We start from the raw sequence: 144179 nt of genomic DNA, 5'->3' as shown, positions 1-144179 counted from the left end.
GCCTGCAAAGCCTGCAGAAGCCTTCCTCAAGCTTTTGGGAGGCCAAAAAAGGCCTCAAACCAGCTGAAAATCAGCTGTGATGCATGTATATGCACAGTGAGGTAAGTTTGCCTGCAGCTCGCGTGCTGGAACAAATGGTGTGTGCCATAGGTTCGCCATCACAGTTTTAGAGTGTGCAGAAATGGATAGGCTTTCAATGGAAATGAAGGAGAGAGAAGAGACAGAGTACTACGAAATTTGGAGTTTATGGTATAATTGGCTGCAAGGGAGACACAAAATATAGAGATGAAATTAAAGGTTATGGTGTGATGAAATAATTTGATATGAATAGGCATAACTATGTATACTTATGTATAAATATGTAAATAACTACATAAATATATGACATAGATCAAATGTAAAATAATTGTAGTAATATTTAGTAATATTCTATATACTTAAGAATATGTCAAAGTGAGTGAAACACTACTACAAATGTGCTGCAATGAATGAAAATATGTTTTTTTGTTTTTTAATAGTAGAATTTGTTTAATAATTTTTTTTTATTAAAAAGAAGAATAATTGTCTCGCTGAGCCACTGAAATTTGGGGCTCCATTGCAGTCGTAAGTCGAGGACTAGCTGTCGAGAGAAGCCCGCGTTCTTCCAAGCCCATGAAAGGAAAAAAGGCTGCACGATCAGGATTTAAAGCGCTCAGAATGATGAAAAGAATTGAGTGCTGCTGAAATTTTATTTATTCTCCCGTTTCTGATCACGCCAGAATCAAAGTCGCTGGGCAAAATGAAATGTTCATTTGTGATGTTGTCGAAAACAAACTCACTTTGGCATGTTGATAAAAGACAGCCTAGACAATAAGAGCACAAAATACAGGCAGTTCTCTACTTATAACCATTTGTCTAGCGGCACTCCGAACTTGTAAGAACTGTGACAACCACGAGGTAAGGCAAACAGGCCGAAGACTGGCTGAACACATCCGTGAACGCCAACTGGCAGTCGGAAGTCACTTTGCTTAACGACGGTGCCAAACAAGCTTGGAAATTTCCCTCATGGCTCGCTTAACATCCATATTGCTTCATCACACAGGTGGTCATAAGTCGAGGACTACCTAGAGATGCATCCAAGTTTCATCCTGAGGTAGAAGGTTCGGATGAGAAGCCATCTTGATGCCATCTGAGGCGTTTGGCAGGGGAAGATACAAAATGGCTCACGTTGACCAGGCCGTGGGCATTAAATGCAAATCTATCTAGCTCAATCCGGAGCAGTTTTCCAAGATCTGAGTGCTAGTTGCTTATCCAGGTTTAAATCTGGCTCAGTCTGCCTGCCAACCAGGAGTTATACTACACATTACATGTTTGTATGCCTCCCAGAGTCGCTGAGTTGGGAGGGACCTTGGAGGTCCTCTAGTCCAACCCCATGTTCAAGCAGGAGATTGTATACCATTCAGGACAAATGGTTGTCCAATCTCTTTAAAAATCTCCAGTGTTGGTGCTTAACATCTGGTGGCAAGCTGTTCCACTGGTGAATTGTTCTCCCTGATAGGAAATTCCTCCTTAGTTCAAGGTTGCTTCTCTCCTTGATTACAGGTACTCCTCAACTTACAACACTTCACTTAATGGCCATTCAAAGTTACAACGGCACTGGAAAAAGTGACTTAGGGCCATTTTTCACACTTATGACCATTGCATCCTCCTCTTGGTCATGTGACTTACGTCTGGATGCTTGACAACTGACTCATCTTTATAATGGTCAGAGTGTCCCGGGGTCCCTTGATCCCCTTTTGTGACCTTCCGGCAAGCAAAGTCAACAGGGAAAACCAGATTCACTTAACAACCGTGTTCCTAATTGAACCACTGCAATGATTCACTTAACATCGGTGGCGAGGAAGGCCGTAAAATAGGGCAACATTCACTCTCTTACTTAGGCCTCATGAATTCTGGGCTCAGTTGTGGTCAGTAAGTTGAAGACTAACCATAGTTTTCCCTTCATGGTTTCTTTTTCTTGCCTTTCTGGTGCTTTGGAGAACAGGCGGACCCCTCCTCCTTCTTTGTGGCAGCCCCTCAAATATTGGAAGGCAGACAGGCATTAATTGAATAAATAAATTCATTTGAAACTGCGGTTAAGTTATCAGTCCTCATGGTTTTCAGAAAGGACAAAGCCTTTTCTATCCAAAGTCACGCTCCAAAGCCGTTGTAGACGGCAACTTAGATCTGTTCACAAAGCACGGGGATTATTTATTATTTTTTTATTTTATTTATTTATTTATTTATTTTTGTCGAGCATGTATTAAATAACAGATATAAGTATAAACATGGTTATTAATACGTGAAATGGGTACGAATAAAAGGGAAACATTAGGACAGGGACGGTAGGCACGTTGGTGCGCTTATGCACCCTTAGGGGGTGAGGTCAATAGTAGACAGTTTAAGGTTAAAGTTTTTGGGGTTTGGGGAAGAAACCACAGAGTCAGGTAGAGTATTCCAGACATTGACCACTCTGTTGCTGACGTCGTATTTCCCACAATCGACTTCGGTGTGGTTTACCTTGGGTTTGTATCTATTGCATACTCATGTATTGTTGTGGTTGAAGCTGAAGTAGTCATTGATGGGTAGGACATTGCAATGGATAATTTTATGTACTGCGCTTAGGTCAGACCGAAGGTGGCGTAGTTCTAGGTTGTCTACGCCTAAAATTTCAAGTCTGATGGCATAATGGTTTGCCAATGGTACAGTATCAGATAGGAAAGCACTCCAGAGGGTTAACGTCATTGCCCAGAGGATCATGGGTTGCCCTCTCCCCTCTTTGGAAGAGCTTTATAGCTCCCGCTGCCTTACGAAAGTTCAAAACATTCTTAAAAATCCATCTCATCCTGCCCCCCCCCGCCCCTTTTTTTTAACTATTACCATCTGACAGGTGGTACAGGATAATAAAAACAAGGACAAATAGGCTGAAAAACAGCTTCTATCCCAGGGCAGTAACTCTGTTGAATTCTACTGTATATAGTGCAGTGTTGGTGCGGTGTCAGGGGTTTTCAATTCAATGTGTGGAGGGTGAAGGATGTGTGTTTGTGTTTATTTTCATGGTCATGATGTGCTGTACTGAAGGTGGTGTTTTGATTTCATTGTACGAGGTGCAATGACAATAAAGTAAACTGAACTAAATAAGGTATTCTGTGGTGAGTCGAGGAGTGGAGGACTCTTCTCGTGAAATATCTCTGGACTCTCTCGATTATATTAATGTCCAATATGCAGCGCGGGTTCCAGGCAGATGAGCTGCATTCGAGAATTGGTGTAGCAAATGTTTTTGTATGCTCTAGTTAGTAGTACAATATTACCGGAGAAAAAGCTACGCAGGATTAGGTTTACAACTCTTAATGCCTTTTGGGCTATGTTGTTAAGAGTGGGCTCTAGCACTTAGGTCATTAGAGAGGAGTCCTTGACAGAGTGGGGGTCGTCTACAAGGTCACGTCCATTCAGCTTGTAATTTAACCCTGAAATTAAAGTCCCTCCGTAAGGAATAGCAAACGTGGTTTCACCACTTGCAGAAACACCGAAACTTTCCTTCGCTCCACCCTCCCCACGCCCAGCGGCTAGCTTGAATTTCTTCTTTTCAAAGCCAGCAGCTGGGCCAAAAAAATCTCCTTAAACCTGTTTCTCCCTCCTGGCTGAAACTAGAAACTCAAGAGAGAAGGAGGGAGTGCTTGGAAGCACACGAAACAGCTGGGTTGATGCGCCCCTCCCGATGTAGCCGCATCGCTGGGCTGGTTCCGGCTGCGATGATGCCGAAGGAAATCTTGCAGAGCCAGATCTGGAATTCCGGTGAGGTGGACAGTCGGCGGTAGTAGCCCCTTCTGGCTCACCTCCTAAAATGCAACAGTGAGAATTAGCAAAAGGGAAACGCATTGCAGGAAGTCCTTGACATCCAGTAAGAATCAGAATAGAGCTGGAAGGCACCTTGGAGGTCTTCTAGTCCAGCCCCTTGCTCAAGCAGGAGAGCCTATATTATTTTTAGACAAGTGGCTATCCAGTCTCTTCTTAAAAACCTCCAGTGATGGAGCGTTCACAATTTCTGGAGGCAAGCTGTTAGGAAGAGAAGAGGAGAGAAGAGAAGAGAAGAGAAGAGAAGAGAAGAGAAGAGAAGAGAAGAGAAGAGAAGAGAAGAGAAGAGAAGAGAAGAGAAGAGAAGAGAAGAGAAGAGAAAGGACAGAGGAGAGGGGAGGAAGGGAAGGGAAAGGAGGAAAGGAACGGGGGGAAGGGAGGGAAGGGAAAAGAAAGGAAAGGAAAGGAAAGGAAAGGAAAGGAAAGGATGGGGAAGGAAAGAAAGGAAAGGAAAGGGAAGGGAAGGAAGGGAAGGAAAGGAAAGGAAAGGAAAGGAAAGGAAAGGAAAGGAAAGGAAAGGAAAGGAAAGGAAAGGAAAGGGAAAGGAAGGGAAGGGAAGGAAAGGAAAGGAAAGGAAAGGAAAGGAAAGGAAGGAAAGGAAAGGAAAGGAAAGGATGGAGAAGGGAAGGGAAAGGAGGAAAGGAAAGGATGGAGAAGGGAAGGATTTATTTTATTTATTTATTTATTTATTTGATTTGTCAATCGCTTACAAGATAATAGGTATAAGTATAAACATGAGTAAAAATACAGGAAATAGGTACAAATAAATGCAGACAATAGGACAGGAACGGGAGGCACGATGGTGCACTTATGGGAAGGGAAAGAAGTAAATGGATGGGAAGGGAAGGCCAGAGATAAAGGAATGACCTGTAACAGTTCATCCTTCACCAAGCTATTCTGATCTCCTGAAAGCCCATTGTGCCTCCTCAGAAAATCACGGGGCCAATGACCTCCGCAAGTTAATTACGCCGTGATATTAATTCAATACTCTGTAATTACTCCTTGTCATTGGGTGACCCTGACAGGTTTGGCTCAGGGAGCAGGAGATGAAAAATAAAAATAAAAGAAAAATAAAAAAAACAGTGTGCACTTAGCACAGCTGAAGCTGCCTTTTGGGTGGCAAATAACCCCTCCTAAAGACCCAAATGAAAAGGCCTCAATCAAGCCATCTGTAAAGTGGGCTCAGCTGCCTTCAACAAGCCATCCCGTTTGTACCTTCGATTCTTCCAGGCTGTTTCAAGGAACTGGTTTTATTTTTCCCTCCACCTTTTGACTGTCAGCGCGACAAACTCCGTCCCTCCGAATGATGGCACCATGTGGGGAGTTGCTCCCCAAGTAAGCTTCATCTGCAATTTTAAAAAAAAAGGGTGGGGGGAGGTCAGACAGCATTCCGAAGTTACTCCAAGAAAGAGGAGATTCTACGCCTACTAACAAGCAAAAGCCAATTGTGATGACCCGGGGCATGGCACAAAGGCAACACAGTCAGATAAGCAATAAGAGTCCCTTTATTTATCTCCAACTTTGCCCCCAATGTCCTGGTTACCTTCTGGGCTGGAGAAAAAGGAACAGCCTTGGGCTGCAGAGAATCAAGTCCAAAACATGGTCAACAAAAACTGTAATTTAAAGTCCAAAAGTCCAATGAAGGCAAGTTGAGGTAAGGGCAGAAGAAGGAATTCCAGACATGAAGGAACAGCAGAAATTCAACTTGGTTGGGAGGATGCCAGGAACACAGAGAACCAAACTCAACACAAAAAAACCTCAAGTTTGTTCCCAGAAGATGCTGCACTCAGCATGCACCTCTTTTAAACTTTCTTCCCATGTGTGGCTAATGAAGGGAATCAGGGCCCTTTCCTCCCCCGTAAGCCATGCAACCCACGTTGCTCTTTTCTCCATTCCTCCCTATGTGCCCTAGGATGAAGAGGGGGTGGGCCTGAGCCTTCCTCTGAACTCCCTCTCCCTTGTTCTACCTCTTTTTCACTAAAAGAGGTCACTAAATGAACTGTTGTAACTTGAGGACTACCTGTACAGTACAGGTAGACTGTCATGCCCCTGTTGGAATCTGATTCAGAGGGGGAAGGCCGAGCAGCTGACACGGAGTAGGAGAGTGGCTCCGTTGGCTGTGGGAAGAAACTGGGGAAGGGCAAAGTCCAGCTGGGCAGAGCAGGGGAGAGGTAGAGAAAGGCAGAGGGAATTCAGAGGAAGACCCAGGCCCACCCCCTCTTCATCCTAGGGCACTCAGGGAGGAATGGAGAAGAGAGCAACATGAGTTTCATGGCTTACGGGGGAGGAAAGGGCCCTGATTCCCTTCATTAGCAGCAACTGGGAACACAGTGTATGAAAAGGGAGTTGGCGCACTACAACTTGTTGGAAGCAAATCGTGAGTTATCTTTTATGGTTGAGGTTCCTGGCATCTTCCCAACTGTTTTGTTGGCCTTTCAAGTGTGCAATTCCTTATCCTGCCCTGTACAGTTAATTGCTGCAGTGTGGTTTGTGTGGATTTTATTTACAGTTTATATGTACTTTGTTTTTGGGCTGAATTTCCTCCCCTTAAAGATTGTTCTTGGGAGAGTTTTTTCTCCAGCCAAAGGTAACTTGGACATTGGGGGCAAAGTTGGAGGTATTAAAGGGACTTCTTTTACTTATGTGACTGTGTTGCCTTTGTGCAACGCCCCGGGTCATCACATAGACCTTGAGTTACAGCCATTCATTTAGTGTCCGTTTGAAGTGCAATATATATGACCATTTTTCAGACATACGACTGTTGCAGCATTCCCCACAGTCATTGTGATGACCCGGAGTGTAACACAAACGTAACAAAATCCAAATAAATGTCCTTTAATGTCCCCAACTTGGCCCCATTGTTCAATAATTCTCCATGGGAGATAAAACGTATTCAAAAATAGTCTTCAAAAGAAAGCAATACAGTCCGAACTTAATGATCAGATAGAGGTGAAATAAAAAACCAAAACAAACTACAATGAAGGAATTTCCACAACGGACCAGGATAAGTAATTGCCAACTTCAAGGAGATAACAAGGCACAGTCTGTTGGAAGGACACCAACCAAGGTAACTTCAGCCCAAAATAACACACGCTTTGCTTCTGGCAACACTGTGTTGTAACCGTCTCTCTTATATACTATTCTCCCCAGCTGCAACCAATGAGGGGGATCATGGCCGCTTCCTCTCTCGTAAGCCAAGTTGTTGCCTTATCCGTTCCTCCCTGCGTGTCCTAGGATGCAGAGGGGATGGGCCTGGTTCTTCCTCTGACTGTCCAGCCGGCCTCTGCCCTTCCCCAGCCTTCTCCACAACCTCAGGAGCCACACCTCCACTCCCTGTTGTTCCTCCTCTCCCTCAGAGTCCGACTCTAACAAGGGCATGACAGTCATGGGTCTTGACTACTGCAATGCACTGATCATGGGGAGACCCTTGAAAACATCCAGAAATTGCATTTAATCCAGGTCGTCCTCAACTTACAACAGTTCATTTGGTGACCGTTCAAAGTGACAACATCACTGAGAAAAGTGACTTATGACCATTTGTCACACTTACGACCGTTGCAACTTCCCCGTGGCATGTGATCAAAATTTGGATGCTTGGCGACTGACTCACATTTATGACGAATGCGGTGTCCTGGGATCATGTGATCCCCTTTTGCGACCTGACAAGCAAAGTCAAAGGGGAAGCAGGATTCACTTAATAATCATGTTACAGACCTAACAGCAGCAGCCATCCGCTTAACAATTGTGGCAAAAAAGGTCATAAAATTGGTCAAAACTCACTTAACAACTGTCTCACTTAGCAACAGAAATGTTGGGTTCAATTGTGTCACGGACTACCTAACTTTCTTGTTGTTGTGGCCTTTAACTGGGTGAAACAGGACACTGAGGGCAACCATTTTTGAACCAAGATGCCCCAAATGAGCTAACTTATAGAATGTACCCAAACGTAGACACCCATGACTCCCAAAGCAATGACATTGGGGGGAGTTGTGACTGATTCGATGCTATTGGCAGTGGCTGCGGTCACATGATCTTCATTTTTAACATTCCATGACAATTTCCCAGGCACTCTCGCAATCCCTTCCTCTTCTCCAATTTTCTATGAAGAAAATTATCTCAATACTGAATAAGAAACCACAGCAGCATTTGCCTTAATCACTGCTGAAATTAGATCCTCCAGGAGACAGTTAGAGAACAATGAAATTAATGTGCAGGCTGACCTTCCAAAAAAAATTAAAAAAAAAAAAGAATGTCACAGAATGACTATCCAAAATAAGCGCAAAGAAAATTTAAAGCAATCTAAGAAGGAAGTGGAAAAACAAAAGCCACTTTCATAGAGGAAGAAACCATTCAGGAAAGAGAAGGATGGATTTCGGATCAATATCCAAAATTGGTTCACAATTGTTTTCATTTTTTTCTCCTGCAAAGGATGAAAAAATGGTGCATTATCTTGTTTAACTGCTCATTATTAAAACTGACTCCATTATTGAAGCTAGTGAATAGGTGATGGATGGAGAGACAGCAAGGAGAGCAAGAGGGTTATTGATGGGTGGGTGGGTGGGTAGATGGATGAGCAATAAGTTGGGTAGATGGGCACATTCACCAAGAGAGAGGAAGGAAGGAAGGAAGGAAGGAGGAAGAATGGATGGATGGATGGATGGATGGATGGATGGATGGATGGATAGGATGGACTATTAGAAGGTAGGTAGGTTGGTCCACCAAGAGAGAACATGGATGGATGGATGGATGGATCAAATAGTAGGATGGACTATTAGAAGGTAGGTAGGTTGGTCCACCAAGAGAGAACATGGATGGATGGATGGATGGATGGATGGATGGATGGATGGATGGATGGATGGATCAAATAGTAGGATGGACTATTAGAAGGTAGGTAGGTTGGTCCACCAAGAGAGAACATGGATGGATGGATGGATGGATGGATGGATGGATGGATGGATCAAATAGTAGGATGGACTATTAGAAGGTAGGTAGGTTGGTCCACCAAGAGAGAACATGGATGGATGGATGAATGGATGGATGGATGGATGGATGGATGGATGGATGGATGGATCAAATATTAGGATGGACTATTAGAAGGTAGGTAGGTTGGTCCACCAAGAGAGAACATGGATGGATGGATGAATGGATGGATGGATGGATGGATGGATGGATGGATGGATGGATGGATCAAATATTAGGATGGACTATTAGAAGGTAGGTAGGTTGGTCCACCAAGAGAGAACATGGATGGATGGATGGGTGGATGGATGGATGGATGGATGGATGGATGGATGGATGGATGGATGGATGGATGGATGGATGGATGAATGGATGGATGGATGGATGGATGGATCAAATATTAGGATGGACTATTAGAAGGTAGGTAGGTTGGTCCACCAAGAGAGAACATGGATGGATGGATGGACGGATGGATGGATGGATGGATGGATGGATCAAACATTAAGATGGACCAATAGAAGGTAGGTAACGCTGGGATTCAAATTTTTTAACAACTGGTTCTGTGGGCATGGCTTGATAAGTGTGGCTAGGTGGGTGTGGCCATGTGATTGGGTGGGTGTGGCTTCCTTTTTTGCAGCACATCCCCCTCCCATTTTTTATTTTTTTTTTTGCTTCCTGGGCCTCAGGGAAGCCTCCTGGGTGAAGCAGTTAAGACAGGTAGGGAGATCCCGGACACAGCTGATCATTGGAACAGCTGATCGTCGGGAGGAAAAAAAATGGGAGGAGGAGAATGATGTTGGGCATGTGCAATAAGGATTGACTGGGCGGGGATGGGAGGGGCAGATGGAGGGGGTGGGGCCAGCCAGGGGAATGATGCACAGAATCCTAACAACCGGTTCTATAGAACCGGTCAGAACCGGTAGAATCCCACCCCTGAAGGTAGGTAAGTAGGTCCACCAAGAGAGATGGATGGATGGATGGATGGATGGATGGATGGATTAGATGGATGAACCATGAGCAGATAGGTAGGTAGGCAGGCAGATAGGATGGTAGGTAGGTAGGTAGGGACAACTTGCCGCAGCCAACTCATCATGGCCACCTCGCCACGGGAAAATTCACTGCGGGACAACTAACCAATTCTATTTCATTATTTAAAATAAATAAAAAAACATTTTATTTGTTTGCCATTCACATTTCATTCTGTCCCTCCTTTTGCACCCTTACTTTAATTATTCTATTCCACCATTTCATTGATATTAGCGTAACTCCTCTCTCGCAGGGAGTTGTCCTGTGGCAAGAATGGCTGTGGCAAGTTAGCCATGGTGAGAATAGCTGTGGCAAAGTGTCGTAGACCCCGGTAGATAGGTAGGTAGGTAGATCTACCAAGAGAGAGGCTGGTTGGATGGACAGAGGGATATATATATATTTTTATGACAATGATTACAATGATTCTAATAACATCAAGCGGGCAAATGCAACCAGCACAAAAACAAAAAAAAGCCATATTCTCTGGCACTAGTTCATTAACTTTTGCAGAATGTTACAGCCCATCAAACAAAATTTTGCAACATTTAGCCAAACAGATGCATTTCTGCCTGGAGGATAAATCAAATAAAACAATTCTGAGGGGCCCTGGGCATGAAAAGCAGATCATTCTGCAGAACAAAATAAAAACAACCCCCCCCCCAAAAAAAAATCCAATACGGGGTCTTGTTTCAATGGCACCAGCGCCATAAGTATGAGAAATTCTCTTAAATTTCCCCTCCATGCTGAGATTAACTGAATTCCAACAAGCTCCAGATAATTTCTGAATTTTGTACATATCGATCCTGAGCCAGTCGTTCTTTGATGCTTGATGTCTTGAAAAAGGCAAAGAGACCTGATCTATTGGACCATTTATATAGGCAAGTCCTCGACTTACAACAATTCATTTAGCGACCGTTCGGAGTTACAACGGAACTGCAAAAAGGAACTTACGACCGGGTTTCACACATGCGACCGTTGCAGCATTCCCCGTGATCAGGTGATCAAAATTCAGATGCTTGGCCACTGGCTCATATTTATGACGATCGCAGGATTCCCCAGGATCCATGGGATCCCCTTTTGCAGACCTTCTCACCAGCAAAATCAACGGGGAAGCCAGATTCACTTAATGACCATGTCACCCACGTCACAACTGCCTCAATTCACTTATGAAATGTGCCAGGGCAAAGCCATTCAGCCACAATAGAAAATTGCCCTTCAGTGCGTCACCCAGCAAGATTCAACCGAGCCTGGGACGCAGACAACTTCAGCTATGACTGCATACCCCCATGGGAGTCTGACTGCAACCAATAGGATACATGCCCTTGCCACAGGAACAGGAAGCTCAAATTCAAAGCCCAAAAGAGGGTATAAACCGAATATATATATATATATATATATTCTGTGTGAAAGTGACAGGTTTATCACTAGCAGACGTGCACCGATGAGCAAAATTGTGGGGATTTTTTTTGGTGGGAGGGGTAGAACCCTCCTCCCAAATCTCCTCTCCCCACCCCTTCAATGCCTGCCCCCTGGAAATCCTTGCGACTCCAGAATCCGAAACGCGAGGCAAACAAGTTCCTTTCAATGGGTGGGATGTGTCCGGTTGCTGAGTCAGGGGAAAGACAGTCACAACAGGGCGAGTCGTCCACCCGGGATGGTAATGATTGTTTATCCAAATGTGGCATTAGGAATCGTGCACAAACATCTGGGCAGGAGAGGGCAGATAAACCGAGACTGAATTTTGATCACATGACCAGGAAGATGCATGTGGAAAATGGTGATGTCATTTTTTTCAGTTCCTTTGTAACATCAAACAGTCACTGAATGAACCGTTGTAAGGCAAGAACTACTTGTAGATGGAATTGATTGATTGATTGGTTGATTGATTGATTGATTGACACATCCGGGTCCTCCTTTAATTTATCCCGTTTTTGAACATCCGACAAACTAAAACTGCCTCAATCTTCTTCCTCAAGTCAGTTGCTAAGGCCATCCCTCTCTTTCAATTCTCAACTTTTTATTAAAAGACAGGAAATTTCTATCTTTTAATAAAACGTGTGAGTCTTGAAAGGAACTATTGGGTTTCTCTTGAATTGGTGGGACTAATACGATTTCCTTCCTAATAAATGTAAGTTTTCATTTGCTAAACCAAAATGAAAGGGTGGGGGCTAATCTAATCTCAGGGGGCAAGCTTCACCCCCAACCCCGTGAATTAAAATGAATTAATTCATGAACTGAATGAATTAAAAATCTAAGGCAGAAAAAATCAACCGTGTCCCATTGCATCAACTTCTTTAGCGGTGAGCTTTCTGTTCTGACTAGCCCAGTGTTTTTCAACACATATGTGGACTTCTACTCCCAGAATTCCTCAGCCAGCCATGCTGGCTGAGGAATTCTGGGAGTTGAGGTCCACATACCTTAAAGTTGCCACAGTTAAAAGATACTAGGATAGACAAAGGAATGTACAGTATTTCACGCAGATTGTTCCCAGTGTAGATGGTCCAAGGATAACCAGACAGCTTTTGTGTCTAAGGCAGGACTAGAACTCACCATCTTCTGGTGATTGGCTTAAAGTCACCCAGTCTACTTTCATATCTAAGGTGGGACTAGAACCCACCATCGCCTAATGATTGGCCCAAAGTCACTCATCTGGCTTTCATTCCTAAATTGGGACTAGAACTCACCGTCTCCTGGTGATTAGCCCAAAGTCACCCAGCCTACTTTCATGGCTAAGGCAGGACTAGAACTCACCATCGCCTAAGGCGGGACTAGAACTCACTGTCTACTGGTTATTGGCCCAAAGTCACCCATCCTACTTTCATGTCTAAGGCAGGACTAGAACTCACCATCTCCTAATGATTGGCTCAAAGTCAATCATCTGGCTTCTGTGCCTAAGGCGGGACTAGACCTCACTGTCTCCTGGTGATTGGCCCAAAACACCCAGCTGGCTCTCATGCCTAACACAGAAACTAGAATTCACCATCTCCTGGAGATTGGCCCAAGGTCATCCACCCAGCTTTCCTGCCTACGACAGGACTAGAACTCCCAATCCCCCGGTGACTGGCCCAAAGTCACCCAATTGCTTCCATGCTTAACGCGGAAACTAGAACTCACCATTTCCCAGTTCTGAGGTCAATACCTTAACCACAGACCAGACTAGTTCTCACGTCTTACGTGAAAATAACAATAACTTAAAACAAATATAGCACAGGCACTGAATCTAGCACAGCCTAAATTCACTTGACAAATGCAGGGATGTTTGTTTGTTTGTTTGAAATCTACCTGTCAGGATTCCGGCAATTACCCCAATTAAACCATGAGTCTGGAGCCAAACTTCCAAAACTTCCAAAGGATTTATTGGGAGTTAACATGTCCGGCACTGCCTGGGTGTAGCCGACTCTGAGAGACATCGTTCATTGTCACCCTTGACCCTGGTTTTTCCCCCCGCCCCTCTGGGTGTATCGTAATTCATATCCTCCAATGGGACACCTCCATAGCCATCGATCATGTTCTCCAGTTAGAATTTTACTCGGCACAAACTGCAGTCACCTAGTTACTATCTTTGTAAAACTATGCATGGAATGCACTTTCGATTTCCAAGCTGCCTCACCGCTCTTTCAAACCCCCTTTCCCCCTCCCTTTCTGTTGGCAACTCTAAAAAGACCATAGAAATATTTTATGAGTTGACACTACCGCGGGTTTCATCTGAAGTACAATTCTCTGAAGAGCTCATAGCCTGGCAGAGATGAACAGCACTGAACTGAATTCACTTTAAAAAAGAAAAAGAAAAAAGACATATGCATTGAAAATAAATGCATTTATTTTATTTATTTTTTGAAAAAAAAAGAGGCTTCCCAATCAAAGGATTTATTTCAAATTGTCTATATTAAAGAAAACAGGTATACCTTGTACAATATTCAGACAAATTAGGAATTTGCATGTATAATTATGTGGAATAGCGGAGAGTTTTGTAACAGAGATGGGGGAGAAAAACAAACTCACCTTTTGTGCCGAGTAAAATTCTAACTGGAGAGCTTGATCGATGGCTATGGAGGTGTCCCATTGGAGGATATGAATTACGATACACCCAGAGGGTGGGGGGGGAAAAAAACCAGGGTCAAGGGTGACAATGCAGGTTTACCGCCACCATGTTGACTTTTTTGACCTTCCTGCCGACACCCCTGTAAAGTTACGGGATATTGCAAACCTGGCCATTGGCAGGATAGTCGAAAAAAGTCAAAACGGCTCTCTGCTGGTTTCCGCCCCCTCCTTATCATTCTGCCATGTTTTTATGCGTGGATGTAAAAAAAGGACAAGCATGTTTGCAACTTGGAATGGAAAGCCGCCTTTTGGATTTCCTGAACATCCCAATGGATGCTTTGAACAGCAACCATGTCAACTAAAAAGATACTGATGATGCTGATCGATGATACATCGATCGATGGATGGATGGATGGAGATCAGAGGTGACATTCAGCAGGTTCTGACCAGTTCTGGAGAACCGGTAGCAGAAATTTTGAGTAGTTCGGAGAACCAGCGAATACCCCCCTCTGATTGGAGATTTTACAGTGTCCTTCCCCTGCCACGCCCACCAAGCCACGCCCACAGAACCAGTAGTAAAAAAAAAATTGAATCCCACCCCTGATGGAGATAGATGATAGATTGATGGACGGATAAGATGGATGGTGATGATGGCAATGAGAGACGGAGAGACATATGGATACCAATAGGTATAGACCAGGGGTGTCCAACCTTGGCAATTTTAAGACTTGTGGACTTCAACTCCCAGAATTCCCCAGCCAACTGGCTGGGGGATTCTGGGAGTTGAAGTCCACAAGTCTTAAAGTTGCCAAGGTTGGACACCCCTGGTATAGACAGAAGGGGTGGCTGGCTGGATGATTGGAAGGTTGGATAGACAGACAGCTAAACAGACCAATAATTGACAGGCAGGCAGACACAAAGAGGTATAAAAGGAGGGACGGCTGGCCGGATGAAATGAATAGATGGATGGGCAAACAGGCAGACAGCTAAGAAAAATAAACAAAATACGCAGGCAGGCAGGATTCCGGGATATGTTGATCACCTTGCTGAGGTTGTCTGGTGTCTGTTTCACCAACAACAACATACACCCCCACACACAGAACAGAAAAAAACCATACCTTTTTTAAAAATATTTCTTTCAGAAGATCCATCCCTTCTCCCCAAAACCTACCTTTTCTCACTAACCAGCAAGACCACCGAACCATTCTGGATCTTGGCCTCTTTGACCGTTTCGTGCTCGTCCAGTCGACGGGCGTTATAATGGAAGTTTTTTTTCCAAGAAGTGACCCCTTCCCGGACCAGGTAAGCTCTCAAATCCATCACGGTATCCGTCGGCCGCACTGTCAGCGGGAGCAGCTGGTCCTCTTCGGCGAGGTGGACCTTGATGTGGTACCTCTTCCAACGGGAGAGGCTCCTGCGTAGGGTTTCCATCACTGACAGCTCCCAAAAGTCCGTCCTTGGAGAGAGAGAGAGCCGCAGAAGGCAAGGAGCATCCAGGCGCCGAATGTTAAGGAGGAGAAACACCAGAGAGACCTGGAGTTTCAGGAAGCAGCACCGCCCTGCAAGGCAGGCCCAACCGGTTCCCGGCAAATGCTCGGCTGCATTTTTCCCATTCCAAGGAAGCTCCTCTTGGGGTTGCTCAGGGGGGAAAAAAAATATATATCCTAGCGTCTCTTTTACAGAACGAAAAAAACAAGCCCATCTCATCCAGGCGTGCTTTAATTTCAGAAATTGCAAACAAACAAACAATACAAAGAAAACCAGGAAGCTACCAAGGGGTTGAGTTCATACAACGAGCTTAGCCCCAGGGGAACAAAAAAAGAACCAATGATCCAATCGAACAAGATTTGTAGGATGTGTCCATGCAAATGGAGGGGGGGTGAGGGCAATTTAAGGGGGTTCATAGGATTAGGGACTGCTGGGGTAGGGGATTTGTGGAAAAGAAGGGGAATATTGGAGACAAATTATCGTACGTATTGGTCTCCAATATTTCCCTTCTTTTCCACAAGTCCCCTATCCCAGCACAAATCCCCTTTAGTTGCCCTCACAGCCTGCATATATATATATATATGGACTTCAAATCCCATAGTTCCTCAGCCAGCATTTGTGGACTTCAACTTCCAGAGTTCCTCAGCCAGCATTTGTGAACTTCAAATCCCAGAATTCCCTAGACAGGATTTGTGAACTTCAACTCCCAGAATTCCCCTGGCAGAATTTGTAGACTTCAACTCCCAGAATTCCCCAGGTGGGATTTGTGGACTTCAACTCCCAGAATTCCCCAGGCAGGATTTGTGCACTTCAAAATCCCAGAATACCTCAGTCAGCAATTGTGGATTTTAATTCCCAGAATTTCCAGGCAGGATTTGTAGACTTCAACTCCCAGAATTCCCCAGGTGGGATTTGTGGACTTCAACTCCCAGAATTCCCCAGGCAAGATTTGTGGACTTCAAAATCCCAGAATACCTCAGTCAGCAATTGTGGATTTTAATTCCCAGAATTTCCAGGCAGGATTTGTAGACTTCAGCTTCCAGAATTCCCCAGTTAGCACGATGGCTGGGGAATTTTGGGAGTTGAAGTCCACATATCTTAAAGTTGTCAAGGTTAAGAAACATTGTCCTAGCTCATAGGACTCATCCACACCGAGAAATAAAACTGATTTTTGCATGATATGCAAACATAAAAACCAAATTCTTCACCGAGTTGTTTATCTATATGGTTAGCTACAGGTAGTCCTCAACTTACGATCCCAATTGGGTCCAGAATTTCCATTGTTAAGCAAAGGGATTGTTAAAGGATTCAACGCCCGATTGAACAGCCTTTTTGTGCCACAGTTGTTAAGGCAAACACAGCAATTGTTAAATCAATCGCAAAGTCGTTAAGCGAATCTGGATTCACTCGAAGGTCACAAAGGGCGATCACAATTGGGATGCTACAACTACCATAAATACAACCTGATGGCCAAGCGCTCAAATTTTGACCAGGTGGTGATGCTGTGGTGGTCACAGGGCTGGGATTCTACAGGTTCGCACCTATTCACTAGAACCGGTTGTTAACATTCTAAGCAGTTTGGAGAACCGGTTGTTAGAAGAAATTACTGGTCTAATCCTGTAAGGAAGGCAGGAAGGAAACATTCTGGTGTTGCTTACAGAAACTGCCTCTCCGTTAACCCTTATTACATTCTTGGCAGGACTAGACTTCCTGTCTCAGGAACTTCTCTGGAGTATTTTTCCCCCTCCTTTGCTGGTCCTTTGCTTGTGTGGAGTGACCATTTAAAGTTACAATGGCACTGAAAAAAGTGACTTATGACCATTTTTCACACTTACGACTGTTGCAGCATCCCCACAGTCACGAGAGGCCAGGCGAGGAGATGCGTGCCTCGATGTGACTGATATTGAGTTGGCCACACCCAGCCAATAACATGACCACCAAGCCACGTCCACCCAGTCACATGACCACCAAGCCACGCCCACCACCTAAGCCACACCCACAGAACCGGTTGCTAAAAATTTTGAATCCCACCCCTGGGCGGTCATAATTGCGAGGACCAGTTGGAAGTCACTTTTTCAATGTTGTTGTAACTTCAAACATTTGCTAAACAAATGGCAGATAATAGATAATCAGAGTTGGAAGGGACCTTGGAGGTCATCTAGACCAACCCCCCGCTCAAGCAGCAGACCCTACACCATTTCTGACAAATGGCAGTCCAATCTCTTCTTGAAAGCCTCCAGGGATGAAACTCCCACAACTTCCGAGGGCAACTTCTGTTCCATGGGTTGATTGTTCTCACTGTCAGAAAGTTTCTCCTTGTTTCCAGGTTGAATCTCTCCTTGTTCAGTTTCCATCCATTATTCCTTGTCTGGCCTTTGGGTGCCTTGGAAAATAGCTTGACCCCTTCCTCCTCTCTGTGGCAGCCCCTCAAATATCGGAAGACTGCTATCCTGTCTCTGGGCTACAAAACCAAAGACCTTCAGCTCCAGAATGATAGGATTAATACATGACCCTCCGGGACATAATAGAATTATCTGCCGTGTTTCCCCAAAAATAAGACCCTGTCTTATTTATTTTGCCACCAAAAAAGGCACCGGGTCTTATTTTCGGAGGATATCATCCACTAACTAACCTCACTTGCGCGCATCGCCCCCAGCCTCCTTTTCACTGTCAGAGGCCTTCAGGAAATTCTTCTTCTGCGGCCGGCAAAGCTTTCCTGAAGACCTCTGCAGCCAATAACAGAGCTCCGGATCGATCCAGAGCTTTCTTATCAGCCACAGAGGCCTTCGGGAAAGCCTTGCTGGCTGCAAAAGAAACGGGCCGGAAAGATAGTTTTCGGGGTGTGCCAGGCCTGGCTACAACTGTCCAAAGGTAAGTAGTAGGGCAGTTCCACCACCACCCCTATCCCCACCCTCGGTGTGCATCCTGGAGTGGGTGGGATCTTAATTAGGGCTTATTTTTGGGGGGGGTAGGGCTTATATTGGGCACGTGTGTAAAAATCAAGCTAGGACTTACTTTCAGGGTAGTTCACGTTTTCGGGAAACAAGGTAGCAACAGGGCTCACTGCATTGCAAAATCACCTGGGGACATTGCATCAGCCTCCAGGCTTCAACCAAACTTGATTCAGACAAACATGACCCCCTAGAAGTCTGACAGCAACCAATAGAATACATGTTCTTGCCCAGGAACAGGAAGCTCAAGGGCAAGGCCCAAGCAGAGGTATAAATAATTCTCACTCTCCACTCCATGGGGTCAGCTGCCCAGGACCTCAAATCCAGGTGGTCCTGTCCATCAATAAACCCCCTTTCCAATCAGCCTCCAATGTTTCCAGTGTCTTTTTCCCCGCTTGGAACTGAACCAGATGGATATTTCTTCCAACACATGGAAAGTACTGCATTCGCACAACTTGCCAAGGGTGGAAGGGAGGTCGTTAACTTAAAGCTAACCACGTCCAAATTAGAGCTGCCAGCTCTTTAATTGTCCTGCTTTTAAGCGCATTGTCAGATAATTCTTACATTGCCATTGTAAGAATTTCAGAATCGCGTCGATGTAGCCGCCGAATCCAATCCTGCCCCAATCCTCTTAAGATTTCCCATTACAACATTGTATGGAGAAAAGATCTTTTCTCCTTAATCATCGTTAAAACCCTCTTCTGGAGATAAAAACAGATTTAAAGCAGAAAAGTCGGCAAAATAAAGAGAGATTTCAAACGTCATCAGCTTATTTTATTGGTAAGAGCTGTGAATTAAAACCATCCTACCAGCAAGCTTAGGATTTTAAGGAGCCGGCAGTCTGTTGTCTTGCAGAGGAAAAACTTTTATTTTATTTTTTTATTCCCTGAGAAGGGAGTCCTCGACTTACGACCGCCATTTTGAGCCCAAAATTTCTGTTGCTAGGCGAGAAATGGGTGATACGGGCTTTGCCCCATTTTTTGCGACCTTTCTTGCCACGGGGGTTAAGGGAAGCACCCCAGTTGGCAAGTGAGTATGGTCGTTAAGTGAATCTGGCTTCCCCCATTGATTTTGCTTGTCAGGTCACAAATGGGGGAGTACATAACCCTGGGGACACTGCAACCGTCATAAATATGAGTCAATTGCTAAGCGTCTGAATTTTGATCACATGATCACAAGGATGCTGCGATGGTCATAAGTGTGAAAAATGGTCATAAGTCCCCTTTTTTTCAGTGCTGCTGTAACATAGAATGGTCATTCAACGAACTATTGTAAGAATATACAGAAGAATATAGAAGAATATAGAATTCCTTATTGGCCAAGTGTGGTTGGACACACAAGGAATTTTTTTCTTGGTGCAAATACTCTCAGTGTACATAAAAGAAAAGATATATTCGTCAAGAGTCAAGAATCCTGAGGTATAACACTTACAAATAGTCATAGGGTACAGTAAGCAATTAAATAATGCTAGGAAACAGTCCATATAAACCGTAAGGATACAAGCGATGAAGTTAAAGTCATATAGTCACAAGTGGGAGGGGATGGGTGATAAGGAGTGATGAGAAGATTAACAGTAATAGTAGAGCGCTACCTGTATTTTCCAACAAGAAGGAACTCACATTTACCGATAGTCCTCCACTTACAACCATCCGTTTAGCAGCCTCTGAAGTTACGATGTCAACTCATAATATATTTCTATGGTCTTTTTAGAGCTACCAACAGAAAGGAAGGGGAGAGCACTGCAGCAGCATGGAAACCGAAAGTGCATTCCATAAATAGTTTTTCAAAGATAGTAAACTAGGTGACCGAAGTTTCTGCTGGGCAAAATTCTAACTGGAGAGCATGACTGATGACTCTGGGCTATGGAGGTGTCCCATTGGAGGATATATGAATTATGACTCATGATTTAATTTGCAGATGATACTAAGCTGGCAGGAATAGTTAACACCCAAGAACCGTGATGGCGAGCCTATGGCACGCGTGCCACAGGTGGCACGCAGAGCCATTTGTGCTGGCACACGAGCTGCAGGCAAACTTACCTCACTGCGCATGAGTGCACCTCACAGCTGATTTTCGGCTTCCCAAAGGCATGAGGAAGGCTTCTGCAGGCTTTGCAGGCCGAAAACTAGCCCCATTTCGTCACTTCCTGTTTTTCCGAAAAGACCAGAAGTGACAGAACGGGGCTAGTTTTCGGCCTGCAGAGCCTGCAGAAGCCTTCCTCAAGCCTCTGGGAGGCCGAAAAAGGCCTCAAACCAACCGAAAATCAGCTGTGAGACACCGTGCAGGTAAGGGGGCGGCGGGGTATGTGTGTGGCTGGGTGGGTGAGGGATTGTGCGGGCGTGAGTAGGGGGTGTGGGAGGGCATGCATTGCCTTCTGGGCGCTGGCACGCAAGCATGAGTGTGAAAGCGCGTGCACAATTTTTGGCACAGGAGCCCAAAAAGATTTGCCACTACTGCCCAAGAAGATAGGCTCAAGATCCAGATGGATCTTGACAGACAAGAACACAAAATGAAATTCAGTGTAGGGAAAAGTAAAGTCCTACACTTAGGCAAGAAAAACCAAAAGTACAAATATAGACTGGGTGAAACCAGGCTCAATAGCAGGAACTGAGAGAGGGATCTGGGAGTCTTAGTGGACAACCATCTAAATAGGAGCCAGCCGTGTGCAGCAGCAGCCAAAACAGCCAATGCAATCCTAAGTTGTATTAACATAGGGATACAATCAAGATCAAGGGAGGAACTAATACCACTCTATAAAGCCTTAGTAAGACCACACCTGGAGTACTGCATCCGGTTTTGGTCACCACATTATAAAAAAGATGTTGAGACTCTAGAAAAAGTACAGAAAAGAGCAACCAGGATGATTAGGAGACCGGAGACTAAAACATATGATGAACGGTTGCAGGAACTGGGCCTGGCCAGTCTAGGGAAGAGAAGGACCAGGGGAGACAGGATAGCAGTCTTCCAATATTTGAGGGGCTGCCGCAGAGAGGAAGGGGTCAAGCTATTTATCAAAGCGCCTGTAGGCCAGACAAGGAATAATGGATGGAAACTGAACAAGGAGAGATTTAACCTGGAAATAAGGAGAAACTTTCTGACGGTGAGAACAATCAACCCATGGAACAGAAGTTGCCCTCGGAAGTTGTGGGAGCGCCCTCACTCGAGATTTTCAAGAAGAGACTGGACTGCCATTTGTCAGACATGGTGTAGAGTCTGCTGCTTGGGCGGGGGCGGGGTGGTCTAGATGACCTCCAAGGTCCCTTCCAACTCTGTTATTATTCTGTTAAGAAGCAACAGATGGAAATTAATCAAGGTGAGAAGCAACCTAGAACCAAGGAGATATTTCCTGACAGTGAGAACAATTATCCAGTGGAACAACTTGCCTCCAGAAGTCGTGTGAATTTTAAGAAGAGATCAGACAGCCATTTACCTGAAAAGGTATAGGAACGTGATGGCGAACCTATGGCACGCGTGCCACAGGTAGCACGCAGAGCCATTTGTGCCAGCATGCGAGCCGCAGGCAAACTTAACCTCACTGTGCATGTGCTTGCCTCACAGTTGATTTTCGGCTGGTTTGAGGCCTTTTCCGGCCTCCCAGAGGCTTGAAAAAGCCTCTGCAGGCCGAATAGGCCCATTTCATCACTTCCTGTAGTAGCGTAAGTGACAAAATGGGCCTATTTGGCCTGCAGGGGCTTTTTTCAAGCCTCTGGGAGGGCGGAAAAGGCCTCAAACCAGCCGAAAATCAGCTGTGAGGCGCAGTCCACGCATGGGGATTGCATGCACATGCACAGGGGGTGTTCAGGAGGCGCACATTGTTTTTGGGGTGCTGGCACGAAAGCGCACAAGCGCCAGCGCGCACACAATTTTTGGCACAGGAGCCCAAAAAGGTTAGCCACCACTGGTATAGGATTTCCTGCCTCAGCAGTGGGTTGGACTAGAAAACCGCCAAGGTCCCTTCCAACACTATCCTTCTACGTTCTGTACTCTATGCATTTAACTTCCAATATTTTCAAGCGGGGGGTGGGGGTTTGTATCCACAGGCTGAAAATAAGCAGGAGAATAAGGAATTTCTCCCGCAAAGCGGGGCGGAACTGGCAATTTGCAAAGCGAGATACGCCATGTAGTTTTTGCCCTGTGTGAGGCCCTTATGCCTCCCCCAAAGCTGGAGACAGCTGCAAATGAGGATTAGGAAGCGAACATAAACTCTTCCATGGTCGTGCTTGGTGGGTGTTCTGGGCCCAGTAATCCCCAAACATCTGGAAGACGCCGTACCAGGTTAGAGCGGGCAGGAGGCAAAATTGTGATTAATCTTCCCCTCTTTCCGAGGCCAACGAGTTGCAAATTGGCAAGAAGAAATGAAAATGCATCTTCCCGGCAAGCTGCGCTCGGAAATCTGCATCAAACGACTCCAGCTTAGTTTGTTCTCCAGCATCCAAGCCGATAAGCTTCTCAAGAGCCCCAGAAGGAATTTTGCACTCAGGAAACCTTAAAGACAGTCCAAAGTGGATTTTATTTATTTGGGGCAGGCCAAATCGAGCATCAGGCTGCTTGTGGGGTGGAGGGGTGGGCAAATGATGCCTCCTTTCCTCCCTTCCTTCCCAACCTTATCATCAAAAGTTATTTAACAGAATAACAGAGTTGGAAGGGACCTTGGAGGTCATCTAGTCCAATCCCCTGCTCATCCAGAAACTCTATAAAATTTCAGAGAAATGTTTGTCCAGTCTCTTCTTAAAAACCTCCAGTGTTGGAGCATTTTAAAACTTTTGGAGGCAAGTTGTTCCACTGGTTATTTGTTCTCACTCTCAGGAAATTTCTCCTTAGTTCCTGGTTGCTTCTCACCTTGATTAGTTTCCATCTGTTGCTTCTTAACAGAATAATCAAATAACAGAGTGGAAAGGGGCCTTGGAGGTCTTCTAGTCCAACCCCCTGCTCGAGCAGGAGACCCTATACTTGTCAGGATTCCGGCAGTTACCCCCATTTAAATCATGAGTCTCGAGCCAAAATTCCAAAACTTCAAAAGGATTTATTGGGAGTTAACATGTCCAGCACTGCCTGGGTGTAGCCGACTCGGAGACAAGTAATTCACTGTCATCCTCCCATATCCTCCAATGGGACACCTCCATAGCCCAGAGTCATCAATCATGCTCTCACCTACTTCCCTTTATTTGTAGGTTGCTTCTCTCCTTGATTAGTTTCCATCCGTTGCTTCTTGTCCTGCCTTTCAGGTGCTTTGGGGATTAGCTGGACTCCCTCTTCTTTGGGGCAGCCCCTCAGATATTGGAAGGCTGCTATCATGTCCCCACTAGTCCTTCTTTTCATCAAACTAGACATACCCAATTCCAGCAATTGCTCTTGATATGTTTTAGCCTCCAATCCCCATAATCATCATTGTTGCTCTTCTCTGCACTCTTTCTAGAGCTTCAACATTGTTGTTGTTTTTTTACGTCATGGTAACCAAAACTGGATTGCAAGTGTGGCCTTATCGAGGCCTTATAAAGTGGTATTAACACTTCACGGGATCTTGACTCTATCCCTCTGTTAATGCATCCTAGGACTGTGTTGGCTTTTTTTGGCGGCTGCATCACCACGGCTGGCTCCTATTTAAATGGACTCCAAGATCCCTCTCACGGTTACTATTGCTGAGCCTGGTACCATACTATACCTATGCATTTTTTTCTTACTTAAATCCTGTATTCAAATGTCACACAACTATTTAGGTTTCTGGCAAGAGTACAGGTCGTCCTTGTCTTACGACCACAACTGAGCCCAAATTTTCTGTTGCTAAGTGAAACATTTGTGAAGTTGAATTTCACCCCGTTTTGCCACCCTTTCTTGCCACCGTTGTTAAGGGAATCACAGCACTTGTTAAGTTAGCGACATGGTTGTTAAGCGAATCTGACTTCCCCAGTTCCGTCTAAGCCCCCTCTCAAGCTAGACAGGATCCATAGCCGCTGCCTTTCCCATCCTGGACCTCGAGGCCCCTTGGTGATTTGTGGACTTCAACTCCCAGAATTCCTCATTCAGCAGGTTGTAAAATGAGGCAAAATTGATTTAAGAACGGTTTCGCTTAGCAACAGAAATCTTGGCGCAGTTATGGTTGTACATCAAGGACTACCTAAAGTTTAAATTGATGGACTTCAAACCGGTCTGGAAAAGAGTGGTCTTGGATATATTATTTTAAAAGGAAGAAGGACATGAGGGGATGGGTTCAGTTTAGGCCTGAATTGGAAAACTATGTCCCCCCCTTTATGACTTGTGGACTTCAACTCCCAGAATTCCTGAGCCAGCACGGCTGCTTCAGGAATTCTGGGAACTGAAGTCTACAAGTCATGAAGGGGCCCAACTCCTAAGGCCTCTGCTACTTCATTCTGAATTTCTCACTAAGCCATTCTTCCAAAGCAAAAAAAAAAAAAGGGGGGGGCAAATGTTTTCATTCAGGCATTTGTCAACTCCCATCCTTTGATTCCCAGAGATTCTCTTTTTAGATCGAAACCAAAGATGGAGGTCGAAGTGTCCTGCTGGTTCATGCGTGTTAATCCGAGGGATCTGTTGTTGTGAGAAAGGAGGGCAACCAGGACAGAAGCCGCCTCTGGGAGCTTATAAGCTGTTCTTATACTCACGATAAACCCCAAACTTGCAATTTTAAGATTCGGCCTCCAGACAGAGGGGGAGCTTAAAATCATAAGCTTTTCAACATTTGGCGGGATTTCAGAGGTCATTTAGTCTTACCCCCTTCCTGCATTAAGTAGGTCCACAAGATCCGGCATCCGTGAAGGCCGATAAAAAGATACAACTGAGATTTACAGCCTTGAAATATTCGTGTTCAGCAGGAAAAAACAGAAACACAGAGAGAGAGAGAGAGAGATGTCTATATACAGGTAGTCCTCAACTTACAACAGTTCATTTAGTGACCGTTTGAACTTACAACGGCACTGAAAAGAAGGGACTTAGGACTATTTTTCACACGACCGTTGCTGCCTCCCCATATTTACGACAGTTGCAGTATGGGCATAAGTCAAGGACAGATAATCCTGAGCTACGAATAAATCTTTGAATGACTCCCTCAGATTTTAAGAAGGCTTTCAATCCATCAGAAGCTCTGCCATTGTTGAAAGACACTGAGGAAACACAGACTTACAGTTCAGCCCAAATTTTCCGTTGCTAAGCGAGGTAGTGGGTAAGTGAATTTTTGCCCTATTTTACGATCTCTCTTGCCACCGTTGTTAAGTGAGCCACTGCACTCGTTAGGTGAGTGACGGTTTCAGCTGAGTTGTTGTCAACAACTAAGTGACAATTAGTTGTTCAGTGAATCCGGCTTCCCCATTGACGTCCCTTGTCAGAAGGTTGCAAAAGGGGATCAAGTCACCCCGGGACACCACAACTGTCATAAATAAGAGTCAGTTTCCAAGAGTCTGAATTTTGTTCAAGTGACCATGGGAAGTTCGGAGAAATGAGAGTGAAAAAGAGAGGGAGGGAGGGAGGGGGGGAGAGAAATAATAGATGAGGGATGGATGGATGGATGGATGGATAGGTGGGTGGGACATAGATAAATAGGATAGATGAACTGATTAGATAGGTAGGTAGGCCTACAGGTGCCATAGAAGATAGCTTGACCCCCCTCCTCCTCTCTGTGGCAGCCCCTCAAATATTGGAAGACTGCTATCATGTCTCCCCTGGTCCTTCTCTTCGCTAGACTAGCCAGGCCCAGTTCCTGCAACCGTTCATTGTATGTTTTAGTCTCCAGTCCCCTAATCATCCTGGTTGCTCTTCTCTGCACTTTTTCTAGAGTCTCAACACCTTTTTTATAATGTGGTGACCAAAACTGGATGCAGTACTCTAGGTGTGGTCTTACTAAGGCTTTATAGAGTGGTATTAATACCTCACTTTTCTTGATTGTATCCTTCTGTTAATGCAATTTAGGATTGCATTAGCTTTTTTGGCTGCTGCTGCACACATCTGGCTCATATTTAGCTGGTTGTCCACTAAGACTCCAAGATAGATGGGTGGATGGATGGGAGATAGATAAATAGGATGGATGGATGGATGGGATAGATAGATAGATAGATAGATAGATAGATAGATAGATAGATAGATAGATAGATAGATAGATAGATAGATAGATAGATAGATAGATAGATAGATAGATAGATATAGATAAATAGGATGGATGGATGGACAAATGGATGGATGGATAAATAGATGGATGGACATAGATAAATAGGACAGATGGATTGATTAGATGGATGGATGGATGGATGGATGGATGGATGGATGGATGGATAGATAGATAGATAAAAAAGTAGATAACAGATGGATAGATAAATGGATAGATAGATAGATAGATTGATTGATTAATTGATTGATTCATATTTTTCAGAGAAGTGACCAAAGCAGGGAAATTCTGTCTTAGAAACCAAATGTTTTTCCCCTCCTTCCAGCCTTTAGTATCACTTTTAATGTCTAGCAAAGTCTCAGCTAATAAAACTAGGCCTGCATTATCCAGGTTTTGCATGGTTATTTTTTACAATTCCTTCCAATAAAACTTTCGCTACGCCAAGGCAACAGCAGCTGTGAGATTGAGAATGAAGCAGCTCAGGAGTAAGACAAAAATTGACTCACCATATTGTTTTAAAAACATATTCATGCACCTCTAGGGAGCACAGAATGTGAATTTTTACAACCCCTCATTGTCCAGCAAAAATTTATATAATCAAAAGATGTGGGCAATGGCAAACTTGGGATCTTGCCAGCAAAACCAGAAGGGAAAGAGCACTTTAAAACTGTACTGTATTTTAATTTTAATTTTCCAAAAGAAAAAGGGACTAGAAATTAGGATATGAAGTTATTTTCTCACCTGCAAAGTTTAGTCCAGTGGTTAAGGCACCAGAGGAGAAACTGGGAGAAAGTGAGTTCTAGTCCCGCTTTAAGCATGAAAGCCGGCTGGGCAACATTGGGCCAATCACCAGGAGACAGTGAGTTCTAGTCCCGCCTTAGGCATGAAAGCCAGCTGGGCGACTTTGGGCCAATCACCAGGAGAATGTGGGTTCTAGTCCCGCTTAGGCATGAAAGCCAGCTGGCGACTTTGGGCCAATCACCAGGAGAATGTGAGTTCTAGTGCCTTAGGCATGAAAGCCAGCTGGGCGACTTTGGGCCAATCACCAGGAGAATGTGGGTTCTAGTCCCGCCTTAGGCATGAAAGCCAGCTGGGCGACTTTGGGCCAATCACCAGGAGAATGTGAGTTCTAGTCCCGCCTTAGGCATGAAAGCCGGCTGGGCGACTTTGGGCCAATCACCAGGAGAATGTGAGTTCTAGTCCCGCCTTAGGCATGAAAGCCGGCTGGGCGACTTTGGGCCAATCACCAGGAGAACGTGAGTTCTAGTCCCTTAGGCATGAAAGCCGGCTGGGCGACTTTGGGCCAATCACCAGGAGACGTGAGTTCTAGTCCCGCCTTAGGCATGAAAGCCGGCTGGGTCACTTTGGCCCAATCACCAGGAGAATATGAGTTCTAGTCCCGCCTTAGGCATGAAAGCCAATTGGGTGACTTTAGGCCAATCACCAGGAGACAGTGAGTTCTAGTCCTGCCTTAGGCATAAAAGCCGGCTGGGCGACTTTTGGCCAATCACCAGGAGACAGTGAGTTCTAGTCCTGCCTTAGGCATGAAAGCCGGCTGGGCGACTTTTGGCTAATCACCAGGAGACGCTGAGTTCTAGTCCTGCCTTAGGCATGAAAGCCAGCTGAGTGACTTTGGGCCAATCACCAGGAGACACTGCATTATAGTCCTACCTTAGGGCCAAAAGCCCATTGGGTGAAGGAGAAAGAAGCGGCCGGATGGCCAGGTGAGATATCTGGGGCGCAAGGGGCAAGTTCCGCCTCCCCTCAATACCTTTCTGTTGTTCCCAATGCAAGCGACACAAGCCTTGTGTCCCCACGGGCCATGTGGGCGGCTCAGCCTTGTGTTCCTGCGCAGCCTGGATTAATTGCTTTGAGGGGCGTGATTTGGGGGTGACATTTCTCTGCGGACCACCAAAATTTTCTCATGGACCACCAATGGTCCCCAGCCCATTGGCTGGCAACCACTGGTCTAGATGATCCAGCTCTAGGAGTCTACAATTCTGCCCGGCCCAAAAGGAGCCCAAAATCTTGTAAGGGACGGCAGCCAAGGTGCGCCACGGCAGCATGTAAAAAATATGCTTCGGTCAGCCAGAGGAGCTTGGCAGGCCTTCAAGTGAGATTTTGGGTTTTCATTCCCCCTCGGTATTGAAGACTAAAAATAATGAATGTTAGGTCAAACCTTCGGAAGTGCAGTATTTGGGGGGGTGCAAGGCCGGGGGAGGAAGCATTTACTCAGCAGGAAAATATTCCAGATTTAACCCTTAGGGGGATGGGAGAAGTGGAGGATGGAAGCGTAGCTTCACAACAACCAGGATCGTTGCTATGGTAGCTATGAGAAACTATAGGAGAAATATCTTCAATACAGGCAGTCCTCGACTTACAGCCACAATGTCAACTCGAAAATATTTCTGGTCTTTTCACGTTGCCAGCAGAAAGGGAGTGGGGAAAGCAGTGCATTCCTTAAATGCTTCAGATAATCATTTTGGCAGCCGAAGCTGTTGGCGCGCAAGATTATTACTGGAGAGCATGATTGATGACTCTTGGCTACAGATGTGTCCCATTGGAGAATATACATCCAGGGGGTGGGGGAAGATTAGGGTCAAAGGGGAAATGAATGGCGTGTCTTAGAGTCGGCTGCACCCAGGTAACGCCGACATGGTCGCTCCCAATAAATCAATTTTTTTGTAACTCTGAAAGATGCGGCTAGAGACTCATGATTCCAATGAGGCTGGATTGTCGGAGCCCTGACCCAAAACTGAGCTCGAAATTTTCAATGCCAAGGAAGACAAGCGAGTTTCGGCTCACTTTGCAACCTTTCTTGCCACGGTTGTTAAGGGAATCATTGCGGTTGTGAAGTTAGTCACACGGTGGCTGAGGGACTTTGCTTGTCACAAGGTCGCAAAAGTGGATCACATGACCCCGGGACACTGTGACCATTGTAAATACGAACCCACTTGCCAAATTTGGGGGGTGCTGCAACCGTCGTAAGTGTGAAAACAGTCCTAAGTCACTTTTTCCAGCGTCGTTGTAACTTTGAACAGTCTCTGAATGAATGGTTGTAAGTCGAGGACTAACTATACAGGTAGTCCTTGACTTACAACAGTTCATTTAGTGACCGTTCAAAGTTACAACGGCAGTGAAAAAAGTGATTTATGACCATTTTTCACAGTTATGACCTTTGCAGCATCCCCCATGGTTACGTGTTCAAAATTCAGACGCTTGGCACCTGATTCCTATTTACGACGGTTGTAGTTTGCCCTTGGGGCATGTGATCCCCTTTTGTGACCTTTTGACCAACAAAGTCAATGGGGAAGCCAGATTCACTTAACAACCAGGTTATTAATTTATCAGTTGAAGTGATTCACTTAACAATGGTGGCAAGAAAGGGTCGTACAACGGGGCAAAACCCACTTAAGAAATGGTTCACTCTGCCACATAAATTTTGGTCTCATTTCTGGCCGGAAGTCGAGGATGGCCTGTGTTTATATAAGCAAGCTCCGCCTTTTCAATCTGTCAAGTCCCTCCCCTTGGCGTACAAGCCCTGCCTCCCTGCCTTGCTGGCTCCTCCCCTTCAGCATCCCTTTTATAAAGTCTTTTTCTGTTTAACACAGCCGCCTCAGAGGTGGTATTCCGCCAGTTCTGACCGGTTCTGGAGAACCGGTAGTGGAAATTTTGAGCAGTTTGGAGAACCAGCAATTCCCAGCTCTGACTGGCCCCGCCCCCATCTATTCTCCGCCTCCCGAGTACCAGCTGATTGGCCGGGTCTCCTTTGGTTGCCCTGCACAGGAGAACGGAGCTGGAAAGCAGGTTAGTGGGGTAGGGAGGGAATGGGGATTTTGCAGTAACCTTCCCCTGCCATGCCCACCAAGCCACGCCCACCAAGCCACACCATGCCCACCAAGCCACGCCCACCAAGCCACACCATGCCCACCAAGCCACGCCCACAGAACCGCTATTAAAAAAATGTTAAATCCCGCCACGGAGCTGCCTCCCTTCGCTTTCCTGGCGCTTCAGCTGGGCTCACTCTCTGTTCTTGCATTTTCGTAGCATTTTCCCTGTCACTGGCTCCTTTTTCTATCTGCGAGCAGTATTTGACGGCAACAAAGGAAAGGTTTAAACACACTGTTGTGTGTTTGCTGAGACTACCGTCAGCGGCTCTGGCAAGACAGCAGATCTGAAAGGTTGTTTAGAAATAGGGGAAGATAAACAAGCAAAGAGACAGCCACCTCCCCCCCCCCAAAAAAAGAAAACTCCTTTTCTGCAGGCCTACTCAGAAATACGTATTGATGGGAAGCCAAACAGTTGCTATAAATTTCTTTGCTCTGTTCCTTCCCATGTTATGCCAAGCACGTTTACGCCGAAGCTTGGCCTATACGCAGATGTAGAATGTATTGCGACAGCCTTTCCAACCTGGCCGTGTTTAAAAAGGGGGGGGAAAGAGCTTGAAAAGAACCAAACAACAGAACAAAATACCCTTCTACCTTTATTTTAAAAAAGGTAAAAGGTAAAGTTTCCCCTCGCACATACGTGCTAGTGGTTGTTTCCGGCTCTACGGGGTGGTGCTCATCTCCGTTTCAAAGCCAAAGAAGAGCCAGCGCTGTCCGAAGACGTCTCCGTGGTCATGTGGCCGGCAGGACTAAACGCCGAAGGTGCACAGAACGCTGTTACTTTCCCACCAAAGGGGGTCCCTATTTTTCTACTTGCGTTTATTTTTACGTGCTTTCAAACTGCTAGGTTGGCAGAAGCTGGGACAAGGAACGGGGGCTCACTCCATGACGCGGCGCTAGGGGTTCGAACCGCCGAACTTCCGGCCTTTCTGATCGACAAGCTCAGTGTCTTCGCCACTGAGCCACCACATCCCTCTATTTTAAAAAATCCACCCATAAATGCAAAACTGTACTTTAAAAACAGGTTACAGGTAATCCTCAGCTTACAACCATTCATTTAGAGACTGTTTGAAGGTACAGCGGTGCTGAAAAAAGGGACTAATGACTGTTTTTCACACTTACGACCATTGCGACATCACGTCGATCAAAAAACACTAGGCAACTGACTCATATTTATGATGGTTGCAATCTCCTTGGGGTCACGCGATCCCCTTTTGCAACCTTCTGACAAGCAAAGTCAATGGGGAAGCCAGATTCACTTAACAACCGTGTTACTAATTGAAGAACTGCACTGATTTGCTTTACAACTGTGACAAGAAAGGTCGTAAAATGAGGCCAAACTCACTTAACAACTATCTCGCTTAGCAACGGAAATTTTGGGCTCAATTGTGATTGTACGTCAAGAATGACCTGTATAAGCAATCAGAGGAGTCCATTTCTAGAGATGGCCTTCATTTTATTTTTCTTTAGCTTTGTGCTGTCCAGCCAGTATATAGTAATGGGAATTGAGATAGTTAAATTAGAATTGGGAGCTGTCCCCTTAAAAGAATGCCTCATGGTAAATGTAGTCAATGCATCCTGGGAAATGTAGTCCATGACATGTGGTCACATCTGTAATCCTGATTGGTCACTGAATTGACCCTTTGCTGGGTTGGGGGAGGTTCCTTTGCTCCCCCTCTATGGGATGAAAAGATTACTATCCTTTTACACTATGGAGATGACTATGCAAAGATTTGGACATTAAGATTATGCTGCATCACCTGTAAAGTCATGGAATCAATTATTAACCAATCCATCATCCTCCACTTAGAGACAAACAACCTACTCTCCAATAAACAATTTGGTTTCAGAAAAAACTATCCTGTAATCTGCAACTCTTACACTGCAAAAACATATGGACGACACAACTCGACCAGGGCAAAGCAATAGACGCAATCTACATAGACTTCTGTAAAGCCTTTGATTCAGTGGTACACGACAAACTACTCCTAAAATAAAATCCTATGGTATCTCTGGACAACTGAATAACTGGATAGAAGCATTCCTGGCAAACAGACAACAAATGGTCAAAATTGGGAGCGTCCTATCAAATTCTGTACCTGTCAATAGTGGTGTCCCCAAGGCAGTGTTCTAGGACCAACTCTCTTCATACTCTACATAAATGACCTCTGTGATCATATTAAGAGCAATTGCGTTCTTTTCGCTGATGATGTAAAGCTGTTCAATACCACAGACAATACTGCTACCCTACAAAAGATCTTGACTATGTATCAGAATGGTCAAACAAATGGCAACTTCAAATCTCAACAAATAAATGCTCTGTCTTACATATTGGCAAAAAAATCAGAAAATAAAATACAAGCTGAATAGCCAAGATCTTGTTGATGACCCAAGCTCTGTAAAGGACCTTGGAATACTCACCTCTAATGATCTAAGTGCTAGAGCCCACTGCAACTACATAGCCAAAAAAGGCATTAAGAGTTGTTAACCTAATCCTACGTAGCTTTTCTCTGGTAATATCACACTACTAACCAGAGCATACAAAACATTTGCTAGACCAATACTCGAATACAGTTCATCAGTCTGGAACCCACATTACGTATCTGATATTAGCACAATTGAGAAAGTCCAGAAATATTTCACAAGAAGAGTTCTCCACTCCTCTACTCGTTGCAGAATACCTTATGCCACCAGACTTGAAATTCTAGAACTAGAAAACCTTGAATTACGCCATCTTCGGTCTGATTTAAGCATGGTATATAAAATCATACATTGCAATGTCCTACCTGTCAATGAATACTTCAGCTTCAACCATAACAACACAAGAGCACACAATAGATACAAACTCAAAGTTAACCGCACCAAACTTGATTGCAGGAAATACGACTTCAGCAATAGAGTGGTCAATGTCTGGAATACTCTACCCGACTCTGTAGTTTCTTCCCCAAACCCCAAAAACTTTAACCTTAGACTGTCTACTATTGACCTCACCCCTTTCCTAAGAGGTCTGTAGGGGCGTGCATAAAGCGCACCAACGTGCCTACCGTCCCTGTCCTGTTGTTTCTTTTCTTCTTTTATTTTTCTTATATGTATCCATGTATTCATAACTATGTATACACTTATACTTATTATCTTGTAAACAATTGGCAAATCAAGTAAATAAATAAATAATAAAATAAATAAATAAATAAATAAATGAATCTCGATGTGACCATGAGTTATATTTGAGGATGCCTTATGAGCCAATAAAGAAACTTTGTATGGAAGCCTTTGCAGAGTTGCCTGTCTGCCTTTATACACTCAGCCAGTAATTATAAAAGACAGAACAGTAAAAAGATAGTGATGAACAAGTTTCTTTGGTAACTTTAAGATATGTGGACTTCAGTTCCCACAATTCCCCAGTCAGCCCTTCCAGGGAAGCCATGTTGGTCTAAAACAGCTTTGCTTTTAGCGGAGCCGACAATCACAGTGGAAAGGAAATGGCTCCCTGAATTCCTCTCTGGATAAAAGTGAAGGACTTGAGATGGGCGAGAGAGCTCCTTACAGATGTTTCCTATATCCAGACTCTAAAAGAGAGATTTTTGTACATTTTAGAGCTTTGGGAGAAACGGTTTTGCTCAGGCTGGTTCAGAGCTTTTTAAAAGGACACTGAATTCCCCCTCTTTCCCCACTTAATCACTTTTATTTGAAATACCTTGTAAATTGTGTTTTTAAGACATTAAGAACCTCCAGAAGGGCAAATTTTATTACACTGGGTGATTTTCCTTCAATCCGGCAGCAAAAGAAGATTTATGCAAGTTTAAGACTTAGAGGGGGGGGAAAAACTTTTCCTACTTGGAATTAAGGATGATTAGAATGTTGATTTTGGAAGGTTTTCAAAGGGACGAAGTGGTCAGATTAGCTGGAAAGAAGATTTCGGAGAAGTTCTAGCTTGTGGTAGGCAATTTTCTTCCCTGTGCATTTTTAGAGAAAATGAGAAGGCATGGTGTAAAGGAAAGGAAAGAAATATGAAATCGATTTGCTTGTTCAAAGTTTATATAATAAAGCTTCAGCTTTCAATCTTAATCACCAAAAGTCCATTAAGAACTAGCAGAAATATTCAGATAACTGGATGGATGGATGGATGGATGGATGGGTGGATAGATGGAAGGATGATTAGATGGATAGATAAAGCTAGAGAGACATGATTTTTTCCGATAGCAAATTAATGGACTTTTGCTGATTAAGATTGAAAATTGAAGCTTTATTATTTGGTAAAAATGAGACATGAGATAAAGAGATTTTGGTTGAAATATTAGACATGGTGTTGAGATATTGAAAACATTTGTACTTGTCAAAAAAAGTAATTTCTTTTTTTTAATTCTTTTTTTATTGAATATATTTTTATATCCCCTCCATTTTCCCCTCGTTTTTCACTTTTTCTCTTATTTATATTTTTCTTAATTTTTATTAGTTTATTATCTCTGTATTTTAAAACTTCAATAAAAACGTTATCAGAATTTCTCAGCTGGCCTGCAAATGCCCAATTATGACTACTTTTCTTTTCAACTAATTATGTAGGCAATTGTTTCTCAACCTTTGCCACGCTGGCTGTGGAATTATGGGAGTTGAAGTCCATAAATGCTAGCTAGGGAATTATGGGGATTGAAATCCATAAATGCTACCTGGGGAATTATGGGAGTTGAATGTTGCTTTTATCAGATTGACTCCCGTGGGGGCATTGCTGACTACATGTTGTGTGAACCAGTCTGTGTGTGTGTGTGTGTTATTGTCTGGATTGGCAAATTGCTGACAGAGCTTTGGGAGGCTTTAGATGTGGATTTACACCCTTTGGGGATTTTCAACCTTGGCAACTTTTAAGAGGCGTGAACTTCAGCTCCCAGAATTCCCCAGTCAGCCATGATGGGCTGGGGAATTCTGGGAGTTGAAGTCCACGCTTCTTAAAATGGCCAAGGTTGAGAAACTCTGGTTTAAATCAATTAAATCCACTGCTGCTTGTTCAAACTAGAAAACGTCATCATAGAAAAGCAGAGCTGGATTATTAGGAAAATGGTACCTAAAATGCTTGCATAGATTTTTCTCCACTTTTCTGGCAGTTGAAGGGGATGCTATATATAGGGAAAATAGGATAGTGTCCCACTTTGCAGGGTTTTTGTCAGGGTGAGATGCATGAACCGCTTCAAAACCTCTAAAAGGAGCCAATAAAATATATGTTTAATATAACAAGGAAAAAGATCGAGGGTAGGAAACCCATTTATTTACTTTTCTATGACCAAAAAAAAAAAAAAAGGAATTGTGGAATTTAGGGGATATATGACATCCATCATCCTTAAAAAAAAAACATTTTTGAACAGGGACCGTTTCAGTCATACATTTCATTTATTATTAGATTTATTTTATTTCATGTATTTATTATTAGACTTCTAGGCGTCCCATCTCGCTGAGGCACCCTGAAGTAGCTTAGCTTGCAAATTCATTGGAGGTGGAGAGAATTAAATTATTCTATACATTCCAAAAAGAAAAGTAAAATTAAAGTTGATTTAGGGGCAAAAAAAAAAGTAGCAAGAGGCTCCATTGGTTAATCCCTACTGCCATCTGGTGGGTGGTTAAAGAATCGCAAGGGGGGATGAGACTGACCAATGGGAGACGTTGAAAAGCAGAGATGAGGTCATCCAATCTCAGATTTTTGCATTTTGCAACTGAAAGTGGTATAATCCATTGTGTGTTTCCGAAGGAGAAAAACATTGTTTAATGGCAGGACGTCTATTTTAGTGCAATATTTCCCAAATTCAACCACCACCAATCTCAGGAAGGTTTAGTCTTAATTCTGGTCAGCCAGAGACTCATATCTTAATTGCTGCAATATTGGGGTATTTTATCATCTATGGCAGCTTGTTCCACACTAATTTAAAAAAAAAAGAAAGAATAGCAGAGATCTAGCGATTCCCAATCTTTTGAATCTTAATTCTCCCCGGTTAAAAAACAATCAGAACAGAACAGAATCTCAGAGTTGCTTAAAAACACAACCGGGTGGAAACTAATCAAGGAGAAAAACAACCTAAAACTGAGAAATTTCCTGACAGAATAATTAACCAGTGGAACAACCAGAGGTCTTCCAGTCCACCCCCCTACTCAAGCAGGAAACCTATCCCATTTCAGACAAATGGCTGTCCAGTCTCTTCTTTAAAACTTCCAGTGTTGGAGAATCCACAACTTCTGGAGCCAAGTTGTTCCACTGATTAATTGTTCTCACTGATAGAAAATTCCTCCTTAGTTCTAGGTTGCTTCTCTCCTTGATCAGTTTCCATCCATTGCTTTCTTGTTCTTGCCTTCTCGTGCTTTGGAGAATAGCTTGACTCCCTCTTCTTTGGGGCAGCCCCTGAGATACTAGAAGACTGCTATCATGTCTCCCCTAGTTTCTTCTTTTCATTAAACTAGCCAGGCCCAGTTCCTGCAACTGTTCTTCCTATGTTTTAGCCTCCAATCCCCTAATCATCTTTGTTGCTCTTCTCTGCACTCTTTCTAGCATCTCAACATCTTTTTTTTTATATTGTGGCGACCAAACCTGCATGCATTCGCTTCCATCCATTTCTTCTTCTTGTCCTGCCTTCAGGTGCTTTGGAGAATAGCTTGTCTCCCTCTTCTTTGGGGCAGCCCCTCAAATATTGAAAAACTGTTATCATGTCACCCCTAATCTTAGAATTAGAATTCTAGTAATTCTTAATTAAAAACCTTTTCGTGAAATCTTGCCTGACTTGAAGTTCTGGAGAATGGAAAGAAGCGTTAAAGAGAATTTTGGTCGATTCTTATAAAAAGGGTTGCCCTTGTGGACATGTTTACAACTAGGGGTGGAGTGGGGGTTGCTTACTCCACAGTGCAACGCAAAACACACACATACAGGTAGTCCTCGACTTATGACCACAATGGGGACCCGAATTTCCATTGCTAAGCGAGGCGGTTTGTTCAGCGAGTTGGGCCAGATTTTATGACGTTTTCTGCCCTGGCTGTGGTGAGAGCGAATCACAGCAGTTGTTAAGCGAATCACATGGTTGTTAAGTGAATCCTGCTCTCCCCCCTCCCCATTGACTTTGATGGAAGCTGGCTGGGAAAGTTGCAAATACTGGCCGCAGGACACTGCAACAAATGCCAGTTGCCCAGTGCTTGAATCTTTGTAAGGACCAGCTGTAATTCTTTTTTTAGTGCCGAGGTTAACTTCAAAGTTACTAAACGAATGGTTGTAAATCGAGGACTCATTTCCTGGCTCTGTTTATCTGCTATTGGCTTGCCCTGTCAGCGTTTATGGTTCTGTATTCAGGTTATTGTTTCCAGTTTGTTTATCTGGTGTTAATCCCTGCTTATCTGAAGATTGATTGCATTGTTTGGCTTTCTTTTTGCACTTTTTTGGTTGCCTCTTTTGAATGGTAGGTCAATATAAACAGAGCAAACTCCGCTCCCTTCTAGCACTGATGATGTTCCCTAGTTGGGTCACGAAACGTCTGCAAGAAAATCACCGAGCTCAGAGACCACCAAGGAGCCCCATGGTCCTCCTCTTCCTCCCGCTCCATTCCATGAACCTCACTCCCTTCTAGCACTGACGATGTTCCCTAGTTGGGTCATGAAAACGTCTGCAAGGAAGCAGCCAAGCTCAGAGACCACCAAGAACCCCAGAAGTGGGTCCGCGGCATGCCAAAGACCAGGCCATGCAAACAAGCAAAGCCCCATCCATGGGATACAGGCGGCACGCAAAGCCGTCTCCTCCATCCGGTCCATGGAAAATCCTCTCTCCACAGTCCTTGGTGCCCCAAAAAGTCAGGAGCCGCTGCTCTAAACCAGGGCCTGGAGGAAGAATCAGGGGATTCAAGAGTTTTTGAACATGGCTTGTGCAGGAGGGGCTATGTTGGATATAGATGTCCATAGGGAGGTTAAAAAAAAAACTCAAAATGGCAGCTGTAACTGGTTGTTCCAAGGGGCAAAAGCTGTAAACTTTTGACAGGGTTAATTTCTTAGGTCCCCGTTCCCGCAGCTTCATAAATGGGATCTGGATCAGGTCTACTGTTTGGCCCTACAGGCCAAGCATCAAGCAAGGGGGGTGGACTAGATGAACTCAGAAGTGCCCGCTATTGTTCTACAATTGCAAAAAAAAACAACCCATCCATTCAAATGGGTGAGGTGCTTCCCTGCCACCCAGTCGAGTTTCTGAACGCTTTGTTCTTTTTTCTTCCGCGGGTGGCCTCCTCCGTCCGTTTCAACTGCTCCGTTTTCTTTCGGACAAACCCACCAGGACTTCAGAGGGACATCGCTGGAAGCAAAGGCTTCCCTTTGCAGCAGGCCGGCCTTCTCGCTTCTCGTTCTGTTTTTTGTTTTGTTTTTTTTGAAAGAACGTTAATAAAACGCTGCCAAGAGAGCCAATCTTGAAGGCCTCTCGATTCTCTCTTGCTTTGCATGGAAATGCCGAATATCCAGAGAAGGCGGCGATCAGCTGGATCCAAGAGCCGAAATTTGCAAGCTTGTGATGAGAGACTTTCGTGGATCTCACACCCAGGTGGAAGGAGGTGTGTGAAAACATCCACCATGGAAGGACAGGAGGAAAGCAGACCCCAAAAGGACGTCAGAGTCTAGTGATTTTCAAACCTGGCCACTTCAGATGGGTGGATCCCAGGTTGCTAGCTGGGGAATTCTGGGAGTTGAAGTCCACCCGTCTTAAAGTACCCTGACAAGGGAATTATGGGAGTTGAAATGCACCCAAGTTAAAGGAAGGTGGCTGGGGAATTCTGGGAGTTGAAGTCCACCCAACCTTAAAACCTGTCAGTTTGAAAATTCTGGAAGTTTACATCCACCCATCTTGAAACATGCTGGCAGGAGAATTCTGGAAAGTTGAAGTCCATACATGTTAAAAAGCATGTTGGCTGGGGAATTCTGGCAACTGAAGTCCACCTATCTTGAAGCAAGCTGGCTGTTAGGAACCTGTCCACCAATTAGTTGGGTTGGCAATGTATAAACCAACAATGTATGTTTTGTAGCTTTAAGACAAAACCACTGTATTGATTTGTACTGTGTTCCGATTGATTGTATTGCTGATTGCCGTAAGAGGGAGCTAGAGGTCATGGCTTGTTCCCTCTGACATTCTGTTGCTATCTAAGCTGTGCTTATACTTTGATATCTTTGTTTACTGTAAATGACAAAGGCAACCGGTAAGAAGACTTTGTAATAGGATATTCTTTGGACTGTTAAATGTATATGACCTGGTCCGTTTATTGGACTGTTTCTTAATTATTTCTTAAAGTAAACTTTAACTCAATTCAGTGTTGCTGTGTGTGGCTGAATAATTATTCATAACTACTCTCATAATCGTTTCCCTGTGCATATCCTTGTTACTCAAGGGTTATTCTGTACATATCGTAACACTGGCTACGGAATTCTGGGAGCTGAAGTCCATGCATCTTAAAGCACCCTGACTAGGGTATTCTGGGTGTTGAAAATCCACCCATCTTAAAATGGCCGAGTTTTAAGAAACACTGCTCCCCAAAATCCATTTTGTCCTCTGCTTTTTCCCCATTCCCTTTCAAACTGTACATTTTTAATCTTTTTTTCTTCTTCCGAGTACCGTGCCCACCCACTTAACACCTGAGTTTGTCCAGCCTGCCCACGCAAGAATGAATGCTGGCCAAACTAAATACAGATAAACCTCAACTTACAACCGTTCAAAGTGGGGAAAAAGTGACTTATGACCGTTTTTCCACACTTGCAACCATTGCAGCATCTCTACGGCTGTGTGGTCATAATTCAGATGCTTAGCAACTGGTTTATATTTATGACGGGTTGAAGAGTCCCCTTTTGTGACCTTCTGTCAAACCAAGTCAATGGGGGACACCAGATCCACTTAACAACCATGGGACTAATTTTAACAGCTGTGATTCCCTTAACAATGGTGGAAAGAAAGACCATAAAACGGGGCAATACTCGCTTAACAACTATCTTGTGTAGTGACAGAAATGTTCAGCTCAATTGTGGTTGTAAGTCAAGGACTTCCTGTATTTACCTGTCCTTCGCGGAAAACTTTCCAGATCATCGTTGATCGGCTGCCCCAAAGATTTTTCCCATCAGCTCAATACAGTAAGATTTATTATTTGTGGAAAAATGGAATGTTTCCTGCGAAACAACTGAGTGGTATCCCGGTATGAACATACCCAGAGCCGGGGAGGAAACATACACACACACAAACATACACACACACACACCCAAAGGAAGAAAAAAAAACCACGGTTAAGTTCACAACATCTGCAAGCTACTGTGGTGGGAATTCTGTTTCAGCAACAACAGTTCAAAGGCCGTATAACCAGGGGAGCAAAATTCCACAGCGTGGGCCACAGCGTTGTGACGGAAAAGGAGAAAAACAAAATCTTCAATAACGGCGAGCGAAACGTGGGTCGCCCGGCGAGGTTGTTCTATCCTGGCTTGCAAAACCGCCTGGCATGCTGGGTGCCTGCGCAACTGGGTTCTGCGATCCGCCTTGTACAAATTCTCCACGCCTGTGTGGACAAAAAAAAAGAAAGAAGAAAAAAGAACAACTGCTTTAGTTCTGAAGTCTCTCTCTCGCTTTCCTTTAGACCTTTAGGGGTAGTCAACCTTTTTTTATACCCTACTGCCCACTTTTGTATCTCTGTTAGTCATAAAGTCTTCTCTAACCGCCCACCGGTTCCACAGTAATGGTGATTTATAAAGTAGGGGACAAAACCGCTACCGCCCACACCATGAAAGCTGGAACGCCCACTAGTGGGCGGTAGGGACCAGGTTGACTACCACTGCTTTAGACCAAGGGTCTTCAAACTTGGCAGCTTTAAGACTTGTGGACTTCAACTCCCAGAATTCCTGAGCTGGCATGACTGGAGGAGGAATTCTGGGAATTGAAGTCCACAAGTCTTAAAGCTGCCAAGTTTGAACACCCTGGTCTAGCATAGGGTCTTCAACGTCGGCCATTTTAAGACTTGTGGACTTCAACTCCCAGAATTCCTGAGCTAGCATGACTGGAGGAGGAATTCTGGGAGTTTCAATCTAACAGTTGAACACCCTGGTCTAGCATAGGGTCTTCAACGTCGCCATTTTAAGACTTGTGGACTTCAACTCCCAGAATTCCTGAGCTAACATGACTGGAGGAGGAATTCTGGGAGTTGAAGTCCACAAGTCTTAAAGCTGCCAAGTGTGAACACCCCTGGTCTAGCATAGGGTCTTCAACGTCAGCCATTTTAAGACTTGTGGACTTCAACTCCCAGAATTCCTGAACTAGCATGACTGGAGGAGGAATTCTGGGAGTTGAAGTCCACAAGTCTTAAAGCTGCCAAGTGTGAACACCCCTGGTCTAGCATAGGGTCTTCAACGTTGGCCAATTTAAGACTTGTGGACTTCAACTCCCAGAATTCCTGAGCTAGCATGACTGGAGGAGGAATTCTGGGAGTTGAAGTCCACAAGTCTTAAAGCTGCCAAGTTTGAACACCCCTGGTCTAGCATAGGGTCTTCAATGTCGGCCATTTTAAGACTTGTGGACTTCAACTCCCAGAATTCCTGAGCTAGCATGACTGGAGGAGGAATTCTGGGAGTTGAAGTCCACAAGTCTTAAAGCTGCCAAGTTTGAAGGCCCCTGCTTTAGATGAGGATGAATTGACAGGTCGGTCTAGCAGTGAAAGGACCAGACTAGAAACCTGCAGGTGGGGAGTTCTAGTCCAGTGGTGGTGAACCTTTTCGGCACCGAGTGCCGAAACAGGAGCACGTGCACATCCAAAAGGCACCAAGCGCCGAAATGCGTGTGTGCACGCGCACACGTCAGAAACCGGAAGAGCAGCTCTCGGTGCACGCATGCTGCCTCCATGCACACATGCACGTTAGAAGCCAGAAGACCAGGTAGCCGGCCCGCGTGCGTGTGCCATAACCTGGAAGATCAGTGGGTTACGGCTAGAGTGCCCGGAGAGATGACTGCATGCCACTTTCGGCACATGCGGCATAGGTTTGCCATCACGGTTCTAGTCCCACCTTAGGGACTAGAAGCGGAGTGACTCTTAGTCAATCATCAGGAGACTGTGAGTTCTAGTCCTGCCTTAGCATGGAAACAAGCAGGGTGACTTTGGGCCAATCAACAGGAGACGGTGAGTTCTAGTTCTGCCTTAGATAAGGAAATTGGCTGGGTGACCATTAGGTGATGAGTTCTGGTCTAGACTAGATCTACCCAGCAACCATTCTTTATATGTTTTAGCCTCCAGGCCCCTAATCCTCTTTGTTGCTCTTCTCTGTACTTTTTCTAGAGTCTCAACATATTTTTTTACATCGTGGCGACCAAAACTGGCTGCAGTATTCCAAGTGTGGCCTTACCTTCAAGGCCTTATAAAGTGGTATTAACACTTCAGGTGATCTTGATTCTCTCTGTTTATGCAGCCTGGAACTGTGTTGGCTTTTTTGGCGGCTGCAGCACACGGCTGGCTCCTATTGAAGTGATTATCCACTACGACTCCGAGATCCCTCTCACAGTTACTACTATTGAGTGAGGTACCACCTATCCTACGCCTGTGCATTTTTCTTGCCTAAATGTAGAACCTCACTTTTTTCACTATTGAATTTCACGTTAGTTAGCGCCCAGGGTTAGAAATCTTCTCTCGCTGGAATGAAGTATTTTTGCAACATCCCAGACTGCACATCCCTAAGCTAACTTCAAAACATTTGGAGCACATCAGGGAGCCAATTTGTGCCCGAGACAGGCAGCTGGATGGGCCCATTTGCTGAGAGTAAAACTACAAAGCATTTAAAAAGTAATTTCAAGTTGCAATGAGAATGAGACGATTTAATAGCACATTTCAGGACGATTTTAAAACGATGTATTTCCTAAGCAAACTTGCATCCCCAAAAACATACTATTCCGAAATCTGTCCCACTTAAAAGGTGCTTTTCTCTCAGCCTGGATCCTTTTCCTCCAAAATTCTGGATTAACCATCGCCCTTCTCTTTCCAGTTAAAAAAAAAAATGACAGCATTTTTGGCCTGTTTGGTATATACTAAAATAAACCATACCAGTGTAAATGAAAGCCAGGCCATCAGAGTTAAATGATGGGCAACTTGAGAACGGAACAATGTTTCCACCCCCAGATAGGAAATATTAATATTCAATGTGCCCTATCATAACAGAATCACAGAGTTGGAAGGGACCTTGGAGGTCTTCTAGCCCAACCCACTGCTCAAGCAGACTTTACTGGAGGCTAAAACATATGAAGAACGGTATTACCCCATCAGATAAATCATCATTCATGAGCAACCTAGTTTGCACTTGGAGAAACCCAGCGAGGTTAAGAGTGACCCTGAAGGTCTTTAGGGCAAGGCCACTAAGCACCCCCATAATTTTCCCATACAGGTAGTCCTCGACCTACGACCACAATCGAGCCCAACATTTCCACTGCTAAGCAAGAGTTCAGCCCGTTTTACGACCTTCCTTGCCACCGTTGTTAAGGGTAAAATCCCTGCGGTTGTTAAAGTTAGTCAGGCGGTTAAGGGAATCCGGCTTGCCCATTGATTTGGCTTGTCAGAAGGTTGCAAAAGGGGATCACATCACACACACACACACACACACACACACACACACACACACACACACACACACACACACACACCAGGCCACTGCGACTGTCATTAAAAAATTAACCAGTTGCCGAGCGTCCGAATTTTGATCCCGTGATCGTGAGGATGCTGCAACGGGCATTAAGTGTGGGAAATGGACACAATGGACACCCCCCCTTTTTTTCAAGTGCCGTTGCAACTTCAGAAAGTCGCTAAGGGAATAGTAAGTTGAGGACCACCTCCAGCACCCTAATATTACTTTAGCACCCTACCTCCAGCACCCTAATATTCCTCCTCCAGTCATGTTAGCTCAGGAATTCTGGGAGTTGAAGTCCACAAGTCTTAAAAGTTGCCAAGGTTGGAGACCCCTGCTTTAGCACAAAACATATGAGGGGTGGGGCACATCTTGGTTGTACTTTTGTATGGGGGGGGGGGAAAATCAACCTTTTTCTGGCTGCATGCAGAAATGAACTTTCTTCAAGCAGGCTTCTTGGGGGAACAGGATGTGAGATAAAAATAGGGAGACAGGAATAGAAATAAAGGAATCTTTTATTGATACTCACCCTGGTATTTCTCCTCTGTTCATTACGTGGCTGGGCCCGGCCTGGCTAGGAACATTCCGCTCTCCGCCTAACAAGCCGAAATAAGAGCAAGGAATAGGAGTTTACTGTAGCGAATGCATCCGCCCATCGTTATTGAGGAACACAACTTGCAAGGGTTTTTAAAAGCTGTGACACGTGCGGAGGGTATTTCTGTGGACCCCAAAACCCATGGGGCTCCACCAGTTATGCCTGACCCAAAGACCCAGCTTGGCCTCTTGAGAACACAAAGAGGCTGCTATGGGGTCCTTCAGGGACTCTGAGGTTGGGGTTTTCCTGGGAGACACTTCATGACTCAGTGCTAGAAGAGAGTGGGGTTTGTGGAGAGGAGGAGGAGGAGGAGGAGGAAGACTGTGGGGTCCTTGGTGTTCTCTGAGCTTGGTTGTTTTTTTTTGCAGACCTTTCATGACCCAACTAGGTAACATCATCAGTGCTACTAGAGAATGGGATTGGTGGAGAGGAAGAGGGGAGGAGGAGGAGGTGGGGAAGGGAGGAATGTGAGGTTGGACTGTTGGTTGCTGTCTGAGCTTGGTTGTTTTCTTGCAGCCATTAGCCAACTAGAAGGGAGAGGGGTTTGCTCTCAGTTTATACACAAGTGACTTGCCCTGTCAGTGTTGGTGGGAGTATTCTTGGCGGTTCCTTGATTAGACGGTTATAGACCAAACCCCATGTTCTCATTTAGCGCTGCTGATGTTACCAAGGGTGCAGCCAAACCACACAAGCTTGGCGTGCACAACCCTGAGCTGCAGATGTTCTCTTCTATCAGTACAGGAGCTGCCTTTTCAAGAATAGGCCAGATCCTTTCGTCTCAGGCAGGGAAAGGGGCCACCGCCGAATCAAACCTTGTCCAAGTCCGTCTAGGAAGAAAGCCAGGGTTTTACCTTGCCATCGATCATGGTCCATCTCTCTGTCTGCACTCCCTGTCCAGGAGCGATCTTGATGCCCCTCCAGCTTCCGGCTGTGATCTCCCCAGTGTCTCCCTTCTCTGAGGGCAGGGAGGGAGAGGGGGGGAAGAGAAAAAAAAAACCTAGCTGTTTTTTCAAATCTCTCGGTGTTTTCAAAAATGTTTTTACTGCTTTAATTGTAGCATGTTTTTTGATGTGTAAGTCGCCCCGAGTCATTTTGAGGTGAGCAGATATAGAAAATGGGGGGGGGAGATAGATAGGGAGGGTGGGAGAGGGAGATAGATAGGGAGGAGGGAGGGGGGGGTGGGAGGGAGAGATGATAGGGAGAGGAGATGGGGAGGAGAGAGGGTGGGAGAGATGATAGGTAAAGAGAGAGGGAGGGAGAGAGAGAAGGAAGGAGAGAGAGGGGGAGGAAGGGAGAGAGGGAGGGAGATAGAGATAGAGATTTGTTTCCCCATCAATATAACCAACTGGGCAACTTCACCGCATGTAACCTAACTTCACACAGTGCACTAAGCTACAATTTCATTTCATAGGTTCGAGTTTATGGCAAATACCTGTTTAAATTATCATTACTGTCAGAGGTTTACATTATGGATCAACATACATAACATGCATAGATACATAAAAAAAATCTAGGAAAATGTGATTCAAGTCTGGCTTTTAAAAAACAAAAAACAAATATTGCCCCCTAGTGGAACATCTCCATCGGTACAGTAGGGGCCCTTTTAAAAGAGATTGGGATTTATTTACAGGCGGTCCTCGATTTACAACGCTGACCAGCCGTGTTATTAATGTTAACCAGGGCCCTGATTGACTTAACACCTGTGTTAAGGTCATAAAATACCGACTTAATAACCGTCTTGCTTAGGAATGGAAATCTGAGGCTCCTCTGGGGTCGTAAGTCGAGGACTCCTGAGGACTCCCCTCTAATGGAGAGGGTTACAGGGGAGGGTGCAGATCCTTCAGCACCAACCATGCTGAGGATTAGAAGTTTGAAAGAACTTTATTGTCATTGTACAAGCACAACGAAACGGTGGATGCCCCCCAGCAACTGTTCGCAATACAATAAAACCACAGCACTTAAAAACGAAGACAAGAAAGACAGAGTAGCCACGTCTCCATTTGCAATTTGAGAGCGCAATATCTACGAATATACACCAAATATACATCCAACACTGACTGTAACGCTTAGCCGAGTAGAATACACAAGAGATGGGTTGTCCTGTAATATGTTATTATACATCTGAATGGGGCATTGAGATTTCACATCTTTCCACATCTTAACGAGGTAGTGACTTTGGGTTTATTTGCGGTTCGGAGGGCCCAGGGAAAGAAACTATTGGTCAGTCTAGTGGTGTGGGATTTTATTGACCTAAAACGCCGCCCAGACGGCAGCAGGTCAAAAAGATCATTGCCAGGGTGTGAGGGGTCTTCTATGATGGCCTTGATTCTGCTTTGGCAGCGGGACCTGGCTAAGTCTTCCAGGGAGGGCAGAGGGCAACCAGTGATCTTTTGAGTTGTGTTTATCACCCTCTGCACAGTTTTCCTGTCCTCAGCTGTGGAGCCTGCGTACCACACACCCAGACAATATGTCAAGAGTGCTCTCCATAGAGGCTTTATAGAAAGCCAGCAACAGCTTCTTATCCAGATTGTTCTTCCTGAGAACCCGCGGGAAGTGCAGCCGCTGCTGAGCCTTCTTCACTATGGCCTTGGGGTTAGGGGACCAGGAGATACCAGCTGAAATATGGACGCCAAGGAATCTGATCGTAGGGACGATTTCCACTCGTTCTCCGTTGATGATGAGTGGGGCGTGGTCCTGTCCATGTTTCCTGAAGTCCATAATCAGTTCTTTGGTTTTATGGACATTCAGTGACAGATGGTTCTGTGAACACCAGATATAGACAGGTTCTCTAACTTCTGGCCGTCTTCCTTCCTGGAGGCTAAAATATACTTTTAAAAAACGTTTGCTGGAACTGGGTTTGATGAAGAGAAGGACCAGGGAGGACATGATAGCAGCCTTCCAATATTTGAGGGGCTGCCCCAAAGAAGAGGGAGACAAACTATTCTCCAAAGCACCAGAAAGCAGGACAAGAAGCAATAAGGATGGAAAACTAATCAGGAAGAGAAGCAACCTAGAACTAAGGAGGAATTTCCTGACAGTGAGAACAATTAACCAGTGGAATAGCTTGCCTCCAGAAGTTGTGAATGCTCCAACATTGGAAGTTTTTAAGAAGAGATTGGACAACTATTTGTCTGGAATAGCATAGGGTCTCCTGCTTGGACTAGGCGACCTCCAAGGTCCCTTCCAACTCTGTTGTTCTATTATTCTGTTAAGAAGCAAAGGATGGAAACTAATCAAGAACAGAAGCAACCTGGAACTAAGGAGAAATTTCCTGACAAGAGGAATTATTACTCCGTGGAACAATTTGCCTCCAGAAGTTTTAAATGCTCCAACACTGGGAGTTTTTAAGAAGGGATTGTATAACCATTTGTCTGAAGTGGTATAGGGTCTCCTGCCTGAGCAGGGGGCTGGACTAGAAGACCTCCAGGGTCCCTTCCAACTCTGTTCTTCTATTCTATGCTGCCCTGATTCCTAATATTTGAATTCACAAGGAATTGATCTTCTGGCTGGCTACACCAGCTCTGGAATAGTCAAGTCAACGGTTATCTCTCCTCAATGGTTCAGTCTCCATCCCCAGCACACCGTATCCAGGCAGCCAAAGCCCAGGTTGGCATAAACAGGTAGTCCTCCACTTACAATGGTTCGTTTAGTGACCGTCTGAAGTCACAACGGCACCGAAAAAAAGTGACGCATTGCTTTTTTTTTCACACTTAACGATGGGACGCAGCATCCCCCATGGTCACATGATCAAAATTCAGACGCTGGGCATCTGACTCGTAGTTATGACAATTGCGTGAGCCCCTTTGGCAACCTTCTGATGAGCGAAGTCAAGGGGCGGGGAGACAGATTCACTTAACGACCGCGTCACTAACATAATAACCGCAGGGATTCACTTAATAAATGGTGGCAAGAAAGGTCATAAAGTCATTTTATAAAATGTCATATGCGACATAGCCAACAGGACTCCTGAACTCCATTGTGTGGTCGTAAGTCGAGGATTTCCTGTATGCGTGTACCCCTTTCTTTTTCTTTCTTTCTCCAGAAAACATGGATGAAAGGCACCTCCTTCCTCTTTAAATCAACTCACCGGGATTGAGGAGGTAAACCTCGGCCTCTGGTCAGCCTCCGCTCTGACCCGTAACCCGCCCAGCCATCCCGGGAATGGCGATCGTGGGGGGCGTGCCTCTCGTCGGGATAGTGCTGAAAGAGAGAGGCCACAACATCAGGTTACCAAGCTTCTCAACGCTAAATGTTCCCGTCTTAAAAGGACAGCTCTGTTTTAAGGTGTAAGGGGGAAGCAGGGGTTAGAAGGCAGCATTGCAGACTCTGCCCACAGCCCGGAGTTCGGCCCTGATGGGGCTCAAGGTTGACTCAGCCTTCCGTCCTTCCAAGGTGGGTAAAATGAGGACCCAGATTGTTGGGGGCAAGAGGCTGATTCTGTAAACTGTTTATAGAGAGGGCTGTAAAAGTACTGTTAAGTGGTATATAAAGTCTAGGTTCTATTGCTAATGTATTATAATTATGATTAATATTATTAGTTTCTTCCACCACTGGGGACACTTTGGCCTTTTCTTTCCACATCATCCCCAGTTCCTCCTTCAGGCCCCAATACTTCACCAGTTTCTGCTATTCCTTCTTCCGGAGGTTGCTCTCACTTGGCATGGCTGCATCTGGCACTAGTAATAGTGATGTAGTTGGTATCGATCTGTCTGCCTATCTTATCTTTATCTTATCTCTCCTCCCTCTTACCTATCTCTATCTTTCTATCTATCCATCCATCTCTCTCTCATTTCTCTTATCTCTCTCTCCTCTCTTTCTGTCTATATTTATGTCTACTTATCTATCTAATCTATCTCCTATCTCTCTATCCATCCATCTCTCTTCTCTTCTCTCTCTTCTCTATTTCTATATCTATCTCTTATCCCTCTTCTCTTATCTAACTATAGATAGATAGATAGATGATGATGATGGCAGATGAGATTCTGCCGAAACGTTGCTACAACTTTAAAAGCACAACTATAATGACGTGGGAAAATACCCGAACAAAGCTGAATACTCTCTCTCTATATATATATATATATATATTCTTAAGTTTTTGCGGGTACTTACATGTATGGTATTCAGCTTTGTTCGGGTATTTTCCCACGTCATTGTAATTGAGCTTTTAAAGCTGTAGCAACGTTTCGGCAGAATCTCATCTGCCATCATCAGGCTTCTGTATTGTGTTCGTCTGTAAGTCAGACTTTTACAGTTGTTTCAGTTTTAAATTTGGGGCTAGCCTACTGCTGTGCCAGAATGGTTTTTTCTTCATCCTGATTGGTTGGGAGTCTGGGTCTGTGTTTATTGGTCTTGGAGTTTTCTGTGTTCTGCTTGATTGGTGTTTCTAATATCTTCTGTCTGTTTTGTGGCTTTTTTTGTGTCTTGATTGGCTGGCAACATTGTGTTTCTGTATTGGAGGCTTTTAGTGTAGCTTGGCTCCGAGTAAGTGGACGGCTATCATTTGTTAGGAAGCTAGGTTTCATCTGGGTGCCTGGTTGGGGTGTGTTTGAGCTGGAGGTATCAGGGGGGATCTGTTTGTGCCCAGGTGTTTGCCTGGCTAGTGGTGTGGAGATTTTTTTGTTTGTGAGTGCTAGTGAGGAAGTGTGTTCCAGCTTTTTTACTGCACTTTTGTGTTCATCCAGGCGGGTACTTATTCTTCTATTATAAATTATAAATAGAATTATAAATAGAAGAATAAGTACCCGCCTGGATGAACAGAAAAATACAGTAAAAAAGCTGGAACATACTTCCTCACTAGTCCAACACATGAAAGCCACAGATCATAGCATCAACTTCAATGGTACCAAAACCCTAGCCACTATAGAAAACCCCAGCCACATAATTATCAGAGAAGCCATAGAGATTGAAAAAAAGGCCTGAAAGCATGAATAGAAGAGATGATTCCACCAGACTGTCAATCATTTGGAAGCCTGCACTCACAAACAAAAAAATCTCCACACCACTACCCAGGCAAACACCTGGGCACAAACAGATTCCCCCTGATACCTCACGGGTCGCGGGTATTTGTATGTGGATCTTTGGTTATTTGGGTTTTCTCCCGTGTAAAATGGTGTGTCCTAGGGAGCCATTGGATTTTTTGTATACTAAGACATCTAGGAAGGGAAGTTGATTGTTAGCTTCTGGTGAATTGTATTTTGGGGTGTAGGCTGTTGAGGTGTGTGATATATATTTGTTTTCTGAAGTTTTCGCGGGTATTTGTTTGTGGATCTTTGGTTATTCGGGTTTTCTCCCGCGTAAAATTGGAAGTATCTAGGCGACGTTTCGACGAAGTCTGATTCATCATCTTCAGGCTTGTGTCTTCAGCTTTGTGCTTCTTGGAGTGAGGATGATGAAGCCTGAAGATGATGAATGAGACTTCATCGAAACGTCGCCTAGATACTTCCAATTTTACGCGGGAGAAAACCCGAATAACCAAAGATAGATAGATAGATAGATAGATAGATAGTTAGTTAGATAGATAGATAGATAAAATCTATTTATCTATCTCCATCTTTCTATCTGTACATCTATCTTTATCTATCTATCTTTCTATCTATCATATCTATATCTATATCCATATCTATCCATATCCATATCCATCCATCTGAGTGTGTCCTTGATTTACAATCATTAGTTTAGTAGAAGAACCAGGGTGGCGCAGTGGTGAGAATGCAGTATTGCAGGCTGTCTCTGTCCACTGCCAGAAGTTTGATGCTGACCATCCCAAGGTTGACTCAGCCTTCCATCCTTCCAAGGTTGGTAAAGTGAGGACCCGGATTGTTAGGGGGCCATATGCAAATAATGCTTCTTCATTGTGAACCACCCAGAGAGTGCAGTAAAGTCCCATGGGGCGGGTGTATATCAACTTAAATGCTTTTGCTAAATGCTAGCTATGTCTTTGGGGAACTTGTCAGTGGGCCATGAAGCTGAGCGCAGAAGCCAACTCCTCTACCAAAAACATTTAAAAAAAAAAAACCTTCTGTAGTTACTGAGTTCGGAATAAATTGCGATCCTGAAAGCCAATGTCTGTAAACAAACCTAACTTGGATGAGGAGCACACATGGTCCTTAACTAATTTCTCCTGTCGGCGTGGTGTGAAAAAAGACCATGCAGGAGAGCAGCCCGCATAAACTCAGAAGCAGGCGTCTAAAGACTAAATAGAGGTAGTCCTCGACTTACAAACACAATGGAGCCCAATGTTTCCATAGCTAAGTAAGATACTTAATTGAATTTTGCCCCATTTTATGATCTTTCTTGCCACAATTGTTAAGCAAATTGCCGCAGTTGTTAAGTTAGTCACACGGTTGTTAACTGAATCTGGCTTCCCTGTTAAGCTTGCTGGTCAGAAGTTTGCAAAAAGGGGATCATATGACTCTTGGACACTGCAACCATCATAAATATATATAAGTGGTTGCCAAGCACCCGAATTTTAATCACATGACCATGGGGATGGCTGCAATGGTCGTAAGTGTGAAGAACGGTTAAGTCTCTTTTTTTCTGTGCGGTTGTAACTTCAAACGGTCACTAAATGAACTGTTGTAAGTCGAGGGCTGCCTGTAAAACTAGCTTGTTCAAAAAAGGTAAACTTGGGAATGATGGGTGTGGCCTCTACTTTCCCTTCCTTTGATGGATGATGGACAACAGTTCGAGCGAGCTCCTGTAGTCCACATCTTTGGGCTTCAGATGTGTCCCTTAGAACAGGGGTCCCCAACCACCGGTCCGCGGACCGGTACTGGTCCGTGGAACAAGTCCTACCGGGCCGCTGGTTTGCTGGGCGCCGCCATCTTTTTTTGATGAAAAAGTGCTTTCGGTGAGCTTTTCCGGGTAGAAAGCTCACCGGAAGCACTTTTTCATCAAAACAAGATGGCGGCGCCCAGCTAATGCCGGTACCGGGCCGCGCCATAAAAAAGGTTGGGGATACTGGGCCGCGGCATAAGAAAGGTTGGGGATCACTGCCTTAGAAAGTGCGAGTCCTAAACTCTCATAAACAACTGGGCAGTTTTTCAGCAACACAAAATTAAAAGTTAACAATTCACACTACCGATAAAGCCAAACATACCTGTCCATCTCGGTCTGGCACCATTCTTGAACTTTCTCTCCTAGAAGGAGAAAAGGAAATTATCCACCATGCAGGAATATGAATCAGAAATTAAAATAATTATGAAGTTTAGGCCGGAGGCCTCCAACCTTGGCAACTTTTAAGGCTTGTGGACTTAAACTCTCAGAATTCTGGGAGTTGAAAGTCCACAAGTCTTAAAATTGCTAAGGTTGGAGACCCCTGGTTTTGGACGATTCCAGCCGCCTTGACCCCATGCAGAAAAAAATATAAATAGGTATCTTTATAAAGGTGCAGATGCCCTTTATTTTCTACCTTGTCGATGAATGATGGTTAACACCAATTGGAACCACTCCTAGTGATTTTCACCTCCCCAATACATGCGCCAGGATTACCGTGATGAGATGAGGGTTTAATAAATGTATGGCTACGTTGATGCTCTTGGATGTCTCAGTCATTTTCAATTCTCTTCAGGCTTCAGGGTTGAGCCTCCAGGCTAGCAAACTTGTTCCTGGTTTGTTTTGTGTTTTGAGAGCTTTGAGGTAGAAGCTACCTACCTGTCCCCAAAGTGGTCATGGTATCGGCTACGATCTCTGTGGTCGAAGCTGTGAAAGCGATCCTGACGGCTGAAGTCCGAATGGTATCGGTCATCCATGGCCATCCGCTTTGGTTCCGGCCAGTAGCCGTCATCCCGCCTGCAAAGAGTCCAGATTCAAAAAGTTATCAGCGCTCCGGTTACCGTTTCGGCCATTTATTTATATATAGATTTATATGCTTATTAGAAGCTTAGCGTTGTCTTTATTAGCCCTTTTAAGTAACTCAATACAGCAAGCGTACGTAATACTCCTTCCTTTCTCTCCACAACACTCCTGGTGAAGTGGGTTGGGCCGAGAGAGAGGGACTGGCTCAAAGTCATCCAATCAGCTTTCATACAGAGCAACAGAGTTGGAAGGGACCTTGGAGGTCTTCTAGTCCAACCCCCTGCTCAAGCCATTCCAGACCAAAGGCTGTCCAGTCTCTCCTTAAAACCTTCCAGGGATGGAGCACCCCACAAATTCTGGAGATAGCTCAATTCCACTGATTAATTGTCCTGATTGTCAGGAAATTTCTCCTTATTTGCTTCTCTCCTTCATTAGTGTCCAACCATTGCTTCTTCTCCTGACTTTGGAGGTGCTTTGGAGAAGAGCTTGACTCCCTCTTCTTTGGGGCAGCCCCTCAGATACTGGAAGACTTCTATCATGTCGCTCCTAGTTTCTTCTTTTCAGATTAGTAGACATACCTAATTCCTGCAACCGTTCTTCCTATGTTTTAGCCTTCGCTCCCCTAATCGTCTCTGTTACTCTTCTCACCTTTCTCAGAGTCTCAACATCTTGTTTGTATCATGGTGACCAGAACTGGATGCAATATTCTATGTGTGGTTTTCCCAGAGGGGGGGGTTAAATTTTTTAGCAAAAGGTTCTCTGCCCGGTTGCTGGGTGGGCGTGGCCATGGTGGGCGTGGCCTAGTTGGCCTCCTGCACCACAGTGGGGGGAGAGAGACTCCGGGGCATTCCTCGAGCCTCCAGGAGAGCGAAAACAGCCTCCCCGGGTTCCGGAGGCTCTCTGGAAGCTGGAAAGCGGGCCCATTTCTGGCCTTCCCGAACTTCCAGGAGCCCCATTTTTCGCCGTCCCTGAGCCTCCCCCGCCCTGCATTTACCTGCATCCAAAACAGGCTGTGCGGGGACTCCTGGGAGGGAGGGTGGGGAGGAGGGAGGGTGGGGAGGGCCAGCCAGAAGCGGGATTTGGGGGCTTCTCCGAACTGCACAGAATCTTAGCTAGGGACTCTCCTGAACCCCTGCGAACCCCCAGCAGCCCCACCCCTGGTCCTACCAAGGCATTATAAAGCAGTACTAAACCCTTCAACTGTTCTTGATTCTACCCCTCTGTTAATGGACTAGTTTAATAAGGTTCAGGCCAACAGATGCAGGATTTGACCAGAAAGAGCAGGGAACAATACGTCCACAAGGCAGAAAGCTTACAGAAATACACCAGGCAGGTACAGAAGCTCTGACGTTGACTCAAATGGAAAGCCCAGCCGGGCACCATGTTGGCGCTCCGACCTTACAAGCGGACTCTCTCTCTCTCTCACCTTCCGTCGTGGTAAGGTCTCCGCAAGGCCGAACGGCGGTCCTGCTCGTAGCGCAGCTGCTCCTGCTGCCGCCGTAACTCCTCCCGCTCCCAGTGGATGCGGTCCTGCTCCCTCCGCCGCTCCTGCTCGATGCGCATCCGCTCCCGCTCCAGCCGTTCCCGCTCCATCCGCTCCCGCTCCAGCCGTTGCCTCTGAAAGTGCAGCCGGTCCCGCTCCTTTTGGAGCCGCTGCCTTTCGTCCGACTCGTGGTTCTCCTGCGAGTGCTGGTCCCGCTCCTTCCGCTCCCGTTCCCTTGGGATCCCAAACGGAAAGGGAGAGGCGGTTTGCATGGGGAAGACGGCAAGGCTGAGGGTTAGCATTTTCTAAATGGTTGGCTTTCAGGATATCTGGGTGGGGAACAATGGGAACTGGTCCCTCCTCTCTGGAAGATACCATCCCTTCTGCAGTTGGTGTATACAGGTGCAGAATACAGGTAGTCCTCAACTTACAACGGTTTGCTTAGTAACCATTAAAAGTTACAATGGCACTGAAAAAAAGTGGCTTTATGATCATTTTTAGTTTAGTTTAGTTTATTGTCATTGCACCTTATAAATGAAATCAAACACCATATTCAGTGAACATTATGAGCATGGAAATAAACACAAACACACATCCTTCACCCTCCACACATTGAATTGAAATCCCCTGATATTGCATTAATATTGCACTATACAGTAGAATTCAGTGGAGTTACTGACCTGGGATGGAAGCTGTTTTTCAGCCTATTGGTCCTTGTTTTTATTATCCTGTACCATCTGCCAGATGGTCATAGTTCAAAAAAAAAAGGGGGGGGTGCCCAGGATGAGATGGATCTTTGAGAATGTTTTGAACTTTCTTAAGGCAGCAGGAGCTACAAAGCTCTTCCAAAGAGGGGAGAAGGCAACCCATGATCCTCTGGGCAATGACCTTAACCCTCTGGAGTGCTTTCCTATCTGCCCCTGTGCAATTGGCAAACCATACAGAGGTGCAGTAAGTTAAGATGCTCTCTATGGTGCAGCAGTAGAAAGTCACCAGCAGTTTTCCATTCAGTTGTTTGTTTCCTGAGAAGTCTCAAGTAAAATAATCTCTGCTGGGCCCTTTTGACCAGGGCTGCAATGTTAGCACCCAGGTCAGGTCCTCTTTTATGGTAACACTTAGAAACTTAAAACTGGCTACTTGCTCCACTCGGTTTCCCATTAAAAAAAAAAAAGGGGAGTTTTTGGCCCCCTGGAGAAAGAAGGGTTGGAAGGGGGCCCCCCCCCCCCCCCCCCCCCTGTTGGTTCGGGGGCCCCCCCCCCCCCCCCCGGCCCCCAAAAACCCCAAAAAAAAAAAAAGAAAAAAAAAAAAAAAGAAAGGAGGGGCGGCCCCCCCCCCCCCCCCCCCCCCCCCCCCCCCCCCCCCCCCCCCCCCCCCCCCCGGCGTAGGAAACCCCCAAAAAAAAACCAAACCCCAAAAAAAAAACCAAAAAAAAAAAAAAAAAAAAAAAAAAAAAAAAAAAAATTTTTTCCCCCCACCAAAACTAAAAAAAAAAAAAAAAAAAAAAAAAAAAAAAAAAATAAAAAAAAAACCACCCAAAAAAAAAAAAAAAAAAAAAAAAAAAAAAAAAAAAAAATTTTTCCTCCCAATAAAAAATTATTATATATTTTTTTTTTTTTTTTTTTTTTTTTTTTTTTTTTTTTTTTTTTTTTTTTTTTATTAAAATAAAAAAAAAAAAAAAAAAAATAAAAAAAAAAAAAAAAAAAAAAAAAAAAAAAAAAAAAAAAAAAAAAAAAAAATAAAAAAAATTTTTATTAAAAAAAAAAAAAAAAAAAAAAAAAAAAAAAAAAAAAAAAAAAAAAAAAAAAAAAAAAAAAAAAAAAAAAAAAAAAAAAAAAAAAAAAAAAAAAAAAAAAAAAAAAAAAAAAAAAAAAAAAAAAAAAAAAAAAAAAAAAAAAAAAAAGATAAGCAAGGGCTGGATTTCACACTGATGATTGTTGCAGCATCCCCATGGTCACGTAATCAAAATTGGGACGCTGGGCAACTGACTCACATTTATGACAGTTGCAGGGTCCTAAGATCATGGGATCCCCTTTTGCTACCTCCTGAACAAGCCAAGTCAGCGGGGAAGCCAGGTTCACTTCTCAACAACTGCAGCGATTCGCTTAACAATCATGGCAAGAAAGGTTGTAAAATGGGGCAAAATTTGCTTAAAGTGTCTCACTTAGCAACGGAAACTTTGGGCCCAGTTTTGGTTGTAATTTAAGGACTACCTGTATTCACATTTTCTCACTTGGCCTTGAGTGTCATGCTAAGGACCATAGTCCAAGAACAGAACAGGACTAGTCTGTGACTTGCAACTACTTGAAGTTAAAGCAATGCTGGAAAATAAGTGACTTATGATCATCCTCCCACTTACAACCGTCACAGCGTTGCCATGTTCACAAGATCAAAATTCAGGTGCTTGGCAACCAGCATGTATCTACAATGGTTGCAGCATCCTGAGCTCATGTGATCACCATTTGCAACTTCCCCAGGGGGCTTCCAACAAGTAAAGACCATGGGGTAAGCTGGATTCGCATAACGGCCACTGCAGATTTGCTTAACTGCAGTGGTTCACTTAACGACCGTGGCAAAAAAAAATTATAAAATCAGGTTGGTTCACTAAACAACCATATCGCTTAGCGACCAAAGTTCCGGTCCCAATTGTGGTTGTAAGTCGAGGATTAACTATAGAGCTTAGACAAAATGTTTCGAAATAGTTCAATTAATTCAGCACATTTTGGCTGCTGAAAAACAAGCATGGGATGAGAATAGGATCTATTAAGATCTGAATTGAGTTGACCAGTTTGAGTCGAGCTGAGCAAAACTCATGCATTAAGGTAGCTCCAAAGAAGAACCAGGCGCTCAAGAGCAGAGCTTGTGAAATCCCAAATTTAATGGACTAGAAACTCTTGCTCTGAAGAAAAGGTCTCCAAATTTGGCCACTTTAAAGACTTGAGGACTTCAACTCCCAGAATCCCCCAGCCAGAATGGCTGGCGGAGGAATTCTGGGAGTTGAAGACCCCAAGTCTTAAGTTCTGCTCTAAAGTGACACGAGCTAAATCCAAGGTTATTTTCTAGCCATGGCTAGAATGTGAGGTATTGACAAACCATTCTGGAGGACAACAGAGGCCTTCTATGTCATGAGATGTTGCTCTGAATCTAAAACCAGGAAAATCTCTATAAAATGTTTTACGGATGGCGCTTGCCACCAGCAAGACTAGCAAAAATGTTCAACAACATGTCCGCCAAATGTTGGACATGTAACCAGATCCCAGGTACTTATTATCATATGTGGTAGATGTGTATGAAAGCAAGAAAATATTGGACGAAAACACACACGTGGTTGGAAAAGATGATTAAGCAGCATATAGATTTGAAACCAGAAATATTTTTGTTAGGAATAATACCAGAAAGCTATGATAAAGGGACTATATACTTAATCTTACATGTATTGACAGCAGCAAGAATTGTATTTGCACAAATTTGGAAAAATGAGAACACCCCATCAGATGAAAATATAATTGGACTGTGCAGAGATGGATACATTGACATTGAAAGTAAAAGATAAAGGAGACAGAGACATGGAATAGATTTTATGAGTAGTTAAGAGACAAGAGGTAGAAATTAGATGAAGGAAGAGTATTGCTATGTATAAGTTAAACATAAACATTGTTTATAACTATAAGTATGCTAATATAATCATTAGGATTATAAATAAGCTAACATAATTATAAATTTGATTAAAATCATTCTGTTGTACCACTACTATTGTTATTAGCATATGTGTTACTATTTCCATTCAGTTGTTTCCCCCTCTTTTCTTTTGTAAAATGGCATACACTGTATTCAAAATGTTTATATATACATTTTAAAAAGGCCTTGGGAATGAAGACAAGTACAGATAAGAAACATTGCCTTTTTCCCCCAATTAAAAGTATGAAATTGATTTGTTTATCGCTCTTGCCTCGTATCATGGAGAAATTCTAGGTCTTACTAAAAAGCAATTAGCTAGATATAATGTTAAGAAGCATTTATGTTGCGGCCATTTAGATTTAATTTTGTTTAATGGCATGGCTGGTATTGCTTTTTCTCATTGCTCCATTGTAATCTAGGACTTTATTAGGAAGGAAAAAAGTTTCCCTTTAACAGGAAAGGAGGAGAAAAGAAACGTGAATCTAAATTGTAGCCGGCTTCAGTAACTTTTAAAGCATTAATTTTAATTAGCTTTGCTCATATAAGAAATTATATTGACTTTACGTTTACTTTTACTGGTTTATCCTGCTGGATTAAAATTTTATTTTTATTTTGTATTCTTAGGGCAAATGCTTCAGACATACCATTGCAGTCATCCTAGGAAAAACAGATCTGCTTTTAAGACTTTTCTTGCCACAATCTCAGCTCAGTGGTCACTCTCTGTGCACTCAGTGAAACATACCAAGGATAGAGGACATTTTTATACTTAAATGTTAATACTGGCAGTCCATGACTTATAACAGTTTGAAGTTACAAAGGTGAAATGTGACACGACCATTTTTCATGACCGTTGTAACATCCCTACGTTCACTTGATCAAAATTCAGATGTTTGGCAACCGGTTCATATTTATGAACGTTGCAGCATCCCGGGATCAAAGCAGGAGATTGTGAGTTCAAGTCCTGCTTTAGACATGACAGCTAGATAGCTGACTTAGATCTGCTTTAGATCTGAAAGCTGGCTGGGTAACTTTGGGTCAGTCGCTCTCAGTCCAACCCACCTCACAGGGTTGTTGCTGTGGGGAAAATAGGAGAAGGAAGGTGTGTAGGATAGGTTCGCCACCTTGAGATATTTGTAAATATAAAAGTGTGATATAAATAAATAAAATGAATTTTTTTAAAAAAAAAAAAAAATCCAGCAGGCTGAACCCACCTGCCTGACTAGGAGAAACGAAAGAAGAGAATGTGGAAGCGAAGCGAGTGTGTTAAATGAATGGACGGTTGCAAATTCGGAAGAGAATATGCAGGTCATGGAGTGAGACAGAGCAGGAAAGAGTGGGAAAGGCTTCTTCCAAAATTAATAATTACGTGTCACACGCAGGAAAAAAAAAATGTGACAACATTTAATCAAGAGAAAGAGCTCCACCAGCCCGTTGACGTACAATCCATTCAGTGGGAAAACGCGCCGCACTCCTACATAATAAAAAATATCTGCTTGGAACAAGGAGGCAGCAATGGAGAAACATGGAAGATTTCACTCCTCAATTGAATTACACCCAAACAGAGAGCAGAGCCGGGGAGGAAAGTGACAGCTGCATAATAGATCATGTCAGCAGACTGCAGATTCATGCCAGGATCATCCACTCCGGCTGTGGCACGGGGGCAGAAGGGTCTCAAAGAAGGGGGCAAAGAGCTCAGCTCAGCTGGGGCATCGTCGGTCGGACTGGAGCCCGCTGAGCTACGACAAGGATGCGTGAAAAACAAAGAGGGTTTTGAAAAACTGGTCCAGCGCTTTCCGTGGGCAACAAACTTTGGATATAATGTGATGCTTGAACAATGGGAAAATACGTGGATGAAAGGTTTAAAATTCACACTAAACTGTAATTTAAAAGAAAAAAATTTATATGATGGTGTATCACTGGTGCTTAACACCGGATAAGTTATCTAGAAAGTATAAAGCTATTTTAAATGAATGTTGGAAATGTACAAGTAGAGAAAGGGCCTTTTTATCATTGGACGTGTGATAAAGCAAAGAAATTTTGGAGTAAGATTCATATTTGAATACAGAAAATGGTTAAAACGAAGATAAAGATGAAACCAGAAACTTTTCTTTTGGGTTTAATGGAAAAAAGATTGGGGGGCGGGTGGGGATTGGGAACTTTGATCTTATATATGTTGATGGTAGCAAGACCATCATAAAAAAGCGAACAAAAATGGAAGGACATTTCGATTCCCACCATGGACAAATGGCTACAGAAGCCGGTGGAGTTAGCAGAGACGGCTAAATCGACCGTTTTGATCAAAGAAAGAAAAATTACTGTTGTTTTTACTTGGAAACTGCTTCTGGACTTTGTGCTTGAGGTGGGGAGGGGAATGAAACTTTTGATTTTGGGTTTCACTGATTAGATTGATTTGTTGTTAGAGAAGTGGCTAGTTTATATTATTGTGGAAAAGTACAATGTTGCGGTTCGATGGTAATGCGTTATTCTACTGCAACAGATGGAGTCGGAAGTCAAAGCCTTTATTTTGTCTTTTCTCCCTCCCCTCCTCAACTTTTCTTTCCCCTTCTCCTCCCCACTGCGTCCTCCTACTGGCTTTTGTATTTTTGTATTTTGCTCTATGATCTAATAAAATGTTGTTAAGGTAATGAAGATTTAATAGCTGACCGGCTGCTATAAATGCCATGCAAAGAGGATGAGTCAGCAGAGTTTTGCCGCTTTAAGACTGAGGCTGGGTCAGCAAGGTTATTGCCACTTTAAGAAGCTGTCTATATAAAGGAGGCCATGTGAGGGGGTCTCTCTCGTTCTCTCTCTCTCCTCATGTTCTGTCTCCATTGTAGTTCTCTGTGTAGAGTTGAAGATTGATTGCTTGCCTGGTATGTGCCTAACACGTGTATATATGTATATAGCAGTCTTGTATATAAACCACTGTTAAAAGACAAAGCCTTGTGTTCTGTGGATTCTCACAATAGTAGTCACGCTGCAAAAACTCTGACAATTTTTTTTAAAGAAAAAAAATCCGGTCCAGCGCTACACAGCTAACACAAGGCAGGTCTTTCGTCCACTTTTGAAGTGAGCCAGGAACGGTGACCTCAACATACTGTTGATCAAGGACTCTGAGAGAAGATCAAAGGGATCAAAAGAAGGGATCAAAAGAAGGGATCAAAAGAAGGGATCACTGACAGCCCAACTGACAGCTCGCCAGGCCGATGACTGGTTTCAAACAGGTTGTTTGTTCGCTGGGGTGCCCAACCCTGGCAACTTTTGTGGATTTCAACTCCTAGAATTCCCCAACCAGCTATGCTGGCTGGAGAATTCTGGGAGCAGAAGTCCACAAGTATACTGCAACCGTCATAAATATGAGTCACTTGCCAAGCGTCTGGATTTTGATCACATGACTACGGGGCTGCTGCAACAGCCCTAAGTGTGAAAGCTGGTCATAAGTCACTTTTTTTCAGCAACGTTTAACTTGGAACAGTTACTAAACGAACAGCTGTAGGTCAAGGACTCTATGTAATGGCAACCGTTTGGCATACCGAGATATGAAATTAGGCTGATGTCAAAAGATTTGTGAGTTGGGAAAGAAGAGTGTTCTCTCCAAAGAAGAGCGTGGATTTGGAACATGGCGAAGGAGCCAAGGTCAACTCACCTCCTCCGTTCCGTCTCTCGGACCTCTCGCTCGCGTTGCCTCTGGCGTTCCCGCTCACGCTGCTCCTTGATTTTATCAAAAGACAGGATGTCTTGTTTCTCTTTGCTCTCCGACTTGCGGTCATGACTTTTGGTGCTCTGAAGCAAAGCAGAAAGAAGGTGGCAAGAGTAACAGATTAACAGAGTTGGAAGGGATCTTGTAGGTCATCTAGTCCAACTCCCCGCCCAAGCAGGAGACCCTAAACCATTTCTGACAAATGGCAGTTCAGTCTCTTCTTGAAAGGTTCCAGTGATGAAGCTCCCACAACTTCCGAAGGCAACTTCTGTTCCATGGGTTGATTGTTCTCACTGTCAGAAAGTTTCTCCTTGTTTCCAGGTTAAATCTCTCCTTGTTTGGTTTCCATCCATTAATTCCTTGTCTGGCCTTCGGGTGCTTTGGAAAATAGCTTGACCCCCTTCCTCCTCTCTGTGGCAGCCCCTCAAATATTGGAAGACTGCTATCCTGTCTCCCCTGGTCCTTCTCTTCTCTAGACTAGCCAGGCCCAGTTCCTGTAACCGTTCATGTTTTATCCTCCAGTCCCCTAATCATCCTGGTTGCTCTTCTCTGCACTTTTTCTAGAATCTCAACATCTTTTTTATATTGTGGTGACCCAAACTGGATGCAGTATTCTAGGTGTGGTCTTATGAAAGCTTTAAGGAGTAGCCGTGTAGTGTATGCATTTTTACTCTTGGGGTCTTCAACTACCAAGCACTGCAAGTTCAAGAGTGATGGGAGGCAGTGAGGAGTTGGATCCCCAAGTGGGAGGGAGGGTGTCCCAGAGGAGAAAGACGCAACTCCATCCAGATGTTATGTGTGAGAGAAAGAGAGTAAAGACAGCCTCTCCCTAGTAGTTCTCAGCGTATATTGTAGATCAGTGGGGGGCCAACCTTGGCAACTTTAAGACTTGTAGACTAGCTAGGGAATTCTGGAAGTTGGAGTCCACAAATCTTAAAGCTTGGACACCCTTCTTTGTAGATGCAGAGTAGAGTCTTCAGTCTGTCAAGATCTTGCCCATTGGTGTGGAACAATAAAGAATTAACAATAAAGAAGAATTACCACGTGCCATTCTTTGTTTGAGGCCTGACACTCATTCCCTTTCTACATTTACAGAAGAGCAACCAACTGCCCCAATTCTATGGGGGTAAAAAGTCCATGTTTGGTACTCCCATAATTCATGAAGGCAGAAAACACAGGGTTCATGAGTGCTCCCTGGCCTTCTGCTGGCCTTCCTGCTCAAAATGAGAAGCCCGCTTTAGATGGGGTGACCTTCACATTTTGGTGGGCTCCTGTAATCTGAAGCCAAGAACACCAGTCCTGGAATTATGGCCTGTCCCACCTCTCTGGCAGAAGGGGTATGGTCTGGATCCCATCCACCAAGGAATTGCAGCTGGTAGAGTCCAGGCAAAGGGCCTTTTCTGCTATGGCTCCCACCCTCTGGAACAGGGGTTCCCAACCTGGGTTGCTCGCACCCCCTGGGGGTGTGAGACGATATTCCAGGGGGTGCGAGAAAAGTCCAGGTAAATAATAGGATATTGGCTATATGTTGGCATTTTTATTCCAGGGGGTGCGAGGTTCAAGTGAAATTTTATTCCAGGGGGTGCGAGGTTCGAGTGAAATTTCTTTAGGGGTGCGGGGCGAAAAAAAGGTTGGGAACCACTGCTCTGGAATATTGTGCCCCCCCCCCCCCCACGACATGAGATTCACACACACACACCCGACCATCTGAAAGAGCCTTAAAACCTTTTTGACAACTAGCCTGGGGCCCTTATGGGGACATTTTGAAGGTGGTTAGTAGCCTAGTGCAATATCTCACCTCCAATGCATCTATGCACTAGTTCTTTTTATCCATTTTAATATTAATGGTAATGTCTCTGTCTGTCTGTCTGTCTGTCTGTCTGTCTATCTATTAAAGCTGAATATTTGTAGCTCAGGGTTGGCTTGCAGGTTCCTTGGTGCTCTCTGAGCTTGCTTGTTTTCTTGCAGACATTTCATGACCCAAACTAGATAATGATCCAACTAGGCAACACCATCGGTGCCTGAAAAGAGCAAATCCCATGCTCCCTTTTAACATTGATGAAGTTACCTAGTTTGGGTAATGAAACGTCTACAAGAAAACAACCAAGCTCAGAGAGTACAAGGACCATGTATTTATCTGTCCATCCGTCCGTCCGTCCATCCATCCATCCATCCATCATCTGCCTGCCTGCCTCTCCATCCATCCATCCACCCATCCATCTATTCATCCATCTACCTATCTATCTGATTCCTATAGCTGCCTATCTCAGCAAATGACTCTGGGTGGCTCCCAATTCAAAAACATATATTAGCTTTTAATGTCTGACATTTTAATCTTTATAATTGTTTTATTCTATCTATCTATTTACTTACTTACTTACTAAACTTATATGCCGCCCATCTTGCCTAAGGTTGACTCAAGGCAGCTTACAATCAATAAGCATGCTAAAACATTATAATAATATTAATGCCAACGTTGACATTTAAAATTAAACAAGATGGCAAAAAAGGGAGGGAGATGCAGGTGGGAGGTTTATCTTAATTACGACACTGTAAGTCATCCAGAGTCACTTGGTAGAGACAGACAGGTGACATACAAATTTAATAAGTAAATAAATATATTATCATTCCACCAGTTTTGGTGGAAATCTATTTCCCTGCTCCAACTTAAAAAGCAGAATTATAATAAACGAGGCTTGAAAAGTTAATCTCTGGACCCAACTTTCATCAGCTAGGAAGGCTGAAATAATGGACGCAGTCTTCACCCTTCACATCTCGCCTTGTTTCTCAGACCAGAAGTAAAACCAAAGACTTACTCTCTCTTTGGAGGTGGATGCAGTTTTCACGCTAACCACTGGCTCCCCTTTAGATTTATCCATAACAACTGTGCGCTCAATTCCTCGGCTTCCTAGAATGACACAAAATGACACCATAGGCCAGTGTTTTTGTCGGCTTTTCAGATGACAATGTGACCATTTCAGCTTCCAGAATTCACACATTTGTGGACTTCCCTGCCTGGGGAATTCTGGGAACTGAAGGCCAGGTATTTTGAAGTTGCCGAGCTTGCGAAATACTACCCAAGGAGACGCTTTGTTCTCCAGAAGTGTCCATTGGGCAGATAAAAGATTTCAAATGCGAAAGAACACATTAGAATAGCAGAGTTGGAAAGGAACTTGGAGGTCTTCTAGTCCAACCCCCTGCTTAGGCAGGAAACCCTATACCATTTCAGACAAATGGCTGTCCAATCTCTTCTTAAAAACCTCCAGTGTTGGGAGTGTACACAACTTCTGAAGTCAAGCCGTTCCACTGATTAATTGTTCTAACTGTCAGGAAATTTCTCCTTAGTCTAGGTTGCTTCTCTCCTTGATTGGTTTCTATCCATTGCTTCTTGTCCTGTCCTCGGGGGCTTTTTGGGAGAATAGCTTGACTCCCTTTTCTTTGTGGCAGCCCCTCAAATACTGGAAGACTGTTCTCATGTCACAACTGGTTCTGCTATCATGACACACCTTTTCATTAAACTAGACCAGAGGTCTCCAAACTTGGCAACTTTTAAGACTTGTGGACTTTAACTCCCAGAATTCTCCAGCCAAAATAGCTGGCTGGAGAATTCTGGGAGTTGAAGTCCACAAGTCTTAAAGTTGCCAAGTTTGCGGACCTCTGAACTAGACATACCCAATTCCTGCGACCGTTCTTTATATGTTTTAGCTTCCAGTCCCCTAATCATCTTTATTGCTCTTCTCTGTACTCTTTCTAGAATCTCAACATCTTTTTTACATCATGGCGATCAAACTGGATGCAGAATTCCAAGTGTGGCGTTACCAACATGATCTTGATTCTATCCCTCTTTTAATGCAGCCTAGAACTGTGTTGGCTTTTTTGGCAGCTGCAGCACAGTTGGCTCATATTTAAATGGTTGTCCACTAGGACAGCGGTCACCAACCGGTGGGCCATAGCCCATCTCACCCCCAGAGGACCCCTCCCAAAGCAATTAATTCAGGCTGCGCAGAAACACAAGGCTGTACCACCTACATGGCCCGCGGGAACCCTCCCCGCTCACTCACTCCTTACCCGGTAAACTTGCCTGCTAAATTGCTATTTTTCCTTTTTCCGACCATCGACTGTTCTGCTATGCTGGGAGATTTAGATTAGCTAGGAAGCAGGAAATGGTTGGATTTCTTGCTTTCTAGCTAGTCTTTAGATCTTCGGCTCAGTACAGCTGAACCTCCCTTAGGACTGAAGGTTTGCTTGCAAGCAAATTCAGTGCAGACTCATGGCAAGAAAATTTGAGAGACTGAGCTAGCCGATGGCAGATAGATAGATCACTGAATGATTCTGTGAGCAAGTCAATCTGCCCGCTTTGCCTGATTTTGGGTAAAAGTTGCTCTTTTTTATAAAAAAAATCAATATTTACATGCATGGTGTGTTGTGAGTTAATTTTATGAGTTTGCTTGCAAGCAAATTTTATGTGACAGATTGAGCTATGACTGTTAGGTATAACATTGATACCAAATATGGTTTGGGTGAATAAATATATAAAACTTAGATATCATGGTTTAAGTGCTTATCACTTTAAGCACAATGCAGCAGGCAATTAGCCGATTAAGGGTGCGGTTAGAAGTTACAATATAAGGAAGCATTAGAAGCTGGAAAGCTTACTGGCTGTAGCTGTAACTGTGTGCTGCTGCGAGTAACTGTGTGCTGCTGCGACTAACTGTGTCTTACTGTGACTAACTGTGATTACTGACTGTGAGTGCCTGTGACTGAACTGTTATTGTTTGCTACTGTTTGCTGAATATCCAGCGTTTGTTTCTCTGGAGAGTGAAACCGGAGGAGGAGAAGATATCTTTATCGGCTGATAAAGATATTGCAAGGACTCTTAACTTGGACTATACTAGTGAGTCTTACTGGATGGAAATACTGTGAATGACTTAATGGACTGAATGACAATGCTTAAACTCTAACTGGATTAAAAACTATTTAAACTACAAACAGTGTTTGTGTTCAGTGTGTGTATACTCTGGGGCCCTTCCTGGTTTGACTACTGCTGCAATACTCTTCTAGGGGTTAATCCTCAAACCCTAACATTGGTTATGGGCCCAGCAGCATAGTCTAACTAACCAGGATATAGCAGAGAGAGTTGGTGTGAGTTGCACATTACTGTAAAAACAAACTGTTTTAATTAGTTTAAAATAGTCAAAATATCTGAAGAGTAATGGCACAAGTAAATTTGTCACAACTGTCCATGATATCCAGGCTGGATGGAACAAACTATGTTTCATGGTCAATGAAATGTAGTTTACTTCTACGCAGAGAAGGTTTGTGGGACATTATAGCAAACCCACCAGATGTGAGTAGCTGGGATCCTGCTAATGATGATGATAAAGAAAAGTTACAAGACTTTAAACTGAAGAATGAGCAGGCTTTATGCATCATAGGACTGACTCTCTGTGATCAGCAGCTTGTCCATATTCGTGGAGAAGAAAATGCTGCAAACTGCTGGGAGAACCTCAGGAAGATTTATGTTAGGGACAGTGTAGGAGCACATATAAATCTTACACGGAAGCTTTTGAACGCATCTTCAGAGGAATGGAGATATGTTAGTTCATTTAAACTGTATGAAGAGCATTTTTCAAGATTTGCAAGAAAAAGAGCTTATATTTAATGAACTGCAACAAGTCTACATAATATTATCTTCATTAGATCAAAGCTATGATGACTATGTGACTTCGTTAGAGGTATTGCCAAAGAAAGCCTCTCATTAACCGAGATTACAGGCAGGCTACTAGAAGAAGCCAGAAGAAGGCGTGATAAGAAAGAAGAGAAATTATCTTCAAAGCTTGAAAGAAACCAGCAAAGCAAAGTAAAGCACCTGGAAGAAGAGAATTTATCTTCAACAGCATACACAATTAAAAAGTGTTTTAATTGTGGAGGCAGAGGACATTTGGCAAGATTCTGCAAAAGAGAAAAAGCCAGAATGTAAAAAAGCCAAAGAAAGCATTTGAACTAGCCACGTTTAGCAACTCTGATGTGAAGAATAATCTATGGGTGGTTGACAGTGGCGCATCCCACTGCATCACAAGAGATAAGACAAAATTTATAAAAATGTCTACAAGTTCTCAACATATATCACTTGCCAATGGCTGGAACCTGAAAGCGAAAGGTCAAGGTTTTGCACGTTGTCCGTACATAAACCAGGATATAAAAATGTTGTATGTACCGCAACTAAAGTTTAATTTGCTTTCAGTAAGGGTATTAGATAAATTAGGTTATGTAATTACTTTTAAGGATAATAATTGCATAATTGAAAAAGATAACAAAAGGGTAACTGCAGCTTTAAATGGAACATTATATGTATTAGATAATAGTAAGAAAGGGGAGGCTCAAACTGTATTTAATAATATAAAGCCTCATGAAGAATGTATCCATTTATTGCATAGGCGTTTGGGGCATGTAAATTTTAAAATGCTAAAACGTACAGTTGAGTTATCTGAAGGAATAAGGTTAAAATCTTGTGATAAATATTTGCGTTGTAATGTTTGCTGTGAAGATAAGAGCAAGGTATTGCCTGCAAATAGGCTAAATGGTTTCAAAACAAAGAACCTTTAGAAGTAGTATTTGCAGACATAATAGGTCCAAAGAAACCCAGTATGGGGGTGCTAGATATATACTGAGCATTATGGACCATTATTCTAGATATGGGTTTTGCTATTTAATGAAAAGCAAAACTGAAACATATCAACATTTTTTCAATTGGCTTAGGTTTGCTGAAAGAAAGTCTAAAAGGCAACTGATAACCCTGGTGACAGATAATGGTACGGAATTTATTAATAACAAATTCCAGAACAGACTTAAGGTAGCTGGAATAGAGTATAAGAAGTCTGCTCCATACAGGCCAGAACATAATGCTTTTATTGAAAGAAGAGGCCAAACACTACAGGCAATGGTTAGAACAATGTTAAATGATTCTGGGTTACCTGATTCTTTGTGGGGAGGCTACAATGTGTGCTAATAACATATTGAACAACGTTGTTAATACAACAACAGGTGAAATACCATTCACCAGGTGGCATGGCAGGAAACCTGATCTAAGTTACCTGCACACATTTGGTGCACCAGCATGGGTGCATATTCCTGCACAACTCAGAAAAAAGGGCAACATAGAGCTAAAAGATTTTCTTCGTTGGTTATCAGGCAAACCATAGGGCATATAGATTTTGGGAGAAAGGCACATCTAAAGTGTTATGTAGTGCTAGTGCCCAATTTCTAGAACATGAAGGATGGGAGAAATTAGAACAGGATGCCAATAAAGATGTAATTGTTGAATCCTATAGAAATCCCATTAGTTATCCCTGTAACTTTAAAAATAAAGTAAAGAGACAAATACAGGATGAGATAGTGCCCATAAAGGAAGAAACAGATTCAATAGCTGAACAGGATGAGGAAGATGAACAGGTAGTAGTTCAACAAAGTCCTCCTGTAAGCCCTGTAATTCCCAGAAGAACTACACGTGTATCTAGACCGCCTGATAGGTACCAGGCTAACACAGTGTGCCAGATTAATCAAGTTCCTAATTCTGTTGAAGAAATTAAAAAGTATCCTAATAAGGAAAAAGAAAAATGGTATGCAGCAATGAATAAGGAACTGAATTCATTAAGTGATATGAAGGTGTATGAAAATGCCAAATTACCTGTAGGAAAGAAATCCATTAGCTGCAAATGGATATTTAAGGTAAAAATAGATAAAGATGGTAATTTAATACATAAGGCAAGGTTAGTAGCCCAAGGTTTTAGGCAGAATGCTATTGACTATGATGAGGTGTTTGCACCTAGTCTTAAGGCAGCAACCTTGAGGGCAGCCTTAGTGTGGGCAGCTAGTAAAAACTATATAGTTAACCATTTAGATGTGGAAACTGCTTACTTGCACGCCCCATTAAAACATATTATTTATATGAAAAAACCTGTTGGTATTAAAAGTGAAAATAAGGATAATAATGATTGTTGGTTGTTAAAGAAAAGTCTCTATGGTCTTAAACAATCAGGCTATGAATGGAACCAGTATATTGTAAAGGAACTAGACAATATAGGATTTAAAGCTGGTTTAGCCGATCCATGTCTGTTTAAGAGGGAGACAAATGGGAAAGTATCATTATTATTACTATTCACAGATGATATTGCTTTGATAACTGAAACTAATGATGAAGCAAATAAAATAATAACATCATTAGGAAAGAGAATAAAGATCAAGCAATTAGGGAGATAAAGAAGTATCTCGGTTTGAATATAAAGAAAACACGGAAAGGTTTTAAGATATCTCAGGAAGATAAGATAAGCAAATTGCTAAAAGATTACAAGATGGAGCTTTGTAAGCCAGCTAAGACTCCAATGAGTCAGGAGTTTAGCAACACTGATGTACAAAGCCCTGAGTTTGATAAGGTGATTTATCAATCTTTAATTGGTAGTTTGAGTTATATTAGTAATTGGTCTAGACCAGATATATCGTACTGCGTGAATCAGTTGGCTAGATTCAATTCTGCACCATGTGAAAGACACTGGAATGCAGCTAAGAGGATATTAAGATATCTTAAAAGACAATGAATTATTCATTGTATTTAGAACCAAAGGGTGATTTAATTTTGAGTGCTTATGCAGATGCTAGCTTTGCATCAGAAAGAGACACTAGAAAGTCGACTTCAGGAACAGCCATAATGCTGGGTAAGACATTAATAGACTGGAAGTCAATAAGACAACAGCATATAAGTTTGTCTACTATGGAGTCAGAATTCTCCTGTTTATCATTGTTATGTACAGAATTAATAATGTATAAACAAATGTTAATTGATATAGGTATAACTGTAGATTATCCTATAATTATACATGAAGATAATCAGGCAGCAATTCAAATGGCCACAAATATTGGAGTAAAAACAAGAAGCAAGCATACAGATCTAAGATACCTAAACGTGAGACAATCTGTAAGAAGTAAGATGATTCAGCTAGAGTACTGTATGTCGGAGGACAATTTAGCTGATAATTTTACTAAAGCCCAAGGTGCCATTAAGCACCAGGAGAGTTGTGAAAAATATGGGATAAGATTGTAAGGTATTATATATTTATTTCACCCAAAAGGGGAGTATGTTAGGTATAACATTGATACCAAATATGGTTTGGGTGAATAAATATATAAAACTTAGATATCATGGTTTAAGTGCTTATCACTTTAAGCACAATGCAGCAGGCAATTAGCGATTAAGGGTGCGGTTAGAAGTTACAATATAAGGAAGCATTAGAAGCTGGAAAGCTTACTGGCTGTAGCTGTAACTGTGTGCTGCTGCGAGTAACTGTGTGCTGCTGCGACTAACTGTGTCTTACTGTGACTAACTGTGATTACTGACTGTGAGTGCCTGTGACTGAACTGTTATTGTTTGCTACTGTTTGCTGAATATCCAGCGTTTGTTTCTCTGGAGAGTGAAACCGGAGGAGGAGAAGATATCTTTATCGGCTGATAAAGATATTGCAAGGACTCTTAACTTGGACTATACTAGTGAGTCTTACTGGATGGAAATACTGTGAATGACTTAATGGACTGAATGACAATGCTTAAACTCTAACTGGATTAAAAACTATTTAAACTACAAACAGTGTTTGTGTTCAGTGTGTGTATACTCTGGGGCCCTTCCTGGTTTGACTACTGCTGCAATACTCTTCTAGGGTTAATCCTCAAACCCTAACAATGACAATGGCAGATAGATAGATCTCTGAATGAATCTGTGATTCTGTGAGCAACTCAATCTACCTGCTTTGCCTGATTTTGGGTAAAAGTTTCTCTTTTTTTAATAAAAAATTCAATATTTATATAAATATTTATAATATTTACATACAAGCCATGCCCAGCCAGTCACATGACCACCAAGCCACACCCACAAATTAGGCCATGCCCACAGAACCGGTTAGTGGTCCCCGGGATCTAAAATTATGAGTTTGGTGGTCCCTGAGGTCCAAAAGGTTGGCGACCCCTGCGCTAGGACATTCACATGAAGGAATCGGCTCACCATCAGGCCTAAATCCATACTCAGCCGCAAGTTTTCATTACCTGATTTAACAGATCGCGAACGCCCACTTTTCTGCTCTTCTGTTCCTTTATCCTTCTTTTCATCTGTGCTGTCTTCCACTTTTTGAGGCTCTTCATTTTTGTCAGTTTTTTCTTCCTTAATGTTGAGAGACCTACAAACAGATCAAAACAGCGGCTGAACCTCTAATCTGTCGTATGTCGTAAATCAAAATTCACCACTTTGATCTCAGGAGGAAAAGAGCACCAAGTGTTGACTTGCCAAAGTACAATAAAAGTGGCGTTCGGATCTAAATCTGAAAAACAAGGGTACAAACCTAATCTCCCTCATACCGGGTTGCCCTCAACTTACGACAAGAAGCCCAGAAGCTCTGTTGCTAAGCGAGATAGTTGCTAAGTGAGTTTTGCCCCATTTTACCACCTTTCATGCCATAGTTAAATGAATCACTGCAATTCAGTTATAGTAACACATTTGTGAAGTGAATCTCGTTTCCTCATTGCTTGTCAGAAGGTCACAAAAAGGAATCACGTGGACAGTGCAACCGTCATAAAGATGAATCTGTCGCCAAGTGTTGTAAATGTGGAAAATGGTCGTAAATCACTTTTTTCAGTGCCGCTGCAACTTTGAACGGTCACTCAACGAACTATTGTAAGTTGAGGGACCATTCAAAGTTACAACGGCACTGAAAAAAAGGACTTAGGACCATTTTTCACATGTGCGACCGTTGCAGCATCCCCAAGGTCACATGCCATCAAAACTCAGACGCTTGGCAACGGACAGTCGCAGGATCCCAGGATCAGGCGATCCCCTTTTGCGACCTTCTGACAAGCAGAGTCAATGGGGGGGAAGCCAGATTCGTGTAACCCCTGAATTACTAACTTATCGACTGCAGTGATTCACTTAGCAATTGAGGGGAGAAAGGTCGTAAAAAAAATGGGGCAAAACTCACTTAATAAATGTCTTGCTTAACAGAAAAGTAGGGCTCAATTGTGGTTGTAAGTCAAGAACTACTTGCAATGTAAAATTCCAAGTTTATCACTGGAAACCTACTGACAGCACACCTTAAAACCATGGCCTGTTTGAACAAGCTGAGATTCAAAGCCGCAGTTGAGGTTTGCTCTCTTTAGAACAGGGGTCTTCAACCTTGGCCACTTTAAAGACTTGTGGACTTCAACTCCCAGCCAGAAAAGAGAGAGCAAAGCTGGCTAAGGAACTCTGGGAATTAAAGTCCACAAGTGTTAAAGTTGCCAAGATTGGAGACCCCTGCTTTAGAAGAGAACCGCTTGAATGCTTCATCAAAAAACAGATGATGAACAGTCCTGGTTTATTACTTTTCTGATTTGGAGTCGGTAGAATGCCGCCTGTCTTTTTCCTTCTTGCTTTCACTTTCTTTCTTCTCGGGTAACAGCTTTTTCCCAGCAGGTTCATTTTTGGCCTGGAATCAGACAAAAAGAAAGGGGTGATTTGGGGCCTGGTCTAGAAGAGCTGGAGAAACCCAACGGCAAGCAACCCTCCCTGTTCTGAATCGCAAGCAGGATGGAGGAAAACACACAGCACAATCATCTCCTGAATGTTCCATAAGGAAAATCAAACAAGGAAGATGGAAAGGTTAAAAGTCTTTTCCGGGATGGTTCCTTTGATCTTAATGCATGCTAAAATGTATGCAGAATAATTCAGCAGATTGTGAGGGTCCTTGATGCTCTCTAAACTAGGTTGTTTTTTTTTTGTTTTTTTTGCAGATGTTTTATGACCCAACTAGGAAACACATCAGTGCTAGAAGGGAGTGTGGAGTTCGCTTCTCTTCTGGCACTGATGATGTTCCTGCCGGATCATGAAATGCCTGCAAGAAAAACAAACAATTTTGGAGAGTACCAAGGACCTCACAGTCCCACCACAAACCCCACTCCCTTCTAGCACTGATGATGTTACACTAGTTGGGTCATAAAATGTGTGCAAGAAAATCACCAAGCTCAGAGAGCCCCAAGGACCCCACAATACCCCCCTCCTCCTCTCCACAAACCCCACTCCCTTCCAGCACTGATGCTGTTACCTAATTGGGTCATGAAAGGTGTGCAAGAAAACAACCAAGCTCAGGCAGCATTAATAACCCCACATTTCTATCCTGAGCTACGAACATGTTCTTTATCAATAATCCAATAACAATTTCACCAACGTTCTGGTAGGGCTGGATCCACGTAATCACTTAGATCAGTCTTCCTCAACCTGATGACCAACACTCTCAGAATTCCTCATTGGCATAGTAGAGAGAATTCTGGGAATTGAGGTCCCAAAGAATCTGAAAGATCTCAGGTTAAGGAAGACTCTTTTGTCGTGGCTGGTCAAGAAGTCATCGCCATGGCCAGGGTCCATATGCTATCTAGGGCTGAGGGACCCAATCTCTGGATCTTTCAGTCACTTGAAGAGATTGGATAACCATTTGTCTGAAGTGGGGTTTCCTGCCTAAGCAGGGGGCTGGACTAGACGATCTCCAAGGTCCCTTCCAACCCTGTTGTTCTGTTCTGTTCTGTTCTCTTCTCTTCTAATCTTTATCCCTTCTAATCTTTATCCCTTCTAATCTTTATCCCTTCTATTCTCTTCTCTTCTCTTCTAATCTTTATCCCTTCTAATCTTTATCCCTTCTATTCCATTCCATTCCATTCCATATCCATATTCTATTCTATTCTATTCCATTCCATTCCATATTCTATTCTATTCTATTCCATTCCATTCTATATTCTATTCTATATTCTATTCTATTCTAATTCTTTATTCCTATTCTATTCTATTCTATTCTATTCTATTCTATTCTATTCTATTCTATTCTAATCTTTATCCCTAATCTTTATCCCTTCTATTCTATTCTATTCTATTCTATTCTAATTCCATTCCATTCTATATTCTATTCTATTTCTATTTCTATTCCATTCCATTCTATATTCTATTCTATTCTATTCTAATCTTTATCCCTTCTATTCTATTCTATTTCTATTTCTATTCTATTCCATTCCATATTCTATTCTATTCTAATCTTTATCCCTAATCTTTATCCCTTCTATTCTATTCTATTCTATTCTATTCTATTCTATTCTATTCTTTATCCCTTCTAATCTTTATCCCTTCTATTCTATTCTATTCTATTCTATTCTTTATCCCTTCTATTCTTTATCCCTTCTATTCTATTCTATTCTATTCTATTCTATTCTATTCTAATCTTTATCCCTTCTATTCTATTCCATTCCATTCCATTCCATTCCATATTCTATTCTATTCTATTCTTTATCCCTTCTAATCTTTATCCATTCTATTCTATTCTATTCTATTCTATTCTATTCTATTCTATTCTATTCTATTCTATTCTATTCCATTCCCATTCCCATTCCCATTCCATTTATATTCTTATTCCTATTCTATTCTTATCACTGCCAGCTGATCAACTGCATGTTCCTGTCCTGGCTGGGGCTGATGTTGGCTGGGATTGAAGTTGATTCCTCTCCTGATTGGGACTAAAGTAAGTCCTCAACTTAACAGCAGTTCATTTAGTGACTGTTCAAAGTTACAACAGCACTGGAAAAAAAAGTGACCAATGACCACTGTTCACACTTACGACCGTTACAGCATCCCCCGTGGTCACACGATCCAAATTCAGACGCTTGGCAACCGACCCATATTTATGATGGTTGCGGTGTCCCGGGGTCATGGGATCAACTTTGGCGAACTTCTGACCAGCAAAGCCACAGCGGGGAAGCCGGATTCGCTTCACAACCGGGCTACTAATTTAATTGCTGCAGAGATTCCCTTAACAACTGTGGCGAGAAAGGTCGCCAAATGGGGCAAGATTTGCTTAACAAACATCTCCCCTCAGCAGCAAAAACGTTGGGGCTCAATGACGGTCGTTCCGTCGAGAACGATTTGTTACGCGGGTGGATTTGATCCCTCATGAAAACACTCACTTTTTCCACAGAAATCATCTTCCCGTGCAGCTCTGTCCTGTGGAGGTGGCTGATGCACTTGGTGGCTTCCTCAGACGAAGACATGGTGACGAAGCCGTAACAGCGAGCCCCGGGGCTGCGGGCGTTTGTGACTACTTTTGCACCTACCACCTTCAGAGAGAGAGAGAGAAATGAAGGAGACGACGAACACGGGTTGGGTTTACACATCTAAACACTCACTAGCTGTTGCTTGTTTGTTAGCTTCCGGGTGATAGCAACAGCAATAGCACTTAGACTTATATACCGCTTTCCTAAATGCTTTACAGCCCTCTCTAAGCGGTTTACAGTCTCAGCCTCTTGCCCCCAACAATCAGGGTCCTCATTTTACCGACTTCGGAAGGACTGAAGGCTGAGTCTTGAGCCAGTCAGGCTTGAACTCCTGGCAGGGGGGCCGGGACAGCCTGCTACCACTGCGTTCTCACCGCTGCACCATCAAGGCTCACGAAGATGTAACATGTAAATGAAGACTCAATCATCCAAGCCCAAAGTTATCTCAAAAGGTGATGTCACCTTTTTTAGATATCTCCTGGAAGGAGGCTTCGCGCTATCCGTAGTAGAACAGTTACATTCTGTCATAGCTTTCCACCACGTAGTATCAACCTTGTTCACTCCCGAGACTCTTTTTTCTGCTATGTATTCTAAATGGTCTGTGATTAATTTATAAATGTGCGTGTGTGTACGTATGTGTGATTGTGTGTATGCTTATGTGTGGAGAGAGAGAGCGCATATGTATATGGATGAGGTATGGATGAATGGATGGATGGATGGATAGAGATATATAAAGATTAGATAGCTAGACAGCTAGATATAGAGATATACAGTAGAATCTCTGGTCATGACCATAATTCGTTCCATAACTTTGGTGGTTTCTTTATCTTCTAATGTTTCATCTTCAGGAATTTCTGGGTAAGGGGTCATGTTTGATCACTACCCGAGTATATGTTCGTGACCAGATTCAAAAATTTCTTGGTCGGAACCCGATTTGGTTGTGGTCAGATCCGTTCGTGACCAGAGTACTGTAATAAAGCTTGGATGGATGGATGGATGGATGGATGGATGGATGGACTGACAGACAAAGATATAGACAGACAGGCAGACAGAGATATAGCTATATAGATATTTCTTGAGAGCAAGCATCAGAATTTCATTTTTTAATATATGTCAATGTGTTCACAAAAAAAAAAAAAAATGACCAGACAGGTTATCTTATCTTTATTTAGCCATAGTTTATTAACTAAACCATAACAATCAACTAGGCTTTAAATGCTGGTTTCTAAGCCATAACCCATTCAGTGTGCTGTGTATACTCTACACAGCAAGTCACATTATGGTTTTCTATCATGTGTGGAACCATCCACTGCTTGCAGATATTTGTAGCTGTTCAGTCACTAAGTCACATCAATTATTTGGAACCCCATGGACCATAGCAACCCCAAAAAAAAACCCTAATAAAAAGTATTTTATTGGCAAACTTTAAAACTGACAGGAAGAACACATTTTTTGACATCTTGAGGCCCCCTTCCCGTATGATAGATAATAAATCTTGTAATTCCTTCTTGGTTATGTAAGATGGAACTTGGAATTCAATGACTGAACTAGATTAACTGGTTAATTTCACAGGACACAATTTGCAAGGGAATAACTATGCAAGCATCACATAAATCTGCCTTTGAGCATCTTTCTGTAGCAAAGGCAGATGAATAATACCCCCGCAAAATCCCCACTTAAATAAAAATATGGAGCAAAAATATGGAATGGCCAAAAACAACTCTTACGTTATCCTTTTTTCCTCTTTTCAAATTTAAAATTATTACTTTAATCAAAACATTTATCCAGGAACATTGAACTGACAAAAACTTTTGGTCATACCATTTTGTTTCTCTTCACCCTACCTTGCCATATTTGCTAAACAGGTTCTTCAGATCAGTCGCTCTGGTTGAAGAGGAAAGACCACTGACCCACAGATTTCTACCAGAGCTAGGAGTGGAGCGACCTATATTTGGGGGTGGGGGGGGGGGAGGGAGGGGAAAGGAGAGGAGACATCAAATGGGACAACCCACGCTGGGTTGAAAAATCCCCCCAAATATTAGCAGTTTCCCATACCCCCCAGTTCACAGTCTGTTTTTATTTGCTCCCCTCTGGGAAGAGGTTTCAAAGTCTCTATAGCAGGACTACTAGATTCTGTAAGAACTCTGTTCCCTAAGCCCTCCGTCTGGTAAACTCGCAGGGTTCCTTTTTCTCATCACGTACAGGTATACAGCTGAACTGGACTGTGCTGTTTTTCTCTATGTCATAATTGTGTGTGTATGTGGGTCTGTGCATAATGGTTCAGGGAGGCCAGTTTTTCGCCCTCCCTGAGCTCCAGAGGCTTTCCTTGAGCCTCTGGGAGGGCGAAAACAGCCTCCCCTGGGCTCCGGAGGCCCCCTGGAGGCTAGCCTGTCATTGCAACTACCAGTTCAGTGAACCAGATGTAAAATCAGCATCCGGGTTGCCCAAACTGGTGCAAACCGGTATCAGCCCACCTGTCCTATTCCTATTCCTAATTCTATTCTATTTCTGTTCTGTTCTGTTCATCCTTTTTAGGGAGCTTTTAACTGGTCACTAAATGAATGGTTGCAAGTCAAGGACTACTTGTAGCTGTACATACACACATACACATATACATACATACATACATATTTGTTTTCTTAAGTTTTCACGGGTACTTACATGCATGGTATTCAGCTTTGTTCCGGTATTTTCCCACATCATTATAGTTGTGCTTTTAAAGTTGTAGCAACGTTTCGGCAGAATCTCATCTGCCATCATCAGATCATCATCACACATCATCACAATACAGAAGCAGTACAATACAGATGGCAGATGAGATTCTGCCGAAACGTTGCTACAACTTTAAAAGCACAACTACAACGACGTGGGAAAATACCCGAACAAAGCTGAATACCATACATACATATATACGCATACACATACATATAGCCATAAACCTACCCTTCTCATCTTTGGAAGCACTTTTAGCCTCTGCATCCTCATTTGAGCTGAAGACGAGAAAGAAAAACGATAAGCATATTATTCAACCAGAAAAAAAGCCATCTGGAAAATGATCAGGCATGACAGTGGGTGCTATGATCAAATACCTACCAGAGAAAAACCAAAAAGAAAAAAAAAACGAATTGACCTTTGACTTTTACTAAGGAAGGGGCATAGTGGGTCTTTAAAAAAAAAAAAAACCCCAAAGGAAAGTCTCCCTTGACCATCAAAGTACTAACCGCTAATCAGGAATACAAAGTTAAGAATGCAACCCTTTGGAAGATGGAGATGGTTTATATATTTTAAAATGCTTTAAGGAAAAAAAAAAAAGAACAGCCAAACATTCTCCTACGGAAACAAACCGTGTAAGGACAACTTAAAACAAAAAACAGAGAAAATCTACGTTGAAGGATAAGCTATCGTCTCGTTGGGGCCTTCGGCAGTGGGGGGGGTTTCATTGGAAGGCATCACAGCATGTTTTTGGCATTCATAAATAACCAACGGGCAAGAAAAAAAGACAGCATCTGGTCTAAAACGGAGAGAAACAAACCTCGTGTTCTGATCACCACCCTCTTGGGCAGAGGACTCTCTAGTGGCAGAGGGCTCCTCCTCAACATTAGCCTCCACTTCCATCTTCACGGCCTCTGGACTAACCACTTGGGGACCTGTGTCCGATTCCGCGGTTTCCTCACTACAGGCTTCCAGAGTTTGGACTTCTTTGCTACTCTCACCACCACCACCTCCACCTCCACTCCTGCTCTCTACCGCTAAAGAGTCCAAGTCCGGCTTGTCTTCCTCAACTGTCTGCTCGCTCGGCTCCCCTTTCGCTACCACTAAGAGCTTTGCATCGTCCTCCTCTTGGTTCTTGGCCTCAGCCGGGCCTGATTGGCTGTCCGCTTCTACAAAGTCTTCGTCCGAGTGGGCGGGAGAGGCGGCAGCCAACATGTCTTCTTCTTCTCCTTCTTCTTCTTCTTCCTCCTCCTCCTCCTCCTCCTCCTCCACGGCTTCCTGTTTGCCCGGCCATGAATTATTCGTTTCCTGCGCCTGCTCAGCTTCGGAAGTGTCTTCTTTAAGGGGCTCAGATTTACAAGTGTCACCCAAAATGTCGAGCACTTTCTCATTTTCTATGGATTTAACAGGAATAGAATGGCACAAGGTTTAATCACCAGGGAAACATAGCAAAGACAAATGCCGGACGGGCATGGCTGCCCGACTAACACCGAGAGCGTAGGGCTTAAAAGGCTAACACAGAGATTGGAAAACCCTCTGGGCCAACCACATTCACACGCCTAGAAACCAACTGCAGTCTAACACGGCTATCAGAGCAGGGCCTGAAAGAGAGAAGGAAGAATAACCTTTTTGCACAATGCTTCCCGGCGTTGATCCTTGGCTGTCTTCACACAACTGCGACGCCTTTCCAATTCTTGCCGAGACTCGCTTCCAAGCGCAGGAGGGTGCTTGTGCAGACAGGATCAATGCTTTTCGACTGTTTCGGCTTGCGGATTTTACCAGTATTCTTTTAAGGAGGCTAGGTCCACATGTGAACACCAGAAGAACTTCGGAAGTGGTTCAAAATACGCTTGGGAGTCCAGAAAAGCAAAGCGGAAGGCCTTCCGTGACCTTCCGTCTTCAAGTCTTCGCGTAAAGAGTGGATCCCTGCTTTGACATTATTCAACTGCACCTCGCTAGCCAAAGTTACCGTCCCAAAGCCCTGAGCGATATCACAGGATCTGCTCGGCACATCTAATGGCTCCTTCATATGCAGGGCCCGGTCTGTTCCCCAGTGGAAGGGATCTTAAGCAAAATTATCCTCTCAGAAGTCTGATTATTGTGCGATAAGAATCTAAGGTGCTCCCGCAGATCTGGTGATATGGCCAGATTTCCAATCTCTGTGGCTTTTCCTTTGGAGGTGTTCTGGACCGAGCACCAAGTTAGAATAACGAACTACAGCTACTTATGGGATAAAAACCCAAGAGAGTAACTAAAGGGACTGGTGTGCAAGATCTAGTGGAAAATGCACAGGAGGGGCAGAGGGTTTTTGAAATACAGTACCTGATTCCAAAGGAAACTCGTCAAGCTCCTATTAAGAAATCAAAAAAAAGGGGGGGGTCAGGGTTTACCTGGCACACGTGATTATTCAATTACTGTATTTTTTCACACTATAAGATGCACTCCCCCCGCAAAAAAAAGTGGGTGGAAAATGTCTGTGCGTCTTATAGAGCGGGGTCACCAACCTTTTGGACCTCAGGGACCATCAAAATCATAATTTTAAATCCCGGGGACCACTAATATGAATTTTGACTGACGGTGGCTTGCTGACGTTGGTGGGAGAGGGAGAGAGAGAGAGAGATCTGATCTCCCTCCCTCCCTCCCTCTCTCTCACACACAAACACACAGGCAGGGGTGGGATTCAAATTTCTTAACAATCGGTTGTGAGCGTGGCCTAATTTGTGGGTGTGGCTTGGTGGTCATGTGACTGGCTGGGCATGGCTTGTATGTAAATATTATAAATATATAAATATTGAAATTTTTTTATAAAAAAAAACTTTTACCCAAAATCAGGCAAAGCAGGCAGGCACAGTTGCTCACAGAATCACAGATTTATTCAGAAATCTATCTATCTGCCATCGGCTAGCTGAGTCTGTCACATAAAACTTGCTTGGAAGTAAACTCATAAAATTCACTCACAACACACCATATAGGTAAACAACCTCCACCGTGGTGCAGGAGGCTGACTAGGCCACGCCCACCATGGCCACGCCCACCCAGGAAACTGGGCAGAGAACCCCTTGCTAAAATTTTTGAAGCCCACCCCTGCCGCCAGCCCCCAGCCTTTGGCCTCTGCGCCCCAGCAACTTGCCTCCTTGCAGCAAAACAGCCTCGTCTGCTTCAGCACAGCCTTATTTAGCACGAGCAGCTGATTGGCAGCTGGCTGCCGCCGCGTATGGAGCAGGCGGAACTGCCTATGGAACAGGCTGAAAATGGGACGCGTGGAGACTGAAAATGGGGCATGACGAAGCAGCGACAGGCGATGGGTGGTAGCAAAGGGCAGCAGCAAACCCTGCAGCCCAGAACAGCCGATCAGTGGTATTCCAGGAAGGGGATCCCACTGCCCATCAGCTGCTCGTGCTAAATCAGGCTGTACTGAAGCTGACCAACTTGTTTGTTGTAAGGAGGCCAATTGCTGGGAGGCAGAGGCAGATTTTTTTTTTCTTCTTGTTTTCTGAAGACAGGTAGTCCTCAATTTATAACCCTTCATTTAGTGTCTGTTCAAAGTTACAACAGCACCAAAAAAAAAGGGAATTCGGACCGTTTTTCACCCTTACAAACATTGCAGCATCCCCATTGTCATGTGAACGAAACTCACAATGCTTGGCAATTCATAGTTATAATGGTTGCAGTGTACCGGGGTGATGTGATCACGTTTTGTGACCTTACGACAAGCAAAGTCAATGGGGAAGCCAGATTCACTCAACAAACAGGTTACTAATTTATAGGCTGCAGTAATTCACTTAACGATGGTGGCAAAAGAAATCGTAAAATGGGGCAAAACTCACTTAACAGGAATTTGGGGCTCAATTGTGGTTGTAAGTCGAGGACTGCCTGTACAGGCGTCCAAATACAATTTAAATACATACTCACAATTCTTATTTAGGCAGGAAATTTCAACGTTTCTTCAATACCCAATTGCAACAGAATTCAAGTTCTGGTGTAAAGTAAATAATTTTTCTCCAAGGGGGGGAAAAAAAACCCTCCAAACTCATAACATTGTTGCAAACTCCCAAATATTTCTATAGCCACGTTCATGCCAGGAATGGAGGGCGAAGCATCTAAATCTGATGGAAGCTTGCACAAACCACGGTGTGAACGTAACCTGGCTTAGAACATAACACTTTCTTGTTTCTAACCAAAAAAAAAAAAAAAAGAGCAGTTTTGCAACTGTTCCCCTGTGGGAAGAACAGAGAACTGAAAAACAGTGTCAACCTCTTTGCTTATATTATTTACTCCTTCATACATTTTAAATACCTTCAGGCTTGCAAAATCAGCAGATGATAGATCCATTGTGCTACTGGGCTCTTCGGTCTCTCCCTAAAAAGAGATTAAAAAAATAAAAATAAAAAACCATCACATTTCCCGAAAAGCTACCATTCTTTCACTAAAGTCAGGCCAGGAAATCGGTCACTCTCTCCTCCTCGATCCATTATCCCCCAAACATGGTTGGTTAGTCGCACAAATCTTACTCCCTTTCTGAAATAATAATAAATAACAAATATATATAAATGATAAATGCAGCGGAAGAAATAAAATGGGATGGGACAAAATGAGAAATCGTCTTTCGATGGGGATGCTTCAACGGTTGATGCTGTTTCCCTTTGAATTCCTACAACAGGTTTCCAAACCGTCTAGGGAATCCCACCTCCTAGAGATCCTAGGCCAGGCCAACCACGATTGCAGGAACTGGGGATTGGTGGGTTACGGATCCACCATCCTTAGTGAACGTGAGGCTGGAAACAGGCTATCATTTTTTATACAGGTTGGATTGCACTCAAGCCAAAAGCAACAAGGCAACACGCCAAAACACTCAAATCATGCCAAAATCAGACACCTGAGCCTCCAAGCGCATCAGAAACAAGCAAGGAGAATCTGCTGGTTTGGCCTGACCTGGAAAAGATAAGCCACGTGCCACCATAGGGGTACACGCCCATATTCAAGTCTAAATATGAGAGATATACAGGAGGTCCTCAACTTACAACAGCTTGTTTAAGGGCCGTTCAACGTTACAACGGCCCTGAAAAAGGTGACTGCGTTTTTCACAGTTACGACCTTTGCGGCAACCCTGTGATGGGTTCATATTTACGATGGTCGCAGCGCCTTGGGGGGCGGGGTGTCATGTGATCAGCACCTGCAACTTTCTGAGAAGCAAAGCCAAAGGGGGAAGCCAGGTTCACTTAACAATAACTTAACAACTGCAGGGATTCGCTGAACAGTTGCAAGAAAGGACGTAAAACAGGGCAACATTCATGCCACAAACATTTCACTTAGCAACACAAAGTTTGGGCTCCATCGCGGTCGTAAGTCAAGGATCTATCTATCTATCCTGGATTTTGGATCCACAGCCGAAACGGTGTAGGGCACTCAGGCTTACCTCTTGCAGCGGCTACGTCTTTTCCTGGGTTCACCCAGGAGTGGCCTAACCTCAAGCGACCTCCCGACTGATTCACCAGGAGGTGTAGTTGCAACCCAGTTACACACAGGCCGCGTGGATGCACTTATGCCTTCCAATCTGAAGCGCACCGCAGCAACAACACACAGGACGGAACAAATACCTCAGGCCAATTCCTACTTGCCTTCTGCTCGCTCGCCTGGGGCAGGAAGGCGGGAGAGCCGAGTTGGAAAAGAACACTTGCCGCGAGAGCCTTAATTGCAGCCCTTCGTGTTAAAGGGAGATTGTATTAACTTGCAACGGGCCCTCAGGGACGGTGGCAGGCAAGCCCAGCCCTGTTTGAAGGCCCAGCCATCCGGGAAAAGTCTTCTCCGTGAAGTTTGCCCAGGGGGGACAAGATGGCCTGCGGGTGCTTCGACTTAATAACCGTCCGCACAGGTACAACGGTACTAGAAAATGGGACTTGGGATTGTTTTGCGTGGCAGCATTCCCCAGGGTCACGTGATCAAAACTCGAGACGCTTAGCAACTGACTCGTATTTGTGGCCATGGCCACGTCCCGGAATCATGTGGTCTCCTTTTGAGACCTTCTGACCAGCCAAGTCAAAGGGGAAGCCAGATTCACACAGCAACCACGTGACTAACTCAATCGCTGTGGCAATTTGCAGTGAGAAAGGTCGCAAAAATGGGGCCAAACTCACTCAACAAGTGTCTCCCTTAGCAACATAAATGGGGGGGGCAATTGTGGCCGTAAGTCGAGGACTACCTGTGTAAGGAGCGGAAGGAAGGAAGGAAGGATCTCGGGGCTTTATTTATGATCCCAGGACAGATAGTTTCTCTTAACAGACATTCATTCTGGTGCATTTTCAAGCTTTCTAACTAAGGCAGTGGTGACATTAGGATGTGTGAACTTCAAACTCCCAAAAACCTGGCTGGCTGGGGAATTCTGGGAGTTGAAGCCATCCCCACATCCTAAAGCCACCAAGGTTGACAAACGCTGAACTGAGGAAACTAAGACAGAGGAGAATCAGGGAAGGTTTTGAAGCTTTTGAATTTTTTTTCTTTCGGCCCCTGGATGGCTGTGACTTTTATAGAAGGGAGAAGGCTAAGCTCGAAAGCAGGAAAAAGTCCCGTTTCAACTGAGACGGGACTCAAGTCTTTGCGAGACGCCCTGATTTGTCACAAAGGAGTCCTGTGCTTCTATCACAGGATCGAAAGAACGCTAGGGGGGGAAAAGGAAACATTCTCATAAATTATCCAGAAGGCCCATCCACCCTCAAAAGGCTTCCAATTCCCAAATTCTCCAGAAGGCAAGCTTAAAATCCACAACTTCGGAAGTCAGTCCAAGTGGGTTTTCCCATCAAAATAAAACTTGGATGTTATGCTAAACCATGATTTGCTTCGTCCTTTTGGGCGCTGAATAAACTATTGGCTAGAGTCACACCTGTCAAACCTAAATCGTTCTGTTCGTTGGCAGAGAGAGAGGCTTGCCAAGAGGGATTTAAAATCCACTCCACCCTTACTCGTGACACAAATCTGCATTCAACAATTCAGCCTAGCTCTTGATCCTTCCCTGCCCCGCAATTCAATCTAGTTAAAAGGCTAGCCGCAGAAATGGCAGGTAGTCTTCAGTGTACAACCATTCATTTAGTGGACTGAGTTACGACACTGAAAAACGTTATTTACAACCGTTTCTCACATTATAATGGTTACAGCATCCCCACATGATCAAAATTTGGATGCTTGGCAACTGGCATGTATTTTTGATGGTGGGATCATGTGATCACCATTTATTTCCATCACCTTCCAAAAAACCAAGTCAGTGGGGGGAGGGAGGGGACAGATTTGCTTAATAACTGCATGATTCACTTAACAACCATGGCAAAGGAGTCGTAAAAATGGGTGCCAATCACTCGCCTGGCTTAGCAACGGAAGTTCTTACTCAATTATGCTGGTAAATTGAGGACTACCTCTAAAACAAACATACAGGTAATCCTCCACTTATGACCACAATTGAGCCCAAAACTTATGCTGTTAAATGAGACATTTGTTAAGTAAGCTTTGCCCCATTTGATGACCTTTCTTGCCACAGTTATTAAGTGAATCACTGCAGTTGATAAGTTAGTATACTGGTTGCTAAGTGAATCTGGCTTTCCCGCTTACGTTGTCAGAAGGCCACAAAGGTGATTCTATGGCAGGAGTCTTCAAACTTGACAGCCTTCAGACTTGTGGACTTCAACTCCCAGAATTCCTCCTCCAGTCATGTTAGCTCAGGAATTCTTGCCAAGTTTGAAAGCCCTTATTATATGACCTGGGGACACTGCAACAGCCATAAAGTATGAAGTAGTTGCCAAAAGCAGAATTTTGATCATGCAATCATGGGGATGTTGCTATGGTTGTAACTGTGAAAAATGATCATGTCACTTTTTTCAGTGCCGTTGTAACTTTGAACAGTCACCAAATGAACTGCCGTAAGTCGAGGACTACCTGTACTGTAGAATCTGTTCACCAATCATTTGCAATAAAAGCATGTTCAGGAAGTGAACTTTCGCTCACGTATTCTTTTGCCTAAAAGGGTTTAGGGAGACTACTAAGAAACCAAACCATTCGCCACTATTCCAAACCAAAACATTAGTTCTTGAAAACGCAACGAATGTGGTGCTTCCCTACCACTAACTCACGAGTCACGCCAGTGACCTAAGACTCCCTATCCACCTTCTTCTACACACATGAAAATGAGTGAAAGGAATGGAAACACACATGAGGGGGGGGGAGAAAACACATGCACACACACACACAGCATTTCATTAATAACACTTTCTGGGGTTTCTAAACAAAGCATGCACTGAAAACCTAGAAGCTGCAAAGAAGAAGGCCATGGCTACGGATTCATTCACATACACACACATACACATAAAGGTGGAGGGGATACGAAGGGAGTTTATTTTTTTGATCCTGGGTCATTTACGTCCTTTCAAGGGGGAGGGGAAGAAAACGAAAAAAATTTAAAAAAATGAAACATTTATAAGGATGGGGAATTGATCTGCTCCCGAAGAAGGTGCATACCATGGCTACTGGTATTTCTCTGGATTCTTCTGGCATGTCTGATAAGGATAGAGCTGCCTCCATGTTAGCCAGAGCACCTCCTGTCAGCTGCTCTGGAAGTCCTCGCCTTTCTGCATCCGCACTCTCCTTACTGTCAAAGAGGCAGCCAAGCCTACTATCAGCATTGCTATCCTCTCGGCAGTCTACACCACTGCTGTTATCTATGACCGCTTCATCTAACACACTAATATCCATCATGTCAATATCCTGCAAGTTATCCAAACTTGCTTCATTATCCTCCTGCAAAAAGACAAAAAAAAAAAGAGCCACGTATATAACAGTTGCTGGAGTTCCAACTTGGAAGTCTTACAGGGCATCTGGTAGCCTACGTTCGCTCGTAATACCTGTCCATCTCCAGATTCATCTTCAAGGCCGTTGTCCTCTACTCCTTCTTCTTCCTCAGGCCTCCGCCCTAAAAGAAACAGAATCCTTGAGCAAACATACACATGTACACACACTATCTATTCGATCTATCTGTCTATCGGGATCTAGGTAGCTAGCTGTGGGAGTGCAGTGGTTAGAATATAGTATTGCAGTCTTCTAACTCTGCCCAATGCCAGAAGTTTGATTCTGAGTGGCTTAAACTAGACTCAGCCTTCCATCCTTCTGAAGATGGTAAAACGAGGACCCAGATTGCTGGGGGCAATATGCTGACTCTGTGAATCATCTAAAACGAAGACTAACGGCAACTGACAACAATTCATTTAGTTACTGTTCAAAGTTACAACATCACTGACAAAAAGTGACTTATGACCATTTTTCACACTTACAACCTTTGTAGCATTCCCATGGTCACACGATTTACATTCAGATGCTTGACAACTGACTAGCATTTATGATAGCTGAAGGGTCCAGGAGCTTTTTGTGAACTTCTGACAAGCAAAGTCCATGGGGAAACCAGGTCCATTAATAACCATGGTACTAATTTAATATGGCAGTGGTTCACTTAACAAATATGGCAAGAAAAGTCGTAAAATAGAGCAAAACTCTCTTAACAAATTTCTTACTTAACATAAATTTGGGTCTCAATTGGGGTCATAAATTGAGGACTACCAGTAGTATCTATCTATCTATCTCTCTATCTATCTCTCTCTCTCTCTCTCTCTCTCTCTCTCTCTCTCTCTCTCCCCCCTGTCTCTACCTGTATCATTTTTTCTCAACCTTGTTTGCTGGAAATTTGCAAAGCAGGAATTTGATGTCTATTAACCAATATAACCCTTCATCTTTATCTATCTTCTTGTATACCTTTACTGCTTCTTTTTGGCACTTTCTTGGGGACTATTTCTGACACCACTGGAATCTCATCGGGGTGACCTCCTTCTTCCTCAATAGCCTGTTAGAAAGAGACAAAATCAGCATAGTAAACAGAGCAGTATAGAATTTGGCAGAAAATACCACTACACATTCATTCACAGTGTTCCATCCATTATAGCCAGCTGTTGTTGACTTACGGAACAGAATGCTGGACTAAAACGGACTTCTGGCCTACATGGCCAGACTATAGGTAGTCCTCAACTTATGACCACAGTTGAGGCCAAAGTTTATGTTGGTGAGATTTATTAAATGAGTTTTGCCCCATTTTACAAGCTTTCTTGCCACATTTGTTAAGGGAATCACTGAAGTTTTTAAATGTAGTCACACAGTTGTTAAGCGAATCTGGCTTCCCCGTTGGCTTTGCTTGTTGGAAGGTCGCAAAAGGGTGATAACATGGCCCTGGGAGACTGCAACCATCATCAATCTGAGTCAGCTGTCAAGTATCCAAATGTAAATCACGTGACCATAGGGATGCTGCAACGGTCATAAGTGTGAAAAACGGTCATAAGTCACTTTTTTTCAGTACCGTTATAACTGAACAGTCACTAAAAGAACTGTTGTAAGCCGAGGACTGCCTGTATTTCTGTTTAGTTGCTTCCTAGAGGCAGCTCTCCCTTCTGCCTAGAGAGGCAAACATGACCTCATCTATACAGCCCCGAGCATGACGAGAACCGTTGGGCTGCATCAGGCCAACACACATCTCGGTCCAGCTGGTACTTCCTCAGGCTAGAGAGCAAACAGCAGATGGAGGCATTTCCCTATTTCCCTATCATTGCTCTGCGACTGGCATAGAAACACATTCTCAGCCCAGAGGTAATAGCAAGAGCACTTAGACTTATATACTGCTTTACAGGGCTTTATAGCCCTCACTAAGCGGTTTAGAGTCAGACTCTTGCCCCCCAAAAAACTGGGTCCTCATTTTACTGATCTCAGAAAGGTCGGAAGGCTGAGTCAACCTTGAGCCTGGTGAGATTCAAACCGATGAATTGCAGCCGGCAGTCAGCAGAAGTAGCCTGCAGTACTGCACTCTAACTGCAGAAAAAACAATTACTACCAACCTGCCTTCCATGGAGGACCTGTATACTGCACGAGTCAAAAAGAGGGTTGTGAAAATCCTTACAGACCCCTCACATCCTGGATATAAACTGTTTCAACTCCTACCCTCAAAACGACGCTATAGAGCACTGCACACCAGAACAACTAGACAGAAGGAGTTTTTCCCAAACGCCATTATTCTGCTAAACAAATAATTCCCTCAACACTGTCCAACTATTTACAAAGTCTGCACTACTATTACTATTAACCTTCTCATCACTCCTTATCACCCATCCCCTCCCACTTGTGACTGTATGACTGTAACTTTGTGGCTTGTATCCTAACAATTTATATGGACTGTTTCCTAGTATGGTTTGTTTATTGTACCCTATGACTATCATTAAGTGTTGGACCTGATGATTCTTGACTCTTGATGAATGTATCTTTTCATGTACACTGAGAGCATTTGCACCGAAGACAAATTCCTTGTGTATCCAATCACACTTGGCCAATAAAGGATTCTATTCTATTCATTCTAACCACTATGCCACCATGGCTAATACTGAACCTTGAAGACAAATACCAATATATAGGGAGTCCTCAACTTACAACAGTTCACTTAGTGACCGTTCAAAATTACAATGACAATGAAAAGGGACTTTTGACCATTTTTCACAATGAGGACCGTTGCAGCATCCCTAAGATCATGTGATCAAAATTCAGGCTCTTGACATCTAGTTCATACTTATGACTGTTGCTGTGTCCTCTGATCCCCTTTTCCAAACCTCTGACAAGCAAAATCAGTGCTATCAATGTTCACTTACCATGTTACCAACTTATCAGCTGCAGTGATTTCACTTAACAACTGTGGCAAGAAAGGTCGTAAAATAGGGCAAAACTCACTTAAGAAATGTTTCACTTAACAACAGAAATGTTGGCCTCAATTGTTGTCATAAGTCAAAGACTACTTGTACTGTCCCCTCTTCTAGAAATGTATCCAATCCTCTTTTCAAGCTATGTTCTGTGAGTAGCTATCATCATAATTCGCAATAATAAACTCAGGGGTGGGATTCTACCGGTTCTGTCCACTTCTGTAGAACCAACTGCTCTGAAGAGCAGCAAACAGAGAGCATACATAGAACCGGTTCTATGTTTGCTGCTGCTTTGGCCCACCCGCCCGCCCGGGCTCTTACCTGACCTTTATTTCCTGCGTTTTCAACCGCAGGAAAAGGGCTTTTCCAACCGCTGCGCACTTGCACGCAGGGCTGCTCAGCTGTCCGGGAAGCTCAGCAGGTCGTAAATTGCACTCATGTGACTCATGTGACTCACACGTGTGCAAAGCACGCATGCGCACACAACGCAGAGCAACAGAACTGGTAGTTATACCAGTCGGATCCCATCCCTGAATAAACTCCACAGATAAATTATACAAATGAGTCAGGGTTAAATCTTTTCCAATCCTTTGCATGATTTTAAACACTTCAATCATTTCCCTTCTTCTATCCAAGCTAAAGAGTTCTAAATTTTTTATTGTAGATGGAAAAGTCTGAGCCCACAATTTTTCTGGCTGGTCTGGTCTCATGTTCTCCAGTTATTATATAATTTTTCAAGCACAGCAATCAAAACCAAACACTATTCAGCATGTAAAGCCTCCACACACATGTATTAGAGCATGACAATGGTGACCTTTTTAATTCTCTTTCCTAATAATTATATTCTTGGCTATAAACCTTTTCCTTAGACCTCTTTAATATATACAGGTAGTCCTCAACTATTTTAAAGCATGGGTGTCCAACCTTTTGGCTTGCTTGGGCCGCACTGGGTGAAGAGAAATTGTCTTAGGATGCGTAAAAAACATATAATATAGTTAAGGTATATAAATAATAAACTTATTTTTTTCTATTTTTTATAAATATTGTGTGGGGCCACATTACTAGCCACATGTGAACCATGCACTGCAGGTTGGATGTGCCTGTTTTAAAGACTGATATATTATGGCATTGTTTTCCTGCTCATTCTTATCTACAAGATCAATATTCAGATATGAAACTAAATAATCCTTAATGTAAGCTTTACTAAAGCAGAAGACCTGAAAAGGATTTAACTTGACATTGGGAAAATGATTTTTTCCTGACCTAACATGGTCTTAAGATTGCTACTTAAAATACAGGGAGCAAGTTGTTCTATACATCATTATAGGAATGTCAGGTTACAAAATCTTCAAATAAAAGGAAAGGAAGGAAAATGTAACTACCAAGGGACATTTCTAATGTTACATTTAGGGGTGGGGTTCTACCAGTTTGCACCTACTGGCTAGAACCAGTTGTTAACTTTCTAAGCAGTTGGGAGAACCAGTTGTTAGAAGAAATTACTGGCCTAATCCTGTAAGGAAGGCAGGAAGGAAACATTCTGGTGTTGCTTACAGAAACTGCCTCTCTGTTAACCCTTATTACATTCTTGGCAGGACTAGACTTCCTGTCTCAGGAACTTCTCTGGAATTTTTTCCCCTCCTTTGCTGGTACTTTGCTTGTGTGGAGTGACCATTCAAAGTTACAATGGCACTGAAAAAAAGTGACTTCTGACCATTTTTCACACTGACTGTTGCAGCATCCCCACAGTTATGAGAGGCCAGGTGAGGAGATGTGTGCCTCGATGTGAGTGATATTGAGTTGGCCACACCCAGCCAATAACATGAGCACCAAGCCACATCCACCCAGTCACATGACCAAGCCACACCCGCCACCTAAGCCACGCCCACAGAACCGGTTGTTAAAAAATTTGAATCCCACCCCTGGTTACATTGGAATCTCCCACAGTTGCTACTGGGTTTCAGCTACCACAAACTAGAAAAGCTAATAGGCCACTGTTCAAGTGTCAATGTTTTGTTTTGTTTTGTTTTTGCTGTGACTGCAGTTGAAGAGGTAGTCGAGAAGAATCTAAACATAATGTACCCAAATGCAAGAAATGGAATTATCAATCAGCAGCCCGAGTCATATCACCCTCTAACCATTAATATAGGTGTGTTCAACCTTGGCAACTCTTAAGATTTGCAGTCTTCAACTCGCCGAATTCCCTAGCCAACATTGGCTGGGGAATTCTGGGAGTTGAATAGTAACAAAACTCTTTAGATCTTTGGCTCTGAACCTCCCTCAGGACTGAAAGTTCTATTATACAGTGCAGACTCACGGGCAAGCAAATTTTATGTGACAGACTGAGCGAGCCGATAGCAGATAGATCGCTGAATAAATCTGTGATTCTGTGAACAACTCAATCTGCCTGCCTGCTTTGCCTGATTTTGGGTAGAAGTTGCTCTTTTTTTATAAATATTTAATATTTAATATTTACATACAAGTCATGCCCAGCCAGTCACATGCCCACCAAGCCACACCCACAAATTAGGCCACGCCCACAGAACCGTTAAGAAATTTGAATCCCACCCCTGCCTCTGTGTGTGTGTGTGTGTGTGTGTGTGTGTGTGTGTATATATATATAGATATATATATATAGAGATATATATATATATATATCATCTAGAGATATCTATATCATATCTATCTATCTATCATCTATCTATCTATCTATCTATCTATCTATCTATCTATCTATCTATCTATCTATCTATATATATATATATATATATTATCTCCCCACCAACGTCAGCAAGTCACAGTCAGTCAAAATTTATATTAGTGGTCCCGGGATTTAAAATTATGAATTTGATGGTCCCTGAGATCCAAAAGGTTGGCAACCCCTGCTCTAATCCAACCCTCTGCTCAAGCAGGCGACCCTGGCCTATACCATTTCAGATAAATGGCTTCTTAAAAATCTTTAGTGATGGAGCACCTACAAATGCTGAAGGCAAGCCCGTTCTAAAATGGCTCTTAAAACCTGGCTGGGAGATAACATGAAGACGCATGCATTAGGCACAAGGGGGAAATTACCTTAGTCTGAGATGCGTTGTTGTTGGGGTTCTTAACCTTTTGGAAAACCAAGCCTCCATTCCTTTTGTTAAAAGCTACACCACCATACATTGCTGGTATAATTCTCCTGAAAACAGTTATAGTACCAGGCAGTTCTCAGGGAATCGGGATTCAAGCAGCAGCCACGAACTTCGAATTGAATCCCTCAATGCCCGGTTCCGAAGGCGACTCTTCGGTTTTTATAGAGTCTACGTTTCGCCAAATCCCGGAGACGAAAGTTGCGCTGCGGCACATGCGCAGAGGATTTAACCCTTCAGCCCCCGCCAACCTTTCCCGAGAAGGCTCCGCGCTCTCCTTACCTTCCGGAGCCGCTCGAGAAGGACGCTCTTGTTGCCTCCGGTGTCCAGGTTGCGCTGCTTCAGCTCGGCCCGCAGGTCGATCACCCGCAGGTCGCTCAGGCGCCGCCGGGTCATCCCACCTTCGAAGCTTTCCGAGTCGCCACCGCTGAGGGAAACCGTCGCTTCTGCGGCGAGCCCGGCCTGATTTTCCGCCGCCATAGGGGAAGACTGTGTGGAGGGGAAAGCAAAAAAAACGGCTTCTCGCGCAGAATTTTGGCTCTCAAAAAAAAAAATCAATACGGAATGAACCTCGCAAAAATATTTAAAAAGCAAACAAACAGATTTCCGAAAACGGTAACGTCTATGCGGGGCGCGCGAGCGCTCCCGGCACGCATAAAATGGCGGGCGAGCTTCTTTCGGCGCACGCGCAGAATGGCCCATAACTCACTGCGCATGTGCATTCTGCTTTTAACACGGCCCTAATGTGAAAAGAGACGGGGCGCGTGCGCGACGTGGAGGAAACGGCGGAAGAAAGCGAAAAAGTGAAGAAACGAAAGAGACTGGGAGCGCATGCGCCCTGAGTATAACTCGACCCGCCTTGGACGAGACTAAATATAGGGAGCCGAGAAGGCATCTATGTGCCCGGGTGGGTGGTTTTTTTTTTTTCCCCCACCCCCTTATCTCTGCCTGAATAGGAAGTGGTGCTGACTAAAAATAAAATTTTAAAAATGTTGTATTGGCTTTTTTGGGTGCTGCCACATACTGCTGCCTCCATATTTAATCCATATTTAAGGGATCGTCCACTTAAGACTCCAAGGTTTCTCTCACAGTTACTGTTTTTGAGCCAGGTTTCTCCTAATCTGTACTTAACACCTTTGGTTTTTCCTGCCCAGGTGCAAAGTCTTGCTTTTTCTCCACATGAATGTTTGTCGTTTAAGACTTTTTTTTTCTGCAGATAAAACTGATGGGGGCAGGAGAAGGGGGTCTGTCTGAATGCAGGTAGTTCTCAACGTACATTCATTTGGTGACCGTTCAAAGCTACAACAGCACTGATAACTGACTTTACGACCATTTTTCACACTTATGACCATTGTATCCCTGTGGTCACATGATCAAAATTTGGACACTTGGCAACTGGCATGTATTTACGACGGTTGCAGTATCCCAGGCCCATGGGGTCTTTGTCAAAGGGGAAGCCAGTGTCTCTTAACCAACTGTGTTACTAACAACAACTGCAGTGATTCTCTTGACAACTGTGGCACGAAAGGTTGTAAAATGGGGCAAAACTCACTTAACAGACTTGTTTAGCAATGGGAATTTTGTCTCCGTTGTGGTCATAAGTCGAGGACTACCTGTAACTGATTTCAGTAACAGGGAGAAGCTTTGATTAATGTTTCTAGTTGCTCTGAAGCAACAAAGCAAGAATCTGATTTCTGATAAGAACCACTTCAAAGCAGCCATGCATGAGAAAAGCTCTTAAAGTTGAACTTCAATAACCCAAAAACTCATTATAATGTGGGAAACACGCCTCCTGAATATGCAATGCAGCATTAACAGATCATGCTAAATATATTATGGGAAGTTCTGAATGTTTACATGGTATATGTATACTTGCTGAGCATGTTCTATAGATGCTTGATGACTCAAATGAGGCTGGCCAATTGAACAACACATTCCAAACCTGATATGTTTGAACTCTATAATAATGAATAATATATTTTTACATTTGATTTGATTTGTCAATCGCTTACAAAATACAGGTATAAGAATAAATATAGTTTTGAATACATGAGATAGATACTTAAAAGAAAAATTAAAAAAACAATAGGACAGGGAGGGTATGCACGATTGGTATGTTTATGCACGCTCCCTACAGGCCTCTTAGGAAGAGGGTGAGGTCAATAGTAGACAGTCTAAGGTTAAAGTTTTTGGGGTTTGGGGAAGAAACCACAGTCAGGTAGAGTATTCCAAACACTGACCACTCTGTTGCTGAAGTCTTATTTTCTGCAGTCAAGTTTGGTGCGGTTAACCTTGAGTTTGTATCTATTGTGTGCTCTTGTATTGTTATGATAGAAGCTGAAGTATTCATTTTCAGGTAGGACATTGCAATGTATGATTTTATATGCTATATTTCGATTGGACCGGAGGCGGCGTAGTTCTAGATTTTCTAGGTGTAGAGTTTCAAGTCTGGTGGCATAAGGTATTCTGCAACGAGTAGAGGAGTGGAGAACTCTTCTTGTGAAATATTTCTGGACTTTTTCAATTGTGTTAATATCAGATACATGATATGGGTTCCAGACTGATGAGCTGTAGTCAAGTATAGGTCTAGCAAATGTTTTGTATGCTTTAGTTAGTAGTGTGATATTACCAGAGAAGAAGCTACGTAGGATTAGGTTAACAACTCTTAATGCCTTTTTGGCTATGTAGTTACAGTGGGCTCTAGCACTTAGGTCATTTGAGATGAGTACTCCAAGGTCCTTGACAAAGTTTGGATCCTCAACAAGGTCTTTACTATTTAGCTTGTATTTTATTTTCTGATTTTTTCTGCCAATAGGTAAGGATTTCTGGCGCCCTCCTAGTCAATTTAAATGCACTTTCAAAGTTTGTTGCTTTTAAGAGAAAGAGGCAGGGAGATAGTCATGCACTGGCAATTTGAACAATTTATATTTTTACTATGTAGACTCAGATTTGTAATGAGCATTCCCTCCTGGCTTCAATATACTTCTGCTTCTATCACAAAATTGCTTCCAATCTTCACAGGAGTTTAGTTACTGTTCTTTTAAAGAGGGAGTCTGGATTAGCAATTTGGGGAAGAGGGAAGGAGGCGCGGCAGGGGTGGAAGCAGTCTGCTGCAAACCTCTGAAGACTGACTTACAGCTCCCGGTGCTCACCGCCCTGCAAGGATTGGATGAATCTCACCCTCTCACCGCCCTGCAAGGATGATTATATAGCCCCCGGTACTGACGAGGCCCACCGCCTTACCTTCTAGTAAGGATGGGTCGAATTGCAGATCGTTAAGCGCTTTTGAACAGAGCGCTTTCCGAGGAATGAACTCTTTTCTGGCATGCTTGGTCAAGGATGGGAGGAATAGGAAATCGCCGAGTACTTTTGAATTGAGCATTTACTGTGGAACGGAGCTCTTTTCTGGCTTGCTGACAAGTCTCGGGCATTAGACTTTCCACTTCGCCGGCTGGACCCACAGGGATTAGAGGGCTTGTCGCCTGGCGCTGCCTGCGCCTGCCGGAGCTCCTCACACTGCCGCCATCTTCATTCATCCATTCATATAAAGTGATTTTTCTCACCTTGTACCTCAGATAGCACCTGGCACTATAGCAGTAACACTCAAAGCAGTCTACCAACTCAGAGTGCTTTACAGCCCCCTCTTAGCGGTTTACAGAGTCGGCATGTTTTCCCCAACAATCTGGGTTCTCATTTTACCAATCTCGGAAGGATGGAAGGCTGAGTCAACCTTGAGCCAGTCAGGATTGAACTCCTGGCAGTGGGAACGCAGTTAGCCTGCAAGACTGTATTCGAAGTTGAATGGTGGATGGATGGATGGATGGATGAATGGATGGATGGATGGATGGGCAGGTGGGCAGACAGACCTATTGATATCAACTACATCACTATCACTAGTGCCAGATGCAGCCATGCCAAGTGAGAGCAACCTCAGGGAGAAAGAATAGGAGAAACTGGAGAAGTATCAGGGCCTGAAGGACGAACTGGGGATGCTGTGGGAAGTAAAGACCAAAGTGGTCCCCCTGGTAGAAGAAACTAATATTATTAATAGCAATACCACATAGACTTATATACACAGTGCTTTACAGCCCTCTCTAAGCGGTTAACAGAGTCAGTCTCTTCCCCCCCCACAAAAAAATCTGGGTCCTCATTTTACTGACCTCGGAAGGATTGAAGGCTGAGTCAACATTGAGCCCTGTCAGGATCGAACTGCTGGCATTGGGCAGACTCAACCTGCCATGCTACATTCTAACCAGAGCGCCACCAGGAGATCCTAAGAGATCCTATTTTGGTGAAGGACACACCCGGTTAAGAACTTTTGATTAACAACACAATAAGAGTCACACATGGCGGTGCCTCCCAACCCTTTTCATTTTGAAATGTTGAGTTAGAGGTCCCCAACTACAGGCCATCATCTATTCACAACCGGGTTATGCAAGTGGTGTGCCGACGTGCACAGGTGCGCGCTCAGCTCAACTTGGATGAGAGGCAAGCCGGCACCTGTGCATACGCAGATCAACTTGCGCAAGTCTAGCTGTGCATGCATGCATGTTGGCGTCATGTAACTTGAGCTGTGCGCGCACCAGCCCAGTTCCCCTCTCCCCCACACACACACACCCCGCTGAGCTGCCAAGCCACCAAAGTTGGGGATCACTGTTTTAAGTAGAACACAACATCCAATAAAAAGATCAGTGTAATGAGGAGGGGGGACTACAAAACAAAATATCCTGATTGGGAGTGTCCCTCCAAAAATAAATCAGTAAACTTATTCTTATTGTAAAAATGTTGCTGTATTACTTCATTTTTTTTAACATTGTAAACCGCCCAGAATCAGCTTGCGGTGAGATGGACAGCAATTGGATATAATACATGAATAAATAAATAACTAATAAATAAAATAAACTACTGATGACACAGATAAAACCTCCAAGTGGCCTCAAGGACTGTAAAAGAATGCAAACGACCAGCAGTCTGCAAGGAGTATAAATCCTTCCATTCCCCCCACCATCCAGTCACAGCTGAAGAAGCTTCTTGGATGAGGAGTGAAACGTCTTCAAAGAAAAAAAACAACAGAAAGTCCAGTTGCCACTTGAAAAAAGCACCTTTGGGACCACCACGACCTGGATAACTAAGAATCTCCCTATAGACATTTAAACAAATAAAATAGAAAAAGCCTTTAGGAGATTCTGAAATCCTGGCACTCCAAAGTTCAGGTGGTCCTTGACTTATGACCACAACTGAGCTCAACATTTATGTTGGGAGGCGAGACGGTTGTTAAGTGAGCTTCGCCTCATTTTGCAGCCTTTCTGGCCACCGTTGTCAAGTGAATCTGGCGTCCCCAAAGACTCTGCTCGTCAGAAGGTCGCAAAAGGGGATCACATGACCCCAGGACACTGCGACCGTCCTAAATATGAACCAGTCACCAAGCATCCAAATGTAAATCAAGTGACCGTGGGGATGCTGCAACGGCCCTGTGAAAAACAGTCATAAGTCATTTTTTTTCAGTGCCGTTGTAAATTTGAGCGGTCGCTAAATGAAAAACCCCCACCGCAAGAAACGTGGAGGTTCAGTCCTTTGAATTCATTGTTTCTGCAACTGGGCAACGTTAAAGCATGTGGACTTCAACTCCCAGAATTCCCCAGCCAGGATAGGGAAACTCTGCTCTAACTCGCTTAGCTCTATAGTTTAAAGGGGTAGAAGGGTCGCAAAAAGAAACGGCCCGTTCTCGCTCGCGCGTCTTCCCGCCCGCGCCCTCCCTCCCTCCCGGGCGCGAGCACACACTCTTCGCGACTCCGCGAGTTTCGGCCTGCCGCGCGTGCGCAGGCTGTTCCTCTTCTCTTCAGTCATCTCTTCCCCCCTCCTTTCCTCCCGCGCAGGCGCAGTTTGAGCGCTCCCCCTCTCCCGAGGCCGTGCTTGTCTCTCGGTGCTAGGCCTTCCCGCCATTTTGTCTGAGGGGGAGAAAGAACCGGGTCGTGGAGGGGGCCCGCCGCGGCTAGGAAAACAAAAAACAAAACAAGGAAAGCCATATAGCTTTTTTGCTCCGACGCCGTGATTTTTTGCCCCGCGATTCGTTTCGGTCGCTTCATGTGAGGAAAAGCGGCGCCTGGAAGCTCTCGCGGATGGCGGAGGAGGCGCAAGGGCCGGCCGGGCCCGTTGGCGAAGACGAGGCGGCGGAGCTCGCGGCTCCTTCAGCGGGCGGCTCCGGGACGAGTCCCGCGACCTCGACCCCGAGGCGGCGCCTGAGCGACCTGCGGGTGATCGATCTCCGGGCCGAGCTGAAGCGCCGCAACCTGGACACCGGCGGCAACAAGAGCGTCCTCCTGGAGCGGCTGCAGAGCGTGAGCTTCCCGGCCGCCGCGCGGGGGAGGTCGGGGCCGAGGACTATAAGGCCTATCCCGGCAGCGCCATGAAGCGGGGGCTCACTGGAGGCAGCCTTCCGGGGATTACAGCTCCCATCAGCCAGCCTTGGGGATGATGGGAGTGAAAATGCTGTCTCTGTGGAAACCGCCTTCCAGGGATTACAACTCCCATCAGCCAGCCTCGGGGATGATGGGGTTTGAAATGCTGACTGGAGGGAGGAAAAATTTAAGGCAGCCTTCCACAGATTACAGGTCCCATCAACCAGCCTTGGGGATGATGGGAGTTCTGCCTCTGGGTAGCAGAATTTAAGGCAACCTTCCAAGGGATTACAACTCTTATCAGCCAGGCTTGGGGATGATGGGAGTTAAAATGCTGTCTCTGGAAGCAGCCTTCCAGGGATTACAGCTCCCATCAGCCAGCCTTGGGGATGATGGGGTTAAATGCTGTCTCTGGAAGCAGCCTTCCAGGGATTACAACTCCCATCAGCCAGCCTTGGAGATGATGGGAGTTGAAATGCTGTCTCTGTGAAAGCAGCCTTCCAGGGATTACAACTCCTATCAGACAGCCTCGGGGATGATGGGGTTTGAAATGCTGACTGGAGGGAGGAAAAATTTAAGGCAGCATTCCACAGATTACAGGTCCCATCAACCAGCCTTAGGGATGATGGGGGTTGAAGTTGCCTCTGCGCAGCAGAATTTAAGGCAGCCTTCCAGGGATTACAACTCCTATCAGCCGGGCTTGGGGATGATGGGAGTTAAAATGCTGTCTCTGGAAGCAGCCTTCCAGGGATTACAACTCCCATCAGCCAGCCTTGGGGATGATGGGGTTAAAATGCTGTCTCTGGAAGCAGCCTTCCAGGGATTACAACTCCCATCAGCCAGCCTTGGGGATGATGGGAGTTAAAATGCTGTCTCTGTGAAAGCAGCCTTCCAGGGATTACAACTCCCATCAGCCAGCCTCGTGGATGATGGGGTTTGAAATGCTGACTGGAGGGAGGAAAATTTAAGGCAGCATTCCACAGATTACAGGTCTAGCCTGAGTTGCCTCTGTGCAGCAGAATTTAAGGCAGCCTTCCAGGATTACAACTCTTATCAGCCAGGCTTGGGGATGATGGGAGTTAAATGCTGTCTCTGGAAGCAGCCTTCCAGGGATTACAACTCCCATCAGCCAGGCTCGGGGATGATGGGGTTTGAAATGCTGACTGGAGGGAGGAAAAATTTAAGGCAGCATTCCACAGATTACAGGTCCCATCAACCAGCCTTGGGGATGATGGGGGTTGAAGTTGCCTCTGTGCAGCAGAATTTAAGGCAGCTTTCCAGGGATTACAACTCCTATCAGCCAGGCTTGGGGATGATGGGGATTGAAATGCTGTCTCTGGAGGGCAGGATTTAAGGCAGCCTTCCATAGAATACAACTCCCATCAGACAGCCTGTGGGGGGGATAAGAATTGAAGTCCTGTCTTTGGAAAGAAGGATTTAAAGAAGCCTTCCAGACATGACAGATTACAATTCCCATGTACCAGCTGGGAGGATGGTGGGAACTGAAGCCTTGTCTCACTGGAGGGAAGGACTCTGGCAGCCTCACAATACTTGGCGGCCCTACACAGAGTGGACTATAGAAATACCAGTCATCCAGGTCATGGTTGTCCCAAACGTAACTTTGGTACAGTTCCCATTATTAGCCACTTTCCTGAGGTTGAGCTCATTCTACCTGGAGGGCAGGATCAAGGCAGCCTTGCCCCAACTTGCTGGTCTTCCAGAGATGAGAGATTACACCACCTGTCAGCCAGGTTTAAGGGACGCTGAGATTTGAATCCACAGCAGGACAGGGTTTGAGCTAGCCTTGTCTTCCAAAGAGGGGCTGCATCTCCACTCCTCGGCCTTTTCCGCTGAGAATGATGGTTAGCATCTAATCCAGGGGTGTCCAACCTTGGCAACTTTAAGACTTGTGGACTTCAACTCCCAGAATTCCTCAGCCAGCAAAGCTGAAGTCCACAAGTCTTAAAGTTGCCAAGGTTGGACACCCCTGATCTAATCCAAAATCAGTGGGTCTGGATGAGGCGTTGAAATCAAAAGAGGGAAGTGATTTGAAGGGAAGTCAAGATGGGTGGGGAGAGCTCAGTGGGAATGGACAAAAGGACACAAGGCCTTTTTGCTTCAGCACCCTTTATTCTGTTGGAAAGCCCTGTGCATCATAGCCTTCTCTTAATGTCTGTGGAGATTCTCAGTCATCCAGATCATGGCTGTCTCAAAGCTGCTTTTTTTTTTTTTTTTCAAGAGGCATCTGAACTTTTGGATTGTTTTCTTTGAAGACTTTTCATTTCTCATCCAAGAAGCTTCTTCAGCTCTGACTAGATGGTGGGGAACAGAAGGATTTATGCTCATTGCAGACAGCTGGTCATTTGTGTCCTTTGAGTGAGTTGTTGAGGCCGCCTGGAAGTTATCTTAGTCGCCTGAGTCCATTCCCCACCATCCAGTCAGGGTTGAAGAAGCTTCTTGGCTGAGATGCTAAAGGAAATGTCTCCAAAGAAAAAACTGGAAAGTCTAGTTGCCTCTTGAAAAAGACCGTTGGGACATAGCCTTCTCTTGTTCCTAGCAGTTAATGATGTATGGTAGGATTGGCAGTGCATATAGGAGACCAATTTTGTAATCATGATAAATCTCCCTAAGGAGAGATCAGCTGGATCAAGCAAAATGCTCTTGTTGTCTGGTATCCTGCTTTTTGCAGCCTCTGGGAAGACTACCAGTAGGATACAAATGTTTGGCGTTTTCTAGCTCCTAGTTTCAGCAACTGGCATTTGGAGGTGGTTATGCTCTCCATTGTGACAGCCTTAATTTCTGTGAATTTGGGCCTTTCTCAGCCTTTAGTTTTGCATCATTTAATTTTGGTGGGTGAAATTCATGGAGGAAAAGGCTGAGAGGAACAACTAAGAGTCTAGTAACCTAAGGCATAGGCTTCCTGAATTCTTAAAACTATATTATCATTCATATGAAGGTTTCAAAACCTACCATTCATTAGCTTCCAGAATCAGAAGCATTCTGTCATCAGTGAATACTAATTTCAGAGTACGATATTTCTAAATCCATAGGAAACACTGGCAACCAAGAACGGTGATTGAAATTAGCAACAGCAATAAGTAACAATAGCTAAAATAAAGAATGGATCCTAAAGGGAATGGAATGAATAAAAATGTATGCTCTATTTGATGTTTGTTTTGCTGTAGTTTAAATATATTCTGATCCTGTTGCTTTCAGTAGCTATTTATCTCTCCTTTTAATATATCCTTGTGGAACAGCAATTGTTAATATGAATGTGATTGCTGTTGTCTCATTGGGTGTTTGGTCAGATTCAGCAGAATAAGGTTATGAGATGAAGGAGGCAAATTATTGACAGTGAAGATATAAATGGAAAATGTGACTGTGGAACTGGAAAGGGAGAAGGAAAGCCAGAGCATTCTGCAGAGGAGAAGGGACTGCTAAGTGAGGGAAATAAGAAAGGTAGGACTAGAAATAATTTATGTGGGAAATGATGGCTGGAATTGAAGTTCAGAAAAGGAATAATAAGATTCTAGCAACAATAAGCAAGGGTGAGGGTTTGATGAACAATAACAAATGGGTAACAAAAATGGGGTAAGTTGAAACATAGAAGGGAGAAATTATTAGTCCAAGGGTACTCGGCCTGTGGTCTCCGGACTCCTGGGGAGCCATCACAGGGGGTACGCGAAAGCTTGATGAAATGTTATGATTTAAATCTTGAGTTAGGTCTTGGGGGTCCAAGGAATTTAAAGGGACTCCACAGTGAATAAAAGGTTGGGAACTACAATATTAGATTTTACAATAAAGTTATTTGCTTGTTTGGAAAGTATATACTGCTTTTCTAAAATGTCATGTAAAGCAGTTATGGCAATATGAGGGGAAAATTAAGGGAAGACAAAAAGGCAAATGGAAAGCATATATCTTAAGCAGAGGTGGGAGTATCACAATAAGAAAAGGTGACCTGGCAGAAATAATTGAGGTACCGTAGTTTAGGGGAAGAGAAGATTTAGATAATGTTAGTAGGGAGAAGAATGAAAAGTTAACACAGGAAAATGAAAAGAAAAGATTAAAGCAGACTATAAGAGAAGAGAAGCAAAATGGAGATAGGTTGGGATATCTATCCACTGTGAACAGAGGAAAATGTTTGGGGGTATTAAGCAGAGAAGGCTGCCTTTTGCGTGGGTGGGGGAACAATTCAGAAACCAGTTGCTCTTACTGTAAAATCTCACTGTTTCCTCCTGACAGGCCATTGAAGAAGAAGGGGGAAATCCTGATGAGGTTCCCATGGCCTCAGAAAACACTAGCAAGAAGACTCCCAAAAGATCTTTGAAAGGTGCAAAACTGTTTTTCATTAAAATGGAATTACATGTGTGCATATACTGTATATGTTCAGATTGCAAACCTGCAGGTCATTAAAAAAAACATGCAGCTTGATGCTAGATAAATAAGTAGAATCTGCACCACTACTTGGCTTTGTCGTACATTCTTGCCGCTAACAGAAATCATTTTTTTCTCTACTTGACATTTTAATTCATGGTTCTTGGACATATTTTATCTTCTGAGTAATTGGGGAATTGTGACGTCCTTTGATATTTTTAGAAGGTTGCTTTTTATGATTCTTCCATTTCTGGGTTAATGAGAGCTTGCAGATCACTTTCTTAGCAGCTCCATCTTGGGTCTAGTTATTTTAGCATTCATCACCAGAATTTGCTGTTAGCATAGCTAAACTGTAGCATTCCTTGTTTTTTTCCTTTAAAGTCAGTGATGATAATTGTGCAAGAATTCTGCATTAGGAAACAGTGGTCAACCAACTTCCATTTGCATTCTTTTCTTTAAAGTAATCATAGTAAAAAAAATTCATAATGCATGTTTTTTGCTTCAAAGTAGCGGTGTTCAGAATCTGTATTCTTAATGCATATTTTTTGCTTCAAAGTAACGGTGTTCAGAATCTGTATTTTGGAGCACAGTTTTTACTATTCAGTGTTCTGGACCTTAATATATTTTGCTAAACTATAGGCACTTATTTGCACTTGGGCTACATAATAAAATTAACATTATCTGGCAATAAAAGTTTCATTTGCATGGTACATTGGTGTGTGATATAAAAATCTCAGGCTTGGAGTATTTAAAAATTCTTGGTTTTTTTTTTTCTTTCTTAACAATGAAGTTGGCAACTATTTTACTCCTCTGTAAATAAAGGCGAGTTATCACTGGTTTAGACTTTAGTATTCTGATTTTGAGAATTACCGATTTTGTTGTTAAACTTTCTAGCAGTATATTAAAGCTTTATTCTTTTAGGGCGTAAATCAGAAGAAGAAGGGGGCGAGGACAATGGATTGGAAGAGAATTCCAGAGATGGACAGGTATGGGGGGGGCGGGGGAAGAAAAATGCATTGTTTCTTTTAAAAGTTTGTTTCAAGTCATTGTAAGAATGAGTTTCCCTTTTTCTTCTCATTCTGCCTCAACTATAGAAGGATGTTGAAGCAAGCTCAGACAACTTGCAGGATATCGACATGATGGACATCAGCGTGTTGGATGAAGCTGAAATAGATAACAGCAGTGCCGTGGACTGTGGCGATGACTACCGCTCTGAAAGCATTCTGGATCCTGATAAAGACAACATTGATATGGAAATGAAAGAACTTCCAGAGCAGCTGATGGAAAGTGAGGTAGATCATATTTAATTATTTATATATCATGCCAGATATGTGTTTGCAAAGATTAAGGCTGACTACTCAAAACCAGTATAAAGCTCTGCCAATTAGCTTGGGGCTCCAATGGAGAAGCATCACAGTGGAGGTGGTGGATCTATTTAACAACTGACCCCACCTTCCCCCCCCCCAATCCTGACCCCCCCTTCCCCATCTTTAATTGGAACATAGCATTTGGCTTGTATTAACATATCTGTCTATATATAGATAGATGTTTATCTTGTATGATTGTAAGACACCCAGAGTCCCCTTGTGGTAAGATGGTTGGCCAATAAGTTTTATAACTAACTAGAGGTAGTCTTTGACTTACAACCATATAGTTGAGTCCAAAATTTCTGTTGTTCAGTAAGACGTTTGTTGAGTAAGTTTTTGCTCCATTTTACGACCATTGTTGAGTGAATCACCACAGCTGACACGTTAGCGACCCGGTTGTTAAGTGAATCTGGCTTTCCCTTTGACTTTGCTTGTTAAAAGGTTGCAAAAGGCGATCACATGATCCCATCATAAATATGTGTCAGTTGCCAAGCATCCAAATTTGGATCACATGATTATGGGGATTCTGCAGGAGTTCTAAGTGTGAAAAAATAGTCATAAGTAATTTTTTTTTCTAATGCTGCCGTTTTAATTTTGAATGGTCATTAAATGAACTGTTGTAAGTCAAGGACCTGTAACTAGCTGACTGACTGACTGACTGACTGACTGACTGATGAATGAATGAATGAATGAATGAATGAATGAATGAATGAAATTCAGTCCCCTGTATTTTAACATGGGCATAGTTTTTCTGCAGGGTATAATAAATGCAAAGATCAGCTGCATACCCCCACTTTTTCTCCTCAGTCCTATGCTATTTCTGATGCCTTCCCTTCAGCAGTTGGAATGTTCACAGGACTCCTCTGACGTTACATAGGCTGAGTGTCACTGGGAAATGACACTTTGTACTAGATAAATGTGTCAGTGAAATTTGTTACTTCTTCAGCGAGTTGCTGTTTGATGGATTTTGCCTCTAAAAAAGATGATCGGCTTTTGAAAGGCACATACACCTTTGTTATTTATCCTGTCAGGAGAATGGTGACGAACTTGATGACCAGCTAGAGGCTGCTTCCCCTGACTTGGCTGAAGTGAAGGTAACCTGCTGGATCTCCTCTTGGGAAATGTGCTGTAACCATTCAACCAACTCTTTTTTTTTAATGGGCCAAGTTAACTTGCCTTCTAGCCTTGTCTCCCAAGCCAAGCCCAAATTCTTTAGCCCTTTCTCTCCGAGAAGAAAGAGCAGTTGTGTTGGCTGTCTCTAATCAATGGGACACAGTAATCCCTCAAAGTTGGCAGTTATGGCGTGGTTTTGCTTTCCTTGCCCACTTTTTTTTTAGGAGTAGTGCTGCTGTATTTCTATTTTTATAGAGTCAAATCAGTGCTGTAATTCTATTTTTACAGGGTCAAATCAAGACAGGTACACCAATGTGTTCCAGTTCAGATTTCAACCCATTTTTATCCAGCCCAACCCTACTGGTTGTGGGAATAAATTTTAATACCATGAAACTGGAATGCTGGGGGCTGAGGAGACTGTTAATCCCTTCATAAAATCCTTCCCAATTCCATAACTACTTTGTTGGGCGAGATAGCTAAAAGAGCTTTCTTATGGCAGACATTTGCAGCATTTCACTTTCAGTAGGCTATTTTTATGATTTTTTTTTTCTGACTTCTTATATTTTTGGATTGAGTTTTGACTCAGTCTGAGTTTTGGACTTCAGCTTTTTTTCTATACTACTCTTTTTTCACACACACAAAAAGATGAGGTATAAATATCAAAAGAAAGACTGTCCCGCAGGTTCTGTGTTACTGTTTGCATGGGCAGAAATGGATTTAAAAGCCCTTTGCTTTTCTAGAAGCTTGATAGCCGGTAGCTGAGAAACTTCGTGTTTGGAAAAGAAATGCCTGTAATCAAGTGATGTTCTGGGAATTAAACAAGGAGCTGGTTTCAGCCCTTGAGATTTAGATTCCTTACATATATTACAGTATTGACTTACTGTAACCTAACTATTCCTTTTAAAAACAGCAGCAGGAACTTAGCCTATTTTTAAGAGTTCGAAATGGTTTAGGACAGTGTTTGTGATGACCCGAGGCGTGGCACAAAGGCAACACAGCCAGAGAATGAGTAGAGGTCCCTTTATTAGCTCCAACTTTGCCCCCGATGACCCAGTTACCTTCCGGTCTGAAGAAAAGAAAAACTCTCCCTCGAACTTGCACCAGCCTTTGGCTGCAAATATTCCAGTTCAAACATTGTAAACTGAAAAATTTAAACTATAAATCCAACAAGGCAAAATAAGGTAATAAATCCAACCAAGCAAGATACGGAGTTCCGGAAATGAAGTAACAAGGCAGTAAATCAAACCAGTTGGGAGGATGCCAGGAACTCATAACAGCAGCCAACACAAGATAAACTCAACGTTTGTTCCTGACAAATGCCCCTCCCATCTGCCTCTCCTTTAAACTCTATCCCCAGGTGTGCCTTGTGAAGGGAATCAGGGCCCTCTCCTCCCTTGTAAGCCATGCAACCCACGTTGCTCTCTTCTCCATTCCTCCCTGCGTGCCCTAGGATGAAGAGAGGGTGGGCCTTGGTCTTCCTCTGAATCCCGTCTCCATTGTTCTACCTCTCCCCTGCTCTGCCCTTCCCCAGTTTCCTCCACAGCCAACGGAGCCACTCCCCCACTCCCTGACGGCTATTCGTCTTCCTCCTCTGATTCAGACGCCAAGGGGGCATGACAGTGTTTCTCAACCTTGGCAACTTTAAGATTGGTGGACTTCTACTTGCAGAAACGCTGGCTGTGGAATTCTGGGAGTTGAAGTCTACCCATCTTCAAGTTGCCACAGTTGAGAAACACTGGTTTAGGGTTTTGTAAATATTCATAGTTGAGTGCAAGGTGAAATATCATATGGATGCATTTGGTTTTTTTTTAAAGTAATCTAGGATTTGAAAGAAGCCATTAGATCATGGATCCAACCTTGTATTCATTAACAGAACTCTAATTTAAACATCCCCAACAAATGGCTGGCCAGCCTCTGAGTAGGCTTGAACACATCAAAGAAATAATTTCGAATCAGTGATTCCACTTTTGTTTTTGTTACATATTTTTTCCCTTGATGGGGTTGGACTAGAAGACCTGCAAGATCCCTTCCATCTCTGTTATTCTGTTACATTGTTCCCAACTTATTCTGAATGTTAGTCTTCTCGACAAGACATCTGTAATTCTGGACCACAGATTCTTTTGGGTGATCTGTTTCCCCCTTCATTAGACTCATATAAGTGTACCTTGCAACTACATGACTCTGGCCTTTTTTGTTTTTCAGCTCCTGTTGGCTTGTTCTGTTGTCTTTCTGTCTCCCTCCTCCCTCGCAATTGTGCTTTTAACATCTCTGAAAATTTTCAAGTACACGTGGATTAAAAAAATACCTATAAAATCCTGTTATTACATCTTTGGAACATTTAACAACTATTTTAAAATCAAGAGTACTTAAAAGTACTTACCAATTTCACAAAATAACCTTGTTCAGTATGGAATATGCCATAAAAGAGTCAGGCGTGAGGAGCAGATTACAATAATTTAATCTCAGGCTTTTTTCTAGGTAGACCTTGAAATCACAATATGAACATAGAAGCAATTATTTTCACCATTTAATATTTTTCCATTCCTGTTTTTGCTACAGGATTTGGAAGAGCATCATTCAGAACCAGGTATTTTTCTGTTAATTTCTTCTATTTTTTTAAAAAAAAGTGCAGCGGAGGTAAGGGGACAGTTCTTGGACTTTCTAGTTGTCTTAATTAATTAATTGCATACCAGAAAACCCACGTAAGTTCTCTAGTGTGTAAATATCTGGAATGCAATCGTGATTCCAACTCTGTGAATTCATGCCTGCCACTTATGAAGTGCTTTTTTATTTTAGACCTGGAAAAAATTTTTTTTAATCCTCTCTAGCTTCAAAGATACACTAGAAGAAAGTTAATGTCAAATATGAAGGCAAATCCTATAGAGCAGATTGTAGTATGTGATATGTGTGATCAGTAGAGCAGAAAAGCTAGTTTAAAAGTTGCCATAGGGAAACGTTGTGAGTTACAAGCTAAACAGAAGAAGCAAGAAGAGAGGTTCTACGTGGAAATTCCATAAAAAAAAAAAATTCTATTTACTTTCTTGGAGTTACATGTTCATGCATCATCAGAAGACCTTCCAGTTTTCCTGTTGGACCACCATGCTTTAAAACCAAAATGAAAGAAAGAAATTCAGAGTTTGAAATGGAAATGTGTGTTCTTGATGCATTCTGTTTAAGCCTCTTGGAATTCTGGAAGAAAGAACCTCTTGAAGAACTCTCAAGAATTGAGCCAGAAGGTTTTTCTGTTAAACTGATAAGATCAGGGTTGTTGGGGTTTTTTTTCCCTTCGTAGCGTATGATTTTTCTAAAATTATGTCTTAGCTTTAGGCATTTGAATGTGGTATACCGAAAGCGTTTTTCCAGTTTCTGTGTAGCTATAACCATACTGTTAGACTGGCAGCCATGCCCGTTCCGCATATGTCTTTGCTATGTTTCCCCAGTGATTAAACCTTGTGCCATTCTATTCCTGTTAAATCTATAGAAAATGAGAAAATGCTCGACATTTTGGGTGACACTTGTAAATCTGAATTCCTTAAAGAAGAAGCATCCGAAGCTGAGCAGGAGCAGGAAGCAAATGAACCGATCCTGGGCAAAAAGGAAGAAGAGGAAGACACGCTGGCTGCCAGCACCCAGTCGGACGAAGACCTTGTAGATAAAGACAGCCAATCAGGCCCGGCTGAGGCCAAGAACCAAGAGGAGGACGATGCAAAGCTCTTAGTGGTAGCGAAAGGGGAGCCGAGCGAGCAGACAGTTGAGGAAGACAAGCCGGACTTGGACTCTTTAGTGGTAGAAAGCAGGAGTGGAGGTGGAGGAGGTGGTGTTGAGAGTAGCAAAGAAGTCCAAACTCTGGAAGCCTGTAGTGAGGAAACCGCGGAATCGGACACAGGTCCCCAAGTGGTTAGTCCAGAGGCCGTGAAGATGGAAGTGAAGGCTAATGTTGAGGAGGAGCCCTCTGCCACTAGAGAGTCCTCTGCCCAAGAGGGTGGTGATCAGAACACGAGGTTTGTTTCTCTCCGTTTTAGCAACAAAAGGAAAATGCCAATCCCTGATCTGCTGTGCCAGTATAGCATCCATCCAAAGAGCCAGAGTAAGGTACCAGCCAGTACAATACCCAGATTTATAATCCTGTGAGCCTTGATATAACTTAACAGGTAAGCCGCTATCTAGAAATCTGTATGGATGGAGAGGCTAACGCTTTCCACAACAGAGGAAGACTAGATAGATGCAATAATCGAGAGCTTTGCCTCTTTTCTCAGTGGCATGGTTTGGTTTCATTTGGTTTTTCATGTCCAAGATCAAGACTGGATACATCTGATCCACAGCGTAGAATGCCAGGACAATTCTAGAAATCTGTCAGATGGCCTACATAGGAAAGGAGGAATAGTTACAGACATACACCCGCATGCATACACAACATTAGAGTGCAAGAAAATCTTTTTTTTAAAAGTGTTAAGAAAACTAACTGTACATTCAGAACATCATAAGGACAATGTGGTACAATTTTGGGTTGTATTACAGAACAGGTAGTTCTCGACTTACAACAATTCTTTTAGTGACTGTTCAAAGTTACAACGGCACCGGAAAAAGTGACTTATGACCATTTTTCACACAACAGTTGCCGCATCACGTGATCAAAATTCAGACACTTGGCAACTGACTCATTTGTGACAGTTGCAGCATGCTGCGTGACCCCCCTTTGCAACGTTCCGGCAAGCAAAATCAATGGGGAAGCCAGATTCACTTAATAACCGTATCCGTAACTTAACAATTGTAGTGATTCACTTAACAACTGTGGCAAGAAACTCATAAAATGGGGCAAAACGCACTTAAGAAATGTCTCACTTAGCAACATCAATTTTGGGCTCAGTTGTGGTTGTAAGTCGAGAACTACCTGTACTTAAAACAGGTACATTGCGCTAAATATGACTACTACAGAAATGAAAGGACTGCAGCTATGTACTTTCAGTACTTCAAGGCAGTAATAAAGCCAAAAATAACTGGGTTCCTAACAGTAAGTGAAACATATTATACCCCCCCCCCCATCCTTCTTGAAGGGAGGGGATTAAAAAAATTATTGTTGCATCTGTTTAATTTCTCCTCCGATTCCTCAGAATGTCAACCTTCCCCTCTTTCAGTTCTGTAAGTAATGGGTTAATTAATCCCTGCTAGCGCTTAACAGTTTTATTAATCCATGGGTACTACAGGCTGGTACCTTACATTTCTCCATTCTAGACAAAATGCTGCCTTTTTTCTTTTTTATATATACTTATATACAGTATATGTAGATAGATACCTGGTCTGTAAGAAGTAAGGTTAGGGTGTTTCTTCATTTGGCCTGCAAGCCCACTAAAATTCCTTGCTACCTAAAAAAAAAAAATTCTTTTAGATTTTGTTTTTTCCCTTGTGTATTAAACATTGTTTTGCAATTTTTTATTTATTTTAATCTTCATAAAAGTTGTTTCCAAGATTAACTATTGAGTACTATAAGACTGCTTTTTTAATTCACTGGTTCATTGATGATTAAATCGGGTAGGTATTTGTATTCTAATGAATACCTTATTATATATAATAGCCTTTCTTCTCTCATTTCCTGACTGAGTTTTCCTTTCTTTCTTTTTGTTCTTAGTTCTGAGGAATCCAAAGACCCCAAACAATCTTCAAAAGAGGAAAAAGGTATTTGCGTTTCTTTGTGTAAAAACTTATATCTTGTCCACCTCACACGTACTGGGGAGAGGACATTTAAATGTTGGATGGACTTACACATGATCTCAGCTGATGCTTCATGACTAGTTGAGATGAAATCCTACAGGACTTTTGTCAGTTAAAAAATAGCCATAGCATTTAGACTTATATACCACTTCACGGTACTTTACAGCCCTCTCTAAGCGATTTACAGATTCCGCATATTGCTCCCAACAATCTGGGTCCTCATTCTACCCACCTTGGAAGGATGGGTTAGCCTTGAGCCAGTGAAACCCAAACTGCTGGCAGCTGGTGATCAGCAGAAGTAACCTGCAGTACTGCATTCTAACCACTGCACCACCGCGACTCTAAAATAATGAATAGGCATTATTTATCAGTTAGCATGATGGCACTTTGTGATGCTGGATATTGTCCTGCACTTGGCAAAGAGATGAATGCTGGCGTTCCAAAGGCAGCAATTTCAAATATCTTTTGCAAATATATCCTTCATTGGCGTTCATTAGCGGATACTGGCTGCAGTTGAAGCTTAAAATGCTGGGCCTCAAGAGTGACTTGATTTTCAGGCATTTATTAGCAATAGCACTTACTTATATACTGCTCCATAGTGCTTCACAGCCCTCTCTAAGCGGTTTTATACAGTCAGAATGTTTCCTCCAACAATCTGGCTCCTCATTTGACCAACCTGGGAAGGATGGAAGGCCGAGTCAATCTTGAGCCGGTCAGGATTGAACTTCTGGCAGTGGGAATGCAGAGTTAGCCTGCAAGATTGCATTCTACCCACTGCACCACTATGGTTCTCATATATTGAATATGTTATATATGTGATGTATTAATGCCACTTCATAATGCCTTGCTAAGGCCACACTTGGAATACTGAATCCAGTTTTGGTTGCCACGATGTAAAAAAAGATGTTGAGACTCTAAAAAGAGTACAGAGAAGAATAACAAAGATGATTAGGGGACTGGAGCATAAAACATATGAAGAACGGTTACAGGAACTGGGTATGTCTAGTCTGATGAAAAGGATTAGGGGTGACATGATAACAGTCTTCCAATATCTCAGGGGCTACCACAAAGAAGGGGGAGTCAAGCTATTCTCCAAAGCCCCTGAAGGCAGTTCAAGAAGCAAAGGATGGAAACTAATCAAGGAGAGAAGCAACCTAGACCTAAGGAGAAATTTCCTGACAGTGAGAACAATTAATCTGTGGAACAACTTGTCTCCAGAAGTTGTGAATTCTCCAACACTGGAAGTTTTTAAGAAGAGGTTGGGCCACCATTTGTCCCATCCCTGAGGGAGATACTCCTGATGGGACCCAGAAGACAGGCCTTCTCTGTGGTGGCTCCCTCCCTCTGGAACATCATCCCCCCCAGAGATTAGACTAGCCCCCACTCTGATTCTCTTCCGGAAGGCGTTGAAGACCTGGTTCTACCAGCGGGCCTGGGGAATCCAGAACGGGATGGAGCCCATTAAATGGTTCATGTAATCTGCTGTTGCTGGGGTGGGGTGGGGGGTGATTTTACGAGTTTTCTTGTTTTTAAATTGTGGTTTTATATGTTGTAAGCTGCCTTGAGTCACCATGGTGAATAGGCGGACAATACAAATCTAATAAATAAATAAAATAGTATAGGGTTTCCTGCCTAAGCAGGAGGTTGGATTAGAAAACCTTCAAGGTCTCTTCCAACTCATTCTAGTAGAATAGAATAGAATAGAATAGAATAGAATAGAATAGAATAGAATAGAATAGAATAGTTTATTGGCCAAGTGTGCTCGGACACACAAGGAATTTTTTTCTTGGTGCAAATGCTCTCAGGGTACATAAAAGAAAAGATACACTCGTCAAGAGTCAAGAATCATCAGGCACAACACTTAATAATAGTCATAGGGTACAATCAGCAATCAAATCATACTAGGAAGCAGTCCATATAAATCGTAAGGATAAAAGCGACCAAGTTACAGTCATACAGTCACAAGTGGGAGGGGATGGGTGATAAGGAGCGATGAGAAGATTAACATTGATAGTAGTGCAGACTTCGTAATAGTTGAACAGTGTTGAGGGAATTAGTCTGCTCTACTCTACTCTTCTACTCGTCCATCTTACCATCTAGTGACTTACACGATAAAAGCCACAATAGAAAACAAACTGATAGATATTAACATTAAAATAAAAAACAGCTAAGGAAGGAAACAACAGACGATGTGGTGGAGGCAGTAGTCTTCTCTGAATCCATTAACCACTTCCAGCGTGAGACGCCCCCAGAGCCGGATTTCAAGGCTCTTCTGGAAAGCGAAGAGGGTGGAGGCAACTCTCACCTGGAGGGACCCGCTGGTTCCAGAGGGTGGGAGCCGCGGCAGAAAAGGCCCTTCTGGATCCTGCCGGCTGGAGTCCTTTGACCAACAGCACACGCCTTCTCCCGGTGTGGGGTGGGGCGAGCCATTGGGTTGAGAGCAGATTTTAGTGGAAGGGAAAAGACTTTTCTGGAGTTGCATTCCTTTCAAAGGGTGGCCAGCAGTGAAAGTGGCTGGGCTGCCCCCATTGCACCTCACCACATGCTTTTATTTTCTGTTTCCAACTAGGTCACAGTAGCACTAGCACCGGTCGGAACTTCTGGGTCAGTGGCCTTGCTTCCAGTACCCGAGCAACTGACCTGAAGAACCTCTTTAGCAAATATGGGAAAGTAAGTTCCTTAAGTCCAAAGATGATCCGTTTGGTTACAGGTTCCTTTCATCTGCCTTCTAACACCAGGGCTTTGGTGTAGCACTGGTTCGTGTCCTTTATCAGGATACTAGTAGTATAAATAGCATTTGGTCTTATATACAGCCCCATAATGCTTTACAGCAACGGTCTCCAACCACAGACTGATAGTGGGGGAGAAGAAGGGGATGGTTCTTCATGCACAAGTCAGATTTGGCGCACTCGCCCACCACTCGGGTGGATTATTTTCCAATGGGCTGTGGATTGATAACCGATTCGCAGCACGGAGGGTGGGTACCCCTGCTTTACAGCACTCTGGCATCAGTTTACAGTGTAGAAGCATCATTTGTGTGTTGCCCCCAACCATCTGGGTCCTCGTTTGATCAACCTTGGAAGAACCGAAGGCTGAGTCAACCTTGAACAAATGAGGATCGAACTCCTGGCAGTGGGCAGGCAACAGCAAAAGCACTTAGGCTTTATATACCGCTTCACCGTTCTTTTACAGCCCTCTCTAAGTAGTTTACAGAGTCAGCCTATTGCCCCCAATAATCTGGGTCCTCATTTTACCCACCTCGGAAGGACAGAAGGCTGAGTCAACCTTGAGTCGGTGAGATTCAAACTGCTGGCAATCGGCAGTCAGCAGGGTTAGCCTGCAGTACTGCAATCTAACTGCTGCGCCACCAGGATTCCCTGTTCCATCGCAACACCACAGTATCCCCCCTCCCTGAGCTTTCTAAATCAAGAGTCTTTCCATTTGGGAAATTACATGTATATATTTTTTTTATCCTCGGGTTTTGACCAGAGTTTTAGGAAATAAATCTGGGCGTGGGAGTTGTTTTCCTCTTTTCTTTGCTACACAGAAGTAATTGACCATCTGTCCTCCCCTTTCCCCCAGCCTCCCAGATCATAAGTACTTCAGGTGATATATTTTTTTAAAATGGTTCAACAGATTGACCAGTAGCAGAAGCTATGGGTATGAATAAAGGTACGCTATGAGGTAATCCTTGACTTAACAGCTATTCATTTAGTGACTCTTCGAAGTTACAGCACCACTGAAAAAGTGACTTAAGACCGTTCTTGACACAACCATTGCAGCATCCCCACGGTCATGAGGTCAACCTTCAGATGATGGGCAACTGACTCATATTTATGACGGTTGCAGTGCCCCAAGATCAGGTGATCCCCTTTTCTGACCTTCCAGCAAGCAAAATCAACGGGGTAGCCAGATTCACTTAACAACCGTGTTATTAACTTAAAGAACTGCAGTTGTTCACTTGACAAAACGTGGCAAGATAAGTCGTAAAATGGGGCAAAATTCACTTTACTGTCTGGCTCAGCAATGGAAATTTAGGGCTCAATTGTGGTCATAAGTCAAAGGCTATCTGTACATTTTTTTAAAAAAAAATTGGGAGAAGGGGCTAACAAGGTGAAACTATTGTCTCTGTTCCTTCCAACCGGTAGGGTTAGTTCAGTGACTTTTGCACTCAGTGTGTCAAAAATTCAGAAAATGCCTACCTTGGCTCTGCTGGCATCATACATTTCACCCTCACCCCAACAAAAGAGGCCCCTCTGGACCTCGTCTTCTCTCTGGACTTTCCAGATCCTCTCGGAAGTCATGCAAGGGTGCCTTGCTCTTCCAGGGCCTCTGAAGCCTCACAAAATCACTTGACAACGCTTGTACAATTTTCAGATGCTTCAGAGGCTGCGCGAGAGGAAGGCCGTCTCGCACAACTTCCAGAGAGTCAAGAGACCTTGCCTGTCACCAAAAATGGGGGCTTCCGCTGTGACACACGTGTCATACGTTCGCCATCAGTGGTCTGGTGATGGATGTTAGAAGGTTGCTAGATGCGATGGATCTTCAGCCAGCCGTTCCCGAGACCACATGTGCTTTCTCTTCTCCAGGTGGTTGGTGCCAAGGTGGTGACCAACGCTCGTAGCCCAGGGGCTCGCTGTTACGGTTTTGTGACAATGTCCACAGCTGAAGAAACTACCAAATGCATTGCCCATTGCCACAAGACGGAGCTGCATGGCAAAATAATCTCAGTCGAAAGAGTAAGTGGGCCTCCTTCCTCCCCCGAGCCCCCAGGCTGGTGGGAAAAATAACCCGCCGCTTCATTTTTCTGATGATCCAATAAACTTTCAGGCAAAGAATGAACCTGCCACAAGGAAGCTTTTGGATAAAAAGGACAGTGAGGGGAAGACTGAAACGTCCTCTGGTGATAGGTAAGTTCTGCAGCCTACTTCGTCTTTCAGTTTATCAGCTGTGCTCATAGTAATGTGGGAAGTTTACTCCTCACTCCCCCCCTTCAGAAACCACTGTCCAACGCAGGAAATCGGGCACCAGCTTAGAGTTCAAAAGCCTTACAAGTTTTATTTCATGCTATCTGTTCACAAGAATCTGATCTACTAATGGCCAAGGCAAATTGGCATCAGATAAAAATCAACAGACATGGAATGGAATGGAATGGAATACAATACAATACAATACAATACAATACAATACAATACAATACAATACAATACAATACTTTATTGGCCAAGTGTGATTGGACACACAAGGAATTTGTCTAGGTGTAAATACTCTTAGTATACATAAAGAAAAGGTACATTCATTAAGAGTCAAGAATCATCAGGTCCAACACTTAATGATAGTCAATCAACAATCAAATCATACTAGGTAACAAGTCAATATAAATCGTAGGGATACAAACAACAAAGTTACAGTCCTACAATCACAAGTGGGAGGGGATGGGTGATAAGGAGTGATGAGAAGATTAACAGTAATAGTAGTGCAGACTTTGTAATAGTTGAACAGGGTTGAGGGAATTATTTGTTTAGCAGAGTGATGGCATTTGGGGGGAAAACTGTCCTTGTGTCTAGTTGTTCTGGTGTGCAGTGCTCTATAGCGTCGTTTTGAGGGAAGGAGTTGAAACAGTTTATGTCCAGGGCGTGAGGGGATTTTCACAGCCCTCTTTTTGACTCGTGCAGTATATAGGTCCTCGATTTAAGGCAGGTGGGTAGTAATGTTTTTTTCTGGAGTCTTAATTATCCTCTGAAGTCTGTGTCTGTCCTGTTGGGTTGCAGAACCAAACCAGATAATGATGGAGGTGCAGATGACAGACTCCATCATTCCTCTGTATAGAACTGGATCAGCAGCTCCTTGGGCAGCTTGAGGTGCCTGAGTTGGCGCAGAAAGAACATTCTTTATTGTGCTTTTTTGATGATGTTTTTGATGTTAGGTGTCCATTTTAGGTCATGTGAACCTAGAAATTTGAAGGTAAGGCCCAGTAGTGGTATTCTACCGGTTCAGTCCGGTTCTGCCAAGTCGGTAGGAGCGATGAGCAGTGGAGACCGAACCAGTTCTCTCGCTGCTCTGCTGTTGGGCTGGCCCGCCTGCCCACCCGGGCTCCTATAGCTGCTGAAGCAACCGGGATCATGCAGGCTTGCAGGAGGTGAGTTAGAACGCCTCTACGCCTGCGCAAAGTGTGCGTTTGGCGCACGCACGCGCCCAACAAGCCACACCCATTGAACCAGTGGTAAACGTATTTGAATCCCACCACTGGTAAGGCCACATTTGGAATCCTGCATCCAGTTTTGGTCGCCACCATGTAAAAAAGATTAGAGTGCAGAGAAGAGCAACAAAAATGATGAGGGGACTGAAAGCTAAAACAAATGAAGAACGGTTGCACAGTCTAGTTTAATGAAAAGAAGGACCGGGGTGACATGATAGCAGTCTTCCAATATTTGAGGGGCTCCCACAGAGAGGAAGGAGTCAAGCTATTCTCCAAAGCACCTGAAGGCCCGACAAGGAACAATGGATGGAAACTGAACAAGGAGAGATTCAACCTGGAAATAAGGAGAAATTTCCTGATAGAACAGCTGTCAGGAAATGCTTGTGGAACAGCTTGTGTCCAGAAGTTGTGGGTGCTCCAACACTGGAGGTTCTTAAGAAGAGATTGGACAACCATTTGTCTGAAATGGGGTAGGGCAGGGGTCTCCAAACTTGGCAACGTTAAGACTTGAAGTCCACAAGTCTTAACGTTGCCAAGTTTGGAGACTTCTAGTATTGGGTTTCCTGCTTGAACAGGAAGATCTCCGAGGTCCCTTTCAACTCTGTTATTCTGTTACTTCAAGGGGGGAATTGCCTTCGGTCACTTTCAGCAATTCCAAACTGGTGATGCATTTGACCCCACCCTCGGGCTCAGCCTGATCCCCTTCTGCAGTCACTTTCACAAATATGTCATCACATTTCAGTTAACTCTTGTTAGTATCTAGTAAAGGAAAAGTCTTCTTGCCTTGCTGCATTTCTCCCACTCTCGTTTTGTAGAGGAGACCAAGAAATCAACCGCATGGGAAGGCTGAAATTTATTGGGATTGGCTATTATAACAGAACCTTGCAAATCACCTTCTGCTGTTTATTCTCCCCCTTACACTGCTGTGAATTACGGAGGTGTCTGCCTGAGGCAGTATTGCCCACCATTGACCCCAAATATATTTTGCTCCTCGTTGGCCTGGCAGTGGACCTTATATGTGGACCTCTATCTCTATAGCCTAGACCAGTGTTTCTCAACCGTGGCAACTTAAAGACATGTGGACTTCAACTCCCAGAATCCCCCAGCCAACGTGGCTGGCTGAGGAATTGTGGAAGTAGAAATCCACAGGTCTTGCCACGGTTGAGAAACGCTGGTCTAGGCTATCATTTTTACAAGTAGTTCTCAATTTAGAATCACCCTTGGAACCAGAATTTCGGTCACTAAGCAACGTGGTCATTAAACAAGTCATGTGACCAAAACCAACTTTATGACCATTTTTACCCTGAATCGATAAGTGCACCCGGTTTCCCCCATTGATTTTGCTTGTTGGAAGACAGCTGGGTAGGGTGCAGATTGTGATCATGTGACCACAGGATGCTGCAACCGTTGCCTATGTGAGCCGGTTGCCAAGCACCCACATTCCAGTCACATGATTGCCAGGATCGTGTGGCAGTCATTGTCGGCCCAACCCACCTCACAGGGTTGTTGTTGTGGGGAAAATAGGAGGAGGGAAGAGTATTAGATGTGTTAGCCGCTTTGAGTTATTTATAAAAAAATAATAATAAAGGCAGAATATTAATTAGTTAATTAAAATATCCAGGTCTGCTCTAAACATTCTGAACTTAACTGCTTTTTCAGGGGTTCCAGTGCGAAAAAGAATGAAAAAGCTGATTCAAAAGAAGATAGTAACAAAGTGGATGAAAAGGACGAAAAGGGGAAAGAAGAGCAGAAATCTGGATCTGCCGATAAATCTAAGACTCCCAAATCAGGTAATTTATTTTTTTTAAAAAAAAAAAACCTAAGCCATATTTCTCAACTTGGCAACTTTAAAAAGTGTGGACTTCAACACCCATAATTCTGGGTCGGCTGGGGAATTCTGGGAGTTGGTCCCCCCCATCTTAAAGTTACCAAGGTTGAGAAACACTGCCCTAAGCCATTCACTGCTGACTTCTGTCATCCAATCTCTTTGCTTTTGCGTAGGGAGCAAAGGGATAGAAAGAACCGTGATAATGGATAAGTCCAAGGGTGAACCAGTTATCAGAGTGAAGACCACATCACAATCAAAGGAAAGAGTAAGTGAAATTGTTAGCTTTTCTTGTTGCAATTGCTACTGTGTTTCCTCAAAAATAAGAACGGGGGGAGTAGTAACTTCCAACTTTTTTCAGTGTGGTACAATAAAATAATAATTACAGCCTCAACCATTTTACTTAACCTTTCTAAATACTGTAAGCCTATAACAACAAAATCATTCTAATCATAAAAAGCTAAAATTAGGATTTCAGGTTTTTTTTTCCAATTTCCAAATCCATCAGTGGTTTCCAAATGGAAACAAAAACTACTTAAATTCTTTTCTCTTTAATTCAAATGGTCAATTTTGCCATCTCTGCCAACCCCATCATCTTCTCTTGTGGGAAAATAAGTGTGTCTTTCCATTGGAAACTTGATACTAAGAAGTAAACATCCTTTCACCCTGCACATTGCAAATGGGAAAATCAATGTGAAACCTTTAAGATTCTTTATTGAAACTGATTTTGATTATTAAGTCTTAAGGTGGACTCGAAATCTTTATGCCCAGCAAACCAAAAGATTTTATAATATATATTTATTATTGCATAATCCTGATTCTCAAAGAAAACATGAAGAATATTGCAGGAATTGGGTATGAAAAAAAGGACTAGGGGTGAAATGATAGCAATGTTCCAATATTTGAGGGGCTGCCACAAAAAAGAAGGGGTCAACTTTATCCTCCAAAACAGCAGAAAGCAAGACAAGAAACAATGGATGGAAACTAATCAAGGAGAGAAGCAACTTAGTACTAATTTCCTGACAGTTGGAACAATTAACCAGTGGAAATACCTGCCTCCAGAAGTTGTGGGTGCTCCATCACTGGCATTTTTTAAAAAGAAATTGGACAACCATTTGTCTAAAATGGTATAGAATCACCTGCTTGAGCAAGGGGTTGGAGTAAAAGACCTCCACAGTCCCTTCCAGTTCTGTTATTTTGAAGGCTTTTTGGGGTGTTCCTGATGAAGATAGCTTTAAATTTAGATCAGCGTACTTCGATGTTCTTTCATCTTCAAAAATACCAGGACATAAAAGAACTCAGTGGCCTTCAACATACCCCAGTTTCTGTTCTGCTTTTATTAGCGGGGGTGAGTGGGTGTTAGCTCCTGATGTAGTTTGATCTTTTGATCTTAAATCTTTTCCAAAAAGCCTGTCCTTAAATATAAAAACGCAATCGTGGCTCCATTCGGGAATGTAATACGCTTTAAGAATGCAGAACTAACACAGAACATCCCTGTCAAAAGATGGTGACTAAAGCAGCAGTTTAGTTTGAGCTTTTAAGCAAAAACAGCACAGCAAGGCACGGTGTATAGAGACACCTTTGAGGAGATTTTGATTGTGTTTTCGTTGGAGTCTTTGCAACTGTTCTGCTTTTACCTTCCAAATTGGTTTCCAGCACCCATGTTCCTCTGCTTTCCCTTTTATGTACCCCTAATTTGGCAGAAAATTATGTGCAAAGAAACTTGGTGGCCCTTTCATCTTTTTTTTTATTTTATGAAAGTAGTTTCAGTCTTGCAGAGTTGGAATTGAAAACAATCTTAGCAGGGAGGACCACATGAGAATGCACACGGCACATGGGTTTTGTAGTACCTTTTAGGCATGTTAGACTTGGATGCTCAGGGACAATAGCCTGAAAATGGTAGCTTTTGAGAGCGTTGATTGATTGTCATTTAGAGCAGGGATCCCCAACCTTTTCGACGCCGCGGCCCGGTTCCGGCGTCAGCTGGGCGCCGCATGCCCGGTTCGGCGCCAGCTGGGCGCCGCCATCTTTTTGACGAAAAATCACTTCCGGTGACGTCATCGGAAGTGATTTTTCAAAAATGGCAGGGCGCTAGCTTCTGGTGAGCTTTTTCGGGTAGAAATGGCTTTCTACCCGAAAAGCTCACCTGAACGCTGGCGCCGCCATCTTTTTGACGAAAAATTGCTTTTTTACCAAAAAAGATGGCGGCGCCCAGCAACCAGCGGCCCGGTAAGGCTTGTTCACGGCCGGTACCGGTCCGCAGACCGGCGGTTGGGGACCCCTGATTTAGAGCAGGTGATGTATACATTTCCCGATTCTGGTGTCGTGATTCAAATATAAGTAGTCCTCAACTTACAGAAGTTCATTTAGTGACCATTCAAGGTTACGAAGGCACTGAAAAAAAGCAACTTATGACCGTCTTTCACAGTTACGACAGTTGCAGCCTCCCATGGGTCACATGATTAAAATTCAGGCATTTGGCCAACTGATTTATATTTAGGACGGCTGCAGTGCCCTGGGGTCATGCAACCCCCTTTTGCTACCTTCTGACCAGCAAAGCCAGATTCTCTGAATGGCCATGTTACTAACTGAACCACTGCAGTGATTGACTTAACAACACTGGCAAGGAAAGTCGTAAAATGGGACCAAAACTCACTTAACCAATGTCTTCACTTAGCAACAGAAATTTTGGACTCAATTGTGGCCATGAATCAAGGACTGCCCGTAATTAATGCACAAACTTGCCATGCTGCCGGCTGCTATTTTAGAATTGGCTTCTGTTTTATCAGAACGTTTCTAATGCTGCTGCTGCTGCTGCTTGCTTTGGAATTGGAAGAAAGAGAAAAACAGAGAGGCTGGAACTCTGCCTTTCAAAGACAGATTGAAACCGGAGAATAATTTCCTACCAGAGTTTTCCCCTACCTGAAGTCTGCTAATAGACAAAAGTTGGGCCGGTTTATTTTAGCAGTGGTTCTTCGGCACTGTGTAGCAGAGAGCCCGGGTCCCCCTAGAGCCAAGACAGTTCACTTGATCTTCCTTTTCTTTTCCAAACGTGAACCTTCCCTGTAAGGAGTTAGAAGTTGCAAACCTTGTGCTATGTCTTGAAATGCAGAGCGAGAAAAGTCAGGACCGCAAGTCGGAGAGCAGAGAAAAGAGCCGGGAGCGACAAGGCTCCGTGCCGTTCAACAAAGCCAGAGACAAGCGACCGAATGAAGAACAGCACCGGTGAGACCCACAGGCTAAAAGAAGGGGCTCAGTCTGGGGTTGTGTTCCAATTATTTTTTAACCTGTGTCATATTTACTTACAGCCTTCTCCACTTTGGGTAAAACTCCTATCATAAATGGCTGCTGAGATTCTCAGTTGTCCAGGTCATGGTTGTCCCAGAGGTGCTTTTTTTTTTTTTTTTTCAAGGGGCAGCTGGGCTTCCTTTGTTTTTTCCTTGAAGACATTTTGCTTTTCATCCGAGAAGCTTCTTCCGCTCTCACTGAATGGTGGGGGACTGCAAGAAACACAAATCTTTCCATTCCTCACCATTCAATCAGCACTGAAGAAGCTTCTTGGACGAGAAGCGAAACGTCTTCAAAGAAAAACGAAGAAAGTCCAGTTGCCTCTGGGAGAAAAAAAAAAAAGCACTTTGGGTTCCTATCACATCTAGCCATTGTGCTGATTTAAAAAAAAAAAAAAAAAAGACTATTGTACAAAGTAATCCTTCGTACAACTGGTCGCTTGATGACCATTCGAAGTTATGACGGACGCCCAAAAGTTATGAGCCGTATCTGAAGTTCCAAAGGCCCAGTTCCCTCCCCATGGTCACATGACCACATTTTGGGTACTCTGCAACCCACCTGCATTTACAACCGTGCAGCGCTGGGTGGTCACGTGACCATGATTTAGGACTTTTTTGGTGGGGGGGCAAAACAGGCGCTTGCCTGTTTTAGAGAAGGCTGATCTTTTGATATGCCCTTCTAATATCAAAAGGTCCTATCTTTTGTATTGCTGTACTTAAGCAAAAGGTTAATACAAGCAATTGTAATAACTAATCAAGGAGGTACAGTACTTGGGACTCCTTGCCACTATGCTGTGTTTATTTTTAGATTTCACTTATAGGCAATTCAAGGTGGTGAACATACATAATATAATACACCTTCTTTCTCTACAACAACCATCCAGTGAAATGGGCTGGGCGAGGGAGAGAGTGACTAGCCCAAAGTCACTCAGACAACTTTCATGCCTAAGGCGGGACTAGAACTCACCATCTCCTGATGATTGGCCCAAAGTCACCCAGTTAGATTTCCTGCCTAAGGCGGGACCAGTCTCCTGATTGATGATTGGCCAAAGTCAGCCTTCATGCCTAAGGTGGGACTAGAACTCATAGTATCCTGGTGATTGGCCCAAAGTCACCCAGTCAGCTTTCATGCCTAAGGCAGGACCAGAACTCCCAGTCTCCTGGTGATTGGCCACTCATTCCTTCGATGGGGAAACAGGATAGGAGGAGCTGAAAGGCAGAAACAACCTGCTGACCAGAGCCAACCGTCTTTCTCTGCCTTGCAGCACCGGTGATCGCCGAGAAAGGCAGCGCTTGCGCTTGCAAGCCATCTGGGAGCAGGAGGAGCGGAAGAGGTTGGAGATCACCCGTGAGAAGCTGGAGTTTGAACGGGCGCGCCTGGAGCGGGAGCAGATGGAGCGGGAGCGGCTGGAGAGAGAGCGGATGTACATTGAGCACGAGCGGAGACGAGAGCAGGAACGGATCCAGCGGGAGAGAGAGGAGCTGCGGCGGCAGCACGAGCAGCTGCGCTACGACAAGGAGAGGCGTGTGGCCCTGCGGAGGCCATATGACATGGATGGCAGGTGAAGGTCATATTTGCAACTGCGGGGTCAGGTGAAGGGGTCTTTGCTGCCCTCTGAGCTGGGTTGTTTCCTTGTAGACCTTTCATGACCCAACTAGGTAACATGATCAGTGCTACAAGGGAATTTGGAGCTTTTTTCTGGCACTTACTGATATTCCTAATTGGATCATGATCATGAAACGTCTGTAAGAAAACAACCAAACTTAGAGTATACCCAAGGGGCCCCACAGTCCTCCTCCTTTTCCTCCATCCTGCAAACCTCACTCCCTTCCAGCACCAATGATGTTACCTAGTTGGGTCATGAAACGTCTCTGCAAGAAAACAACCCAGCTCAGAGGGCACCAAGGACCCCTTCATTTCAACCCCAAGCTACAAATATTCTCCTTTATTGTGAATTAGGTTTCATCCCCTGGCCTTGCATCCGGCAGCCACTTAGGAGATCAGGGGGAAAGTTTGTTTAGGCTGGTCTCTTGACCTCATGTTGCTTGCAGGAGGGATGATCCCTACTGGTCAGAAGCCAAGCGGATGGCAATGGACGATCGTCACCGCTCAGATTTCGGCCGCCAGGATCGGTTCCATGACTTTGATCACAGGGAACGTGGAAGGTACCAGGGCCATCCTCTAGACAGGTAAGCCTGCGAACGACACGTTTTCCTGTTGGGGAAGTTTTTGGTTTCAACCTCAAGGGTACCTGCAGAAAAGTGGATCACGGGTAGTCCTCCCTTTACGACCATTCCACTTTACTCCTGAGCCCCGCAAAGTGTTCATAATGCCAATTGCAAAGTTCTCACAGTCACGTAACACCCACACACCCCATGGGCCTGGGATCATATTCAGGACACTTGGCAACTGACCGGTCACTGCGCGTCTGTTTGCAGCATTCCTCGTCACATGACCATAGATTTCACAAAGTTTTTTTCTTTTTGGGACTGGTTTTCAGTGTTTACTTGTAGTTTCCAGCAAAAAAACCAAAACAAAACCCCACACTGGATAAAAACAGATCTGCTCAACGTCCTCCACATTCACTTAATGACCACTGCAATAAAGGTCATAAAAACAAGTTACAATCTTGTGACCTGTTCCATTCCAGACTCCCTTATGGTCATCAGTCAAGGGCTACCCGTATTCCTTTTAGTTTAACTGGAGGTAAATGTTCTTTAACAACCCACTTGCCCCTAAGTTAATTCACAAATTGAAATTTAATCTTATGTAAACATTGTCACCTTTTTTTTAACCTGTTCTGCTTTTGATAGTTAGGGAGAAAGCATCATATATAGGTAGTCTTCAACTTAGGACCACGATTGAGCTCAAAATTTCCATTGTTAAGTGAGACATTTGTTAAGGGAGTGTTGCCCCATTTTGCGACCTTTCCAGACACAGCTGTTAAGTGAATCACGGCAGTTGATAAAGTTAGTGGCTCGATTATTAAGTGAATCTGGTTTCCTCCTTGATTTTGCTTGTCAGAAGGTCGCAAAAGGGGATCACATGACCTTCGGAGACAGCAACGGTCATAAGTATGAACCAACCACGCTGCCAAGCGTGCAAATTTAGATCACATAATCCTGGGGAGGCCGCAAAGGTTGTAACCGAAAAATGTTCATAAGTCACTTTTTTTCAGTTCCGTTGTAACTTTGAACGGTCATTTAAATGAACTGTTTTTAAGTCGCAGGTTACCTGTAGTTTCTCTCCATTTGGCTTCATTAACGTGACCGTTGTGTTCATGGTTGTCCAACCTTTGGGCTTGGCCTGAGCCACATTGATGTTTAGTTAATGTCTATAAATAACAAACTTCCTTTACTTTTCTATATTTTTTAATTATCTTGTGGGGCCTCGTTACCGGCTTTCCAGTGGGTTGCAGGTTGGACACACCTGGTTTAAGTTTGTCGCAAAGAGGATTTGGAGGTTCAGCCGTATTAGCTTCCTCCTTTCCCCCATCCCAGAGCCTTTCCTCCGTCCAGCTGCCCTCCTCTTAATCCTCTTCCCTTCTTAAATCAGCTTGCTTGCCTGCCACTGTTTCTAAGAAGAGAGTGACCATTCAGATCCTAACGTCTTACGGCGAACATGATTTTTAAAGACAAAAGTTGTTAAATTAATTGCAGGGATTTTCAAACCCCCCCCCCCCCAAAGGAGGCGCAATGTAAATTAACCCTTTTAATGTGGATATTCTATCATCGTTCCCTTCGACATAGCTGGCCGAGGAATTCTGGGAGTTGAAGTCCACAAGCCTTAAAAGTTGCTAAGTTTGGGGACCCCTTTATCTAGAAGAAGAAACTCTTTCCTCAGTTGCTAGGGTCTTGGAGAGAGGTCCTTGATTAAAAGGCCTAGCAAACCATGTGGCTATTAATATATAATATTCTCAGCTCGGATTATATAATTTAACACAATATTCCAACTCCCTGTAGTTCAAATGTTCAGAAGCAGAGTGCTGTTCCGGTGAAGTTCAGACATTTTTTTTTTCCTCCACAAAGGATTCCTGTTCAGCATAATTTTGAGGGGGGGAAATATTTCTCACCCCAACTCTAAACTCTGCTCCTAAATATTTGAAATGCAGAGAGTCCTCAACTTAAAACCACAAATGGGACCACAGTTCCCACTGCTTAGTGTGGATGTTGCTAAGTAACGAGGCCCCACAAGATAATTAAAAGTGCCTAATTTTCACAGCCTTTTTTGCCATGGTTGTTAAACAAATCAGTAACGTTAAGTGGATTGTGTCATTGTTAAAGCAAATCCGGCTTCCCCCGTTGACTTTGCTTATTAGAAACCAAGCTGAGAAAGTTGCAAATGGCGATCCGGTGACTCTGGGATGCCGCAACTCTTGTAAACACATGCCGGTTGTCAAGCGCCCACATTTTGATCATGTGATCTTGGGGACACTGCAACAAGACATAAGTGCAAGGACCAGTCATAAGTTACCTTTTTCAGTGCCATTGTAACTATGAACAAACAGTCAGTAAACAAAACTTCTACCTGTAGAAGCTCTTTGAGAGCAGCCTTGAGTAATTAGTACAGATAGTCCTCAACTTACGGCAGTTCATTTAGTGACTTCAAAGTTACAACGGTTCTGAAGAAAAGTGACTTAGGACCGTTTTTCACACTTAACGACCGTTGCAGCATCCTTATAGTCGTGTGATCAAAATTCAGATGCTTGGAAACTGGTTCCTATTTACGACGGTCGCAGTGTCCTGGGGTCATGTGATGCGGTTATGACCTTCCGACAAGCAAAGTCAACGGGGAGCCAAGTTCACTTAACAACCGTGTTACTAACTTAAACAAATGCAGTGGTTCGCTTTTTACAGCGACGACAGGGAAAGTCGTAAAATGCGGCAAACTCACTTAGCAAATATTTCACTTAGCAACATATATTTTGGGCCCAGTTGTGGTCGTAACGCAAGGACCGCCTGCACAGTATAGCTTACGTACGACCTTGGGGAATCAATCCAAGCCAAAAACTTGACATGACTGTATTTTATTCCCAGGAGAGAAGGGTCCCGGGGGATGATGGGAGACCGAGAGAGGCAGGTGAGTCACGTTCATTGTGCGTTTGATAAGATGAAAGGTTGACAGGGAGAACAATCCCATCAAGTGGGACGACTTTGCCTTCAGAAGTTGTAGACGCTCCAGCACTGGAGCTCTATGGAGACTCTCAGTCATCCAGGTCATGATTGTCCCAGAGGTGCTTTTCCTAGAGGCAACTGGACTTTCTGTTTTTTTTCTTGAAAATGTTTTGCTTCTTCAGCTCTGACTGGCTGGTGGGGAATGGAGGTTTTTCAGAAGAGACTGGACAATCGTTTGTCTGAAATGATACAGGGTTTTCTACTGGGGGTCGGGGGAGGTTGGTCTAGAAGTCTTCCAAGGTCCCTTCCAACACCGTTATTCTGTTACTTTGGGATGGTGTAAGGCAGGGCTGTCAAAACTCCCAGCCCACGGGCCGGATGCATCACACGCTGGCCACGCCTGGTTTAGGGAATGGGAAAAAAGTCACATGATACAGCCGTTTGAAACCCCCGGTATAAGATCTCCTGCCTTGAGTAGGGGATCGGTCTAGAAGACCTCAGGTGTCTTCCAGGCCTATCATTCTGTGTTATCTGCCCTTCCTAAAACAAAAGCTTCGATTTTATACACATTTTTCAAAAATTTTCTGAACCAATATCTGACTCCAGAATTTTTTAACGCTCTGTAGCACTTTGAAGAAAGGAGTGCTTTGCAGCGCTTGAAAAGTCTAAAACCTTTTAAAAGTCCCCAATGCTTCAGGCTGTTTCCTTAGTCCAGTTGCTTGTGAGCTTCTGGTATTTTCTTTAGGACAAATGAGCCACCAGGCAGAACAAGAGCTTGTCGAAATACCTGCTATGCAACCTTTGTGGCACTCCCCTGCCTTTTATCTTCTCCTTGTAGTAGGGAACTTAACTGCCCAGCTTCCGAAATCTTCGCCAGTGCCTCCCTTAGCATTCCTCCCCTGTACCCGTTGGATCATTGCTGTTCTTCTTCCCCTCTTTCAGCGCTATGCAGAGGAACGCCACAGGGATCCAGATCGCCACTCCAGAGACGGCTGGGGCAGCTATGGGTCGGACAGGCGCATGAATGAGGGGCGGAGAATACCTCCACAGTCCCGGTGAGTGGCTTGAAAATGGTGTCGAGTCCAGAAACCAGCTAAGTTACAAGCAGACCATAGCTGCAAGGGATCTTTGACTCACAACAGCAATCGGGACCCCGGTTGCCTTCGTTTCCCACGATCTGGTCATAAAGTGCAACTGAATCATTTAGCAAAGGCAGTCCTGCTTTGCCGTTGTTAATCGAATCCCTCAGTCGTTAGGTTAGGCAACATCTTGCCAGCTTCCCACAGCCAGTGGGGAAGCTGATGGGAAGTTGCAAGTCCCAGGCCTGCAGATAGGTTGGTGGCTGGGGTTTGGTGTTTTTTGTTTTTTTTTGGGGTGGTGGGGGTTGAAGGGGAGGATACACAAGATGTGCCATGTGGGTTGGTGGAGGACATAAGAAGTGACACATGGGTTGAGGAAGATGTGAGACCCAAAGGTGCTTTTTTTTCAGGAGGTAACTGGCCTTTCTTGTTTTTTATTTGGAGACGTTTCACTTCTCATCCAAGAAGCTTCTTCAGTTCTGGCTGGATGGTGGGGAATGGAGCTGAAGAAGCTTCTTGGATGAGAAGTGAAACGTCTCCAAAGAAAAAAACAAGAACGGCCAGTTGCCTCCTGAAAAAAAAGCACCTTTGGGACAACCATGGCCTGGATGACCGAGAATCTCTACAGAAAGTATGTGAGAGTTGAACAGAGTAATAGAAGGAACCCAGGAGATCTTTCAGTCCAATCTTCTCCACAGGCAGGAGGACCCTAGAGCATTGCAGACAAACGGCTGTCCAATCTCTTCTTGGAAAGCTCCAGTATTGGAGGGTTCACAACTTCTAGAGCAAGTGGTTCCACTGGTGAATTGTTCTAAATGTCAGGAAATCCCTTCTTCATTCTAGGTTGCTTCTCTCCTTGATTACTTCCTATCCTTTGCTTCTTGTCCTGCCTTCAGGCGCTTTGGAGAATAGGTTGACCCGCCTTTTCTTCGTGGCAGCCCAGCGTGATGTGAGTGCTCAGGGCCTGAGGGAAGGTTTGAGAGTAGAGGAGACTTACCAGTGGTCTATAACCTTCCTGCTGACTTCCCCGTTGACTTTCTGGGGAATCCATCAGGAAAGCTAGCAAATGATGATCGCGGGGTGCAACCAGGTGCAAGTGCAAACAGGTTCCCAAGCACCCAGATAGGTTCACGTGACCACAGGGGCACTAGGATGGCCCAAACTCCAAGAACCACTACCTTTGGAGTGATTTAGTGAATCAATGTTTTCCCTGCGGCCATTTCTTGCTGGAAAAGTCTAGAAACTGGCAGAAAACATTCTAAATCGCTGTTATAATGACTGGAAAACGCTGCAGCCAGGGATAAAGGTGAGTCAGTTGTCAAGTGTCCAAAATGCAGTCATGTGACCACAGAATTATACACAGACATTTAAATTCCAAAAAGGGCCATAAATAGCTTTTCAAGGGTCCATTGAAACTTCAAACAGTTATTAAGCAAGTGGACATTAAGCGATACTTACCTATAGCTGGTTTGTTTATTTGTTAATCGAATTTCTACATCACTCATCATATTTCCTTGACTCTGGGCAGTTTAGAAATAAACCAGTAAAATGACATGAAGGGCATAATTCAAAACGAAGCTCACAACCAGATTAAAACAGGGTTAAAAAGAACAGTTGCTGAGTTAAAAGGCTGAGGAAGCACTTTCAACTCACCAATCACTCCAGGGGTTGCATGACACTCACACACACACACACCCTTTCAGGCCAGTTGGCAGAACCAGGTCTTAACCAGAAGGCAGGAGAGTCAGCGCTGGCCTCACCGTGGGCTATCATGGGAACTTCAACAGGAGCTTTTCAACCAAGCCTTTCTGGAGAGCCTTCTGAAAAGCAACATTTTTTTTTACATTTGTAAACTCAGTGAGAATGGTGCGGAGAAGACAGCTGCTGGTTTAGCGTTTAGCAATCCTACTGTATTTCCCCCAAAATAATACCTGACATATATATATATATTTTTGCCACCAAAAAAGGCCCCAAATCTTATTTTCCTGGGTGGGGGGGAGGGGGGAATGTCATCAACTGACTCGCCCCATTTGCAGGTGTTGCCCCCAGCCTCCTTTTCGCTCTCAGAGGCCTTCAGGAACTTCTTCAGCTTTGGATAGTTGCAACCAGGCCTCACACACCTCGGCCCATTTCTTCTGCAGCCAGTAAAGGCTTTCCTGAAGGCCTCTGTAGCCGATAACAGATTATCCTACCCTTGCACCCTGGAATGGGCTGGGATCTTAGGGCTTATATTGGGCGCACGTGTAAAAACCAAGCTAGGATTTTCAGGGTAGGTCCTATTTTGCGGGAAACACAGTAACGGCGGAGGTGTGAATGTTTGGCTGATCCAAACATTCAGTATGATTCATAAATACAATAGATATAACACCCCACTTCTGAACAGTGTCTTTTTTTTTTAAAGAAAAGTATTTTTAAAACCCGTTAAAACATTTACCATATAAGCTCTCTCTTCTGTGGGTAGTTTTTACGACCTCCTGAACTTGAGAGTTTTCGGGATTATCTTAGAAGTGTTTTAGGAAAAACTCTTTGACCACTGGATCCGTGACAAACTCCTTGCCTTTCAGAGATGGACGTGACTGGGGGGATCACATTAGAAAATTTGAAGGCCATCCCGATCGCTCCTGGCCAGGGAACGATGATGGGGGCCCACCAGGACGTGAACATGAGCGATGGCGAGGTAATTCTTTTTTTTTTTCCCCTTCACAGTGGTAATTTTCCTTTGAAAAAGCTCCTCCTGTTGTTTAGGCTTTGGGGATAGGACGTGGGCAAGGTTGAGCCTTCCAGGATCCTATTCTGTGCAGAACAGAAAAGCCAGGGAAAGAAATATCTATATATATATATATGCTTATTTGTTTATTTATCCTCTAAGCCTTTCTCCATTCTCCAGGTTACAGGTAGTCCTCGACTTACGGCCACAATTGAGCCCAAAATTTCCATTGCTGAGCAAGACAGTTAAGTGAGTTTTGCCCCATTTGGTGACCTCTCTTAACAGCTGTTAAGCGAATCACTGCAGTTTTTTAAGTTACCAACACAGTTGTGAAGTGAATCTCTTTTCCCCCCCGTAGACTTTGCTTGTCAGAAGGTCGCAAAAGGGGATCACGAAACCCCCGGGACACTGCAATGGTCGTAAATACACGCCAGTTTGACGTCAGGTGTCCGGATTTTGATCACGGGGATGCTGCAAGTGTGAAAAGCGGTCATAAGTCACATTTTGCAGTTCTGTTGTAACTTCAAACAGTTATGAAAGGAACATAAGTCGAGGACGGCCTGTATAGTCTCCTAAAACAGGTCACATCATTTCCCCAATTTTTTTTAAAAAAAGGACTTTACTTCATGCTTAACTGTTTTTGAAACGAATCGAGTGACAAAGGATGATTTGAAGAAATGAAGGATCCTTTTTTTCAATGTTGAATTGACCAACCTTCCCTTTATTGTGGGTGTCCTTGTTTGAATAAGTGCTTAGTGTCTGACTAATGTCCAGATATTCCACCCTTTCAGCTCTCCTGTCCCAGGGCAGCCCCGTCTTTTGTGGAGGCACTGCAAGATCCTTATGTCTAAACGTTCTTTCTCTAGTTAATGTTAGGGCTCTTACAATTTGGGCAGAAGGAGACTGTCAGATTCCAGCGGTTACCCCCATTTAAATCATGAGTCTCGAGCCAAACTTCCAAAACCTAAAAAGGATTTATTGGGAGTTAACATGTCTGGCACTGCCTGGGTGTAGCTGACTCTGAGATACATCATTCATTGTCACCCTTGACCCTGGTTTTCCTCCCCACCCCTTTGGGTGTATCGTAATTCATATCCTCCAATGGGACACCTCCATAGCCCAGAGTCATCAATCATGCTCTCCAGTTAGAATTTTGCAGGACAGAAACTTCAGTCACCTAGTTACTATCTTTGAAAACTATTTATGGAATGCAGTTTTGGTTTTACAAGCAGCTGCACTGCTCCCCCTCCCTTTCTGCTGGCACCTCTAAAAGGCCAGAGAAATACTTTATGAGTTGACAGAGAGATCAATTGGTGCTGCAGCTCAAACAGCTTTTGGGAGTGGCATTTATAATTAAGACGGGATCCTATGAAGGAAGCTCTATTCCCCAAATTTGATAGGTTCAGAAATTAACAGAAGGGCATATCTGTAGCTTGTAGTTCAAGATTGAACTGTGGACTCTGCAGTTTTCTCTGATCTTGGTTGTTTTGTTGCAGACGTTTCATGACCCAACTATATAACATCAGTGCTAGGAGTGTGGGGTCTCCTCTGTGTTTATGTCAAGGGACTTGCCACTATCAACTCAGACAAGCAACCCAGTAGTAAGCAGCAACCTAATTTAAGGAACTATCAAGAGGAAAACAATACTGACAGGGCAAGCCATGGGTAGTCCTCAACTTACAGCTACAATTGAGCCCAAAATTTGTTGCGAGTTTTACCCCCCTTTTACAACTTTTTTTTTTGCCACCGTTGTTAAGTGTATCCCTGCAATTGTTAAAATAGTAACATGGTTGTTAAGTGAATCTGGCCTCCCCATGGACTTTGCTTGCCAGAAGGTCACAAAGCGGGTCGCACGATTCCGGGACACTGCAGTCGTCATAACTATGAACCCTTTCCCAAGCATCCGAATGTAAATCCCACGGCCATGGGGATGCTGCCGACAGCCGTAAGTGTGAAAAAGGGTCGTAGGTCACTTTTGTCAGTGCCAGTGTCATTTCGAAGGGTCCACCTAAGTGAACCGTTGTAAGTTGAGGACTACCTGTACAAACAGAGACCAAATCCCACTTGCCTTCCAGCACTGATGATGTTGCCTGGTTGGGTCATGAAATGCCTGCAAGAAAACAACCCAGGGCAGAGAGCACCAAGGACCCCACAATTTTCAGCGTTGCTCTCCTTCCAAGAGTTTCCTTTTCCTAATTTTGTGCAAATCTAGAGTGGAGGAAATCAAAGCAATTGAGACCGGCAAATGTGAATTAATCTTGTCTTTTCTAGGAGGGGGCAGACCACGGCGTGGCCACATAATGCCGCGAGGTGGAATGTCTGGGTAAGAAGCCTTCAGCCTTCTGAATTCAGAGTAAGGTTAACCTTTTCTCATTATGCATTTGACCTAAATAGCAAACCTAGATGGTTTTTATACACCTCTTTGTCTCCCCCTCTCCTTCCCAAGCTGGCCCTTCCTCTCCCAAGACAGCATTTGGAGGGGGGTTTTAATGTTGCATTATCTAGCTGCGCTCTTAAGATCACCCTAAGGCAAGGGGGCTCCAACCTTAGCCACTTTAAGATTTGTGGACTGAGCTGGCTGAGGAATTCTGGGAGTTGAAGTCCACAAGTCTTAAAGTGGCTAAGGTTAGAGACCTGTGCCCTAAGGGATCTGTTTCTATGTTTGAGATCCACGTTCTCCTCCCAATTACACCTTAAGAGTCCTGGATTACTTCATTTTCTTCTTGCCTTTCCTTGGAGCGAAGGGAAAGGCCGTCTAGCTCAGCTTTCCTCAACTTTGGGACCAAACGGCGTTCAACTCCCAGCATTCCCCAAGCAAGGATGGAATTCTGGGACTTGGAAGTCATGCACATCCCAGCTGGGGAACTCTTAGGCGTTGACATCCACTCATCTCACCTGGGGAATTCTGAGCATCAAAGGCCGCACATTCTGGCTGGGGAATTCTGGGAATTAAAAGTCCACCCATCCTGGCTAGGTTAGGAAACTGGTGCAGCCACGTCCATCTGGCCTGAACAATTTCGGTGCTGCCGCCAGGGTAATGATTCCTTTGCAAAAGAGGAAGCAACCTGGAGCACAGCTGGGGATGGGAAGGGGGCTCCTGGTCTGCCCTTCTCATGGTGGGCTCTCTCTCTTTCTCTCTCTCTCTCTCTCTCTCTCCCAGACAAGGAGGATTCCTCCCAGGTGGCCCACCGGAACCGAATGCCCCGGGAGAGGGCTTTGCAGGACAAGAGAGGGCAAACCGGCCCAGCGACCCCCGGTTCAGCTGTCACTATTGAATGTTTTTATTGTTTTTAACTGTACAAAATGGCAACCAAGACGAGGGACAAAGATACTCGACACTACGACTCAACGTACCCACTGACTGTGACTCTTAAGTTAACCTTCGTTGTTTCACTTCCTAGCTCAGTATGTGAAGCCATTCATATTTTTTATTTTCATATTTTTTTTTGGTAACGTGTTTCTGTAGGTGCTGCCGCACAACGCTCATCCTTTCAAAAGAAAACGTGTTTCTTTTACGAGGCATTCCATTTTCTATAAATAAAGAGGGGAAAAAAAAGTACAATTTACAATTTACCCAGATAAATTGGTGTTCTGAAGGCTCTTCAGGGAGCGGCCTGCCTAAATCGCCTCCGGGGGGGAAAGGGGGATTTGTATATAGGCCTTGGCCACTTTTTAAGACCTGTGGACTTCCATTCCCAGAATTCTGGGAGTTGAAATCCACAAGTCTTAAAAGTCACCCAAGTTAGACACCACCTGGCGCTAGAGCAAGTTACTGCTCAAGTAGCTTTGAAGTTCACATTTCTATATAGCTTTGGCAATGTACTGAGGCTGTCAAACTCCTGGCCTAAGGGGCATCACATGCTGGCCACACCCACGCCCAGTTTAGCAAAGGAGAGAAAAGTCCCGATACGTCACGTGACGCCACCATGACGATGTGAGTTTGACACCCCTGAGCATAGCTGATGAATGCAAAGATCTCTCGCTCTGCAGATTGAACCAAAAATACGCTCTTGATGTGCCTGGCTAATTTTTTTTCCTTCTCTGTGCAGCAGAACGGAGCTTTTTCAAATTCGGAAAAATGCCTAACTTGATCCCACTGGCATGTCAGATACATGTAAAAGTATTTAAACCAAAAAAAGAAAGAAAGAATTTTCACGAATGAAGGTGAACATGCAAAGTGTCCCGGGATAATTTTGCAGGCTCCAATCTGGGTTTGGTGACCTGGACCAGAGGTTTTGCCTTCTGAGCTTTCGGACTTGTGCTGGAGACCATCCTCAGGGAAGTTCTGTCTAGCAGAGTGTGTGCTTTCAGCTTTTCTGTGTGTGGTATTTATATGGTGCCTATCGTGTGTGGCTTTTCGGTTGTTGATTGGGGGGTTGATGGCTAGTTATTAAGTCTCCGGCTGTTTCCTTGTTCTGCCAAACCCTCGCCTCCTAAGTACAGATACAGGTAGTCCTTGAGTTATGACCACAATTGAGGCTCAAAATCTATGTTGCTAACTGAAGCATCTGTTAAGTGAGTTTCGCCCCATTTGACGACTTTCCTTGCCACAGTTGTTAAGTGAAACGTTGCATTTGTTAGTAACATGGTTGTTGTGAGATGTACATAAAAATGAATCAACCGACTATTGATAATCTGATCCATAGGAAGCTTTATTAGGGAAGATACTGCAGTACCGGACCCTCCCTCCTAAACCAACCGTGTTTAGGAGTAAAGAGACGCTTCTATTTAGTGAATACAGCTTATATGGGTTTATCAAATCACATGGTTACATAACACTTCCTGTTGTCCATATATAGAAGTTATGCAATATTTTCATAAGAAAGTTGGTCCAACCTTCCATAGAAAACTCCCAACGTTCTCATTATAGTCAGATTTCCTGTTATTCAAATACCAGAAGATAATAAGAAAACCATTAATATCTCTTAATGTGATTTATAATGTCAGAGCACCCTAGCACATACCTCTAACTTATGCCAAGTACATAGTTTTGCAATCTTGTATAATTTCTAGCAGAAAACACATTGCATAAATGTTCTGAGCTTTAAAAGTTCAGGCTGCGAACACAAAATGGCTTCAGTTTGGCTCTTTACATTCTCAAGGTGTAATAACCAAATTTTCACCTGTAACAGTTGTTAAGGGAATCTGGCTTCCCCGTTGATTTTACTTGTCAGGCGCCTAAGGGGATCACAGGACACTGCAGCCGCTGTAAATATGAACCACTTGCCAAGCGTTTGAATTTTGATCACATTACCATGGGGATGCTGCAACAGTTGTAAGTGTGAAAAAATGTCGTAAGTCACTATTTCCAGTGGCATTATGACCTTGAACAGTCACTAAACGAACTGTTGTAAGTCAAGGGCTACCAGTAGTCCTTCACTTACGACCACAATTCAGCCCCAAATTCCTGCCGTTAAGTGAAAACTTGTTAAGTGAACTTTGTCCCACTTTGCAACTTGCCACAGTTAAGTGAATTGCTGTGTCAGGATTCCGGCAGTTACTCCAATTAAATCGTGATCCTCGAGCCACACTCCCAAAACTAAAAAAGATTTATTTGAAGTTAACACTCTATGTCCGGCATTTACCTGGGCGCAGCTACATAATTCACTGTCACCCTTGATCCTGCTTTTCCCCCCACCCCTCTGGGTGTATCATCCAATGAAACATATCCATAGCCAAGAGTCATCAATCATGCTCTCCAACCGGATTTTTACGGGCAGACACTTCAGTCATCTAATCAGTCTTTGAAGAAAATATGAGTGGAACGTATTTTCGATTCCACACTGCCGCCTGCTCTTTGAAACTCTCCCCACCCCCTTCTTTCTGTTGTCAACTACAAAATGTTTTATGAGTTGACATGCTGCAGTGGTTAAGTTAGTAACACGGCTGTTAAGTGAATCTGGTTTCCCCATTGACTTTGCTGGACAGGAGGTCGCAAAAGGGGCTCCCCCCTGCAGCTGTCATAAATATGAATCAGTTACCAATAATCTGAGTTTTGATCACGTGACCACAGGGATGCTGCAGTGGTCAGAAGTGTGAAAAACGGTCATCAGTCACCTATACTTGATAAGCTGGGGATAAATCGGCACTGCTGTTGATTGATGAATCCAAAAGCTCAGAAGACGAAACCTCTGGCCCCGATGACCGACCCAGATTAGATCCTGCAAAAAGAATTCTCTTATCTCTTTCCCCCATCTAGGCCACTCTGGGCTGTGGCCCTTGACAGGGGTTGGGCCTGGATTAGGAGCCTGGGCCACGATGTCAGCCTGGCGCCACTGCTGCCACTCACAAAGACCACCGCACACTGTTCCCCCCAATTGCCATTGCTCCTGTGGCCCACCCCTGGGATCTTCCATGTGCCTTCAGGTGTCCCAAAGGTGGTGTTTTTTTTTCAGGAGGCAACTGGACTTCCTGGTTTTTCTTTGAAGGCATCTCTCTTCTCATCCAAGAAGCTTCTTCAGCTCCGACTGGATGGTAGGGAACGGAAGGATTTATATTCCTTGCAGTCATCTCTGGTCATTTGCATCCTTTTAGAATTGAGGCCCCTTGGAGGTTTGTCTGTTTCCTCAGGATCACCTGAGTGGTGCAAATGGATGTGGAGCCTTCTTGGAACTGTTGAAAGGACGGTGTTGTAGACTGGAGATAGGTGATGTCCTATCCCTCTGTCTCTGTTGAGAGGAGGGTTGATCAATTTTGGCATAAATGGCCTCTTTAGGAGAACAAACCCATCAGAGCTAGATTGAGTGGTCCATCTGCATTTCAAAGACAAAAGCCACTCTTGAAGACAACAAAGTCCATATTTTAGACAGAGAGGACCACTGGTTTGAAAAGGGGTCAAAGGCCATCTATGTCCAAATTGAACAGCCCTCAACAGGAGGAGGGATATGGCATCATCTACAGTCTACAATACCTTTCCACACCAATTTGTACCACTGAGGACACTGATAAGCCACTAGGTCACCTCAATGACTCTTAAACAGTGGTCGCCAACCAGTGGGCCGGGGACCACTGGTGGTCCACAAGAAAACGTTGGTGGTCCACAGAGAACACAAGGCTGCGCGCACCCACATGGCCCGTGGGAACACAAGGCTTGCGTCACTTGCATTGTGAACACCACAAGGTAATGAGGGGAGGGGGGAAAGGGCAGAGGGGGGGAAACTTGCCCCACGCACCTCACCTGGCACTGGGCTGCAGCTTTCCGCTTCTGCTTTTGGCTGCACGCAAGGAAATTAGCCAAAGTCTGTCTTTCTCTCCCACAAACTCCGCCAGAAATGAGTCTTTAGGACCCTGCAAGGTATCCTGCTCCAAGAGGCTGCGCTGGTGCAACAAGTCTCATAAAAGCTCATTTTTGGCAGAGCTTGGGGGAGAGAAAGAAAGACTTCTGCTGCTTTCCTTGCATGAAGCCAAAAGTCTCTCTCTCTCTCTCCCCGCCTGAGCACAGAGCTGGAGATGATATTCTGCGATCCCAAATAAGGAATGATTGATCGGTAGGAAAACGGGGTGGGGAATTTTCCTGCAGACTTTTTGGGGGATTTTCCCAGGGTCTCTGGCCTGTGAGTTTGGTGGTCTCTGAGGTCCAAAAGGTTGGCAACCCCTGATCTAAAAGGAATCAAATGACCAGCTGTCTACAAGGTGTATAAATCCTTCCATTCCCCACCATCCAGTCAGAGCTGAAGAAGTTTCTTGGATGAGAAGCGAAACGTCTTCAAAGAAAAAAAAATGAGAAAGTCCAGTTGCCTCTTGAAAAAAACAACTTTGGGACAACCGTGACCTGGATGACTGAGAATCTTCATGGATATTTCCCTTCAGGTGGTGATTCCCTCTGTTGAGAGGCCTATGCTGGATTTCCTTAACGACAGCGTGATTCGCTTAACCACTGCAGGAAATCCACTCAACAACCATGACCAAAAAAGGTGGTAAAATTGGACGTGACTCGCCACTTAACTGCCTTGTCTGGCAACAAAAAAAATCTGCTACTGATTGGTGTCATAAATAGAGGACTACCTGCACTTGTGTTCATAAGGCACGGTGTGGCCCAAGGGGCCCCAGTTCTTCTACCCCAAGACTGGCCGCCTCCCACAACACCCTCCTGAGTATCAGCTTAAATTTGTCATGTGAGGGTGGAGCCACTCACTTTGGGGTAAAGTGCAAAGGAGAACATGGACAATTGGAAAGGGCAACAGCTAGTCCCCGAACTTACAATTATTTGTTTAGTGACCAAACTTACAACGGCGCTGCAAAAAGGGACTTATGTCCGTTTCTCACACTTATGACTGTTCAAAATTTAAGATGCTTGGCCACTGACCCCTATTTATGACGGTTGCAGCATCTCGGGGTCATGGCATAGCTTTTTACAAGCTTCTGACAAGCGAAGTCCGTGGGAAAACCGGATTCACTTAGTAAGCGTGCAAGTCCCTTAGCAACGGCAGTGATTCATTTAACTCCGGCAAGAAAGTCATCAAATGCAATGATTCACTTAACTCTGGCAGGAAAGGTCGTAAAACGGGGCAAAAATCCACTTAGCAACTGTTGCTTAGCGACGGAGATTTGGAGATCAACGGTGGTCGTAAGTCGAGGACTACCTATGCAAAGAGGTTTGGATTGGAGGAGGTGGGGATGAAGGACCTGCTGTTTTTAAATTTCTTGTCAAATGATTGCAAGAAAATATACTTAGGGCCTACATGTATTCGTTTTAATTTTATTCGTATTAGTTTTTCCAACATCAGGAATGTGGTTTTTACAATATTTTTCCGAAACATCTTTGACTAGTTCAATACTTGTCTTTCACTACGAAACTATGTGATGGAGCTTAGTTTTTGGGGGAGGAAAATAAGGGTAAAAAATTCTGCCTCTGCCTACCAGCATCCATTGGTATTCATCTGGCTAGCGTTAGTGTGTGAGAGAGTTGAAGGCTGTTTGGAAACTGAAACAGTATTTGCTGTGTGAGCAAGAAGGAGACAGCAAGGAGCCTGGGCGTGGCTTAGCTCAACTTCTGTACTAAAGCTGCTTGGTGCTCTGAAACTGAAACTCCTGCTTGTGTTTTGCCTTTGGAAGAGATTTCTTTTCATGTGGGGAGGGGGAGTAGAACCCCTTAGCATCAGAGTATGTTAATAATAATAATAATAATATACAAAATACTAATGCTCTGATGGTTATTTCAAAAAATCCTTAGTGAGCACCTAAGCACATACGTGCTTTATGGCTTTACGGTTCTGGAGATTTTGTGATGATGCAAGAGTGTTATTTCGCTTTTATATATATAGATTTTCAAGATTGCACTAGCAATAATATTATCATCCACAATATGCTTCTCAGTTTCCCCATAGAAGCATATATGAGATTTGACAGTGATCTATAGATTTGAAGGAGCTGAACCGAATCCGCTTGCCGGAATCAGGAAATAGATAAATATCATTTGAAATGAAGAAGCAGACAATTTACAAGGTCGTAATAACTGTCCTGTTTAATGATGGAAAAGGTAGCTTTATAATCAGTCCTCAGACTTAATGGCCATGGCAGTGTCACATTATCGGAGAAATTGGCAATAAAATATGATTTGCCCTTATGAGAAGTTGTGGTTAACAACCTGCCATGATTTCTATTTGGTTTCTATTTTCATTTAGAAAATGTATATAACCGCCTACTCTCTCACAGCGAGTTTTAATGATGGCTTGCTTAATGACCGCGGCAGAACTGAGTCCGGGACATTCACTGAAAGACTGCTCAGCAACGGAAGTGCTGATCCCAATTGCGGTCGTGGACTGAGGACTACCTACGCTGCGATTTGAAAGCAGTCCAAAAACCGATCCAAGTCAGCACTCCAAAAGTTGGAAAATATTTGAATTTTAAGGCTCTGCCTGCCGGATGCTGGACAACAGGGACATGAGAAAACCCTGCACTAACTGGAATTACTTACTGCCGTTCTGCTACCAATTCCCTCCACCCACCCTTATACCCATCATCCTCTGCCTCCCCTTGCTTTCTGAAAGGATCCTTAGCCATAACCTACCATAGGAGAAGGGGCGCAGTGGCTCAGTTGGCTAAGACGCTGAGCTTGTCCATCAGAAAGGTCGGCAGTTCGGCAGTTCAAATCCCTAGCGCCACATCACGCCCGTTCCTTGTCCCATCTTCTGTCAACCTAGCGGTTGGAAAGCACGTCAAAATGCCAGTAGAAAAATAGGGATCCCTTTGGCGGGAAGGTCACAGTGTCCCGTGCACGGTTAGTCATGCTGGCCACATGACCACGGAGACGCCTTCAGGTAGCGCTGGCTCTTGGGCTTTGTAACGGAGATGAGCAGCGCCCGCTAGAGCCGGAAAGGACTAACACGTGTGTGCAAGGGGAACCTTTCCCTTAAACCACTTTTAGTCCTTGGGTTATGATCAGTATCGTTAATGACAGGACTGAATGCAGGGGACTTCAAACCAGTCCTCTGATGCAGGAGTCCCCAAACTGGGTGGCAGCCCATTACCAGACCACGGCCTAATCTCCACCCCAGCAGCGTAAGTGGCCAGCCAATGCACCCCACGTCTGCATGTGTGCACAACGCGAGCATCACCATGGACCTTTGTGATCCCACTTGTGCGAGCCTCGGCACTCAGCCCCTCTCGTGCGAGCGTCACTATAGATAGACCCTTGCAATCCCAGTCACACGAGCTTTGCTGTGGGTAGTCGCAGCCCCTCTTGTGTGTGTGTCAAACGTGTGTGTCAAGCTTCCAAGTAACATGTCCCCTGAAATAAAACCCAAGGCATCCTATCTTTCTTTAAAGTCTCTTTATTTGGAACGTATCAAATTGGCAAGGACTTGGTGTAATTCTGATTCTGGCTAGATCCCAAAATGACACCCCATCAAAAGCAAAAGTTTGAAACTTCCCCCCCCAGAGTCACAATCTCCAATCAATCCTCAGTCCGGTGACCCCCAAACTCCACCTTCCTCCAGCTGCAGGGCATCTTCTCTGTTTCCACGGGAAAGGATGCCACCTAGACGTAACATTCACCCTTTATCTCTATCACCTCCCTTTCCACAGCTAGAGGGTGGCGAGCCTGAACTTTACCATTAAATTCCTTTGCGGAAAACCTAAAGAAAGCTAAGAAAA

The 144179-nt window shown here is 43.9% G+C and overlaps 3 protein-coding genes across 7 annotated transcripts; 1 reads left to right on the top strand and 2 right to left on the bottom strand.

The window, feature by feature from the left end:
* Positions 1-2442: 2442 nt before the first annotated feature.
* TINCR (TINCR ubiquitin domain containing) lies at positions 2443-15502 on the bottom strand. The gene is made up of 3 exons (XM_087954439.1): positions 15071-15502; positions 5089-5219; positions 2443-3857 (listed from the first exon to the last, which is right to left on the bottom strand). The coding sequence occupies exons 1-2, from the start codon at positions 15328-15330 to the stop codon at positions 5216-5218; spliced, it is 264 nt and encodes an 87-aa protein (XP_087810565.1). The 5' UTR covers positions 15331-15502; the 3' UTR covers positions 2443-3857; positions 5089-5215.
* A 24941-nt stretch (positions 15503-40443) lies between these two features.
* On the bottom strand, positions 40444-94659 carry LOC113427683 (scaffold attachment factor B2-like). 3 transcript variants are annotated; one of them, XM_087952771.1, is made up of 21 exons: positions 94195-94659; positions 88812-88899; positions 87911-87978; positions 87528-87806; positions 83325-83387; positions 81351-81378; positions 79849-80422; positions 79260-79306; positions 78161-78261; positions 76230-76379; positions 73611-73714; positions 72303-72433; positions 65030-65121; positions 62160-62296; positions 54782-55072; positions 53212-53349; positions 52658-52697; positions 48647-48759; positions 45411-45514; positions 44494-44560; positions 40444-40867 (listed from the first exon to the last, which is right to left on the bottom strand). In XM_087952771.1, the coding sequence occupies exons 1-21, from the start codon at positions 94612-94614 to the stop codon at positions 40741-40743; spliced, it is 3162 nt and encodes a 1053-aa protein (XP_087808897.1). In that variant the 5' UTR covers positions 94615-94659; the 3' UTR covers positions 40444-40740. The 3 variants fall into 3 exon arrangements, with proteins under 3 accessions (XP_087808897.1, XP_087808898.1, XP_087808899.1); XM_087952772.1 differs by lacking the exon at positions 45411-45514; XM_087952773.1 differs by lacking the exon at positions 87528-87806 and having other exon boundaries at positions 94195-94612.
* A 5156-nt stretch (positions 94660-99815) lies between these two features.
* Positions 99816-136600, top strand: LOC113427682 (scaffold attachment factor B1). 3 transcript variants are annotated; one of them, XM_026690197.2, is made up of 21 exons: positions 99816-100250; positions 104553-104640; positions 105606-105670; positions 105779-105976; positions 107083-107145; positions 109724-109751; positions 110646-111165; positions 112791-112837; positions 115443-115543; positions 117463-117612; positions 117704-117783; positions 120732-120862; positions 121074-121165; positions 124010-124122; positions 125450-125746; positions 126237-126374; positions 129222-129264; positions 130242-130354; positions 132943-133055; positions 135357-135408; positions 136246-136600. In XM_026690197.2, exons 1-21 carry the CDS (start codon positions 100032-100034, stop codon positions 136358-136360), a joined length of 2766 nt encoding a protein of 921 aa, XP_026545982.2. In that variant the 5' UTR covers positions 99816-100031; the 3' UTR covers positions 136361-136600. The 3 variants fall into 3 exon arrangements, with proteins under 3 accessions (XP_026545982.2, XP_026545983.2, XP_087808901.1); XM_026690198.2 differs by having other exon boundaries at positions 135357-135438; XM_087952775.1 differs by having other exon boundaries at positions 135357-135443; positions 136251-136600.
* The last annotated feature ends 7579 nt before the right edge of the window (positions 136601-144179 follow it).

The sequence above is a fragment of the Notechis scutatus genome, chromosome 1, assembly GCF_049901735.1.
Source record: "Notechis scutatus isolate UNSWTSFEM ecotype Mainland chromosome 1, rNotScu1.2, whole genome shotgun sequence".
NCBI lineage: Eukaryota > Metazoa > Chordata > Lepidosauria > Squamata > Elapidae > Notechis > Notechis scutatus.
Note: the sequence above shows the minus strand (reverse complement) of the source record. Positions and strands in the feature narration are given on the sequence as shown.

Excerpts from the sequence above, each read along its gene's own strand:
- TINCR (XM_087954439.1), bottom strand. The coding sequence starts at position 15,330 with ATGGAAACCCTACGCAGGAGCCTCTCCCGTTGGAAGAGGTACCACATC.
- LOC113427683 (XM_087952771.1), bottom strand. The coding sequence starts at position 94,614 with ATGGGCCATTCTGCGCGTGCGCCGAAAGAAGCTCGCCCGCCATTTTAT. Across the intron at positions 80,423-81,350 it reads CGAGTTTCCTTTGGAATCAG|AAAATGAGAAAGTGCTCGAC; the intron begins GTACTGTATTTC and ends TTAAATCCATAG. Across the intron at positions 73,715-76,229 it reads AGATGATTTCTGTGGAAAAA|GCCAAAAATGAACCTGCTGG; the intron begins GTGAGTGTTTTC and ends GTCTGATTCCAG.
- LOC113427682 (XM_026690197.2), top strand. The coding sequence starts at position 100,032 with ATGGCGGAGGAGGCGCAAGGGCCGGCCGGGCCCGTTGGCGAAGACGAG. Across the intron at positions 105,671-105,778 it reads AGAATTCCAGAGATGGACAG|AAGGATGTTGAAGCAAGCTC; the intron begins GTATGGGGGGGG and ends CCTCAACTATAG. Across the intron at positions 117,613-117,703 it reads AAATAATCTCAGTCGAAAGA|GCAAAGAATGAACCTGCCAC; the intron begins GTAAGTGGGCCT and ends ATAAACTTTCAG.